Source organism: Schistocerca gregaria, chromosome X (genome assembly GCF_023897955.1).
Source record: "Schistocerca gregaria isolate iqSchGreg1 chromosome X, iqSchGreg1.2, whole genome shotgun sequence".
Taxonomy (NCBI): domain Eukaryota; kingdom Metazoa; phylum Arthropoda; class Insecta; order Orthoptera; family Acrididae; genus Schistocerca; species Schistocerca gregaria.
Window position 1 is genome coordinate 225,620,260 of NC_064931.1, and position 144,179 is coordinate 225,764,438.

Here is a 144,179-nt window from a genome sequence, read left to right on the forward strand (position 1 = left end):
AATCACCATCAAGTATATAATGGTAACAGTGATTTCTTCTGAGTAGAAGCATGTTCTGTTGTGTCTATGGGCGGACCCTGACCAGGCGTAAATGTTGAAGATACGCGTCCCCATGACGGTTATCGCCATGCTGTGGTGGTCGGAAGGTGTGTGGTGTCAGCAACCGAGATGCCCTCGGTGATGTGCGTAGCCATGCCACAACCGAGGTCGTCACCAGGGGAGGGAAAACTGGTATAGTCAGCGACATCGGGAAGTGTGACTATGTGTACTTCCTGTACTAGAAGCCATATCATCACTCGATGCTAATGTTGTTTGTGTTAACTGTTGCTATTTGGTACGTTGAGAGTCGATCCCCGCCTTGGAGGGCAACTCGATCACCAAGGGATGAGAAGGGATCAGGTAGCGGCGAGCCATGCCAATGTCATATGGCACCCAGCGTGTGGTTCGGGTCACAGTCGATGTCGTCACTTCACACTACCGAGACTGTCACCGTTGTGGCGCCCATAAGTCCCACCTCGTTCATAGGAGCGGAGGACGTCTCGGCGTCAGTCGTAACGATGGAGTCAATTGGTGCAAGGTGCCCACGGATAACCGGCGGGTCGCGTGAGTTGTGTCGTTCCAAGGCTTTAGGTGAAAGTTCTTTACATGTCAGCCCCTCTGCGTAGGATGACTGCAGAGAATCACGGCGGTAGTTCAGCTGACGACTGTCGGCGAGAGGAGAAGAGTGCGCCGATGCGTAGATGATCGGTAAATCCATCGTCAGTGTCGGAGGCGCCACAGTAGCGGCCGGAAATTGAGTGATGCGCTGCTGAAGACACTCAATCCTGAGCTGGCCTTCCTTTTCGCGCGCGGAATATGTCCTGGGTTGACCTTCGTATATACGGACCACACGGCACCCACTGATCTGTATATTACAGGGCACGTGGTAAAGGATACCGAAAGAGATTTGCCGTATACCGTTGAGAACGAGGTACGTTTGGAGTGCGCCCATCTTTCGGCGGTATGACCATGTACATTGCCATAGTAGGGGAAAGCTGCGATAACGTCTTCCGCCGGGAGCTCGAACGGTAATTCGAAGACTCGTATGCCTGGGGCATGGATGTGTGTGATGTTCTTATGTTGGTTAGGTTTAATTAGTTCTATGTTCTAGACGACTGATGACCTCAGAAGTTAAGTAGCATAGTGCTCAGAACCATTAGAACCATTTTTTTGAAGACTCGTGTGGTACGCATGCCCAAGCCAGCGCGGACGACAGTGACTGAGCCGACATTGCAGTCAGCGTGGGAAAAGTGTAGTCCATGTTTGGTGTCACCACGTAGTCGTTCCCACACAGCATCATAAACGACTTAGCAATGTGGCGTAGGAAACGTTCCACCTCCAAAGCCTTTGGTTGAGTGTAATCATTACAGATGGTGAAACTTAGCGTGGATTTTTGGAAACGGTTGGTCATTGCTCTAGTACACGTTTAAGCGAAATGTAAAGGTAGAGCACTGAAAGTACAGAACATCTAGCGCGCGCGCTCCGCGGGCGGGAATACACAGTACGCCCGCTCTGCACAGCTGTGACATTAATGATTGTATCGTAATGTATGATGCGCTTAGTTTACAAACTAGCGAAAACCGAACTGTATGATGGGCTAACACTTCACCACTAATCTTGTATAAACTGCACCGGGGACCACTTCCTTGTTGTCCCAATGAGATCTAAGAGCCGCGCGGGGTAGTCGATCGGTCTGGGCGTCTTGTCACGGTCCGTGCGGCACCCCCCATCGGCGGTTCGAGTCCTCCGTCGGGCAAAGGTGTGTGTGTCGTCCTTAGCGTAAGTTTGATTAAGATAGATTAAGTAGTGTGTAAGTTTAGGGTTCGACGACCTCAGCAGTTTAGTACTGTAAGACCTTACCACAAATTTCCTATTTTTGAGATCTAAGGCAGAGAATTCACAACGTAAATGGCGACGTAAGTTGCAATTTCTGTTGGAATGAGTTTCCTAGTGTTAAAGCTGTAAATCTGTTCAGTGGAAGTAATTCACAACATTATCTAAATGACAAGAAAATATCGAGTAAAATACCCGGGATGATTCTGATCAAAACTGGAAGTAAATTGACGGTCTCAAGGTTTGCCTAACGTATTCTGAAATTAGACTAGCAAAACGCAGAACACGTTTGCTCAGCCGATAAGAGTCATGAGGTGATTCGCAACGCAGAAAATTGCTCTTCGAAGACGCGGTGTCGTTAGCTGTTACCACACTGAATGGAGCATAAATACCTAGTATCGGCCAAAGAGTTTTATTTGCATCTCTGTAGCTATTATTTAGGTCTAAAGCGTAGTTATGAACAATATCCGGATGTGCTAACTGCAACTTCAAACAGAAGCAAAGAGCTGAGAAATTTATCCAGGCAATTCTCCTCTTCTGCAGCTGTCGTAGGTATTTTTCTTTTTCTGCCTTAAGCGACGTGCAAACTAAAAACACTATTTACTGGAAGCGATTCGCTTTTTCAGCATTGCCAGACGCTATTAGCATTATGCATAAATAAGATTCGTTTCAAATTTGTGCGGCTGGTTCCGGCGGAGGTTCGAGTCCTCCCTCAGGCATGGATGTGTGTGTTTGCCCTAACGATAATTTAGTTTAAGTAGTGTGTAAACTTAGGGACTGATAACCTTAGAAGTTAAGTCCCATAAGATTTCACGACATTTGAACTTTTTTTTTAAATTTATGTACTTGAAAACAGTTTTCCTTATTACTCTTGCGCTGGCTCCACCTTTAACACACAATAACTCATATGTAAGAATAGCATGAAACTGTTGGTAATCAATTTTCGTAAGCTGCCAGTAATATATAGACTGAAAGCAAAAAAGCACACCGTGCAGAGAAACTGATCTCAATGACAAAAAATAGAACACAAATGCCATGAAGATGATTAATTACGTTAATCATTGCAGTGGAAGTTCGATTCCACCTTCTGATAACATGAAGGAAGAAGTCGTTCTGATGAGAATTTTAAACAAGTAATAGTAAATGCCGTCAGTAACGCGTGCAATACATCGTTCTTATGCATCCACAAAAAACCAAAGATACCAAAGTGTCGTGTAATCGTAATGATTACAAGAAAACTGCTTCTGATGTTCCTTCAAGAACAGTGAAAAACCACCTGATGAATGAGCTTCTCAATTCTCAGTCAGCTTAAACCAGAGAGGTAAAAAGTAACAAGAAGATGTTACTGTAATGAGCGTGGAACGGAATTTCTTTGCAGTATCTGGCATCTGGGACATTTACTCGTAGTTAACTTCTTGGTTATTTCACACTAACGACCCCTCTAGGCTATTTCAACATTAGATTTGAATTTTCGATGTGTTATTGTTAAAAACAGGCTGTTATTACAAACTTTACGTCACTTGTGGCCGGATGTGACTCAGTGGACTATGCTAAGTCCTATTTCATTTCATATTGGAAAATATTCGAAGGGCTTAATAATGCTTTAAGGTAATCGCTGCATGCATCAACTTCTCTCCTCAGGCTGACACTCATGAGCTCATACTTAACTAAAACGTTGAGGGTCACATAAACAAGGCAAAATGAGAAGGTCAAACAGGTATGGAGACTACGCAGCACACACTTCACATCGCTGTGGAGTAACTTGAAAAGGTAAAGCTTTGGTAGGGCAACGAATTAAGGTGATTTGAGGTTGATGAAATACATTAAACATTTCAAGATGAAGCTTGTGTTATTCCTTTCTCAAGTACTTCCCTTTTGCAATCGCTCCTGCAAAGCTAACAAACACAAAATACGTGTAGCTAAAGACCTCTTCAGTTCATTTTAAGCACAATGGAAACTCGAGAACACGGTGAGGAGCGTCCACCACTAGGTACAGTCGTCATACGAGACCCCTACTAGCATACCGCAATATCATAGAAAAGCTCAGCAGAGACATAGTTCCAGGAAGTATGTCAAAAAGAGAGAATAAATAAGTCAGTTTCCACAGAATCAGTACTGATTAATCTTATGTCAACCAGATTGTAGCACTGAAGCATGCAGGATGTCGTGATTAATTTCGATGCTGTAATAGTTTCAAAAGACTGCAACACGGGAAGAGCTCCACGTTCCATGCCCAGGTGTGGTTTTACACAAGCTGTTTCCTGTTACTATTTCTTACATGGACAAGCTTAATAGGATGTTCTCTGACACACTCTAAACGTTGCTTGCTGAAGGGTAGGATGTATATCGACACTTGTCGTCTCGTAGAATTCGGTTTACTGCCAGTCATCTATACCAACACGACGTTACGAAATCGTAACTCAGCGCCCTCATCAGGTGTTTCCTTTGCTTCTTTTTCTTCGGTATCTTTGATTCCTTCCTTTTATTGAGGAAGGAGGCGTTTGCTGCGCATGCATAATCTAACTTTTGGCCAATGACTTAAGCTAAGTTTGTTCCGTTTTTTCATCTTTACTGTCATGGTAGAGATGCTTGGAAAGGGTATTTGGAGGAGGGAATATTTACTACTGTCTCTACATCTACATTTATACTCCGCAAGCCGCCCAACGGCGTGTGGTGGAGGGCACTTTACGTGCCACTGTCATTACCTCCCTTTCCTGTTCCAGTCGCGTATGGTTCGCGGGAAGAACGACTGCCGGAAAGCCGCCGTGCGCGCTCGAATCTCTCTAATTTTACATTCGTGATCTCCTCGGGAGGTATAAGTAGGGGGAAGCAATGTATTCGATACCTCATCCAGAAACGCACCCTCTCGAAACCTGGATAGCAAGCTACACCGCGATGCAGATCGCCTCTTTTGCAGAGTCTGCCACTTGAGTCTGCTAAACATCTCCGTAACGCTATCACGCTTACCGAATAACCCTGTGACGAAACGCGCCGCTCTTCTTTGGATCTTCTTTATCTCCTCGTCAACCCGACCTGGTACGGATCCCACACTGATGAGCAATACTCAAGTATAGGTCGAACGAGTGTTTTGTAAGCCACCTTCTTTGTTGATGGACTACATTTTCTAAGGACTCTCCCAATGAATCTCAACCTGGCACCCGCCTTACCTACAATTAATTTTATATGATAATTCCACTTCAAATCATTCTGTACGCATACTCCCAGATATTTTACAGAAGTAACTGCTACCAGTGTGTGTTCCGCTATCATATAATCACACAGTAAAGCATCGTTCTTTCTATGTATTCGCAATACATTACATTTGTCTACGTTAAGGGTCAGTTGTCACTCTCTGCACCAAGTGCCTATACGCTGCAGATCTTCCTGCATTTCGCTGCAATTTTCTAATGCTGAAACTTCTCTGTATACCACAGCATCATCCGCGAAAAGCCGCATGGAACTTCCGACACTATCTACTAGGTCATTTATATATATTGTGAGAAGCAATGGTCCCATAACACTCCCCTGTAGCACTCCAGAGGTTACTTTAACCTCTGTAGACGTCTCTCCATTGAGAACAACATGCTGTGTTATGTTTGTTAAAAACTCTTCAATCCAACCACTCAGCTGGTCTGATATTCCGTAGGCTCTTCTTTGTTTATCAGGCGACAATGAGGAACTGTATCGAACGCCTTCTCGAAGTCAAGGAAAATGGCATCTACCTGGGAGCCCATATCTAATATCTTCCGGGTCTCATGAACAAATAAAGCGAGTTGGGTCTCACACGATCGCTGTTTCTGGAATCCATGTTGATTCCTACAGAGTAGATTCGGGATTTCCAGAAATGACATGATACGCGAGCAAAATACATGTTCTAGAATTCTACAACAATTGGGACTGTAGACTGTAGAAGGAGCTGCAAGTGAAAGTTCTGTCATTTGACTTACAGCGGCGGGGCAACCTCCAAATACCCAGCCTGCTCAGACCAGTTTGTGTTTCAATCTTTTGGATTTCTTCTCGCAATCTGCAGTAGGACCCACTGGCTCGCCATCCACTCGGACGGTCCTCATGTTTGGGCTTCTCCTAAATGGTCACCAGTCTATATTCGTAGGTGACTAATATTGTCTACACCATTTGGTCGACCTGCTCTGGTCGTTGATTGTCCTCGACGATTGGCGTCGTCTCCGCCGCTCTATTGACGACCACTCCCTGGTTGTCTTTTTGACTTTCGTTTGAGGCTGACCTTTGCTGCCATCCGGTACGGAAGTCTGCGTCGCAGGATCGTGGTGTGTTCTAGAGGGCAGCCTTTCGTCTGGGGTGACGCTGTGACGCCCATGTGTGATCCACCTGAGGCCGGCGGCGGAATGTATCCCTTAGCAGGAAGCATGCAGCGTCCATCTCCAAGTAGAGCGCCATTTTAAATCTGCTCTTGCCCTCCAGAAGATCGACATAAAGGTGCTGGGAGTCCTTTCTTCATGCTGCTGGTGCGCCAGCTTCCGCCACAGCACTGTCCCTCGCTGCTCGGCAGATCGGCACTGACTGACCTTACTCAGGGGCGCGGGGCCGGCCTCTGTCACCAGATTAGTTTGAGCAGTTACCAGACAGCGCCGGACAACAGGCTGCACTGCGCATGCGCAGCTACGATGTCGTAGGCAAGCCGTGATTGGTGTTTGCTCTGCTCATACGCTTTTCGTCGCATTTCTGGTGGACATTCGTGCGTGGTGGGGCATCATGTGACCATATGCAGCCCTGCGGCATGTTGTTGAGAGGACATACAGAGTTTTACTTAGAGCAGTTGTTTTATCATATCCCAATCAGATAAAGGATGCAAATAAGGAAGCAGTTCTTGGCAAAGCATCATTTCAAAATTAGACTCCACAGCTCGAAGTACCATAACATTTTGCTAAGGGGTGACTTCGATATATTTTTTTTTTTTCGTACTCTGCAATACTGTTATGTAGCATTTCCAGCAGGTTTACATGTACAGAGCACTGCAAAAATCTAGTAGGATGGAATACGAATTTCTTGCAAAACAAAAAAGAAATGAAACAGTTTATTGTAGATTAGATTCGATTAGATTAGATTGATACTTGTTCCATAGATCATGAATACGACACTTCGTAATGATGTGGAACGTGTCAGGTTAGCAAAAGATTTCTGTACAAGATATTACATTACACAAAATATTGCATGGCACTAATGTTTAATTTGTTTTTTTCCCTTAATTTATATCTAAATATTCAGCCAAGTAGTAGAAGGAGTTGTCGTCTAGAAATTCTATTAATTTATTTTTAAATGTTGATTGGCTATCTGTCAGGCTTTTGATGCTGTTTGGTAGGTGACCAAAGACTTTTGTGGCAGCATAAATTACCCCTTTCTGTGTCAAAGTCAGATTTAACCATGCATAATTAAGATCATCCTTTCTCCTGGTATTATAGCTATGCACACTGCTATTACTTTTGAACTGGGTTGGATTATTAACAACAAATTTCATAAGTGATTATATTTACTGTGAGGATCTCTAGATCCTTAAATAGATGTCTGCAGGATGACCGTGGGTGGGCTCCTGCAATTATTCTGATTACACGTTTTTGAGCAATGAATACTTTTCTACTCAACGATGAATTACCCCAGGATATGATTCCATACGAAAGCAGTGAATGAAAGTAGGCATAGTAAGCTAATTTACTGAGATTCTTATCACCAAAATTTGCAGTAACCCTAATAGCATACGTAGCTGAACTCAGACATTTCAGCAGACCATCAATGTGTTGCTTCCAGTTTAACCTCTCATCAATGGACACACCTAAAAAATTTGAAAACTCTACCTCAGCTGCAGACTTCTGTTCAAAGTCTATATTTATTACTGGAATTGTGTTATTTACTGTACGGAACTGTATATACCGCGTTTTATCAAAATTTAAAGAGAGTCCGTTTGCTGAAAACCACTTAATAATTTTGTGAAAAACATCATTTACAATTACATCACTTATATCTTGGGTTTCGGATGTTATTACTATTGTGTAACTTACACCGGAATAAAAGACAATAAATTTCATGACTATTTCAAAATGTATAAAAATTTAACAAGGTTGTCTGTGAGGCAAATGAACTGTACAACTGACAGTTTATATTCTACTCTAGGAATAAATATGAAGCAATGTGGGGAGTTAAAACGATAAAACATGATATGCTGCCAGTCTACAATTTAGCATAGAATGGCATTCTATAAATTTAAGACGTAAACACACATTAAGAAATAACTTCAGGCCTAGAGGAAGTACTAGAAAAGTGCCTTCTTTTCGAAAACCACTTTGACCGAAGGCAGATTTGTAAAATTCCGCTACAGCTGTCATTATATTTGAAACAAAATATTTAGTTCAAAACTACTGACCAAATTTGTCTACTTAGTCTGCTTCAAGTAAATGTTTACATATGTTCGTACATATATAGCATTAAGAGATCTTACGGTGTGATAAAAGGAACAGGACATCTAAGACTACGCCAGCAGCATTGGAATTTCATAAACTATACGAAAATGCCTCATTCCGCTCTAATTGCACATTTCTCTGTCCAGATGCACCCTGAAGTACCTGATATTCAGCTTTTCTTGGAGGTCCAGTACCGTATTCTCATGTTTGGTTCTTTGTTATGGTATAATGTCATTCGTCCCAGAAAATTTGCACTTGAAATTGAAAGAAGTTGAAAGTAGCCGTTAGTGCAGAATGAAACACTTCGTTTCAAATAAACTAACTGCCTCAGTGGAAAAAAATTAATAGAAGCAAATTTCTCTATAACACAGGCATAAATAGCTTCATTAAGACATTAATGGTTGATTGCTAATAACGTGGAAATAATATAAAATCAGAAAATTGAAACAAGTAACTTATTGCAGTCTTTCATGGTTATGAGAATCTATATTAATTCACTTGATGGCTCCTGGCCACAGAAATCTGTTTTGATTTCATTTGACGTGGGAGATGTAAACGAAAAGACCAGCAATATTACGAAGACACGAAATATATGCACGGGTCACGTGGGGAAGGACGCCCACTCTATAACTCAGCTTGTTCTGCGCATGCGCGAATCTGGCAGCTTGGGCGCGCCAGAAAAATTTTTCCAGGTAGCATCTGGCTACTTGCTGCTACTGCTCATACACCAAACAGCCACGCTTCAAGTAACCAGAAGCGGGAGGAAGTCACTGCTCATATGCAAATTCAGCTCTGCGCATGCGCACGAGCCCGCTGGCATCTGCTCATACGAGCCTACCATCACCTTCACTAGTGGTGAGGGCGGCCGGCCGCGCGTATGCGGAGTCCGCTGTAGTCTCTGCTATGGGTCTCTCTGGGAGCCAGGCAGCGGCTCTGCAGCACCTTGGCACTCTTCTACGTCTCTTCCTCTATTTCGTCTTCTCGGTAGTTGGCTGAGCTCCGAGACGTTCAGGAAGCTGTGCCGTTTGACGACGTGTCGTCCGCCATAGCGGGCACAGGCCGGCTTCTCTTCTCTCTTTGCGGTTGCTTTGCTGTCCTGCGCAATTCATATACCTTTCGGAGTTGCAGTAATATTTTTCCACGTTATCTTATTCATAGCACATAAAGCATTGAGTTCATAGTATATAGTATAGTATAGTTACCAACTGTGCACAGACGGGGTGACGACTGCAGCGAGCGACCAAATGGTGTAAATTGCCCAGAAGATGACCCCATCGCGGGTTGAAACCGGTTGGCGGCAAAATAAATAATGCGATTGTGACTGTTATTTTGAATAATTGATTATAAAGCATTGAGGCTTAAGGTCCAGGTTTTTTTTTCTTTTGCAGGAGAGGGTGGGGCTGTAGCAAAGCCTCCTTCCTCAAAGGGAAACCTAGGAGATTCCTTATGGCGGGGATGTATCGGCGCCACCCGCTGTTTGCTTAGCTGAGATAGACAGTGGAGGTCTCTTCTTATTCATTACACTGTGCAGCATGGTGGCGCTGCCCTTCCCGGACTGCCTTCTCGTCGAAGACCAAGGGAATCGCTTCGGGAGCTCCTTGGTCGTTTTATCCCGACGTTTACGTGGCGCCGTGTTCTTCCCTTGTGCGTCCACGATGTGGGCGGCTACAGCGGTTTTCAATGCTCTGTAGTCGACAATGCTCGTGATTGCAGCTAGGTTGTGGCATTGCACCACTCCGTAGTGGAGCTGTGTCCATTCTACTCCCCTGAGCTGGATGTACAGGGGTGGCCGGGAAGGAGTGAGAGTGTTTCGATCGTCTTCCTTCTCCCGCTCGATAACGGCGCGCACGGCATCCGGAGCCTCCGGTGGAGTGCCGTCTGATTCGGCGCTTCGACCATGCTGCACGCCAGGAAACGGGACCACTTGTGATTGCTGTTAAGAACAGGAACACGACAATCCTGCTGTCCGGCGCGCAGCGAAGTCTGTTCGCTCACTTTCCTAATTAGCGCTCAGCAGCAGCGCAGCGCTCAGCTACAGTGTTGGGCACACAACTGCTGCCCAAGTGGAACTCGATCGATTTGTTTTTCTTTTCCCCTCGTTTCAGACTAGTCCCTGAGGGGGATGGGCGAGCATGCCTTGCTTTGTCTGCCCTTGCCTTCCGTTTAGCTGTAAAAGTACAGTTTTCAAACAACTTACGGGAATTCAGCCAGTTAGTATGCAACGGACAATCGATGTACAGGCTAATTTAAAACCTTGGTTTCCAGACTAATGCAGGAAAGATAACACACACACACACACACACACACACACACACATACACACACACTCACACACACTGAACACTAGTGCCGCAGCCGGCCGGGTTTAAGTTCTAGGGGACTGATGACCACAGATGTTAAGTCCCATAGTGCACTGAGCCATTTGAACCATTTTTTGGTTGGATGGGGCCTCATGGACTCAAGCAGACTGAGAATACAATTCGGTTACTGCCCGGCATTTGGCAAAAGTTTGAACGTTTTCATCGCTCAGAGCCTGATGTTATATCTCGACGTTCTGTGATAAATTCCACGGAGAAGTTTTTTGACGACGCAACCTTATCCGTGATTGGGAAGAGTTTAATTTTTCCACGCACACCGCAGAGTTTGCTGGTAGTTGATTTTATTAGTTCAATTGAAGAGGCAGTTTGCAAACTACCTGCTGACGCTGCAGAGGAAGTTAGGAGGGATGCATGCCGTGTGTTGACCAGGGCTCGTCCATCCAAGAGTACTGTAACAACAGCAGAGAGGGTTGCTTTACCCTCTGTCAAAGTTGATCCTGATATTGTTATTTTACCTGCGAACAAGGGAATGCCACAGTTGTTTTAAACAAACATGCTACGTTTTTTATCTGACTCAGCGTATCGCAGAATCGATGCTGACCCAACAAAAAGTGTTGAGAGAAAGACCAGTAGCCTCCTCAAGAAAAGAGGTTTGTCGCAGGACAATATCAAGAGTCTTAACACCTATTGTACTGTTCCTCCTAGGATATATGACCTTCCGAAGGTAGACATGGAATGGCTTCCTTACCATCCTATAGTGACTAATATCGGCGCACCAACATATCGTGTTGCCAAACATCTTGCTTCTCTGTTGAGTACACAAGTTGGTCGGTGTGAGCATCATATCAGAAACTCAGCTGATTTCTTACGTCGCTTGAATGACTCTGATATTTTAGCAAGTTTTGATTTGGTCTCTCTCTTCACTCGTGTTCCTCTGTCTGATTCGTTGCGATTAATTGTTGACATTTGCCTACTTTTTATTCAATGACCAGTATTACGAACAGAGAGATGGTGTTGCCATGAGTAGCCCGTTGTCTCCTGTGATTGCAAATTTGTTAATGGAAGACTTGGAGGAACGTGCATTGGAATCGGCACCTTTGAAACCCACCTGTTTCTTCAGACATGTTGACGATACCTTTGTTGTTTGGCCTTATGGTAGGGAGAATAGGAATGCCTTCCTAGAACATCTGAACTCGATCCACCCGAACATTCGTTTTACGAAGGAGGTGAAAGAGGATGGTTGCCTTCCCTTTCTTGACGCTTTGGTTAGGAGGAAGAATGATGGATCATTGGGACATGCAGTGCATAGGAAATGCACTCACACCGACTTCTATTTGAAGGCTAATAGTGTTCACCGTCCCGTTCAGCGTGAAGGGGTACTTGGTACCTTGGCACACAGGGCACATTTCATTTCCGACACTGAGACTTTGCCACCTCAGCTGTCCCATCTTGAAGCTACGTTTCGTCGAAATGATTATAGTGAAAGACAGATTGAACGTGCGTTGCGCTATCGACCAACTGTGCATCGTATGATTGATGATAATACTGAGTCGACACCTAAGTCTTTTGCCTTTTTGTCTTGCGTTGGAAGATGTTGGTTGACTGTCATTGTGCTTTAGTTGTTTGCATGTGTCGTCCCCTTGTCTTAGTCCGTATTCAGAGATGTTACTTCCTATTCTTGCACTCTGTCTGTTCCACTGTCTCTTCAGGTCTCGGTTGTTGTCGCATCTGATTTGTCCTTAAAATTGTTATTTTCTGTCGTATTATGTCGAAGGATTCTTGGGGGGATGGCTTGTTTCCAATTTTCAACTTCTGCAGTGGGGATGGCTTCGTCTATTGCTTGGTTACGGCAGTCTCTAATCTGTCAGGGGCGTATTCAGGTCGTCGTTGTCTGTTATAGTTATCGGTATTGATGTCTGCCTGCATAGATGAGTGATAAAATGGTAGCCTACCATGCAGTGGGCCCAGGACTGAGTGTTGTGCTGTCCTCATCATCATCTAGTCATCACCGACGCGCAAGTCGCCCAGTGTGGCGTCACTTGAAATAAGATCGATCCCGGAGCCTGAAGTTTCCCGAACGGAGCTTCCCAGCCAACAACGTCACACAATCATTGCGTTTCATATTACTGGTATTGGTGGGATTTCTTGGAGTACGTCTCGGTATTTGTCCCAGTCTGTACTTGCGTATTCGGGAATAGTTTGTCTTATGGGGATTTGATCTGGAGGCAGGGTAATACTGGTGGTGAAAAGGATTGCAGGTTGTCTCACGTTATACATGTGCCTACGACAGGTTCTGATATTGAGTCTCTGATGTCGTAGCTGTGTAGAATATGGTCCGGTCTTGAGTGACATCTGGGGCCGATAAAGATAGTTCAGTTAACCGGGATTCTGTCCATTGGTTCTGTGCTTAGAAAGTTAAATAGGCTGCGCGTGTTTCCATTATCGGTTGTGTCTCCCAGTATATGGTGCCTTGCTCTGAGGTCGCCTAGGATTAATATCTATTGTATGTCATCATGTGTTGCAGGAAATGTAGTGCTACGGGCGTCCCGGATGGGTTGTACACACAGGCTATGGTGAAAGTGCGTCTGTTCCTCTCTCTTCTCGGGACTATTACTGCTTCTTTAGTGTTAAGTGTTGTCGCAAGGGCTATTTCCTTTGCTGCTGTTGTAGCGCGTATGTGTGAAGCTACCTCTCCTATACCATCTGGCCTGACTTTCCGAAATGTGTTGAATTTTTGGAGATCGAATGCGTGTATGTTCCTGTCATGTCTCGGTAATGTCTGCAACATTCATGTCTTCCTTTTACATTGTGTGCCCTAATAATGCGCGTTTTGGTTTGACTCTTTGTACGTTTACAGGTAACAGGTTTGGACGTAGTGTGTCCGCCACCGCAACGGTGTCTGCAGGTGGTGAGGGTGGGGAACGGGGGATGGGTGCCTGTTTAGCTTTTGAGCTGTTGTGTGTTGTGATGCGTGTTGTGGTGTTTCTTGTGTTATTTGTTGTGGGGTATGTCTGTAATGTGTTTCAGAGTGTCACTAGTCACATATTGTTAAGCGTATTTTGTTTTCTGCGTGCGTCACCTCAAAGCCTTCTTCTAATATTTGCCTAATGGTGAGTGCGAGTGGTTTTCTGACTACTTCCCTGCGGCCTTGGAACAAGTCGAGCAGGATTCTTGCCAGGACTCTTACCAGGTCTTCTTTCAACACGAGTTCTTGTTTCAGGTCACAGTTGTTTTCTGAAAGCGGCCCTGGTTCATCGATGATCTCGGTGGGCGCAAGGGTTTTTTTCTTCCGTAGCCTCCTTGGGACGCTTCAACCACTTGTAGCAGAGGCCGGGGTGGTCTCCCTTGCAGTTGGCACACTGCTCCTTCTCCTTTAGGTTGCAGCGGGAGAGGTCGTGCAACCCGCTGCATGTTAGGCACGTTGTTCGTTCATGTAATTTACTGTAGCGCGCTCGAAGGGAATCTGCCTTATTGTACCTGTTAGGGAGAGGGGTCCTATAGGAGTTCGGCTATTCGTGTGGTGTAGTCGATTTTCATTCCTTCAGTTAGAAGCGTGTCAACTGATTGTTGGGAACGCATTATTACGCGGGACTTTTACGTGAAGGCGTTTCGCTTCCTGTTCTCTATGCGCCATGTCTCTACGTCGACGCCTTGTTGGCGTAGTTCTTCGCTCATGGATTCGTCCGTTGTGCTGTGGAGTGCCTGATTTAGGATGACAATCAATGATGGAGTTTTCCTGCACTTCCCTATCCTGCCCCTTGGTTCCCTTGTATGTTTGAAGCTGCCGATGGATACCAGCATCTCCTCTGTCCCGTCATGATTTCCCTTTCATCACCTCTTTAACTGGCTCAAATATAAACCGTTGTTTTATCACGATTGATTTTAAGGTCCGTGACGCTCCTAATAGAGTCTTGTTTGAATTACTTCCTCAAATATGTTACCGGCTTATTTTGCTTGGTGCCCTTAGGGAGATTCTCCATTTAAAATTTGGTGGGCCATGTGTCTCTGATTTCTTGACGTATTAGGAGAACGAGTCGCTTGGAGTTCTGCTTCTGTTTGGTGTGGGAGAGGGGCTGGCGGGAGGATTGACGTTATAGTGGCATACGTCAGGGTGGAGAGAGGCTTTGGTCTCTGACACTGTTCATTTTGCCCGTGCAGCCTGTGTGCTCTAGTGCTTGTGTGGTCGTGCTTGGTGTGCTGGGCACACGCTTAGTCTGCACCTTGCGATGGCTTTTGCCTTCCAGCTGTTACCTGAGTCTGAAAGTATTCCCATGAGAGCATAGCCCTATTTGACTCGTGGGTGTGTTTCGGGGCAATGTCACGCGGAATTTTCCATACTTTGTGGGAAGAGATAGAAGAGTTCTGCCTCATGATACTTAATGACGCTAAAATTTTGCCGTTGCAAATGTGTGGTAGGTAAACTGCGACGATTTTGTTCGTCTTCTGTCCAGTGCCACAATGCTATACCAGTGTACACGAGATGTTTCTTCTTCAATACAGCACTGATGGTTGTACTGAAGCGAGCAATTGGTCTCGGCGACGTCGTCACTTACCTGACTAGGTCCCTTATTTATGCCCCCGGTGGCCTCTGTGACTGTTTCTTGGGGTAGAGTACGTCTCCAGGAGTTCCCGCTTCCACTCACGCCTGTTCCGGCTACCTTCCGTGGTGCTGGAGGTCCTATGAAATCCCGTACTAGGTCAGCACCCACCATGCGCGTTCTTGGCACTATCGTGATGCAGTTGACGTTCCTTCTTAGTTACGCAACCGTTGCGACTTTCTCTCAAGGTCATATCATCATCCTGGCATTCGATATTCGAAACTAGCCTCCGCCATCAGGCTGCTGTTGGAATTGTGTATTATGTGCATCCACGCTGCAGCAGTTTCGCTAGGCGCTAGTCATCGTCTGGTGATCGTACTATGTCTGCTTCAGATTGTGCAGTGACTGAGGATGCAGGAGGTTGATGTTGTTCCCCATCTTGTCTGTCACCACTCTGTCTGTCTCCCGAGAATGTAGTTGCCACCTGGTTCTTCGTGAAACATTTGATCCTGTTAATTACGCCCCCTGTCATCTGAGTTTCGTTACCCGAGAAGGGATCTTCTTCCCGGTGCTTCTGTCGTAATTGCAAAGCCAGTATCCATGCCGTAATGAGCTGGTATTCTGCTTCCCGGTTGATCAAGTTTTCTGCCATCTCGATTTCAGTAGGTTGATTGATGAGGCTATCCCATAATCAGGAGTCTGAATCAGGATCCGGGTTTTATCATAATTCATGGTGTGTTCAGCTTCCAGGCCATTTTCTCGTAATACAGATTTAGCAGCCTGTCTTAGCGGCCTGTGTTAGACTGGTAAATGTTTGGTGTTCCTGACCTTTTATATCATTAATTCCAGTGGTTTGACCGATGTAAGGTTTACCCCACCCACAAGGTATACGATAAATACCATGTTTTCTTAACCCCAGATAATCCCATTGTCCGTTTCTAGAAGCGTCCTGATCTTACTGGTCGGGCACAACACACTTTTCATTTTGTGTTTTTTCAGTAGAAAGGCTACCTACCTAATCTCTGCTTCTTGTTGATCTTCCATTGTATAAGGCCGTTTTGTTTGTTTGTAACGTTTTGAGGTTCAAATGGTTCAAATGGCTCTGAGCACTATGGAACTTAACATCTGAGGTCATCAGTCCCCTAGAACTTAGAACTACTTAAACGTAACTAACGTAAGGACATCACACACACCCAAGCCCGAGGCAGCAGTCGCGCGGTTCCGGACTGAAGCGCCTAGAACCCTTAGGCCACAGAGGCCGGCACGCTTTGAGGATTACGCTGGTTGTACATCAGTTGTCCGTGAACACTCGTTGTAGGTGTTGTACTTCTGTTGTCAGGCAGTCTGTTTCTGAGAGTGTCTTCGGTCTACAAGGATTCTGAACACCCCGTTCGTCTGTGCTGGGTGGTGGCAGCTATCAGCCTGTAGATATAAGTCTGTATGTGTTAGTGAGCTTCACACACTGTTGACAAATGTTCAATCTGTCTTCCTTTTCACCAGAACATCTATGAAAGTGGGATGACCATAATTCTCTAGTGTCATAGCGAACTTAATGTATGGATGTCTTAAGTTCATATGGTCCAATAACTCTTCCAGTCTTTTCTGATGACAAACGTGTCATCAAAATATCTGAAGCAACACGTCATGCGGTATACAGGTAGGGCCTTATCCTCGAATGTATCCTCAAACAGATTTGCCTTGCCACTGCCTCAGATAGAAGGCACTCATCGCCACTCCTTCAGTCTGCTCATAGGGTTGGCTTCCACAAACGAAATAAGTCGATGTTAAAGTATACTAGAAAACATCCAGCACTGCTCCGTCATATCTCTCACTGATCAAATCGTATGTGTCCTAAAGTGTTACCATGACCAAGAGGGTCAAAACGTCAAAGCTCACAAACATGTCTGTGTTCGAGGTTCCTAGGTCTCTCAGGCGTTACACGAATACTGAGGAGTTGCGAATTTGGTGGACACACTTTCCCACATATGCTGCTAATATCTTCTAAAGGTTGGCAGTAGGGTAGGTGGCTGCATCGATATTGCTAACGATATGACGAAGTGGTACACCCTCTTTATGGATCTTGGGTAACCCATATATTACAGATCACACTGGTGCCTTAGCTTTCAGTTGTTCGACAACTTTCTGAAGCCATCCTGTTTCCTTAAGAAGAGTCCTTGTTTTCATACCCACTTTGTTGGTGGGGTCTTTCTCTAGTGGATTGTAAGCACAGTCCTCGACAAAATGACAGATCTTATGGTCACAGTCGGTCTTCTTCAGTGTGAGAGTAAAGTTCCCCTTGTCAGCCAGTAATACCACTAAGTTTTCATCTTCCCGCTAGTTCTTGTGGGCCATCATCTCGTCCCGTCTCCGTTTCAGGCGGCATGGCTGTGATTAGATTCCAGTACTTCGTTTCCAAATCTCTTATGCAACACTTGTTGGTAGAGTGTTGACCACTTGCTCTACAAAGCTGATCAGTCCCGAAACTCTTAGATCTCTAGGTGTGGCTACAAAGTTGAAGCCCCTTCGGAGTACCTTTAAAGTGACATCGTCTAATGTACGACCACTCAAATTGACCATCTTGCGGGTATCATGTGTTTGTTGTACGCTGTTGTACACGCACTCAAATTTCTCTGTTTATTAAGCTGTAGCTCTGTGTTTGATGCATCCTGGCAGCGACCATGACGTGTCGTCCATTCTGTCGCAGTCTCTGGGTGCTAGGTTGTTTGCCAGGTTCAGAGGTAGACTTAGAGACTCACTGAAGGTAACGTCCAAGCTATGCCTCGCGTCACGGATCAATACTAGCACAATGCTTGATGCTGTTACATTCCTTAGATGTGACATAATCTTTAATTTTGGCAAACACAGGCATCACGCCTCTTTCTATGCATATGAATAGGACGTTGAGTGAGCTCACCATCCTCTCTTTTAGTGGTCTTAGCTTGTCCAATAGCTTTATCTTCATGCACATTTCCTCCCTGTATACTTCTGCAGTATTTTTGTATAGATTATTTACGACATACATTGTAAATTTCGTATGTCTTTGATAGGTCAAATCACCGGAACTGTGGATTGAAGATTTAGGGAACATTGTCTGGAAACTGAACACATTACGAATAATGACAAAACAGAGATCCTGCCTCAGATCCACAGATCCTGGGAAAGTCTCATTAATGAATCTATCGAAATCAAGGTGGTGGAGAACGTAATCAAACGGGAAGCAGGATAACAGCTCAGTATGGCGTGGAATCCAGCTTTGGAATTACGACAGCCAAGAAACACTGCAAAAAGTTCCCTTCTCCCGTAACAAACCTCTGACAACGGGTGACCTAATTAACAGACCCAGACGACTTACGGAAAACCAGGCAGAAAATGTAACACTAGTATTCAATGATTCATGTCATTTATAAAAAAAGTTTGGTTTTAAAGTTTGTAGTAATATAACTGCGATATTCAAACTCTAAATGGAAAATGTGATATATCTGATGTTAGCGTGTTTTGCTAATATATGTTTGTATCTTATGTAAGGAATTATGTGAAATGTATAATTTACTAAGCAATATTACGTCGTGTATTAAAGAAATGAAAATATTCATGTACGTAGCTTTATATATTTGTGCAATTTTTCATTCGTATCAAATGGTACATGCTTAGGGACAATATATACGATATGTGTCACGTAACAGATGGAGTGCTTTTATACTGTAAGAAGTTACAGTGGGAAGCGAAAATGGTGGCTTGGCGCACTAGCTGTAGAGAGAGCATGAACGAGAGGACACAGTCTGCCGGCGGTGGTGAAAGAGGCAACATTAGGACGGAGCACGAGATGCCTTGCCTGGAAATTTTTGTACAGTAGCCCCGGATAAAGACTGGGTGAATTATTACGGCTTTGGTACAAATTGTTGCGCCATGTTATGACGATAAACAACGCCAAGAAGAATGAATTAGTCCATACTTCAAGAAACTTGTCTTCCATACTGCGGGCAGTGTAGCCGCCATTACTATCTGTCACACCCAACGAGTACAGCCAACAGGTTACCAGATGTATAATTAGAACTGTAGAAGGGTGAACCATTGATTAAAAACTAACTTTCTTGAATAATTAGTGTGCTAAACATAGAATTTAGTTCACTCTATTATGTTGTTCCTATTTTTCAACTATATTGTTGCAGAAGAAGCCGTGTAGGACCGTGGTGCAGTGGTTATGACACTAAACTGTTCATTGGAGGGTCGTGAGTTCGAAACTCACCTGGACTGTACGATTTTACTTTCTGTATTCGGTTCGAGTACGTTCCAGAAGTATCCACAAATGTCAAGAAGCATTGTAGAGGAATGTTCTGTAGTATATGTTCTGGCCGAAGGCAGTTCGCTCCGCGCTCCTGTATGCGCAAGTGCTGAATAAGCGTTAGCTCAGTGAAGTTAATGTTCGTCATTCATCTCCTTACACCTTCTTCTACGTGAAAATACTATGTCCTTTACTTGTGTGTGATTATTTAGAGGAAAAGTGCTATTAAAACATTTGAAGGGATTTATTCAGTATCTACAAGCATTAAATTTTGTCTTTGAATAAATGTCTTAAGCAATTGTTTTGGACTAATGTTTAGCGTGCAGGTAAAAGTACTGTTTGTAGCAGAAGTGTTGAAGTCAAATTTTGCTAAAGTAATGAAGTTGATATTTGAGATAAATGCCGCGCGGTGTAGCCGTGCGGTCTTGGGGCGTCCTGCCACGGTTCGCGTGGCTGCCCCTGTTGGAGGTTCGACTCCGCCCTCGGGCATGGATGTGTGTGTTGTCCTTAGTGTAAGTTACCTTGAGTTGGATTAAGTAGTGTGTAGGCCTAGAGACCGATGACCTCAGCAGTTTGGTCCCATAGGAACTGACTAAAAATTTCCTAAATTTCAGACAAATTTAACGATTTTAATATTGTAGCTCTGTATATGGTAATAAGTAAAGTAACTGAGTAAATTAGTTTTGCTAAAAGGACGAACTTGTTATACATAAATACAGAGGTTTTGCATGTTCAAATTTTGAGTAAAGTAAAGATAAATTTTTTTCACTTGTAAATGAAATTCAGTGAAGTACAAAGAGTTATAAAAAGAAAATTGCTTATGTCGCTCAGTAACACTGAAGCATAGTTGCATAAAGATACTGAATGGCAATATAGAGCGACTAAACCCTACCTTTCGCTGTTGACTAATCATTTATTAAGAGGAAGGTATAAACAAAATGTCTTAATAAATTTAAGTGCGTATTATGCGATTAGAATATTAAAGCATTTAATCTATTGTTTATACAAAATGCTAACAAGAAATCCCCCCTGGCAAGAGTGTTTTAGCAAATAGTGATAATTTTAAATTCGTGGGCTTTCTAGATCAAAACTATATATGTATGTGGGTGTAGTAGCTAAAAGATTCCATTATCTTTCCCAGAAATATATCCTGAAAAGTTATAGTTATTTGTGAAGTTATGATAGTGAACAGCAGGGAAGAAGGCAAAATTTACTTATTCTGCTTTTCAGAAACTGAACCATTTCCTTGCCTGCATAGGCTCACAACATTAAATACATAAGAAAAACCACTTAATGATCTTGGTAAAGAAAGGTCATAGTTTCAGAATTATTCCATTTTTACTACGTTTCTTTCTAACAACCAGTAAACTCTTAAGAAAAGGATTAATATTCTGATATCCATTAGTCATACATAATGGGCAAATCTTATAAAAGTATTAACACTATACGACATGTGTGGAAAGTGTGCACTTTTGTGACGTGTACCAAATATGTGCAATTCCCTGTATAACAGAGTTATACGTGGCTTTTCCATGACAGAATTACGTATTTGTTCTGTTGGGGTACAGTGTTTTACATTGGGCCTGGTGACAAGATCTTTTACAGTACTAAAGAGTCCAGAAGTAGCTTAGTACTGTTGCATATATCATAGATAGGTAGGATTCTCTGAAAGAAGTACAATGTTTTTAGGAACAGAAATTTGTTACAGCAGTAAGGAGATAGTAGGAATAGTAATATATATGTGGTTGTTTAAACAATTGTTGAAAATAGCCAAAGAAACGTATATACAGTACAGGGAAGTAAAACAGAAGGATAATTTTGAGGATACAGTGATAATGGGCTGGACATAGAGGAATCAGTTCCAATCTCAGAAAAAATTTTAGAGAATGTGGATATCAGGAATGTATCTTTCATGCTGTTAAGCCCATCTCAAATGAAGAAAGAAAAATTGGATTCAGAGGGAGAAAACAAAGAAGTAGATTACGGCACTTAGAAACTATCGTTAGACTTGTATGCATTCCTACACAGCATGAATACACAGCTGATAGCAAAAACAAAAACGCTACATTTTTTAGTTAAGAAACGCAAACACAATATGGGAATACTAAAATTCTGAGTGAACACATGCAAACGCAGCCCAAAAACAATAAAAGTACAAAAAGAAAACTAAAATTAGTCAGGAATAGGCTAAAGTTACTAAAAAAACTGAACAGACACATGGAAAAAATAAGGATGTAGAAAAATTTAACGACAAAGTTGGTTTCCTAAAAGACGAACTCAATAATATGACGAAGGAGGGGGAAAAATTAAATGAAACCGATGTGGAGTTCAGGCACAAATTGTTGACATTAATGATAGGTTTGAATCTGAAATAGAGGAAATACAAGAACAGGTCGAAAATATGGAGGAATCAAAAGTTGAGGTAAAGGTTTCCCATGTAAAGAAAGTAATGATTAAAGTAAACGAGGAACCGATATCTCAAATGAGAATAACTGTTCATCAGGCTGAGAAAATTCTAGAGAGAAAAGCATAATATTGCGTAGAGAAGTACAGTAGCAATACTTCCAGTATACATGATAAAGTTAGTGATACAGAAAGAAAGATCAAGCATAATACTACTTACATTCTCGACAGAAAACCTTATAACAGGGTACTTCGAGGCAGAGAAAATTTAAACCCTTATCGAAAACATAGTATATTATGCCCTGTGTATTTTATAAAGAACCGTGGAAGGTTATTTTTTGAAAACCTTAATGATCAAGAAAAACTAAACACTGTGAATAGTTGTTTAGCAGGACATGTTAAATGTCAGGGGATTAACCCAAGCACTGAAGCCATGACCTTCAGTACATTAACACAAATGATCTTGGACGAATATTGGCCCGAGGAAACACAAAACAGTGTTTGATTTGAATTTATAATGATTAGAATGTTCAAAGGTAAAGGCTGAATGACTATGAAACAATTTTGAGAGCCATGGCATAGGATGCTAGCTCACTTAAGGAACCGCAGGAGTGATTCTGAAATTATATGGGATCTCTGAAAGAAATTGTTGTGTTGGCAGAAGAGTCAACACCCTGTTACTAGTGGAGGCAGAAATGCACGCGTTTTAGCTCACGCAGGCTGGCGTGAAGAGGGAAGGACTATACTGACGTGAGGTCTAGAACATGACAAGGAATTAGAATTCAGAAAGCGGACGTAATTAGTTTGATACTTAACTTTAATCCAATAATGATAAACGTCGCTCTTGACGGTACACGATTCACAATATTATCTGTTCAGAATACATTTGTTGTAACTGAATATGGCGCCTTGCTAGGTCGTAGCAATTGACGTAGGTGAAGGCTATGCTAAACTGTAGTCTCTGCAAATGAGAGCGTATGTAGTCAGTGTACCATCGCTAGCAAAGTCGGCTGCACAACTGGGGCGAGTGCTAGGGAGTCTCTCTAGACTAGTCCTGCCGTGTGGCGGCGCGCGGTCTGCAATCACTGATAGTGGCGACACGCGGGTCCGAGGTATACTAACGGCCCGCGGCCGATTTAAAGGCTACCACCTAGCAAGTGTGGTGTCTGCCGGTGACACCACAGAAATTACCGAAATTTCCAAGATGTAAGTACATAACCACCACCTAATGTTTTCTTCATTTATAGAAAAATTAGTTTACAGAGACAACTGGCGATAAAATCACAATTTCCATCAGAAAGACGACAGTAGTGACAATCAAAATAATTACAATGACGAACAGAATGATAACTAAGGTTAATACTGTTCAGGCAGAAAGAGGTGGAGGAATATTTTCCTCTGACAATCCCGGAAGAGGTAATAGGCTGCGAAATGAATCGAATACAGAGGAGGTAAACTAACAACCGCGAACGTTACGGGTCGGATGGCTGCGGGAACAAATATAAGTAGGACCAAACGCAGGAAGAATTATCAATAGAGACAGAGAAGCTTTGATAGACTCCTGTACTGTACGGATGCGACGCTGGGCAGTAGGCCCGCCGCGACAGATGGTGCAGAGCGTAAATCACAGTCGACCCTTAACGGGCGTGTTTCGTGTGCTGAGGAGCAGCTGCGGCGAGCAGCCATAGGAATAGTAACTTCTACAGCAGTGCAGACTGAGAGTGATGTCATAGAGATGATCACTGAACTGGGACCACCGTCAGCTGATGCAATAAGTAAGCGAGTAGACTGATTCACTCGCTGTAACAAGTTCAGAGGCCATGACAGGAAACTTGCAGTGAATAGAAAAGAAGACAGCGTTACTACGACAGAAAATGTGGCTAGAAATTGCAACGAAGTGGATGGGAAAGATTTATTTAGCGGAGTCGTGCAGAGTTGGCGAGCTGTCAATGCAAATATATCCAAAAGCACCACGCAAAAGACATGTGTAGCTGACCTTAGGGCAAATGAAGCGGTCGTGAGTGGACGCGCAGCGTAAGATAAACATTTACACGTTAATGAAGAGTCATTCTGTGCCACCGAGGGTGTTGTGTGATGTCCTTAGGTTAGTTAGGTTTAAGTAGTTCTAAGTTCTAGGGGACTGATGACTATAGATGTTAAGTTCCATAGTGCTCAGAGCCATTTTTTTGTGACACCGAATCTGCGAAAAACGTTTCTGTCATTGACAATCCTCACTTAAAAGAAAATGAATTTTTACATTTGATAGAAATCCACAACTATGACAAAGCATGTAAGTAAAAGCTCACGTCAGTAAATATGAGGAAAACAGCTCGGATCAAGGTGAACTAAAACTTACCTGACTGCTAATGAAGATAAGCAAGAGGAAATCGTTACTATCCAACGAATTTAGAATTGCTACAACTATGAGACTAGCAATGACGTATAATTCTCAAAGCAGAGAAGAAGGGCTTTCATGTCAGAAGCTAACAGCGATACTGAAGATACCGACTAAAGTGAAAACGAGGGGATTTCAGTCGATGAAGGGAGTCATAATCAGAAGAAAGGAAGCATACTGATGACCTCCGTATTACAGAAACAATAATACCAGAAAATGAGAATATTCCGTATGAAAAGATGCGGAAACGAGATATCGAACATTAAAAAGAAGCTTTACAATAAGAAAGAAAAACACGAATAGACGAGCCATATGAAGAACAAATAACTTCAAAAGGATCTAGAAAACGCACTGTAACCAAAGAGAAAGAAATCACCGGACTAAATGATTAGAAACAAACAACAACTGAATATTGTGAAAGAATTTATGATGATAATGAAGAAAGACACGGATTTTAAAGAATTGAACGCCATTTCACGGGACGATGCAATGGTAGATCAAGACTTACTGTGGGAGGAACAAGAGGATAAGGAGGTGAAAGTAACTAAACAAGCCATAAATTCGACAGAGATTTGTGGCTACAAAATTAGACGGTTACAGGACATTGGCTGTCAAATTAGTGCTTTATGTCATTCTTTTTATGACTACATAAAAGACAAACCTTGCATAGTCGTAATGTCTATGCAAGGAATCAGAATTCTAGGTACAACTGGAAGAATAAGTAAACCAATAAAGACGCAATTGTTAATAGAATTTGTAGCAAAAGATCGTGTTCTTACACACGATCTTCTGGTGAACTCCTAACTTAGCAACGAAGTAATTTTGGACATAGATAGGGTGCAGAAGCTACAAGCAGTCATTAACTATGAAAATTATATAATTAATATTAAAAATGAAGAAGGAACCGTGGACATAGGCTTTGAAGAAACAGTCGAGAGCACTGAACCCGAATTTCAGTCTATGATGATAGAAAACGATACAGATAATGAAGGATTATCAGAATTATTTTAAGATTATTACATACGAAGCATCAAAAATTAGAACAAATGCCAGAAGAATTTCGTAAAATTGTCTTTGACATACCACATTTAGATCAAATGCTGAACAATGAGTTGCTACAATTACTAGAATAAAATTATAGCGTTTTTTCAGATATTCCCGGCAGAGTGAAAAATTTCAATTACCATATGAAAATACTGCCACGTAAACCGTTTATCGTTTACTCATATGAGGTAAGTGCAAAAAAAAAAGAAAGGACAGATAACTCCAGCCGATCGTTCTGCAGCATTAGACCATATCTGGCAAAGGTTTTACGATATTAAATATTTATCAAGCCTGGACGTGAGAGCTGCTTACTGGAAAATCGCTTCGTATGCTGAATCGATAAAATAAAGTCTACAGCTTTCCTTTTCGCTGGAAAATGTTATCACTACAACGTAGTACTGTTTGCCTTAAATACATCAGTTTCTATGTTCATACATGCTTGAGATTGGGTGTTAAGAAGAGAATTAAGAAGTAGCCTCACAATTTATCAAGACGATTTATTAGTAGTTACACAGTAATCGAAAGAACATTGTATTCATTGTATCACAGAAAGGAGGAATGATTCTGAAATTTAATAGTCGTGATCTGGTGATAAAAGAAATTAAATTTTTAGGACTTATTATTACAACAGCGGGAATAGAGAAGGACCAGTTGGAAGATGTCTTCCCCCAAAGAATGGAAAATAATAAAAAAAGCTTTTTTAGGTTAATGCGGATGCTACAGAAAATTCGTAAAGGGCAAGCTTTTAATACTCAAGTTTTAAACAACTTGTTACGAAAGAACAGTGTACTCGTTTGGATCTCCGAATGCCAAAGAGATTTCGAGGAGATAACAAGACAATTGCCTAGAAACAAAATTTTATACCACACTGATTTCTCATTGCCATTCTACATGAGTACGGATAGTAGTAACTATGGGGCGGGAGTAGAAATCTTACACGCAAGAAAATATGAAAGGGAAATTGTTCACAAACTATTGCTTTAGCAAACAGATCAGTAACAAAATGTGAACGGAGCTACACTATTTCGGAAAAGGAAACATTAGTCATAATTTTGGGATTGAGATTTTTTTTTTTAGTTATCTATGAGGACACAAAATTGTAATACATAAGTCCATACAGACCTTACATTTGTGAAGGATTGTAGAATGCTGAACCATAGGTGATGTCTTTGGGTTTTATATCTACAACAATACGCCATTGAGATACTTTAAGTAAGAGGATCCTAAAATGAGGTTGCAGATGCACTTTCGAGGCTACTTGAAGGCAAAGGGCAGACTAATATGGAAAACAATGACGAAAGAACAGTTCAGTTGTTATATTTGAAAGAAGTAGCTGGTAGTAAAAGAATAGTTGCTATATGTAAAAATATAACAAGATTTCAAAACGAAGATGAAGTTTGGAAATCAGTGAAAAGTCAAATTTGACAGTGATGACTGTCCACAAGTACTAAAATTTTAGAAAATCTTTAAAGGTGTTTTCTATACTGGAAGAGGAAATAGTAGTGGAGAATGGCATGTTTGTTGGCCATCATAATTTGAAGTATAACTAATTAATTAGATCCATTTGGCATATGAACATTGTGGCGTAGAAAGTGCTGTGTAAAAATAGTAGAAAGATTAAAATCTTGTGATGTTTGTCACAGGGCTAAAGTGAGAAACAGTACTAATAGACGAGTTATGCAGAACCTCAAACCTGTAGGTAACTTAGAGTTACTGTCGGTAGACCTGCATGTTACTATCTGTGGACCTGCATAGCAAGCTGGCTGGTGTGGCCTAACCGTTCTAGGCGCTTCAGCCTGGAACCGTGCGACCGCTACGGTCGCACGTTCGAATCCTGCCTCGGGCATGGATGTGTGTTATGTTCTTAGGTTAGTTAGGTTTAAGTAGTTCTAAGTTCTATGGAACTGATGACCTCAGATGTTAAGTCCCATAGTGCTCAGAGTCATTTGAACATGTTTGAACCTGCATCGCAAAAACTGCTGGAAATTTCACATACATACTAGTAATTCTAGACGATTTTGTGAGATTTATTGATCTTTATCCTTTCAGAAAAGCTACAGCTGAAGCAGCATTCAATGAAATACGAGAGTACTTTAATGAAACAGGAATACCAAAAAGAGTACTGCCTGACGATAGTCCATAGTTCATTGTGAAATTATCGTTAGAAAGTATGGAACAAAGAGGAGTACAAATAGGATACATTTCAGGTTATGAACCATACAGAAATCCTGTTGGACATTAAGTGCGAGAGTTAAGAAGACTATGTAGGACTTATTGTCAGCAAAATCTTAGAACTTGGAACAAATTTATTCCAAAATTTGAAGTAATCTTGAATTCATAATAATGTTATTCCACTGGCTGCACTCCTGAAGAAATTGTGCTACTTTAAAAAGTAATAATTTAATAATGGAAATACTAGGATACTATTCAACACAGATAGATTTGGTCAGTAAACAGGAATTGGTAAGGGAGTTAAGTAGGAGAAAAGCGGAAGTAAGAGCCAAAAGCATGCGAAAATATTAAAATTCACAAAATTTTATATAGGTGAACTGGTCCTTGTGTAATATCACGAAAGATCCAGTGCCATAAACCATGAGATACCGAAATTTAAATACGGTTATTACGGACCTTTTCAAATTCAAGGAAAACCACACCCTAATGAATATTTCCTGGTATATCCAAAATCTAGAAAACGAATAAGTGTCAGAAACGTAGTTGATCTAGAGAAATATGTAGCTAGAAAGGTGTAAAAACTCCAGCAACTATTAATGATGGTAAATCTTTATGTTGTATGTCATACCTACACTAATACCTGCCAAGATTCAGCTTCTGAAGTATTTGCTTCTATATGAATATTGCGCAGAAGAAGCTGACAAGGGAACTTCCACACCGCATCCCCCTCGAATTTAGTTATAAGTTGCCATAGTGGATAGGCCTTGAAAAACTGAACACAGATCAATCAAGAAAACAGGAAGAAGTTAGGTGGAACTATGAAAAAATAAGCAAAATATGCAAACTGAGTAGTCCATGCGCAACATAGGCAACATCAAGGAAAGTATGAGATCAGTAGCGCCGTGGTCCCGTGGTTAGCGTGAACAGCTGCAGAGCGAGAGGTGCTTGATTCAAATCTTCCCTCGAGTGAAAAGTTCAATTTCTTATTTACAGACAATCATTATCTTTCCGTCCGTCCGTCAGTCGCGACGTAACTGCGCCGTACTATGGGGACGCTACACCTAAACAAACATCGAAACACACAACTTTTCAGTCGACTACAGCGCACGGAAGAGAGAGTATTCCAGCTAACGAGGCTCCCTGGCTGGCAGTTGACTGTTCGCTACTTTGGACGAGAGTGGGTCACCAGTGTCGTATAGAATATATCAGACATGTTTTCCTGTGGAAGAATCTGTTGACCTATGACCTTGCGATCAAATGTTTTCGATTCCCATTGGAGAGGCACGTCCTTTCGTTTACTAACCGCACGGTTTTGTGTTGCGGTCGCAAAACACAGACACTAAACTTATTACAGGGAACGGAGACGTCAGTCAACGAACGGACAGATCATAACTTTGCGAAAATAAAGGAAATAATCTTATTACTCGAGGGAAGACTTGAACCAAGGACCACTCGTTCCGCCGCTGCTCACGCTAACCGCGAGACCACGGCGCACTTGAGCTAACGCTGTCTTTGATGGTGCTTATCTTTCACGTGGACTATTCAGTTTGTATAGTTTGCTTATTTTTTTCATAGTTCCACACAACTTCTTCCTGTTTCGTCGATTGATCTGTGTTCGGTTTTTCAAGGCCTACCCACTATGCCAACTTATAACTAAATCTGAGGGAGTTGGGAGGAGAGGTTCCCTTGTGAGTAGCACAGTCACTGTGGTGTAGTGGTTGTGAAACTAGATTGTTGCGTGGAGAGACGTGAGTTCGAAACTAACCAGAACTGTTAAATTTTAATTTCTACGTTCGGTTCGAGTACATTCTAGAAGTATCCACAAATATAAAGAATCATTGTACTGGAATGTTCTGTAACTGTATATGTACCGTATGTATTCTGGCCGAAGGCAGTTCGCTTCACTTTCTTGTATGTGCAAGTACTGAATAAACCTTCGTTAAGTGAAGTTAGTGTTCGTCATTCATCTAATTACACCTTCTGCTAAGTGACATCATTCTGGTGGAGGCGCCTGGTATTGGAACTTGTGATAGCGCACATTATCGACTACAGAGGGGCTCCCATCAGGTCACGACAGAGCCGCCGTTTACGAGGCGAGAAACCCGAGTTCGAGCCATATTCAACAGATCGAAATGTATCGGAGACAGAAGAAGAAGAGGAAGTTTCAATGACAACAACTGTGTGCCACCACATGAGACATCCTTCCTAGTTCACTGGTGACGATGACCAAGATCCAAATAAGTGGTTGAAGGTATATGAGCGTATAACCACATTTAACAAATGGGATGACACCGTGTGTTTGGCTAACGCATTTTTCTACTTGGAGGCCACTGTCAAGTAATGGTATGAGAACAACGAGGAGACGTTCACAAGCCGGGAACTGTTCCAGGCATAACTGCACAAGTAATTCGGGAACACACAACGACAGAGGTGCGAGGCTGAAGATAAATTAAAGTGCAGGGCACAGCGTCCGGGATAATCTTCAGCATCCTACGTTCATCACGTCTTGGAGCTGTGTAAAGTAGTGTATCCTACAATGAGGGAGGAAGATAAGGTCGCACATCTCATGAAGGCTGTTTCTGAATGCATGTATGAAACCCTACTCCTGAAGGAGGTTTCTACAGCAGACAATACATCAAAAAATAATTATACGCAAGAAGTTTGAACGGCTTCCAAATGTCGTATCGATGTCTGTGATGGAGGAAGCAACTTATTTCACAAGTGTTCTTTGTCACATAGTAAGAGAGGAAGTTAAGAAGGCACTTGGATTGCACGGCGATCAAAATATCGACACGCTTCAAGAGGTCATAATGGAGGAAATGGAAAAGACATTGAACCCAATCTTTCGTCTTTCATTTCCCTTTAAAACGGTGAAAACGTCGAGACCCAGGCGAAGTTACGTTTCTAAAATGCCGCATGAGGAACCTGTTTCGACACCAAGGAAGACTGACGTCTGGACGACCCAGGATAGCCTACCAGTATGTTTCCACTGCAAACGGCCGGGACATGTGGTGCGCTGTTGTCGAGAAAGGCGCCCGCGCCAGAAGACAGCAGACCGATCATAACCCACACCAACTCTGGGACGACAAAGATAAACAAGGAGATGTGGGTGCGCGACGACGTAGATCACCATCGCCACAAGCTAGCATCTGTAGAGGACGCTCCCCAGTTCGTCGATCAAGGTCTCCATCGCCGTTTAGAAGCTCCAGCCCATCACTTAGCCGTCGCTACGTGGAAAACTAAAAAGTGCTACCTTCTTTGGAGGTGAACCCACCGAAGAAAAAAAATCCTCCGCCGTCGATCACTGCAAAAGTGATAGGAAACTACGTCGATATCCTCATGGATGGCCGACGAGCCCAAGCTCTTGTGGACTTTTGAGCATCATATTCAGTCATTTCGGAGAAGTACCGTCGCCAGTTGCACAAAACCGTATTCGTCGACAGCAAAACAAGTCTGCTGACGTGGCTAATGGGAAATAATTTAAAACCTACAGGAAGATGTGTCATTCATGTGGGTATAAGTGGCCATACACAGCCCTTAAAATTCATCGTCTTACAAGAGTATAGTCACAATGTCATTCTCGGATGGAACTTTTTGAACGCTTCTGAGGCAATTATAGATTGTGTTCGCTTGAAGATTGTACTTAATGAGATGAGATACTGTGGGCAGGAAGACGCTCATCTGAGTGTGTGGAGGCTATGTTTGCTGCATGATGTGATCATTGCTGCAGTCGGCGATAGAAAGGTAACAGTCACGTGTCATGCCACGCATCAACCCATGGACCTTGTGGTGGAATGTAAGAGAAGCATACCACTCAAGAATAACTTGGTCACCCCAGCCTCTGTCATCTCGTTTAAGAACGTATTCGGTGAATTGTGGATAGTTAACTGTTGCCGGCAACTGCAGATCCTTCTAAGACGCATGTGCGAGGCAAACGCTGAGCCGTTAATTGCCGAACAGCTGAGCATCATAGAAACCTCCCGTGCCGAGTCTGTGGGCGAAATTGACGCTAACACTACGAGACAAGGTCTTATAGCTCGACTGTCACCAGATCTCACTAAGGAGCAACAGAAGAAGCTAGTTGCCATTCTTCAAGAGTTCTCTGAATGTTTCACTCCATAGGTGAAGAGAAAATTAGACAAATCGACGGTGTAGCACTGGGTTAGCACTGGAGACCATCAACCAATAAGACAGAGAGCATGCCGTCTCTCAGCAATTTAACGTCGAACAATTCGCGACGAAGTTGAGAAAATGATGAAGAATGACATCATTCAGCCTTTTCAGAGCCCATGGTCGTCACCAGTGGTTCTCGTGAGGAAGAAGGATGGCAGCTGGCGCTTTTGTGTTGATTAAAGGAAGCTTAATAAGATAAGTAAAAAGGACGTTTACCCCATTCCACGAATTGACGATACACTAGATTGTCTGTAGGGGGCTTAGTTTTTCTCAACCATCATGGACATTTACTCGGGATACTGGCAAATCGAAGTAGATGAGGCTGATCGTAAGAAAAGTGCATTCATCGTCCCTGAGGGCCTGAATGGATTTAAGGTAATACCGTTTGGTTTGTGTAATGCACGACCAACTTTTGAACGGATGATGGATAATCTTCTAAGTCACCTGAAGTGGATGAAGCGTCTTTGTTATTTAGATGACATTATAGTGTTCTCAGAGATTTTGATGAACACGTAAAAAGACTGAGGTCCGTTCTTAAGTGTCTCCAGCAAGGCTGACTGAAATCTAAGAAAGTGTCTCTTTGGAGCAAAAGAAATCAAAATACTTGGACACCTTGTGTCAGACGAGGGTGTGCGGCCAGACCCAGAAAAGGTGAGATCTATAACCGAATTACCTACTCCTAAAATTATTAGTGGTGTGAGAAGCTTCCTCGGATTAAGTTCTTATTACCGTCGTTTTATCAAGGACTCCAAGAGTTGTTAAAAGACGATGCTAAATTTATCTGGGATGGTGCTCAACAAGGTTCTTTCGATGTGCCGCGAAAATCTCTGACGACTGACCCTGTACTTGGTCTGTATGATGGGAGAGCACCTACAGAACTACACACAGATGCCAATGGGTATGGGTCGGTGCCGTTCTGGTGCAAATTTCGGATGGAAAAAGAAAGGTTATAACCTTCTAGGACACTTACAAAAGACTAGAGAAACTACTCATCTACAGAAAGAGAACGTCTTGCTGTGATCTGGGCCATGTGCAAATTTCGACAGTATCTCTATGGATGGCCATTCGCAGTTGTTACAGACTATCATTCACTTTTTTAGTTGACAGGTCTTCAGGATCCTACATACGACTCGCCAGGTGGGTACTACTCCTTCAAGAGTATGTCGTCACCATAGTGTACAAAAGTGGAAGAAAACACCGTCTGTCTCTCAAGAAACCCTGTCCGTGACCATCAAGGCTTTGATGAAGATAGTGACTGTCCCGCTGCACTCCAGGATCTCTCTACTGAGTAGAAGAAGGACGCCAAGATATCTGAAATTGTGCTGGCTATAAATCGGTCAGACGATGTGAAAGGACAAGTTAAGGTAGTTAATGGATTACTTTGCAAGACATAATTTGATAGGTTGGGAAAAAGGTGACTACCAGTGATTCCTAAACCCATGTTCTTGGATGTTCTACAGAAATTCCATGACACACCTGAGGCCGGAAATTTAGGATTTATTAAGATATATAATAAGATTCCCAAGAGATTTTTCTGGCCAGGTTTATTTAGGAGTGTTCGTCTCTGTGTGTCGTACTGTCGAGAGTGTCAGAGGAGAAAGGCAGTTCTTCGGAAACCACCTGGCCGACTCATACCAATTCCACCAGCCGAAACGCCTTTCCAGCGTGTTGGGATTGACCTCCTCGGACGTTTTTCATCATCTGCTAGTGGCTATAGATGGATTATTGTTTGCACTGATTACCTGACGCTATTCCATTATAAAAGCAGTCAAAACAGTCGAAGCATTAGAGGCAGCCAAATTCATAGATGAAGACATTGCATTAAAACACGGTGCTTCAGGGTCGTTAATTACGATTCGAGGGGAAGTTTTTCAATCGAATCTTGTGACAGAGATAAACCGTCGGTGCAACATTACTCATAACATGGCGACCGCCTACCATCCGCAAACTAACGGGCTTACTGAACGCGTTAGTAAGACCTTGGCCGACATGCTATCGATGTTCGTCAATGTGAGCAGAGCAACAGGGATGAGGTGCTACCTTTCATGACGTTTGCCTACAACACCGCCAAACAAGACACCACAGGATTTACGCCATTTTTCCTGGTACATGGGAGCGAGGCGACTATGACGATGGATACTTTGTTTCCATTATATCCTGATGACGTGGACGACGACTACAACGGCCATGTGTTAACCAGAGCTAAGGAAGCGTGGCAGTTAGCTCGACTCCGCACGCTACAGGCTCAAGAAAACGATCGCCGAAGGTATGAAGCGAACCACTGCCCTGTTGTCTACCTCCCTGGTGACCTCGTCTGGATCTTCACTCCCCTTCGGAAGGTTGGTCTCTCTGAGAAGCTCCTCAGGCACTACTTTGGACCTTATAAGGTTGTAAGACAGATGTCTGATGTTACTTATGAAGTTGAAGATTTCGAACCCTATACAAGACGACGAAAGATCACAGATACGGTCTACGTCCTTCAAATGAAGCCCTATAAGGATGCTACAACCCAGCGATGGGCAACAAGCGGTAAGGTAATGAAGAGCCGCGGTATTAGCTGAGCGGTCTTAGGCGCTGCAGTCTTGGACCGTGCGGTTGGTCCCGGTGGAGGTTCAAGTCCTCCCTTGGGCATGGGTATGTGTGTTTGTCCTTAGGATAATTTAGGTTAAGTAGCGTGTAAGATTGGGGACTCATGACCTTAGCAGTTAAGTCCCATAAGAATTCACACACATTTGAACATTTAACGAAGAGCGTAGCTGCAAGGGAAGTTCTAAAGGGCGAACATCAGTCATCGGGAGTCGGAGTATTCAGGACCGATGACTCGTTCCCGGACTAGCAGGACGTAAGACCGAGACGCTGTTCTCTTAAAGAGGGAACAATGTCACAGAATAAGCTAAGTAGCACAGTTAACGTGGTGTAGTGGTTATGGTACTAGAGTATTGCATCGAGCGTTGTGAGGTCGAAACGCACCTATGCTGTAAAACTTTAATTTATATATTCGGTTCGAGTACATTGTAGAAGTATCCACAAATGTCAAGAATCATTGTACTGGAATGTTCTGTAACTGTATATACACCGTTTGTGTTCTAGCTGGAAACAGTTCGACCTGCGCTCTTGTATGTGAAAGTGCTGAATAAACCTTCGTTAAGTGAAGTTAGTGTTCGTTATTCATCTAATTACACCTTCTTCTACGTGACAGTATTGATAATGGAATAAATGAAACGAATGTATCACTTACGTGAAATAATACAGCCTAACGAGCAGAGATATGATATTATTTTAACACCAAAGAACTATCCATGTAAGTCAAGGTGAAAAGGCGGCCAACAAACAAAATGACACAGAGTGGAACTAAATAATGTGGAAAATCCTCTCTTTATAATCTTATTAAGAGGCAGCGAAAAAGTGTGGTTTATGGAATATGGTTCGGAGAAACCAAAAGGACTGCCATATTACTGCCATACTACCCTGCTAGGGGCAGCAATCTTTCTCATTAATACATAAAATTTTGTATAACTGGCGAAAAAATATTTTCTAGGTAAATTGCGATGGAATGATAAATTATGTAATGGAAGTTCAATGCATAGTGTCCATATAATTTGTATAAGAGCTGGGACTGTGCTTCAAAGTAGGCTAACAGATGAGAGAACTTTCCTTGTTTATTTCAATTACGCTTACCTGTCAGGACACAACTGAAACAGGGGCATATGTAACATTATTCTTCAGTTTTCGTCTAATTTTAAAAAATACTTTACCTTTAAAGTTCGTCATTATATAATTGATATATATAAAGACCACATGGAAAGTATGATATATGTGATGTTAGAGTGCTTTGCTAATGTATGTTTCTAACTTAACCAAAGATACATGTCAAATGTGTAACTTACTAAATAATATTTTTTAATGGGTTAATAAAATGAAAATGGTGATTTATGTAATTATATATATTTGTGCAAGATGTCAATTGCCAAAAATGGTACGCCCATAGGGACAATGTGTAGGATATGTGTTATGTAAGGAATGGAGTGCTTTTGCGCTGTATGGAAGTTACTGTGAGAAGCGTAAAAGATGGCTTGGGTTTTTAGTGCACCACCCGTAGAGCGAGCGTCAACGAGAAGACAGTCTGCAGGCAGAAGTGAAAGAGACAACACACTTACGGAGCAGGTGATGCCTTGCCTGAAAATTTTTGCACAGTTGCCCCGGATGGTGACTACTGAATTATTACAGCTTTGGTACAGGTTGTTGGGCTATGTTATGGACGTAAAAACGACCACAAGAAAAATTAATTTGCCCATATTTCAATAACCTAGTATACTGTACGATGTGTAGTGGAGCCGCCATTACTATCTGCCACACCCAACGCCTACAGCCAACAGGCTACGAACTGTATAATTATAATTGTAGAAGCGTTAACCATTAATTGGGAGTTAACTTTTTAAATAATTATTGTTAAACAAAAAATTTGGTTCACCCGGGCATTTTATTCCTAATGATTCACCTATATTGTGTGTTTTCCTGTTGTTTGATAATTCCGAGTAAACGTGTTATTAAAAACACTTGAAGTGCTTTATTCAGTATCTACAAGCACAAATTTTGATTGTTGAATAAAAGTCAGAAAATAAATGTTCTGGACTAACTTTCAAAGTGCACGTAAAAGTACTGGACGATTTACGTAGTGGGAGGGCTGAGATGAAATTTTGCTTAAGTACTGAAGAAGATTTTTTCTGCAAATTTAGAAATTTTAATATTCTTACTCTCTTTGTGGTGAAACGTACAGTGAAAGTGAGTAAACAAGAGCTGCTAAAAAGATGAAGTTGTCATACAAAAATACTGCGGTTTTGCGGAATTCAGTTGTGAGTGCAGTAAAGATAACATTCCTTCCGTTATAAATGGAATTCAGGAAGTTGGAAGAGTAATAAAAAGAAAATGGCTTACGTGACTCAACACTGTAACACTGAATGGCAATATAGCACGACCACACTGTACCTTTGGTTTTGACGGATCATATATTACGAGAAATATATAAACAAAGTATCTTAATAAATTTAGTTTAAAATCTGTGTATTATGCTACTAAAATATTTAAGTATTTGATTTTTCGGTTGTACAAAATTCAAGCATAAAAGTCCCTCCTGGCCAGATACTTTTAGCATATAGTGAGAAGTTTAAACTCGGTGCCTTTATAGATCAAAACCTTATGTGTATGTGGCTGTAATAGCTAAAAGATTCCTGTGTATTTCTCTGAACCATGTCCAGAAAAGTTATATTTATTTGTGAAGCTATGATAGGGAAACGCAGGAAAGTTAGCAAAATTTACTTCTTCTGCTTTCCTAAAACTTAAGCATTTCTTTGCGTAAATAGGCTCACAACATTAAATCCATTACAAAAGCCACTTAACGAACTTGGTACAGAAAGATCCTAGATTCAGTATCTTACTGCGTTTGTGCCGAAACAGAGGCGAGAGAGAGTGCTGGAACTTACCCCAGTCCACTTCTAGTAGCGCCGGGTCACCACAACGCATCTGTGGGTAGCGCACAAGTATTGCACCATAATTTAAGAATGGAATTAGAAGTTCAAGTTATTTTTCCCAACCTTGTTAGACGTGCTTTAGTATATTAATATATAAATTGTCAAATCTCAGAATGTTCAGGTCAATAAACTAAATAATAAATCTAGAAACCCAGGAATTGGTCATAATGTGCAGATGTAAGTCAAAATTAACTGGTACAAGTCTCAACGTGATTAAAGACATACTTTGGCCAGACTCTGCGTTTTTAAGAAAAATTGAAGGCGCTAAATATTAGGCTTAGAAATATGAAAATTTGTATGAAGCTTCAGTTCAATATAAAAACATTCATTATGTAACCCATTGAGCTACCTCTAATAGTTTTCGAGCAATTTGCAGAAAACTAATTTGGAACGAAAAGTCATTATTTGTAGTAGATTAAGTATCTGTCATATTAATACTAGAAAGTTTTGGTTACAGCAGGTGATGAAACCTATTAAATACTAGAGCCATAACGAGTTTCAAGGACTGGATGGAAATAATAACAAATACATGGCCTCTTAAAGTTGTAGTTTGGAGGTCAGATTGTACGGTCAGTTCCGTTCCGAAAATTCTATACGGTGTAGTTTTAATGCAAGCGAACTAAAACTTTTTCTGTGATTTTAATCAACTTAACTACATGCATACAACAACTTAAAAAAATCTAAATTAATACACTACAGTGTTAGGAAATAGTATGTGTCCGAGAAAGCGGTATGTTAGAGGCTGCTACCGTGGGCATAGGGCGGATGACAGCAGGTGTTCCCTTGGCCTTCCACTACGCCACATATATAAATACAGCCCGAGGGGCAAGACTAGACTTCAATTAGCTCCCAGCTACTGTACGATCTGCGTCAGTCATACGCAGCAGTGCGCGCTGTCTCGTATGACGTCAGAGACAGGATGTTGCTAAACGCATATTTTCAATAATAATAGAAAGTGAACTCGCGAGGACTGTACACCGTCCTGGATCGCTTAGATTTCTTAGAAGTAACTGTTAGTGTGCCGCCCGACATGTTAACAAATCTACGGAGAAGTTTTGACAGTTATTTTCAACTTTTGTGACGAGCAATTATTTCAATTATCAGAAGTCAGGGTGAAACACAATTTAATAGGAACTTACGGCAGAGGTCGCCTCTGAACTGCTCATAGTGTTGTTTTGGATAGAGAGAGTTCTTGTCAGTATTGACATGACAAATATTACTATGTTGAGCTTGTTAAACTTTACCAAATATATCTATAAATTAGAACTCAAAATGTTCATTTATAATCATAGTCCTGATCCCAGAGAACAGAAAAATTGGTTCAGTGGGCTGGACTATAATGTGGACTTGCAGACTGGGAACTATGGTCAGTACGGTCTCCTTCGCTTTCTGGCTGACCACAAAAATAGTTTCCAAGCTATCGTAAAAGACGGCGAACAATATTCCAATATTTACAGCAATTCAATAACACTCTAATACTTCAACTAATTTCTCCTGTTACTTATGACTGATTAAATATATTATTATTATTATCATAATTATTTTTGGTATTAACCCTCCGCCCCACACGTTCCTTTCTACTACTTAGAAAACTCTTAGGGAAAGGAAATAATTGTCTGATTTCTATATCCATTACTCATACATTATGGTCAAATCTTACGAAAGGGTTAACATTATATTACAGTGATGAAAAGTAGACATGTTTATGAAGTGTATACTATATGCCCAATTTCTCATATACAAGTAACAGTGTCCTACGTGGCTTTACCCATGACAGGGCTATTTCATCTGCTGGGTTATAGTGTTACACAGCTGTCTTCTTGGAACACGGTCAAAGCAGTCAAGTCGGCCCAAGTGGCCGTGCGATTCAAGGCGCTACAGTCTGAAGCCGATCGACCGCTATGGTCGCAGGTTCGAATCCTGCCTCGGGCATGGATGTGTGTGATGTCCTTAGGTTAGTTAGGTTTAAATGGTTCTAAGTTCTAGGTGACTGATGACCTCAGACGTCAAGTCGCATACTGCTCAGAGCCATTTGAACCAAAGCAGTCATAGAGAAGGTAGGGAGCAACATCAACCTCCTGAAGCTTCAGATCGTGCACAGCCTGGGAACAGACATAATACGGAACATTAGACAACAGCTACCGCCACAAGAGATTGGCTGCAGAGTGCGCAAAGTATGCAACTCTAACAGTAATCTGTTGGAGCAGGAAGCGTCCCCTACAGGCGGCGTAACGAATGCAGAACGCTAGGAGGATAACGTGGCTACGAGAGAAAGCCGACGCGGTCGCGAACAGCCTAAGGAACGTCTTCAGCGTAACAATAATGCTACGGAGGAGCCTGAGGGGTGCCTGTGGGCTACGCTTCCTGCTCTATCAAGCTGCTGTTAGATTGCATACTACGTCCGCGCACGCTGCAGCCATTTCTTGTGGCGGTAGCCCTCGTCTAGTGTTCCGTATTACGCCTGTTCCCAGGTTGTGCAGGGTCTGAGGTTTCGTGAGGTTGATGTTGCTCCCTACCTTGTCCATGACCGCTTTGACTGTGTCCCAAGGGAGTAGCTGTACAACATTATAACCTAACAAATGAAATACATTCCTGGAAATTGAAATAAGAACACCGTGAATTCATTGTCCCAGGAAGGGGAAACTTTATTGACACATTCCTGGGGTCAGATACATCACATGATCACACTGACAGAACCACAGGCACATAGACACAGGCAACAGAGCATGCACAATGTCGGCACTAGTACAGTGTATATCCACCTTTTGCAGCAATGCTGGCTGCTATTCTCCCATGGAGACGATCGTAGAGATGCTGGATGTAGTCCTGTGGAACGGCTTGCCATGCCATTTCCACCTGGCGCCTCAGTTGGACCAGCGTTCGTGCTGGACGTGCAGACCGCGTGAGACGACGCTTCATCCAGTCCCAAACATGTTCAATGGGAGACAGATCCGGAGATCTTGCTGGACAGGGTAGTTGACGTACACCTTCTAGAGCACGTTGGGTGGCACGGAATACATGCGGATGTGCATTGTCCTGTTGGAAAAGCAAGTTCCCTTGCCGGTCTAGGAATGGTAGAACGATGGGTTCGATGGCGGTTTGGATGTACCGTGCACTATTCAGTGTCCCCTCGACGATCACCAGAGGTGTACGGCCAGTGTAGGAGATCGCTCCCCACACCATAATGCCGGGTGTTGGCCCTGTGTGCCTCGGTCGTATGCAGTCCTGATTGTGGCACTCACCTGCACGGCGCAAAACACGCATACGACCATCATTGGCACCAAGGCAGAAGCGACTCTCATCGCTGAAGACAACACGTCTCCATTCGTCCCTCCATTCACGCCCGTCGCGACACCACTGGAGGCGGGCTGCACGATGTTGGGGCGTGAGCGGATGACGGCCTAACGGTGTGCGGGACCGTAGCCCAGCTTCATGGAGACGGTTGCGAATGGTCCTCGCCGATACCCCAGGAGCAACAGTGTCCCTAATTTGCTGGGAAGTGGCGGTGCGGTCCCCTACGGCACTGCGTAGGATCCTACGGTCTTGGCGTGCATCCGTGCGTCGCTGCGGTCCGGTCCCAGGTCGACGGGCACGTGCACCTTCCGCCGACCACTGGCGACAACATCGACGTACTGTGGAGACCTCACGCCCCACGTGTTGAGCAAATCTGCGGTACGTCCACCCGGCCTCCCGCATGCCCACTATACGCCCTCGCTCAAAGTCCGTCAACTGCACATACGGTTCACGTCCACGCTGTCGCGGCATGCTACCAGTGTTAAAGACTGCGATGGAGCTCCGTATGCCACGGCAAACTGGCTGACACTGACGGCGGCGGTGCACAAATGCTGCGCAGCTAGCGCCATTCGACGGCCAACACCGCGGTTCCTGGTGTGTCCGCTGTGCCGTGCGTGTGATCATTGCTTGTACAGCCCTCCCGCAGTGTCCGGAGTAAGTATGGTGGGTCTGACATACCGGTGTCAATGTGTTCTTTTTTCCATTTCCAGGAGTGTAGTCCTGTCACGTATAACACATGAGGAGCAGTGCATATAGTATACACTTCGTAAAGGTGTCTAGTGGTAGACTGTCGCAACGGTCGAAGACGGAAGCGGGTACTCCTAGAGACGCATACCACCGCAAGAAACAGCCACAGCGGGTGCGGATGGCATAGTGAACACCAGGCACCGCCCATGCATAAATATGGGACCCTACTCAGTAAATCAACGAGTCTCAGGAAACATCTGACAAAAACGCTGATTTACGACGTCGGTCACATGCGGACCACTGGCCGTGCTCCCGATTTTAAGAGCTGACAATGAATCGCAGCAGAGTCCTACATATTAAATGGACGCTTATTTAGTCTTAGTAGCCCAAGCTTAGTATTTTTCGAGAAAATGACTGTTAAATTAGAACGATACTGTGACAGTTAGCCCTCTATACGTTACACCAAACGAGCTGGTACCGTAGTGGCTACCAGCGCAGATTCGAATTTTTGCGCCCCATGTTCAAGTACAATCTCATTTCGTTATTCTTCCTTTATGTTGGTATGGAAGGTATGCGACGTCGGTGACATCAAAATTATACTTTTGTAACAATGAGAAATGCAGCGGAACCATTTTTAAAATGTAAGACATTCAAATGTTACTAACAGTAGCAGGACGTGAAAAGTACAAACTCTAGAACTTTTTTTTTAGTTGTACTTTTATCCTGTATAGTAGCTAGTCTGTTTCCCAGGATGAAGTCTATCACAAAAAAGATTTAAAGCCTAAAAAATCGAAAAAAACACGACCAACGTGCTAAAGCATATATGCCACAGTCACACTAATGTGGTTATCATTCAGAATTTCAATGACATTAATGTTCTAAATACCTTGCTACCTGGCGATAATTTCGCGGCAAACCAAGCATGTCAAAGCATTTTTTCGAATACTGGAGCATACTTCCACATCTACATGAGATATCTGCAATTCACAATTGTGTGCATGGTAGAGGGTCCAAGAACGACCTTCAAGCTATTTGTCTTCCTTTTCACTTTCGAAAAGCGCGAGGGGAAAACGAACAATTAAATCTTACTATGCGAGCTCTAGTTTCTCTTATTTTATGTCGATGATCATCTTTACCTATGTACGTGGGCACCAGTACAATATTTTCAAGCTCTGACGAGGAAGATCCCGAGCGAAATTTGGTGAGAAACCTGCCGCAACGTAAAGCACCTTTTTTTTAAATTCAGATATCATATCCGTGACTCTTTCACCTATTTCGAGATAGTACAAAACAAACGGCCCATCTTTGGAGATTTTCGATGTCCTCCGCCAGTCCTACCTGATGCAGATCCCACACCGCACAGCAAACCTCCTCAGTACGGCGGACAATCGTAGTGTAAGCAGTCTCTTCAGTGCACCTGTTCCATGTTCTAGGTGTGTGACTGTGTTTGGTTTGCTTTCCCCACGACGATATCTATGTGATGTTCGGGCCCGCTCAGCGCGACAGAATGACAATCCTAAAGGGCGGGGTTTGATTCCCGGCTGGGTCGGAGATTTTCACCGTTCAGAGACTGGGTATTGTGCTGCCCTAATCATCGTCATTTCATCCCTATCGACGCGCAAGTCGCCGAAGTGGCGTGAAAACGAAAGACCTGCACCTGGCAAACAGATCTACCCGACGGGAGGCCCTAGTCACCCGACATTTACATTTTTTTATCTATATGATCGTGTAATATCTATTTTCGACCCATTTTGTATCGGTATCGATATTTCTGTGTCAATTGGTAGTATTGTTTATGTAGAGTGTTGAATCTGTTATGGAATTTCTTTGACTATGTATGCATATTTCAGTGATGTTAACTTTTGAACGATGTTATTTAAATTGTGATTGTGAATATAAGTAACTACTGGAATGAATGTTTGTATAATGTACTGTAAATGACTTTGTCCATAGCTAATGAATGTAGGGTTGAACGTGAAAGATGTGGGGAAGCCCTGGGGCTACGGAAGTAGTCCGGCGGAATAGAAAAGGTGTGTTTGGAGCGCAAGTGGTAACTTGTCCTTTGTGACGGGTGAGGAGTCCGGGCTGAACAGTGCTGTGGTTAATATCTCACTAGAAGTAGCGGATCATTGTGGCTCATATTCTTGGAGTTTTGAGGCCAGAAGACCTTAAGAGCAGTCTTTATGGGCCTCGGATGGTGTATTTGGAGGTACTATTGTTATTGCACGGTTTTTGTCCATATAAACATGTAATTCCGACGCCAAGAAGATCTGTAATACCCCCAGGTTAATAGGCACTGATAATTACGCCACCAGTATCATCAGACGTCCACTAAATTGGTTATTTTTTTGCACTCTGTAAATGGACCAGGTATTTGTGAAATTTGGTTGATTTTAACAATAATCGTGGTGTTGTTAAAAACTCTATCTTGCACACGTGATCATACCAAAATACGAACCTGAACAGGAATCCTATCATAGCATATTTAATTCCGAGTGCTCATACTTATTATGGAAAAACTTATTCGACAGCTACAAAAATAGTTGTGATTGCTTTCTAATGTGTGGAGCTGTAGTGTTTAAAGTTCAGTTTTATAATTTGAGAAATACTCCACCTCCAATACTACTATATATCAATCTGCAGTTATTTTCTTAAGCAATGTGCCTTACTTGAAAACCTACCTAAAATAATAAATTTAACCATAAATGAAAAAGATTATTAATTTTTGCATTTATGCATTTTGATCAGAATTACAAATTTTATGAGTGGTTATTTCATGACAAAGTGTTTGAAATTGAAGTTAATGTTTTGATGGCATTTGCACAGCCAGCTATATATTTTAGACGGTTGAAAGACTGCTGATCAAACCACGTTAATTATTTAAAGAGTTGTATTTCTTGTTCGTTACTTAATTAATAATTACTGATAAGAATACCTATCCTTTCTCATACATAGTTCTGTTAATGAGCATGGTTCTTCAGGCCATGAAAGTTTAAGGGCCCTCATGTACTAGGCTAGTTAGTTAATGAAGCACTGTAAAGGCTCCTTCAGAGTCAGTGTAGTTCGATTTGCATTCTGTTTAATTGCTCCAAAGTAAGTTTATCAAAGAAATATTTACTGTGTTAACTATTCTAATGCTAGCTGGTTAATGCATAGGCATAGAGACCCTCTACTAATCAATGACGTATAGAGTATAATCATTAATAGACCCCTTGATTTAAATCAGAATCATTTCCTGCAATTCTCTGTTAAGTACTGCTTCTACTTTCATGTGTGTTGGTGATTGGTTCTAAAACTGCTGCATCTAGTTCATTTATGGAACGTGTTGTTGAGAGACATGTGTTACGGGCATAGCCATTTGTTTGTCTTATTTCCAAGTTAGCAGTATATTTATCTGCAAGGCTACATTACTGTGTTACAGGGTGAACAGATATAAAGAGTGAGTTTAGTGGCTTGACACAAGAATGCTTAATTATCCTGGCGACAGATTTTAATATGTAATTTTACAACTTGCTTTTGTGTTGGGAGAACGTGTGTTCTCTGACCCACTTGTTTACTTTTAGTCATACTCAGCTGTAGTGTTTCGGAAACGAATACGTTTGTTTGTTCTATTTCTATTATGTTATCTCACTGTCACAACTTCTTAAAAATTCCTCACAAAAGTATGACGATAACATCGATTGCCGTTAAAGACGACCAGTGTTACCGTTTCACTCGTTTCAGTTGAAGTTATAAATAACTCTAATCCCAAGTCTATAGTTGAATTTGCAGCCTTTGGATTTGTGTGATTTATCGTCTAACTGTGATTTAGCTGATTATTTTTTAGTACTTATGCAGATGACTTCACACCTTACTTTATATAGAGTAAATTGCACTTTTCACACCATACTGTTATCTTGCCTAAATCATTTGGCAACTGGGTTTGATCACGCTAAATGACAGCTTCATCTGCAAACAATCAAAGACTGCTGCGCAGATTGTTATCTAAATGATATCAGGAACATCGGGAGGGGGGGGGGGGGGGCTATAACACTTCCTCGCGGAACGCCAAATACTACTTGTCTTTTACTGGATGACTTTCCGGCATTTACTACGAACTGCGGGGTTTCTGCCCGGAAATGACGAATCCAGTCGCACAATTGAGACGATTCTCCATAGGCACGCAATTTTATTAGAAGTAGCTTGTTGGGGACTGTGTCAAAAGCCTTCTTGAATTCAAAAAATATGGAATCAATTTTGCGTTTCACACTTATTACTTCGTGAGAATAAGGAGCTAGTTTTTTCACCAGAACGATATTTCCTGATTACGTGATGGTTGTTTGTCAATAAATTTTTCTCTGTGAGATAATTCATAATGTTCGAACACATTACATGTTCCAAAATCCTATGGCTAAATGACGTTATCGATATGGGTCTGTATTTCAGCTTATTACTCCCATTTATTTTCTTGGGTATTGGCGTAACTTGTGAAACTTTCCAGTCTTTACGTAAGGATATTCCTACCAACTGGCAGTTGACTACCAATGGAATCGTATATTTAATTGATTTCACCGCTACTGCTTGTGATTTCTGTTTGCTCTGCGATGAGAATAGGACCCTTTTGTCATGTGCCAATGTAACTCTTCACCTGTCAGAGGTAGTATACGTCGTAGCGTTGACAGAACAGAACAAAATTTATTGGAATCACTTTTAATAAACATGTCGGTATTCCGATTTCATCAACAACGAGACCATCGTACACGGAGAGATAATTTTGCACACACTAGTAATCAATAACGTACCGAACCGGCTCCATTTTTATGGTTCCGTACCTCAATTGGTAAAAACGGTACCCTTATATGACCATTTTCTTGTGCGTTTGTCACCTTGTCTGTCTGACTGACTTAAAACCCCCTTTTTTCGGGAACTGATACACGTAACAAGTTGAAATATATGTCAGCTAGTAAAATCTACGATACCTTTTCGATCTAAATTATTTAAGCTCCCTAGTCAATGAAATCAAAAGATACGGCGATATCTGTCACATCTTTTAATACTCCAAAACTCGTTCGTCAAAACCCATAGATTAACTATTTATACTCCTCTGAAGTAGTGGTCTAGTGGTAAAGCGCGTGCGTGGGAACCCGGATGTCCCTTTCGCTTCTGTGGTCGGTGCAATAGGCGCCGTGTCGAGTAGCGTCTACTACACACCTGCATTGCGCAGAAAGTAATAGTCTTTAAACATTTCTAAGTATGTGAAAATGTGTAAAGCGTAGATAACAATGGAATGCTTCCACTGGAAAAATATTGTGAGACTGGAATTTGAATACATGAAACTAGCAAGAAGTCAAGTAGACAGTGTGCAACTGTACACTAACGAGTTCTTCTGTTCCCAAATTTGCTCTAACTTGGTGTACGAGCGAGTAATTCGTGAGTGTAATGGTCACTTTCTGTTAACATTAGCACGAGGCTCTGCCACTAAGTTTACCGATAGTTCACTCGAAGGCTACTTGATCAAATACGGGTGTCATTAACATCCCCATGGAGATTGTAAACGAAGTAATTACACTAATATGGCAGCCTTATGGAACGAAGGCTAGCTAGATTTTTATCAACCATACATCACACACAATGGTGCCACTACCAGCGTGCTTCATATGTAAAGAAGCAGATCACGTTAAACAAGACTGTCCCAGACGAATGTTCCGTCTAGAACCCAACCTAACCAAACGTAAACCTTTATTTTCTGACATCGTAGCAGGAATAAGTAGCATACAGTGCCACATCAGCCGAAAGCAATTAAGTCCTTGGAAATCTACTGCAGAAATATTGAGCCATGCTGCCTCTACAGCCGTCCCTAATTGCGAAAGTGTTGCAAACGCAGGATTTTGTGCACTAACTAACCTCCCGATTTTAACGTTCGATGGAATACATGTCGGACGATCTGGGTGCCCAAATCATTCGCTCGAATTGTCCACAAAGTTCTTCAAACCTATAGCAAGGAACTGTAGCCTGATGACGTGGCGAAATATCATCCATAGAAGTCCCATCATTGTATGGGAACATGGAGGCAATGAACAGCAGCAAATCAAATCAATGATCGGTTCAGCTCGAACAGAGGTCCAAGTCTATTCCATGTAATCTCTTCCCACACCATTAAGGAGCCACCAACATCATACACAGTGCATTGTTGACAGTCTGGGCCCATGGCATCGTGAGATCTGCGCCACAATCTGGATCTACCACCTTTTGTAGGCAACTGAAATCGGAACTCATCTGACCGGATCACAGTTTTCCAATTGTCTAGGGTCCAACCGATGCGGTCAGTAGCGCGGAGAGGCGCTGGAGGCGATTAACGCCAAATTTCGCCGCCCTGCCCTAACGGATACGTTTGTCGTAGTCCCAAGCTGGTTTCTGTTGTTATTTCACTCAGTGTTGCTTCGTTGTCGTGAGAAGTAATGCCTGAAATTTGATATTCCCAGTGAACTCTTGACACTGTGGATCTCGGAAGATTGAATTACATAACGATTTCCTTGATGGAATGTTCCATGCTTCTACCTCCAACTGCCATTCCGTGTTCATACTCCGTTAATTCCCGTCGTGTGGCTATAATCACGTTGGAAACCTTTTCCAATGAATCACATGAATATTAATGACAGCTCCTCCAATGCACTGTCATTTTATACCTTGCGTACACGATACTACCGACATCTGCATATGTGGATATCGATATCCCTTGACTTTTGTCACCCCAGTGCATTTCATCAACCTCATTTGATCTAAATTCATTAACTTATTACACGGTGACTTTACAAGTAAGGTGCTTAGTCTTCATGCTTATTTGTCGTTCTGATTTTATCCTATTTATTTGACCCTCAACTTGGTAGTCAAGCAAGAGCTGATGAGTAATTGTCTCACGAGACAATATGATGTGTGCAGTGACTACCTTGGAAGGGTTATTAAGCCTTTCCAATATGCTCCATAATGAAATGAAATTACAGTTAGCGTTGTCCAGTTAGTCAGTTCTGGTCGAAACTACTCTAATATTTAAAATAACAGTCTGTTTTAACAACAAGACCTCATTAAATTACATTTGAATGTTGTGATAGCCTAGAGGGGTCGCAACTGTGAAACAGCCAAAGAATAAACTACAAGCAAAATGTGCAACTGCGAGATTCTGCGTAGAAATGCTGTCCTATGTTGACATAGTGTAACTTCTTATTTTTACTTTGATTCTTTTCTGTCTTCAGCTGTCTGAAAATTACAAGTTCATTCATCAGGCGGATTTTGCTGTTAATGACAAAGCATTACCAGCATTTATGTTGTAATCATTGCGATTACTTTTCATCTCTTTGGTTTTTATAGAATTAATGAGGGTTTTATTTAAGAATGACGCATTTAACACATTACTGTCGACATTTTTTGGTTCTTGTTTCATATTCGAGTCACAACTGCTTCCCTTGTCATGTTATCTGAAGCTAGAATCGAACTCTCGCTACAATGATTTATTCCTTTACTGTCTTCCCGGCTTTTGAGTTCTATTTTTCGATCGTTGCAAAAAATTTCCTTGTATCGTTTACTTTTTTGATTTCAGCCCACAACCTATTCACAGCATGTGGAATCTGATTACAAAAAGCGAACATCCCCAAGCACTGCAATGTTGTCTTCTCGTGTTTGTTATTATCCCTAGATGTGGTATCAATGCAAGCATTCACAAGGAAAATTATTTTCAAGTTATTTGTGCATGATGCTATTAGCGTCTTGTGTGCTGAAAAGCGAATTGCTTCCAGAGAATAGGCTGGCTGGTTTAGATCCATATCGTAGTTACAGAAATGCGGATAATGCCTTACTTGGTCTTTATGTTCACAGTCAGGGCTGTGGCATCTGGCGACACTGTGTCGTCGAAGGGTGAGCTTCCTGTTGCCAACGCCTCAAGATCCACATCGACTGAACAAATATATTCTTCCTGTCGCTAGTGCAGCGGAGAACTGGTAGAATTGCCGCATATTTTGGCAATTATGTGACAGTCAAGTTACTTCTTGTTTTGGCTGAGAATTATCCTGCTAAATTCGCTCGATATTTTCTTATAATTTATGTTAAGTATTCACAATCACTTTCACTTAAAGTATGACATAGAGGTAGCAAATTTATGGTTTTGCGTCCTGTAAGCACGAGTCCACAGAAGCTGCAGCTTACTTCGCAATTTACGTTTCGAATTTCCTGTCTAAGTCGTCAGTGGGACAACAAGGATGCTATCTTCAACGCAGTTTTCGCTAGCTTACTGGTAAAGTATAGGGACCTTAAAATAGAAAATTGCCCTACTTCTGGTTTTAATATTGCTGGAGATAAGATTTTTGCCTCTTCTGTGAAAGAGCCCCTTGCTAATTTTCAACTGAGCGTAGACCTAGACCGTTTAGAAGTCGAATGTGCATATTATCCTCCCAGTTCCTCCCAGTCACCAATATTTAGTTAAGGACGACTGTTTTCGTAACGATATCACGATAAGGTGCAGACTTATTTGTATTTCCAAAGTGCATAAAAAACAGCAACTTTCCTTAGTTCACCGGACACAGCAGATAAACATAGAAGATAAGCATCTAAAACAGTCTCACAATGCTGATTCGAGACATGCCGCTATGGGATTGTAGGTCTGCAGATGCACAATATTGATCAAATTCCTAAAGAGATGAAAAATGCATGGAGGACCTAGATTCTATTGAAGAATATACTAGGTAAACCGTCCGAGAGCAAAAAATACAATAAATTCGAAACTGCAGGTGTACAGAAGTTTGAATGTGGTACCTGTGGTAAGTACTACACAGAGCAAATGGGAAGGAATTTTCAGATACGATAGAAATAGCACAGCAGGTCGTCACACAGAATGGACCACGGACAACCTTTAAGAACTGAGAGGTATGCTCCAGGTGCCGTAGAGAATACAATGAGCATTTCACACGGGGCAGAAAAAGGGGCCAAATTAGATATCCTTGAAGAATATAAGGTGAAGGCCAAAGACAAAAATAAATTGCTAAATTAGCAGGCACAATTCAAGTGTACCATATTTCTAAAAATTTTCTAAAAAGTGCACAGCAGCGCCAGAGGAACTTGTATATGCATGCGTATTCAAATACAGAGGTATGTAAATAGGCAGAATACGTCGCTGCAGTCGGCAAAGTCTACATAAGACAACAAGTGTCTCGCGCCGTTGTTAGATCGGCATGTTATCAAGATTTAAGTGAGTTTGAGTGTGGTTTTATAGTAGGCGCACGAAAGATGCGACACAGCATCTAAGTGGTAGCGATGAAGTGGGGATTTCCCCGTAGGAACATTTCAACAATGTACCGTGTATATCAGGAATCAGGTAAAACGTCAAATCTCCGACATCGTTCGTGCAAGAACAGCACCAACGACGACTGAAGAGAATCATTCAACGTGACACAGGTGCCACCCTTCCGCAAACTGCTGCAGATTTCAATGGTGGGCCTTCAACAAGTGTCCTCGTGCGAACCATTCAACGAAACATCATCCATATGGGCTTCTGGAGCCGAATGCCCACTCATATACCTTTGGTGACGCCACGACACAAAGCTTTATGCCTCGCCCGAGCCCTTCAACACCAACATTGGACTGTTGATAACTGGAAACATGTTGCATGGTCGGAAAAATATCGTTTCAAATTGTATCGAGCGGATGGAAGTGTACTGGTATCAAGACAACCTCATGAAACCATGGACCCTGCATGTCAGCAGGGGACTCTTCAAGCTGGTGGATGCTCTGTAATTGTGTTGGATATGTGCTTTTGGAATGATGTGGAACTCCTGATACGTCTAGATATGACCCTAACAGGTAAAACGTACGTAACCATCCTGTCCCATCCTCTGCATCCATTTTTGTCCATTGTGCATTCCGATGGGCTTCGGTAATTCCAGCCCAACAATTCGTGACCCCACACGTCCAGAATTGCTACGTAGTGGTTCCAGAAGTTGAGTCTAAACACTTCCGCTGGCCACCAAATTTCCCAGACATGAAAATTATTGAGCATATCTGGGATTCCTTGCGACACGCTGTTCAGAAGAGATCTCCACCGGCTCGTATTCTTACTGATTGATGGACAGTCCTGCAGGATTCATGGTATCAGTTCCCTCCAGCACTACTTCAGACATTAGTCGAGTGCATGCAACGCTGTGTTTCGGCATTTCTGATTGCTGGCGGGGGCCCTACACGATATCAGGCAGGTATACCAGTTCCTTTGGCTCTTCAGTGTATGATGATGTATGAAGATACTGTAGTAAGGTAATATACTGTTCTGCACAGTGTGATGATTGATGCTCACCGGCGTCTGTGCTGTTCTTCCAGATATTCGTCAATAGCTGGTCAAAATAACTTGCTTTTGCTTAAGTTGTGGTCTGCTTATAAAAAATAATACTCCCTGAGAGCAAACAATCCCTCTCAAAGAGCGTGTGACATTGCAGTTCACGCCTCATGGAACTACTGGACAAATTAACCCTCTGGATGTTTATTTTTTCCTAGGCTGAAAACATATTATCGCACTATCTGCAGCTACGCCTTAAGTGATAAGCAGTTTCACGATAAGCTCCACGATAGAATGTTTCGCATTCGGTTGCATGCTATCATATTCCACCAGTTTTCGTTACTCCGTTATACCATTATGATTCTATATGCATTCTTTAAGAGTGGATACCTAGCTGAACGTTCTTCACTGTTTGTAACTCCCGAGGAGTTTGCCTTCGACGAATCTTTGTGATTACAGGTAATCGCCATTTTTCATTTGTTGTTCATGGTGCCAAGTTATGGTTTGTTTTGAACAGTTATTGCATATCAACGATGTCCATTTTGTGAAGTATAATACATACATCCCACAGAAGGTTGATTTCTGCACCTCCCGGACTCTCATTTTCTGTAGCCCACTAGATACAAATCCTGAGTCATTAGCAGCTGATAGTTTCCCTGTTATAATTGTTAACTCAACACTAACATATGAGTTTTACTAAAGACTGAACTCGCTATCACGCACTCAAGGGATTCCTTGCCAGTTTTGACACTCATGCCTTCTGGTTAAGACGGCAAGGTAACAACACAATTGTGCTAAAACGCTCCAGTCTTCCACCATATTACATTTGTAGTTTGGTGGAAGCTGAAAACTCCATGTACAATGTCTAATTGTTGGATTTCACTACTCTAACTATTTTCTGTGTTGGCATATAATATAATTAGGGAGCTAGTTTCTGATAGAAATCCTGAAGGTCATATCTATTAGAGCACTAAAGCTCTTCTAGTTCTTAGTGTATATATTTCGACAGATCATTGTCACCTTTAAAAGATATGATTGGTTGCGAACTGTTTTCAGATATGAGTGCGTGAAGCTAATGAAACCTTTTCATGAATGTCTTCTAATTTGAGGCATAAAAGTCGTAACTGTGCAAGGAAGTGTTTTCTTTTTGTTGTAATGAGATACAAAGGGATAGTATATAAAACGTTTAGTAGTCATTGTCCCACACTACTCACCTCCTTCGGGCATAGTTGTCTCGACTAACAGTCTTTGTCTTTTTATTGTCTGTCTCATACTATTCAGGTTAAACACAAGTAGCATCTGACTCTATCTGCCAGAAAAAATGTTATTGACACGTTTCATAGTCCCCCTCTGAAGCATGAGGCCAACAACAATTCCGCTACCAAAGAATGCGTAGTTGCCACAGAAGCTATACATTCTCGGTCCATCAACAGTCATGACAGATCAGTCTTAATAGAAGTGAACAGAATTCTTAAGTGGTCGATATAGTATGTATTATTATTTAATGAGAGCTTGTGTTGCGTCAGGAATGCTCCGTGTTGGGAATATTGAGTTTCATACAATAGAAGTGTGGCTGTGCCGATAAAGGATCCCTAGGCTTAAAAGCAATGCGTATTCTGTATCTCTGGGTGTGGCTCTTCAGGCCGTCACCATTAGCGATGCTCACATTTAGACGCTTACCGCCATAGCTCTCGTCTGGCGGACAATGGTCAGCCACGTAGACGTCATATGCTACGGAAACCTCTCCATCACTCGGACTAATTTGCGACATTTGCAAACGTTACAGTATGATTATCAAATACTTTTTTTACTATAAGGTCACCCTCCTGTGTTATCTTGAATTTCAGAGCTATTAATTGCGGATGACGAGCCCTGAGACTTAGTAAGCAGTCAGTAACAGTATACTCTGTCAGCACTCTGTACGACGCAACATAAGGCGTCGGTATGTCCGATAATACAAAGAATAACCTGGTAGATGAATCAAACGAATTTACTAGCATAATAAGTAAGACTAATCGAATCAACCGTGAAAAGCTGTCTTCGGTATGTCAGCCGTTCTTGAACCCTCGCATTTGCACAGCCGATTCCAATACTATAATGATGAACTAGTTTTGTACATCATTGTAGGAACTCGCGTCTTAGATGCCTAATTTAATCATAGCTACTTGTTTTTTGTGCAATGTCTGTTGCGACATTGCGACATTTGATTTACTTCTGTGCTACGGAGAATTTTCAAAGTTAATAGTCTTGCCCCCTACACACGACATGTGTCGAGATTTTCTTCAGCTGCTACGTTTTCAAAATTGTAAGAGGTCTGGGCTGTCCTGATCACCAGTAGCGCCATGTCGTCCGTGATTTTGAATATATTTTATCAGATTGCAATGGTGGCTGCCACTGTAGTCTGACAGCGGCGATGTCGACGGATTTAACTGGGAAGAAAGGTCTTCATAAGCAGAAGTTTCCAAGGTATCCGATCTTTAACTGGTCATGCTGACAATATTTCGATTGTGTGTTAGAGGATCGGAGACATCTACTTCTATTCGATGTGCTATAACGCAGTGATTTCCGTATCCAATCGGATAGAGTAGTGATACATCTTTGGTCAGCAGCTCAGTCTTGTGGTTAGCGATGTTAACTCTCGGCCACAGGGCCCTGGCTTCGATTCCCAGCCGGATTGGGGATTTTTTCCGCTCGAGACTGAGTATTTTTGTGTGTTTGTGTTTGTTTGTTTGTTTGTGTGTGTGTGTGTGTGTGTGTGTGTGTGTATTTCCCTCTCATCATTATTTACTCATCAACGATGAGCAAGTTTTCAAAGTGGGGTCAAGTAATAGGAATTGCACCAGCCGGCCATGGATCCCAGATGGGTTCTCCTGGCCTACAGTGTTATATGCACATTTAATTATCATTATTCTTTGGAGATAAAGGTTGAGTTAGATGAAAATTCATCTCTGCGAATTATGGCACTTGTACCACAGGTAATACATGTGGCAGCACTGATGGGATAAACTGTAACATATCTTTTTTTTTTTTGGATGGTACACATTTCTTGTCCAGTGTGCCATTGCTGAATGCTTGCTGAGTCTGAGGGCTAGCCATCACGAAGTAACAGCGTTAGGGTGCGATGAAAAAGGCATTATGTTACGATACTCTTGACAAACTGGCTGGGACGTTAGAGACGTAAGTTTGTTAAAACTATTTTTTATGCTAGACCTAATCATGTTTTTGTTTTCAAATTACTAGTTTCAACCACTCAAAGCGAATTTCTTCAGATCAAAGACTAAGACCAATAATTCCTTTATAAACACATACGTGAAATGAGCGGTATCGATGACTCGGGACTCATATGGTAGAGCGCTTGCCCGCGAAAGGCAAAGGTCCCTTGTTCGAGTCTCGGTCGGGCACACAGTTTTAATCTGCCAGTAAGTTTCATATCAGCGCACACTCCGCTGCAGAGTGAAAATCTCATTCTGGAGGATGTCTGGTGATTATGCGAGACCGTGCTGAAAAGTAATGCCTCCGAATTTTAAATAAAACAAAAATTATTAACATTCTACATCCTTAATCGTCATGTCTACATACTTATTTCTCAAGATAGACACCTGGCGACGAATGCACTTCCCCCGAAGAGAGACCAGTTTGATGATACCGTCACTGCAGAATGTTTGTCTCTGTTGATCTTTGCTTGCACCGCTTCATCATCAATAAAGTGAAGACCTCGAAGGTGTTCTCAAACTTTTGGAAATATATGAAAATCGAATGGGGCCAAGTTGGGACCGTATGGAAGATGATCGGTGACAGTGAACGCAAGGCGTCGGATTGTTGGAGATGTCGCGATGCTCGTGCGTGGCTTTGCATCATCACGTTAAAGAAGAGGGTAGTCCGTGTGTGAACGAATGCTTCGCATTCGAAACTCGGTTACAGCACGCTGCTTCCCACGTACCGACATAGTTATGTTACACACCGTCATGTTACACCATAGAATCCAGAACCCTCTACCGGCAGGGGCTGCAGATGTGTAGACATTAAAAGAAAAAGATGTCTCATGATAGTATCGTTAGTTTTATTATAAAAGCATTAAGAGTTTTTACGCCATAAATTTGGCGGCATTACTCATCAATACGCCCTCGTGTATCCATAGATTCCTTGACCACTGAATCGTATTAGGATGAGGCTATAGCTAGCATCTTGCCTTTCCCGTAATCCTTGAAATGGAAAGTTGAAATGAAATGTTCAGCCATTGCAGATTTTCTGGGGCGTAGATGACAGGTGTACCGCTGGTGTTCGGTGCACTTTTCTAGAACAGAACGTATTTTCCTCCTGTATATCTTTCACCACACCAACAAGCTATTTCATATACATTGAGGGGCCACAGTCAGGGGATAGCGATGTGCACATTTACAGATGGCGGTAGTATCTTCTACTCAAGGTACAAAAGGGCAGCGCATTGGCGGAACTGTCATTTGTACTCATATGATTTATGTGAAAAGGTTTCCCATGTTATTATGGCCGCACGACGGGGATTAACAGTCTGAACGGGGAATGGTAGTTGGAGCCGTACGCATGAGACATTCTATTTCGTAAGCCGTTAGGAAATTCAATATTCCGAGATCCACAGTGTCAAGAGCGTGCCGAGAATACCATATTCAGTCACTACGTTTCACCACGGCCAATGCAATGGTGGACGGCCCTCACTTAACAACTGAAATGAGCGGTGTTTGCATAGAGTTTTCAGTACTAACAGACGAGCAACACTGCGTGGAAGAACCGTATAAATCAATGTGGGACGTACAAAAAACGTACCCGTTAAAGCAGAGCGGTGAAATTTGGCTTTCGTGGGCTATAGCAGTGGAAGACAGCAGCGAGTTCCCTTTCTAACAACATGACATCGTCTGTACTGCCTCTCCTGCGCTCTTAACCATATACGTTGGACCATAGACAAGTGGAAAACCGTGGCCTGGTCAAATGAGTCCCGATTTCAGTTGGTAAAAGCTGATGGTAGGTCTAGAGTATGTCATTGGCCCAGGTTCTCAACAAGGCACTGTGGAAGCTGGTGGTGGCTCCTTAATGGTGTGGGCTGTCTTTACATAGGAGGACTGGAACCTCTGGAACAACGGAACCCATCATTGACTGGAAATGTTTATGTTCAGTTACTTGGTGACCATTTTCAGCCATTCATTAACTTTATATTCCCAAACAAGGGTGGAATTTTAACGGATAATTATGTGCCATGTCACTGGGCCACAATTGATCTTCACTGATCTGAAGAACATTCTATCCATATTTATAGGGCATATTCGAGAGGTCAGTTCCTGCAGTAAATCCTGCACTGGAAACACTTTCGTAATTATGGACGTGTATAGAGGCAGCATGAATGAATATTTCTGCCAAGTTGACTTGTTGCAGTACGCTGGGCAAAAGTAGGTCTGACACGATATTAGGAGGTATCAAAATGGGTCAAATGGTTCTGAGCACTATGGGACGTAACTTCTGAGGTCAGCACTCCCATAGAACTTAGAACTACTTAAACCTAACTAACCTAAAGACATTACACACGTCCATGCCCGAGGCAGGATTCGAACCGGCGATCGTAGCTGTCGCGCGGTTCCAGACTGTAGCGCCTAAAACCGCTCGGCCACCCCGGCCGGCTATCAGGTATCCATGAACTTTCTCCCCTTAGCGTATATCCACCTTTCGTAAAAGCAAATCTACTTTCCCAGTTCCCAAAGGAGCAGCTGCTTTGATCGCTGGAAGGAAGAACACATCCACTTCAAAATTCTTCATTATTCTGATGACGTATTTCTCTCATATAGTAGAAAGGCGTAGATCTTACACCACATTCTTCATGCGCCTCCTTTGGTTGGTCTGCCGTTTTAGCTTGGAAAACTCTCTTAATTATTTATTCAGTTATTTATCCGTTAGCACTGAATACCTCTTCAAGTGTACCGGTTTACCCAGTAGCGTGTCAGCGTTCGTACTACATGAAGTCTGTGTACTAAAATTTTTGACGTAGACTCATAGTCCACGAAAAATTATGGTAGCTAAACGGCTGCAATTATTAGACTGTATTGATGGATTTACGGTGAATGAAACGGCCTAAAACAGCATTCTAACGTCTAACTGATGCATCCAGAAACTCTTGACAGCTCTTCATTTCCCGTCGCGTCGTAAATTTGATATTTTCGTGAATGGAGTTAAGACGTTCAAGAAACTCCATCAATTAGTCCTCGCCATGGGGGAAAAGTATGAATGTGCCATCGACACACACTGATAAGCCAAAACATTGTGACCTCTGACCACAGCAAGGTTGGATGCCGCCTAGTGACGTTACTGGCACGTGACCCGCTATAAGAAGTATGTCAGAGCAGCAGAGACGGATTGGGTATCACCCTAGCAAAGACATTGGCTGCAAATGAGGAAATCCACTGAGGTAAACGGCTTTGTCTAAGGACAGATTATTATTACGTAACATCTGTGAACGAGCATTTTTAAACCAGCGAATTTGGTCGAATGTTCATGTACTACTGTCGCGAGCATTCACGGAAAGAAGTAGAAGGACCGTGAAACTACCGCGAGGCGTTAAATGGTTGGACGTCCAAGACTCTTCACAGAACGTGGGGTTCAGAGGCCTGTCTGCTCTGTAAATTAGGATGGATGGTGATCTGTGGCTTCTCTGCCGAAAGAACGAAATGCGGGTGCAAGCATGATTGTTTCGGACCATCATCGTACTTTGTTGAATATGGAGCTCTGCAGCAGACCACTGCTAAGTGTTCACTTGTTGACACAACGACGCTGTCTATTATGATTGCAGTGGACACGGGACAGCCCAGATTCGACAGTCGATAAGCGGAAACGTGTCGGCTCTTCGGGTGAATTATATTTTTACTACACTTGGTCGATTGTTGTCTCCACAAACGCCATCATTGAGGTGAACAGCGGCTCGAAACGTGCAGCGCGCCACGGACGCAGGCTGGTGGGAGCCGTATAATGCTATGGGATACATTCTCCTACTATTGCATGGGACCTGTGTTAAAAAAGTCATGTTGCAACTCGTATTTCAGGCGACGCCACATTAGACGACTTGCGTGTCAGTGATGATGATGAAGCGGTGATGAGGCCAGCACAATACCCAGTCCACGAGCGGAGAAAATCTCCAGCCCGGCTGGGAATCGAACCCGCGCGCTGCATATTAGGCAAGCACGTAACCACTCATCTAAGCAGGCGGATGGGACCGTCTGGGTCGCTATCGAGCTCTATCTCCTCTTACGGATATTAGCCGCCAGTTAATTACATGAATTACATGACCTGTGCGTGGACATCTAATGTCACATACCTCCACAAACATACCAATAAACTGTCGGATCCGTGATACGCTGAATGAGTTATCTATTTCGTTCGAAAGACGGATAAGCATAGTATCAGGTGGTTGGTTGGTTGATTTTTTTTAGGGGGGGGAGGGAGAGGAGGTGAAAGAGCGAGGACATCGATCTCATTTGTTTGGGGAAGGATGGGGTAGGAAGTCGGTCGCGCTTTTTCCAAGGAACCATCCCAGCATTTTACTTGAACGATTTAAGGAGGTCACGGAAAACCTAAATAAGGATGGCCGGACGCGGGTATGAACCGTCGTCCCCCCGAAAGCGATGTCCTCGTTGTTTGGTGTCCTTACAAACTGTTTCACTACACTCAGTTTGATATTTAATGATGAAAGAAATACATTTTTGTGGTCTAGAAGAGGTTCATGACGGATAATTTTAGTGGCAAACAAAAAATATCTCCAACCCGACCAAAAATTAACACTCCAGTACTCTTACTCTGGCCAGCTGCTCCACTCACATTAAAAGCAAGCCATTTCCGAGTACTGAACTTGCTGTCCTAATAAATGTTCTGTAACTAAACTATATTGCATTGTAATGTAGCTGTACATGATAGAAGAAAACTAAAGGCAACTTTCACATGAGCATAAAACAGCTTTCCATCATTTGATGATATGCAAATTGACGGTTTCAATGTGTGTGCTTCGAGCAGATCGGGATAAATTCCCATCGCACAGAACAGTTTTATAACAGAAACAGGCGGTAGTAACAATACATTTCCGTAGTATCATGATTTCGGACTTCTCTTTTCATGCTGCCCCCTATCTCAATGTTTGTATACTTTAGAACGGTGTGGAAGGTACCGTGGCTGAAATTAAAATATTCTGCTTCTTGAAAGACACACAGGCACAAGTTCACAAGCCCTCTGGTGCAGATACAGAGGGCTCCTGTTTGCGTGCGACCCAGGCGCAGCCCGATACACTTCCTGGCTATTTGCGGTACATCATTACACGCCCTTTCACCAGGGCATCTTTAGACGTGTCTATTACTTCAGCGAAGAGCGCGCCTTTAGACACCCAAGCCTCTCGCACACACACACACACACACACACACACACACACACACACAGAGAGAGAGAGAGAGAGAGAGAGAGAGAGAGAGAGATGAAGTTCACACACGGCTGCTCGCTATGTCAGCGTCTGAGCGTACATCATGCTGCGAGCAGCCCCGGCGCTCTAGAGTAAAGAGGTGGGAAAATGAGGACAACCAGGTATAGAAAGCAAGAAGAGTACAAAAAGAGAGATTAGTGAAGCGCGGGGAAGTGGAGCTCTCCGGCCGTGTAATGCGAGGTTCGTCGCTCCTCGCATTCTTTGCTGCAGGCTTCGCAACGGGCATGTCACATTTCAAGTAAATGGAGGTAGCTGACGTTGAAAGTCGGTTGCAGGCCTTTATCCTGGCCGTATGAAGCAGATTTTTAACTCCAGCAGGAGCTCGGACTACCCGCTTTTGTAGGCTGCGGCTGAATATGCTCGAACAATAATTTCAAAGTAATAATACATTTCGGTTAGTCGTAGAGAATTTTCTAAAATCTCTCACATGGTACGTGCGCCAGAAGCAGTATTTGGTGATTAAAAGAGATAAGTAACTACTTTAAATATGTTAAGAAACGTTTATTACAGATTTCTAGAAAGAGGAATTATACAGGATGGTCAGAAACAGTCTAAAAAGCTTCTCGGGGGGCTTCAGGGTAGGATATGCTGATAAATAGCAGTTAAGAAAAAAGTCTATTGTTTTCAGACTGTTTCTGACCACCCTGTCCACGTAATGTCGAAAGTTCTCATAGCCACTTATTGTGACTGTGACTGTGCTGGTAAACTTTATTGTGCGTGTTAATCAAAGTGTGCTGGGAAACTTAAGCTTGAAAGAAGCAGTATAACTTATTTTTCGAAAGACAAATGTAAAAACAAAATATTCACTGTAGTATGCAATGACGAATAAATGTAGTCTTTGACAGCTAGTAGTTAATTTGAGGGAATGAAGTGAAGTCTGTCTTATGCGGTTATACTTACACATTAAGTAATTGCAACAAACATAAATACCTATGAAACAGTCTAGAAAAGCATGTGTTAGGCAACTTGTCTCACATATTGAAAAAAGTAATTAGACTAAGTTGCCAGAATGAGATTTTCACTATGCAGCGGAATGTGCGCTGATATGAAACTTCCTGGCAGATTAAAACTGTGTGCCCCACCGAGACTCGAACTCGGGACCTTTGCCTTACGCGGGCAAGTGCTCTACCATCTTTTTTTTTACTTTTTTCTTTTTTTACCGCTTTTTTAACCACTTTTTATTTCTATCCACTTTTTTATCCATCCCTTTTTTCCAGCAATCCAATTTTTTATTAACCACTTTCAGTCACACTTTGGGAATTTCGTTTCAATTTTGTTTCTACCCTCATTTAACTTCCTTTCAAGTATGATGTCGCCCGCTGTGATACGTGTGTTGCTTCTGATTCCGTCACTGAGATAACTGGCTTCGAGGAAAAAGTTTCTCACATACTGCACACGGGCACTAATGTTCCGCACATCAATTGGTGCTTGCAGGCTATGGGGTGTCACAGCCTCAAAGAGCTTTGCGGTTATACATTGTGGAAGTTCTCTGAGTATATGGAAAGTCCGTTTGAGGAACAGAGCAGACGCTTTATTGCGAATATCCACCAAACCGAGGCACCCGTTTCTGACATCCAGTATAACGGTAGTCGCACCAACCCTGAATATGTCTCCTCGCCATAAATAATTGGTAACAGTGGACATGATCCCTTTCGCTACTAGTTTAGGGATTGGAAATACCTGCGCAGTGAAATACGATTTAGACAAAACGCAGGAGTTGATGAATCTGACTTTTTGCACCAGGTACATAGTTCGATGGATGTTCTCCATTACAGCACCATGAACTTTCCTTCTAGTTTCTGTCCAGTTAAAAGCAGCTATCCCTATCGGACATGCTATTAAGGTTATTATCAAAGTTTTATGTTTGTTGTCTAGTTTTTCCCATGCCAGTCGAAGGTGATCTAGGCCCCGTAGATTCAATATTTGACTTTTGTTTTCATTTGCTGTCGCTCGCGACACTAAACAATACCTTTGGATTTCTCTTTCCAGTGTAACTGTCTCCTCCTTATTCCTTATTACAACGCCCACGTCATCAGAATAAGCTCGTAGGACAGTTTTCTCACAACTCAATGTTATGCCTGTTAATCTTGCGTGGACAGTGCGGAGGAAGAGCTCTAATGATACGCAAAATAAAAACATAGATAAGGGACTGCTCTGTGGAACCCCTCTCCTTATCTGTATGGGTTTAGATGTTTGGCCATTGATGGCTATTTTCGCATTTATACCTGTTGCAATATTCCTTAGCATGTTCGCAATCTGGGGTGGAAAGCCATTCTTGACAGAGTCGCAAAGAGGTATCCGTGACTAACGCGGTCAAAAGTTTTCTTGAAATCTATAAAGATTAACCCACATTTTATACTTGTCACTGAGGTAATTGCAATGACGTCTCTGTATGCAGATAGACTTTCGAATATCGTTCTGGTCGGAGAACAAGATTGGTGATGACTCAATATTTTGTTGGAAAAGGCAGAGAGTCTTTTGTTGATAGTACGCGAAATTATTTTGTAATCAGAATTTAGTAGAGAATAAGGACGAAAATTGTTTAAGTTGGTTTTGCCTTTACTCTTAGGAATCAGTACTATTTTACTTTCCTTAAAATCTGCAGGGACCAGTTTTCTGTTCAGGACCTCATTTTCCATGGAAGTGATTTTGTCCCCAATTATAGACCAGTAGCGGGCATAAAACTCCATAGGGAGGCCATCAAGTCCCGGAGACATTTTGAGAGGTGAGTTACGCACTGCCTCATGCACTTCATCTTTAGTAATCGGTGACAGGATGTCAACGTTATCTGTTCCCGATAACTGTGGACCTAAAATATTGAGAAAATCCTCGACAGCTGCATCTTCCACTGTGGTAGGGGCATATAAGGCTTCATAGTACCTGTGGACTTCGTCCAGTAATTGTTTCTGGAATGTGAGCCTCCTACCAGCTTGCGTCTGGTCTTCATAAATTAAAGTTTGACGTCTGTTTCTAGCATGCCGCACCATGTGAAGCTGTTTCATCGGCTACGACTGATGTGGCTTTTGATTTAATTTTAAATCCCTCCATCTGTTGCCGTTTAATGCTTAATAACTTGGCTTTTATTTTTTTGATATCATTCAGACGAACTGCGTCATCATGGGCCTGTTGATATAAGTCTCTTACAACTTTATAATAAAACTCCATTGTATTCCTCAACTCCCTGTGCCTCGCTGCACTATACTGCATGACAACTTTCCGCAGCCTTGGTTTAGCTCTCCTAGTCCACCAGTGAATGACTGTTGGGTGCTTGTCTACTGTGCGGAGGCACATAGTCCACGCTACTCTTATTTCCTGTTCCAGTTCTTCGTCAGTTAAAACAGAGATATTTAAATTCCATTGGCCTCTGAATCGACGGGTTGGCTGTACACTTAAATTAAAGCAAGTTAAAAGTGTACTGTGATCGCTAAAATACACGGGAATACTTTCAACGTTTAATAAATAATTTTGCAAATTTGGTGACACGTAAATTCCATCTAGTTTGTTGCGGGAGTGGCTGGTTATATAAGTTAACCCGAGTGACGTCGGGTGCTGAAGTTGCCACACATCCTTAAGGGGTACATCACTTATTAACTTTTTTAACTGTGGCAAGTAGTTGAAGTTGGGCTGTTGATCTTTCTGATTTAAAACACAGTTAAAATCTCCACCTAGTATAAGAGAACACGGATTTTTCCTCAATAAATAAATCAGTTCATTTTGAAAAAAACTTCGCACGATCCAATTTGTGGGTATTTCCTGATGGGGCGTAAAGGTTAAGCACTGTCACATCGAAAATTTTTATGCCTATGGCTCTTCCTGATTCTGATCGTTCGATTTCAGTCACTCGAATACCTTCCCTTATAAGAATGGCTGTACCGATATTGGCTTCCGTGAAAACATTAATAATTTCAAAAAAGCCTGGTATCCGAAATTCCGTTATCACAACTTCTTGTAGCAACGCAATATCTGTCCCGGACTGGTACAAGAATTCTTTTAGTGCTTCCAATTTCAAGGGTGACTGTATTTTATGAATGTTTGTAGTAGTAATGCTATATGCTTTCATCACAGACATACCAGAAAAAGCTATTTGTGATTAGGATCGGTATGATTATAGCAGAAACGTGTTTCCCTACAAGGCACGATCTTTACAAGCTGTGTGCCCATTACATGTACTAACTGCCTACAAAAATGTGCACTGCATTTAAACAAAGAGCTTAAGAAGAAAAGTATCCTGAAATACTGACAATGCATGGCTATGAGTCACTGTGGCCCTTCTCTTTCTCCTCGTCAGTGTGGGCCCTGATGACTTCATATTTAATATTCTTTTTCTTGATGTCTTTCTTCTCTGGTGTGGCTTTCGCTTGATGACGCGTGACAGCAAGTCTGTCGCTGCCGCCGGCGGTGGTTGTATGGGGCAACGGCCGTGGCTTGCGAGTCGTCAATATGTGGTGTCTGTTGTGTTGTCTTGCTGGTGAGGCGGTGGTGCTTGTTTGTTCCCTCCTTCGGCGTGGCGTTGCGCTTCGGAGTCAGCAGGTTGTTTACTTGGTACTTCCTCGTACTGTTCGCACTGTATGGGCTGTGCACTCGATGCTCTTATTTCAGCAGTGACCTCAGGCTCAGGGTCACATTTCGGTGAAAGGTCACTACCAGCTAAGTCACTATCTGTTCGTGGCGGTATAAGTCCTTGTGTGGAAGTGGGAGCCACATCGACCTGCATTCCATCTCCTTTTTCCACTTCCAACGGATCTTCAGGACAGGTCTTCGGCCTCCTGGTAACGTGTGTTTCACACGAAGAGTTCTCATCAACATTTTTTTCAGTGTCCTCTAGAGGACGCTTTTTAGTGGGAATCTCGCTGTCTCGGGACGGAATTTCAGCAGTTAATGCAGGTTTTAAAGGCTGAAAGTCATTAACATTTAGTGCAACATTTTCAGAGGTAGTAACAGGATCCACGAAAGCCGCTGGCTCTGTTGTATTACTGGCTGGCAACAAATCGTTGAGTGTTAATTTCCGGCGTTGCGTAAGGTTATTTGTTAGCACAAAAACAGGGCGAGGGCAGTCCTGACGGAGGTGACCAGACTCGTTACATACATGACATGTAGGGGTTTGCCCCGAGTACATAACATGCGCCTGTGCCCGTCAACAAAGATGTGGGAGGGAATGTTTGCCTTCACTTCCATCTCCACGGAGCGAATGCCGTTAAAGCACTGCAGCTTGAAATGCGAAGCCCACCTTTCGTTGACTATTTGCCTGACAACCCCATACTTTGAAAGGACATCTTTAATTTTCGAATTGTCTATCTCGATGGGAATATTCAAAACCCTAACATTCCTAATTACAGAATCGGAATTCAGGAGCTTCACAGTACGTTTAGTACAATCAAGGTGTATAAATTCCGTTTCATAACCAAATTTTGCCAGAAATCGATCTACACTCACGGAATCGTTAAACTTTACAAAAATGCAGTATTCATCAGCGTCTAGCTGCATGGTATGAACAGATTCAGAATGAAGGCCGATCACTCCGGTAATCCAGTCGTGTATTTCAAGTGCAGAGGGCTGTATTCGACGGGTGTACTTGTCGAAGGTGAAAATCACGGTGTTTTTTCTCACGGAGTTTGCCATGGTGTTCTGCAGCGAAGAAATCTCGGACAACGACGAAATCTCAACGGCACTACGTAGAAAGACGAAACGAACGAAGACCAAATGCTGAATTGATAAAGCTTAATTCACGTGCAAAAACGTCAATAAACGATCACGAAACACGAAAACACTGGTGTAAACAATGAACGTTCACGGAGCAAACTTGAGGAGCGTGCGACCGCTGCGACAGCTAAAGCCAGTCTGTCTGAGCTACCGAAGCACGACTCACGTCCGGTACTCACAGCTTGGAAGTCTGGAAGGTAGGAGACGGGGTACGGGCAGAAGTACATCTGAGAGTACAGGCCGTGAGCCGTGCTTCGGTAGCTCAGATGGTAGAGCACTTGCCCGCGAAAGGCAAAGGTCCTGAGTTCGAGTCTCTGTTGGGCACACAGTTTTAATCTGCCAGGAAGTTTCTTAGACTAACTTGGTTCAATGTGCGTAGTTTATTTTTCCTTGCATATTAAATTTTTTCATTAAATTTGTGCACTGTTTACTTACTTACCTTCATGAAAGTGCTGTTGAAAATATCTACATCTACATCTACGTTTATACTCCGCAAGCCACCCAACGGTGTGTGGCGGAGGGCACTATACGTGCCACTGTCATTACTTCCCTTTCCTGTTCCAGTCGCGTATGGTTCGCGGGAAGAACGACTGCCGGAAAGCCTCCATGCGCGCTCGAATCTCTCTAATTTTACATTCGTGATCTCCTCGGGAGGTATAAGTAGGGGGAAGCAATATATTCGATATCTCATCCAGAAACGCACCCTCTCGAAACCTGCACAGCAAGCTACACCGCGATGCAGAGCGCCTCTCTTGCAGAGTCTGTCACCTGACTTTTCTAAATGTCTCCGTAGCACTCCCAACCTTACCAAATAACCATGTGACGAAACTCGCCACTCTTCTTTGGACCGTCTGTTGAAAATGTCTACATCTACATGTCGAGACGAACGAAAATACATAGCACATTAGATATCGACCCTGGGTCTACTGATTATCGCAAAAAGTCGCTTTAACCAACGGAACTACATTAAGCTAATTCCATTCACGTCACTCGCTGAATATAATTTATTGGTACACAGCCCTCCGGCAAGTGAAGCCACGCTCTTCCTCCAAATCTGTTAGCACGGTAGTGTCATTCCTACATATATCATGAGCAGTTTCTGATTGTAATGCCAGAAAGTTATTGATGGATCATCAGCTACATTACGTCTTGAGAGACATGGCCCGTAACTGCATTAGCTTGCCGGACTTTGGTGGATGCTGACCGTCACTAGGAGCACCGGCCAACTATGACGTGTGCCAGCGGCAGCGCATTAGTTCAGCAGAGGGAGTTTGACGAGACGCGAATGCTACAGCGGTAACTGAGGCCGTGCCGTTTTCGACATCAGCTGCAACAAATCATCTGTTGAGCATTAGTGGAAACTTGTGTCATATCGTATGAAGAAATAAGCACAGTGGCAAAAAATTATTCACTTCCAGGACACATGCCGCTTATAGCGTGCAATACCGATTCTATCCCTGGCGAGGGACTCAAACTGGGAAAGAAGAGTGTCCTAAAAGTTTCTTAAGATATGTCACATCCGGCTGAAACTATTCATTGGCAGTTACAACCAACAGAGAAATCAGACTGAAGGGATGTTGATTTTTACGTTTCACCTGCAGCTGAAAATAGCCCTATATCAGGGGGTTGGATAAAAACTACTTCGCGAGACAGTCATACATGAACATAAATGCAAATGCTACTAAAGCTTGCAGGTTGCGCTGTTTGCGCTGTTGCATTTGACAACGAAACTTCTCAGTAGGTTGCAAGTTTCAGTCGTGGTCAGGACAGGGTTATGTGTAGTCAGTGCGCTATGTCGAAGCTTAGTGAATTCGAACGTGTTCCAAGAGCAACCATATACACGGGAAGTGGAAAAAGCATCATCCGCTGCGGAATAAAGTGTGTATTGAGCGATCGCGACAGACGGTGGCCGGAGAGAACTATGACTAATAGTAAGAGGACGACAGCAGCCCCATAGCGATGGGACAAACGACCAGCTTCAACAACCGATTGGCTAGTCGATTCTTTTTCCGTTCACTTGGTATTTTCAGTCTAATGAAACAACTGAATGAAAATAGTCTCTGCGGCCATGTCAGCTATACAAACGTTATTCACTCACTCGCCGGGTTTGGGCTGTTTTATTTCATGTAAGACACCCAACGGACACAAATCTCTGACGGTTACGTCTGTTATATGAATTTTTACTCTCAGTGCAGTATTGGAAATAAAATCTTCTTAATCAAAGAAATGTGATCAAACACTCATCATATTTTTCTTTGACTCGGGTATTAGGCGTCGTGCAAATAACGGTATTACACTGTCATCAGATTTTCTTTGAGAAAATGAGGAATGAATATCTGAAAGCCAATAACTGTTTAGTACGTAGTATAGCTATTAGGAAACATTTTTATTTCTACAAAAGTTGTAGATTTTCTCTTTATATCTTCAAGAGTATATCCTGGCCGTACTTCACGGCTTGTGGCCTCCGCAATCTTTATATATCTCTCGCTTATTCTTATTCGTGATGCTCCGAGTTATACAGCGCTTCATCTGCCTCGCATATTTCCATCAATTTCGTTGTACATGTAACGGACCGTGTAAATTTCGAAGTCAGATGATAAACGTTAGATGTCAGACAGCTACAGTGATACTAGCTCTCCAGGTGGTTACATTTCTCCATGCAGTAAATAGAAGACGAACACTTACTTCGATCAGATGTAATACAAGGCGCTCAATTTGGTAAAAGAAAATTTGACCAAGGCGTATCTTTGACAAAGTTCCTTATTAACTATCAAATTATATTTGACGAAGAATCGTCTTCAAAGAAAATTTTTATAGTTTAATTGTGGTCTCAGTCTCTGAGGTTGGGTGATTCACTTACCTACTCTTTCAAACTTTTGGGTTATTCATAAACCATGGCTAGGGTAGTCAACGTTTATAGAACAATATCGTATTTAATTTCAAGTAGAGATGAATAAAATCAACGGTTATCAAAATATTTGTGTCTTGCGGAAACGTCGTCTTACGTGTTTCACATTAAAGAACTCTCAGCAGGAAATGTCTGGATAGTGTACGAGCTGTGGAAGCCTACAGGCAGGCTGAGGGCCGCTTCATATGACTGGAAGGGTACAACCATTATTAAGAATGTTAACTTCAGTTATCTTCTATCGCAAAGACAATAAAAATTTCAGTGATACGAAACTGAACTTTGTCTATTCATGTTAGGCATCTTTCTTTTATTTAAATATACATATTTTGATACGAGATTTGTTGTAATTCTTTCCCAGTTTTGTTTAAATGGAGCTATTCCTATTTATAACTATATGGGATTTAAGTAAAAAACGGAATCGTTTAGTTATAAATAGAAATAGCTCCGAGGATGTTCTGAGAAGTAATGCCTCCAAATTTCTTACTCTGTTCTCAATGTCGGCTGAGGTATTACATGTCAAGCATATTATTCAGTAGACTTTCCCGTTTCACTCATGCAATTGCAACCCTAAGCCACTACAGCGCTCGTAACTGTAGTGTGGAACACGGCGGCGTGTAACATAACTATGTCAGTGCGTGAGAAACAGTTTGGTATAATCTAGTTCCTAACCGCAGAAAACGTGTCTCAATAGCTGTGTAGGGTGAAGATTGTATTGTAGTCAGTAAATTTCGACGTATCGTTGTTAGTGCTCGTAATAGAGGAAACGGTTGTGCTAACCTCAACGTGTGTGACAGAGCTTGGAGTTTTATCAAAATTTAAAGACCACCTCCACATTGATAATGATGTAACGGTGCAGGAAGAGGCGAGTCCTACATTCAAAAGTGAAGGTATTAACAAACTGGTGTCTCATTGGGAGAAATATGTTTGCCGCCATGATTACTATTTCGAGAGATAAATACGTAGACATGAAAAATAAGGATTTAGAATGCTAAGAACGTTTGTTTTATTCAAAAAGCTTTAGCAGGTCTTACATAAAAATCGGAGGTTTTACTTTCCAGGACAGGAGGATTTAAGCAAAACTGCTATAGTATCACCACAAATTTCATATTAAAATATTTTTAATTATATAATTATCTTTTTATCTATCATAGCCCATGAAGATACCTATCATAAATAGGCGAAATATGTCTGGTACACAAAAATGGATTCAGCTGCAAAAGGTGGCGTTTTTATTTTACAATAAAGCATCGCTTGTATTAACCCCCTTTCCCCTTCTCCCTCCTCCTTTTCCTCCGGCAGTATGTGCTCTTGTCGCTTGGGTAACACACCGCATAAGACGTCGCTCCCAGCGGTCGGTCCAGAAGAGTGCATGGTTAACGTCGTCGTCAGTGTACGGTGATGGGCTAGAGATACGCTAAACTGTGAAGCTGAAGTAACAATATCTGAGTGAGAACAGGTATTCCTTCATGCCCCTGAAACAGTATACCTCCTACTTTTTAAAGGCTGTAAAATGTATACAGGTATGTTGCGCGTATCTGTATGATTTAAACGTACGTAGCCGATAAAGTAATTCTTCTGCGCAATATATGTACCTTCCACAGAAAAAAATGATTCAATAAGTGTTTAAGGACTAGATTCAAATGGTTTTTAATTAATTGATACCATTATATCTTTTCAGTAATACAGAATGCAAACAGTCGCTGAAATATGCTTTCTTCACATTCTCATTAGGATACTCTTATGCTCAAATTTGTAGCCCCAACGATACATCAGTTTAATTAGTTACATGTCAGTAGCACCTGGAGCGTCATCCACAGCAGTTAATTAGTCAGTTTTAAATGACAAAAAGAAGACTTAGACTGTTGTTGTTGTTATTGTCTTCAGTCCTGAGACTGGTTTGATGCAGCTCTCCATGCTACTCTATCCTGTGCAAGCTTCTTCATCTCCCAGTACCTACCGCAACCTACATCCTTCTGAATCAGCTTAGTGTATTGATCTCTTGGTCTCCCTCTGCGATTTTTACCTTCCACGCTGCCTTCCAATGCTAAATTTGTGATCCCTTGATGCCTCAAAACACGTCCTACCAACCGATCTCTTCTTCTAGTCAAGTTGTGCCACAAACTTCTCTTCTCCCCAATCCTATTCAATACCTCCCCATTAGTTACGTGATCTATCCACCTTATCTTCAGTATTCTTCTGTAGCACCACATTTCGAAAGCTTCTATTCTCTTCTTGTCCAAACTAGTTATCATCCATGTTTCACTTCCATACATGACTACACTCCAAACAAATACTTTCAGAAACGACTTCCTGATACATAAATCTATATTCGATGTTAACAAATTTCTCTTCTTCAGAAACGCTTTCCTTGCCATTGCCACTCTATATTTTATATCCTCTCTACTTCGAACATCATCAGTTATTTTACTTCCTAAATAGCAAAACTCCTTTACTACTTTAAGTGTCTCATTTCCTAATCTAATTCTCTCAGCATCAGCCGATTTAATTTGACTACATTCCATTATCCTCGTTTTGCTTTTGTTGATGTTCATCTTATATCCTCCTTTCAAGACGCTGTCCATTCCGTTCAACTGCTCTTCCAGGTCCTTTGCTGTCTCTGACAGAATTACAATGTCATCGGTGAACCTCAAAGTTTTTACTTCTTCTCCATGAATTTTAATACCTACTCCGAATTTTTCTTTTGTTTCCTTTACTGCTTGCTCAATATACAGACTGAATAACATCGGGGAGAGGCTACAACCCTGTCTCACTCCTTTCCCAACCACTGCTTCCCTTTCATGCCCCTCGACTCTTATGACTGCCATCTGGTTTCTGTACAAATTGTAAAAAGCCTTTCGCTCCCTGTATATTACCCCTGCCACCTTTAGAATTTGAAAGAGAGTATTCCAGTCAACATTGTCAAAAGCTTTCTCTATGTCTACAAATGCAAGAAACGTAGGTTTGCCTATTCTTAATCTTTCTTCTAAGATAAGTCGTAAGGTCAGTATTGCCTCACGTGTTCCAACATTTCTTCGGAATCCAAACTGATCCTCCCCGAGGTCCGCATCTACCAGTTTTTCCATTCGTCTGTAAAGAATTCGCGTTAGTATTTTGCAGCTGTGACTTATTAAACTGATAGTTCGGTAATTTTCACATCTGTCAACACCTGCTTTCTTTGGGATTGGAATTATTATATTCTTCTTGAAGTCTGAGGGTATTTCGCTTGTCTCATACATCTTGCTCACCAGCTGGTAGAGTTTTGTCATGACTGGCTCTCCCAAGGTCGTCAGTAGTTCTAATGGAATGTTGTCTACTCCGGGGGCCTTGTTTCGACTCAGGTCTTTCAGTGCTCTGTCAAACCCTTCACGCAGTATCACATCTCCCATTTCGTCTTCATCTACATCCTCTTCCATTTCCATAATATTGTCCTCAAGTACATCGCCCTTGTATAAACCTTCTATATACTCCTTCCACCTTTCTGCCTTCCCTTCTTTGCTTAGAACTGGGTTGCCATCTGAGCTCTTGATATTAATAAACGTGTTCCTATTCTCTCCAAAGGTCTCTCTAATTTTCCTGTAGGCAGTATCTATCTTACCCCTAGTGAGATAGGCTTCTACATCCTTACATTTGTCCTCTAGCCATCCCTGCTTAGCCATTTTGCACTTCCTGACGATCTCATTTTTGAGACGTTTGTATTCCTTTTTGCCTGCTTCATTTACTGCATTTTTATATTTTCTCCTTTCAACAATTAAATTCAATATTTCTTCTGTTACCCAAGGATTTCTAGCAGCCCTCGTCTTTTTACCTACTTTATCCTCTGCTGCCTTCACTACTTCATCCCTCAGAGCTACCCATTCTTCTACTGTATTTCTTTCCCCTATTCCTGTCAATTGTTCCCTTATGCTCTCCCTGAAACTCTGTACAACCTCTGGTTCTTTCAGTTTATCCAGGTCCCATCTCCTTAAATTCCCACCTTTTTGCAGTTTCTTCAGTTTTAATCTACAGGTCATAACCAATAGATTGTGGTCAGAGTTCACATCTGCCCCTGGCAATGTCTTACAACTTAAAACCTGGTTCCTAAATCTGTCTTACCATTATATAATCTATCTGATACCTTTTAGTATCTCCAGGGTTCTTCCATGTATACAACCTTCTTTCATGATTCTTAAACCAAGTGTTACCTATGATTAAGTTGGGCTGTGTGCAAAATTATACTAGGCGGCTTCCTCTTTCATTTCTTAGCCCCAATCCATATTCACCTACTATGTTTCCTTCTCTCCCTTTTCCTACACCCGAATTCCAGTCACCCATGACTATTAAATTTTCGTCTCCCTTCACTATCTGAATAATTTCTTTTATTTCATCATACATTTCTTCAATTTCTTCGTCGTCTGCAGAGCTAGTTGGCATATAAACTTAGACTAGACTATTCAGTAGATAATAAAATGGGGATATGTATACCCCAGTGGTATATCACTGCTTAGTTTCTACTAATGAAAGTAGTTCAGACTGGTTTCACACAGAAGAATGCAAGGGTAGATCTGTCAACTGAGCCAACAATGAGTAAAAAAAAAAATGTAAATGTCATGTGACTAGAGCCTCCCGTCGGGTAGACCGTTCGCCAGGTGCAAGCCTTTCTATTTGACGCCACGTCGGCGACTTGCGCGTCGCTGGGGGTGAAATGATGATGATTGAGACAATACAACACCCAGTCCCTGAGCGGAGAAAATTTCCGACCCAGCCGGGAATTGAACCCGGGCTTTTAGGATTGACGTTCTGTCGCGCTCACCACTCAGCTACCGGAAGCGGAAATTAAACAGTTGTTTCACTTGAAAGGAAGAATAATTGCAAGATTCGACAGACAGAAAATCTACAGACTGATTTCAGTTGGTAAGAACTAATGAATTATGCAGTTAAATACAAAACCACAACGAGCTATTTTTCCATTTGGTTGCTCCCACAGATTTGTTGCACTCAAAATAATGGATAAACAACTCAAACGATATGTAAAATTACATCCGAATGAATAAATTATTTTTCCACAGCCGACTGAATCGATTGTTTTCCAATGGTTCAAATGGCTTTGAGCACTATGGGACTTAACATCTATGGTCATCAGTCCCCTAGAACTTAGAACTACTTAAACCTAACTAACCTAAGGATAGCACACAACACCCAGCCATCACGAGGCAGAGAAAATCCCTAACCCCGCCGGGAATCGAACCCGGGAACCCGGGCGTGGGAAGCGAGAACGCTACCGCACGACCACGAGATGCGGGCGATTGCTTTCACTACATTGTTCGCATCACTACTGTAACAATCACTGCAGATCTGAATGTCGCACACATAAACCCTGCCAGCATTAAAAAAAAAAAAAACCGCAAGCTGGTATTCCAAAACAACTCAGCAGTGATGCAAATGCCCATAACAGCAAAACATGGTATTAGAGGCGTGAAATCTTCAGTATGGAGATATGAAAGAAAGTCATTTGATCGAATGATTCATGTTGCATACTGTTTCCAAGTTATGGATGAGATTAGACCCCAGGAGTGATGGGTGGGGCAGCCAAATCCTGATATTCAATAAGCTCAATGTGTACATGCGTTGTCGTATTTCTGCCAAGTAAAATGTGACCATTTAGGCTGATCAGGTCCATCTCATGGCATAATGCTTGTTTCCCAATGGTGATGCAGTGTTCGAAGACGACAGGGTCCCTGCTCACACAGCTCGCATAGTCCAAAACCGGTTTCTTGTCCACAGGGATGAACTAACGCATCTTCCCAGGTCATCAAAGTTACCAGATCCCTATATTACTGAGCCTTTTTGGTCTAATTCTGAGAGGAGGATGTGTGATCGCTATCCACCTCCATCATCGTTACCTGAACTTGCGACTACTTTTCAGGAAGAGTGGTGTAAGGTTCCCCTAAAAACCACACAGGAACTGTATTTATCCATTCCGAGGCGACTAAAAGCTGTTTTGAATGTCAACGGTTTCCCTACACAATATTAGTCAGGTAATGTCTTGTGTTTGTATTGTTTCAGTTTCTTTATGCACCCCCTGCATTATACATGGGATTAAGATCGGCTAATCTACGGATCAGTCAAGGAGCGATAGGGTGCTTAAGTGTTCGTCAAACAAAGAATGCCCTGCGCAAACGGCTGTTGTCATCTTAGATGATGGGAGCGCTCCCATTATACTCATCAAGAAAGAGGAATACTTATATATAGACAATTCTGAAATAAAGATCCTAGTTCGTGTGCATTGTTACCTGAATGCGTGATTGCATTCATTGTAAGAGAAACTCCCCCAGTACACAGCGAACCACTTTCACCCGTAAGTAAATCCTCCTCATGTCGTGGAATAAACCCCTCGTTTGATCAGCTGTGCACTCGACGCCACCCACCTTTTGGAGAGTGGACAAATCGTGAATATCGTGACCCTTCGAACTATGCTATGAAAGTCCAGTCAACTGCTGTCGTGTTTCTGTGTTGTTTGACCAATTACTGACGGACGTGCAGCCTCATACGACGCTATGGCCAAGTATATGACTCTAAATATCCTTTACGTTCATTTATTTTTGCTGTGCACTCTAGAAAGCTTACTGAGATCGATCCACGTTCAGTGAGAGTAGAAATTTTTGTCCCGTTTGAAACCGATGTCAATGACAAAGGGTGACTCATGACTCCCGACTTGTTAGTTAGCATCGTTCTTATGATCACTGATCTTATGCCTTGTTACATGATTTCTGGTCATAAGCTATTCCTGTAGAAATAAGGGACATTTCGCTTTGACACTCTAGCGAGTCGAGAAACTTGAGTTACGATGTGCTCATTAGCACGTCCAAACACGGTAGCTACTTCCTGTCATTGTGTCACTTCTCCACCTCGACCCCTTCTCACTGCGCTGATCGCACACAACTGCCACATACACACATCATCACTGCTATGACTGAGGTAAGTGGTGGGGGTCATAGGACCGTCTGGTACCGTTTTGCACTATCTACAGCATTCTAAAGCGACAAGTGGGCTCCTTTAAGGGTGTGACTAATATTTAGGTAAAACCGAGTTGGAGACCCCATGGATGAAATAATCAACATAATGAAGACATCTTGCCGGACTGAACATGTCAATAATGTTAGAGTACACAGCGTGCCTTTTGAGAAGATAGATGAAAATCTGCAAGTATCCTTAGTGGAATACGTAACAATCACGCAAATTAATCAAGCACAATGTATCTCCAACAAATACTTCAACGTCAGTAAAATTCTTCTGGGCTGTTACCTCATTGTCAATATATAAAATTGTCCGACGTTTCGCTCATTATTGCAAAGGAACTTCCTTAGTTCTTTGATCTGAGATGAATGCTGATTGAGATTTTTTTCCTTTATTGGGTTTCGATTCCCCCAGAGAGGGAGGGGCGAGGGGGTAGGCTGGCAGCAGCTTAGTGCGCCGCTCTTCAACCTACTGGGTATTTAAAAACATAATTACAAGAGAATAAACACTAAAAACAAGCAATAAAAACGGTTACTTTTTAACTGTAAAATGGCGAAAAGTAGTGGAAGTTAAAATACAAAAACAAAGGGCTTGGGGATGCTAATTAAGGCACACAGTAAGCAGACAGGTACAATATTAGACAAACAATTAAAAAACACTGCGAAAGTATGGTTTCTGTTCGCAAGAGATAAAAAAAAATTTGCGACAGCATGGTTTCTGTTCGCAACACTTCAAAAAAGACGCTCAACACTTAACACTCACTTCAGACATTGCACTAAGGAGTAGAAACGAAGACGACACACAACAGATTGGGCAGATGGTGGACCCAGGGGTCGGGGGCGGGAACGGAACGGAACGACCCAGACAGATGAGGAGAAAAAAAAGTGGAGCAGGAAAAACAAGAGGTAGGGGGAGGAGCGAATGGATGGAGAGGACACATAAAAGGTGGGGCAGGGCTTATGCAACAGGGAGTGGGGAAGGCAGAAGAGGGTAATGCTAAAGGACTTTAGGGAGAGAATGGAATCAAAGAGTGACTGCACTGGGAAAATTACCAAAGGGGCGAAGAGGGAGCTGGGAAAAGGGACAAAGGTAGGGAGTTCATCAGAGGGAAAATGAAGGGAGGAAGTCCATCATCCAGGAGGGGTAGTTGATGGAAGTGTCCTTGGGAAAGGAGATGTAGTGTGTAGAGGTGGAGGGTTGGTGGGATGCAATGGTGAAGGCGCAGCAGTGCGCAGGGGTTGGAGAGAAAAGGAGCACCCAGAGGATGGGAGGGATCCAATCTGCAGGAGGTTTAGAGGACTCGGATATGTTCGAGGAAAAGGAACAAATTGGGGAAAGGAATCAGGCCATAGAGGATCCATATGGCCAACAGGAGGCATATATGAAAGGTGAGGCTGAGTGCACAGTGCTTGAGGATCTGGAATGACTTATAGAATTTGGGGGCTGGAGCACCAGGTGGGAATGGCATAACAGAGGATGGGATGGATCAAGGATATGTAAGTGTGGAGGATGGTAGAGAGATTAAACCCCCACGTCCGGTCAGAGAGGTTTATAAGGAGTTGGAGGTGGTTGCAAGCTTTCCATTGGATAGAGTGGAGATGAGGGATCCAGGTAAGGTGACGGTCTGTGGTGCGTCAAAGGTAGGTGAGGGTGGGGTAGACGAAGACAGGATAGTTACAGATGGTAAGTGAAAAATCAAGGAGCTAGAAGCAGTGAGTCATACAGACTATTTTTAGGAGGCACAGGTTACACCATGTGGCAAAAAGTTGAATGCGATTCTGGAGTTAGGCGTTGGGAACATTGAAGGGTAGGAGTGACGGCAAGGAAGGCAGTGTCGTCGGAATACTGCATGAGGTGGACTGGAGGGGAGTTGGGGCACATATCTGCTGTGTATAAGAGGTAGAGGAGAGGAGAGAGGACAGAACCCTGGGGCACACCTGCAGAGGGGTAGAAGGTGTGAAACTAGTGTTATGAATGATAATGAAGGAGGGGCGATGGGAGAGGAAGGAGGCAACCAGACATAGTTGGTGTTGGTGGAGATGCTGATGGATGTACTGGGTAAGAATGGATTCTAAGAGCTTCTTGAACACCAAGGTGAGACATATAAGACGGTAAGAAGAGAGATCGGACGAAGGCTTGTTAGGTTTGGAGAACATCAGGATACAGGAGGGTTTCTACAGGTTGGGATACAAGCCGGTGGTAAGGAGTATATTGTAGAGGGTGGCAAGGCCTACAAGGAAGGAGGGAAAGCTGTGTTTGAGATGGCGGTAGGTAATGTGGTTATGGCCAGGAGCAGTGTTGCGTTTAGTGTGGAGTGTGAGGATGATGTCCTGTGTAGTGATGTAAGTGTTCATTTCCGATGGTGGTGTGTGGCCCAAGTACTGGTAGTTAGGAACAAGGGAAGGACTGGACGTATACATACATTCTTTGAAGCCAGAGAAAAGGGATTAATCAAATTGGTGATCATCTAAAATGGAAGAGACATCGGATAGGTGGGAGGCAAAGTGGTTGCCCTCGCAGAGGCTGTTAGCAAAGGGACGGTCATCATGGAGGAGAGGATGTTGCAGGGTAGGATGGTTCCCAGTAAGGCAGTTAAAAGCAGACCTGTACTTGGAAGAGTTTATTGAGAGCATGGTGTTGAGTTGTGTGCATGTCTGTCGCCAGGCATGGATTTTCTTCACAGTAAGTATGTTGCAGATGTGTCATCATAATTGTTGGTGGAGAGTGAGCGTGTCCTGGTCATCAGTGCAGAGTGAGAATCGGTATAGGCAATGGGATTCGTGAAGGAGAAGAATGGCCTTTGGAGGCAGGGCTGGGCGGCGAGGGTGGAGGGCTTTGGTAGGGATATGGGTGGCTACAGCGTCAGTCAAATTCTGGTGGAGGAAGGTAGCAGTATGGGAGATGTCATTGGGAGATTGCAGGGTAGGGTTGTGGCGTTCGACCTGGGTGTGTATGGTGTCCTGGTAGGCATCCAAGTTAGTGCTTAAGTAATCATGGACAAGTTTAGGAGGAATGTCAGGTCGAGGAACAGAGCAGGGATAGCGACCATCAGAGATAGTGAGGAGAATTGGGGTGTGGTCGCTGCCAATGAGGGCAAAGACTTCTGTGGCAAGGGGCCCAAGCAGGCTGGGAGAGGCCAGGATCACGTCAGGAGCAGTGTTGGTTTTGGTTCAGGTGTGATTGAGGAGAGGAACCTGGTCTCCCTGGAGGGTAGTGATAAAACGATGCCACTGCTGGAGATCAGCAGCACAGCTTTCGATATTGAGGTCTGTAGCAATCATGTAGGTGGAGAAGGTGAAGTCAGTGTGTGCCAGGAAGTCGTATGGGATGGAGGTGCGAGGGTGGATTATATGGTGGCACATATGGTTGTAAGGGTGCGGAAGAAGAGGCTGAGGGTGAGATGTTCAGCATAACGGTTGAGGAGAGGCCTATAACAAATCCCAGCATGCGCTATGGGGTGTGGGTTATTGGTGTGGTGGAGTGTATAAGGGGCTGTGGAGATGTAGAGATGGGGTTGGAGAGACGTTTTATTTAGTATTAAGGCATCCACGTGGTGCTGATTGAAGGTGCGAAGGAACATATGTTTATGATTGGCCAAGGAGCATATATTATAGTAAAGGTACTGTAATGTTGTCATGCAATGGTATGGGATCTTTAGATGAGTGTGTTGACATGGGTGAAGGTCAAGTGGGCCTGATGTGGGAGTAGGTGGCATAGGTGGTGAGATGACAGATGGAACAGGCAGCGAGGGCAATTTGGGAAAAGGTATGGGGGCAATGGAAAGGGTGGATGTTTTGTAGGACAATGGTGGTGAAGTGGATGATATCTTCTGCAGTAGGAGGAGGGCAGAGGGAGTTTTTGGGCTGGATGGGATCATCTACTGGATGGACGGGGGCAGCAAAATCTGAGGTGATGGTAGGAGACTTTGCTTAACATTTTTATGAGTAGGTAGGGTGAGATTCAGTGCATGTATTACTGGAGGGGGAGAGGCGAAGTTTTGTCAGTTCTGCAGGAAGTGTGAATCTTTGCAATGGGGACAGGTAGGGGGACTCTTACAGGCAGTGGTGACGTGTATGTTATATTTAAGGTAGTGTTGGCAGTGATGGGAATGGAAGGGGGAGTGGGAGGGGTCAACTTTGTGGCATCTGTTAAACATACGTGCTCCCTCAGTAAGGAGGCAGTCAATGGAGGAGGAGGGTTCAGTGAATAGTCTCATAAAGTAACTGGCAAGTCAGTCCGGCATCATTATAGATGAGATGGGCCAACAATATTTTAATGTCATGGTGGGAACTGAGTTCTGCCAACACCTCAGCCTCTGTGATCATGGGGATAAACTTTGTGATCATGGTGGTGAACATCAGTGGATGTCGAGAAGGTTGAGGCTGTTGGAAAGAAGAGGGGTTGGGGTAGGAGGTTAAGGCAGCTTGTGGGCTGAAGTGGATATGTGTGATTTTTTAGAGGAGATTGGTGTGGAAAGTTGCATTGGAGAATTGATGAGGACTGAGCCCTTGCGAGGAATGAGAAGAGAGGTGGGGCATAGGGGAAGTGTTTATGGATGGCCAGGGTGAGGGGGCAGGCACGGAGGAATTAAGAGTTAGTATTGGAGAGGACAAAGGTGTGGAATAAAGGAGATTTTTGGATGGGGGATGGGGTTATGTCTATGGGGGTGGGTGGGTCACGGTGATCAGGGGTTTTCTTTGTGGAGATGGTGAGGGCAGGGTCCACAATGGGGCGTTTGGTAGGTTTTCTCGATAGAAAAAGGTGGGAAGGGGACTAGGGAATGGGTTGGAGGGACAATTGTTGAGTGGCAGGTCCTCCATGAGGGGAGGTGATGCACCAGGTGGAGGCATGGGCAGAGCAAAGACTGTGGCGTGGCGGAAGGATGTTCATGCTGGCTGGGAGCCTGACGTAGCTGATGCAGAGAATGGTGGGAATTCTGAAGATGATGGATGATGTGGTGAAAGCCAAGGGTCAGGGAGAGTTGGGGGAAGTGACAGCTGAAAATGGTGCAGGGTTAGGCTGGACAGGAAGGGAAGGGAGTACAGGGATGAACTCCATATGATGGTGGTTGGAGCAGCAGAAGGGGAGGTGAAAATGGTGGAGGTGGTAGGATGGGCCATGGTGAGCAAGTGGGGGGTGAAGATGGTGATGGTGCTGATGGCGACAGTGGTGATGACAGCGGCAGCGATGACAGCGGCTTCGGTGAAGGACAGTGGTGATGGTGGTAGCAGCAGTGGTGACAAGGTGGCCCTCAGCGAGGGGGGACGGGGGCAGCGGCGATTCCACAATGGCGGTGCGGCTCTCACTCCAGCAGGCTGTCCAGAGAATCCCTCCGAGCAGTGGCGGGAGAATGACGGCAACAGCAGAGGCCCTGGGGACGGAAGCGTCGGCAGCACTGCGGCGGAGCAGAGCCCAACCAGGGAGGTGGGGGTTGCGGCGGCGGCGAGCACTGGAACGCAGCGAGCACAGGGTGGCGGCAAGCACCGGGCGGCGGCTGCGGATGGACAGACAGACGGCAGAGAGCTCTTAAAAAAGTGTCGATTGCCCGCTGAGTGTAGACCAGGCAGCGTAATCCTCTGATACGGAAGCGAGGGGATCCATCCCTCGAGGAGAGCTGATTGAGAGAGACAGCAGTACATGTATAGCAGTGGAGGGAGCTGTTTATGTAATTTCATCGGCTATCTGGGGATAGGAGGAAGGGTTTTGAGCATTATTATTTCTTCTCACTGGTGGATAAAGATGTGTTTGATTGGTGTTTACATTAATTCGTGCCATTGGTAGAAAAAAATTGGCTCTGAGCACTATGGGACTCAACTGCTGTGGTCATTAGTCCCCTAGAACTTAGAACTACTTAAACCTAACCAACCTAAGGACATCACACACATCCATGCCCGAGGCAGGTTTCGAACCTGCGACCGTAGCAGTCGCACGGTTCCGGACTGCGCGCCTAGAACCGCGAGACCACCGCGGCCGGCACCATTGGTAGAAACTGTCGAATCAGAAACGGGTGGTAGTTGTGGCGCAGCGCTGTTTACTTGTTTCCAGTTACGAGCTGCGGCCTACCTGTCCTCTGTGCACGTACGACCGACAACCGCGGTCTCCAACGCGACTGTCTGAGATGCTTTCCGCGCGCTGTCCAGTGGTAGCGTTGTTGCGTTGTCTTAGCTGGCAGCCGGGACGCCGGAAGACTGTACTAGTTCTCTCTGTTGACGTTCGCGGTTCACTTGACTATTTCCATTATCTGCCTAATCTTCCTCCTCAATGCAAATCGCTGTTTTGCCAGTACGCGGGCTTCATGAGCTATTATCTCCTTGTCGCACTCACCCTCGTGTTCCGCCACAGTTTACCTGGTGCATTGTATCTTTCACGCTCTGCAAGTCGTGTGTTGATTGGCCTCCCCGTCTCTCCCACATAAACCAGTCCATATTCGAAACGGATCTCGTAGACACATGTGGTTTTTAGGTTGTCGACTGCATTTTTCGTTGAGGATAAGATTTCTTTTATTTTCATACTGCTCCGAGAGAATGGCTTGATGCCGGTTCAGTGGGAAATTTTTCTCACAATTTCAGCGACCCTTTGTACATATGGTAATAGGGTTATGTTCTGTGCTTCCTTTTGCTCTTCTCTATTGGCTTCATTCTCTGCAGTCATAATTTTATCCATCATATTCTTGCCAGGACCATTGGCCTCAAACCTGTATCTGAGGTTTCGTAGTGCTGCCCTCAGGTATTCGTCATCGCTGATCCTGTGGGCTGTCCTGCCTAAAGTGTGAGGGACGGACTACCACTGAGTCGGAGGATGGCGCGAGGAGGCGTGGAGGTACCTGCCGTGTCTGGTGTTTTCTGTACGCTCTGGGGCCAAGTTTATCATCAGGCTTTCGGTAATCTTCCACGTCGAGGAATGGCAGCACCCCGTTCCTTTCAATCTCCATAGTAAATTGTATTTTACTATGCTGTTTTGATTGATATGTTGGTGGTATTTCTGTATTTCTTCGTTTCAATGTGGCCAGATGACGAAGGTATCATAAACATATCGGAGCCATAAATCAGGGTGTAATGATGCGGACTGGAGAGACGTTTCTTCAGAAGGTTCCATGAGGAAGTCTGCTGCAATAGGCAAGAGTTTACCGAAAGCCTTATGGTAAGCTGGGCCACCGAGTATACAGACAAGCCACCAGCACGAGCAGGTATTTCCACGCGTCGTGCAATCATTATTCTACTCAGAAGAAGTTCGCTTTGACAGTTCCACCAAGAACGCCCACATGATTAGCGATGACGAACACTTGAAGGCGGAACTACGAAACTTCAGAACTATTTTTGGAGACAATGATTACGGCAGGAATATGATATACAAAACTAGGACGGCAAAGGATGAAGGCAGTAGGGAAGAGCGGAAGGAGGTGCACAACGTATCCCTATTACCATATGTACAAGGAGTCGCTGATCGTGTGCAACAAAATTCTCCGCCGAGCCGGCATCAAATGAATCTTTCGGAGCCATAACACAGAAAAAAAAAAGTTCTAGACTCAACGAAAGACGCGGACGGAAAAATAAACGCGGCAGTAGTCTACGAAATTGGTGGTGAATGTAGACTAGTGGATGTAGGCGAGACGGGGCCGCCAATCAGCGCACGAATTGTAGGGATTGAAAGCTGTATCCGTCGTCCGGGACAATGCACCATTATAGCAGTGGCGGAACACTAGGATGAGTGCGACAAAGAGGCAATATTTCGTGAAGCCTGCATACTGGTGAAACAGCCATTTACAATGGGGAGGAAGATTAGAGAGGCGATAGGAATAGCGAACCACACCGCCAACATGAGTAGCGAGAACGTCTACCGGCTTCAGGCGTCGTGGCTACTAGCCGTGTCAACGGTATAGCGGGACAGAACGCGCAAAGCAACTCACAGAGGCGCGCGGGAGACCGCGGTTGTCGTGCGTATACAGAAACAGGAACTGGTAAGAAGTAAACAGCGCTACGTCAGAGTTACTGCTCTTTTCTAATTCGCCTGTTTCCGCCAATGGCAAGAAATGATGTAAACACCAATGAAACACAGATTTATCCACCAATGACGGGGAATAACATAAATACCAATAAAGTACGTCTAAAAACCCTCCTCCTATCCTCAGCTACCATATCAAATTACGTAAACAGCTGCCTCCCCTACTACATAAGATCTAAAGTCTCTCTCGTTCAACTGTCGTCTCAGCAAAAATCCCTAACGGTCACTTGCAAAAATGGCCGAAACGTCAGACACTTTTATATACTTACAATGCGGTCAACAGACCTTAAGAATTTTATTGATAGTGACAACGGCTGAGAAAGCCTATTCTTAAATTTGCACATTTCAGCGTTTTCTACGAGTTGCGTCATGCGTACGGTGCACATAGATATGCCTATGCGATTGTACAGTAATGTAAAAGGATTGCATGAGTTGGTTCCTGATAACGTATATTTGGACACCTGCGTGCGTTTCGTTCTCATACGTGCAGCAATCTACAGTTATCGCTTCTGGGGAGTAATCACCATCTTGCTGAAACTATGGCGAAACCAACTTACGCACTCACAAGTCTGCAATCCATTAGATAAAGAAACTTCGTTAAAAATAGCGAGAATCCAAAGCAAGTTTACCACATGCCCCACTAAAAGCTTTGCACCTATAATATTTTCTGTAACGTTTTCAGTAGATCTGGGTAATTGTAAGAGGATGAGCGAAACGTAAAACAGTTATTGATCTCTTCAGCATCATGCTGGTCCTTGGAATTAACGCAGCTAGACTCGGACAGAACCCTGGCGCTTGAGGTAGAGAGGTCCGACATAACGATAAGAATCCTCAAGACCACATCTGGAACGAAGGCAGCTACAAACAAGACTGGACTCAATAGTATTAAGTGAAACTGCGCGAGCTAAAGTGAATTTTTGAAACCTCACTCCTTGGTTTCATATAAATCTAGAGTGATATCCACAGTACTCTAAACTCTATCTTTAAATTCCCTCAAATCTGTAGCTAACTTTGTATCTGTGTCTTCACTTATTGTTCTCGTAATTTCAACTCTGTAAATACCTTTGTACTAGTGTCTTCACTTATTATTATGTTACCATTACTTAATTTTATTTACCGTTAACAGTAACTATTTGCTTGAGAATTTCCTACTTTGTATATAATTGTAGCACTGTAATTATTACTCTTCTCCTGGTTGTATTCTTTCTGAAGAAGAGAAATTTGTTAACATGGAGAATATAATTAAGTGTCGGGAACTCTTTCCTAAAAAACTTAAAAATATTTATTTGTAATTGTTTTCGTTGGAATTTCTGTAGTTTATATTGATTCAAAATTAGTTGCCAGTGTTAGTTTTCGGAAATGCGATTCGTTATGCTAGCTTTGCCGCGAAATTATTACCAAGAACGTTTCTGTCCCCATTGAGATTCATACGAAGAAATGTCATGGCGGCAAACATGCTTTCGTACGATGCTCATGGTGTTCGGAACTTCCATATTTCAAATGTTCCTAAGATCAGTATCATCCAGAGGAATGCGCCTATTCTTCCTGAAGGGTAAACGTAAGAAAACAATATAAGAATGAACGAAAGAATGAGGTAAAACGATATAAGAATTTTAAAAAGTTGCAAACAGTGAAAATACCATAGATACACATTTTAATGTACCACAATTAATGTAACGCCACTGTATTCCCGAATATTGCAAGAAATATTAATGTAGGAATTTGCTACGGACATGGTTAGAGAAATGAAAAAAAGAGAAATAAATAAAAGTATAATCGGGTTTTGTACATGGGACGCAAACATGAAAAGCCGCGACGCTAGGTACTACGCCACTGTTTCTTCTCAGATTATCACGCTCTAAAACGCATTCAAATTACGTCGAAAACTTTAACCGTCGTTTCCTAAGACAAGGTCGAGTAGCTACGGATAATCCGAGACACTTGTTAACTTATTTGTTATTCTCCTTCACTGAGTGAAGTTGTAGGTAAGTCGGCTGAGCTCAAATGCACATTTTAGGACCACAGACTTAGCATTATACTCCTGTCGGAGACGTGGCTGAAGCCAACTATCCCTTCCAGCTCTGTAAACCTCGATGGCTATGTTCTTCAAAGACATGATATGTGTAACAAACGAGATGACGGTGTGGCACGATATACAGTAAAAACCTACTCCCCAATAACGTGATCACGTTTAAAAACAAGGATCAACAGCCCGAATATACGTTCATTGAAATTAAACCTTTCGACAGAAAGTGTCTTATCTGTAGAGTATATAATTCACCCAAAGCTGGACAACTATCTACCTCTGAATCCGCACTCTCAGGTCGACAAGTTTTGCATGAACACACAATTGTAGCAGAAGATGTGAACATAAACTTTCTAAACAACACTTCTTTAGTTACTAAATTCAAGAGTATACTTTCCATCTCAAATATAACACTGGTTCCACTTTGGCCAACAGACCATGCGGTACACACTCATACCTCTACAGAAAATTTCGTAACATGTCTGCAAATAGAGTTATTTTCACTGGATTATATGCCCAATACGTAACACTCGTAACTTATTCGTTGCAATGTACAAAGAACAAATAGTAAGTGGCCACTCTTAGAGATTTTAAGCCCTTGGACAAGTCTCAACTTACAGCTGAAGCCTGTGGTATTCATTGGCTTTGAATGACACGAAATAGCTTTCACATAAATTGAGAAGTATCTTATTGCAGTGAGAGACTCAGTAAACTATAAGATAAACCAACTCTAATAAAAACTGTAAGAATCAGGAGGAAACCCGCACCACGTCTTACCGATCAACTCAAACACCTTATGAGTGTCAGAGACGCAGCACACAGGAAATATAAACGATAACGACGTCTGAAAATCATCTCGCCTTCAAGTGACTACCCTGCCGAGTTATTCAGTCTCTGAGAAATGCAAAACTCAGGTAAGCCCATTGGGTAACAGAGGACTTTCACAGGCACTCCACCTTATGGTAGAATCAACTAGGTTTAGGAACACACAAACCTCAAATTTCAGCTGAACCTTGAGTTCCTACTGAGATTTAAATAAGTATTTCACGACACTTACATCTCTACTTGATCACCGTAAAAGGACGCAATCCATCGGCACCCTTGGAGGATCAGTGATTGGAACAAATGAAAATTTATTTCTTAGGCCGGTAAGCTTTAACAAAGTCACTTGCGACAATTCTTTCAGCAGCTGCAGGACACTGCAATGTTGCAATACACATACCAGTTACCTGGTAGATCCATTACTACCCATAATAACGAATATTTTAACTGTTCTCTGACCTCCAGAATCTTACCCACAACCTGGAAAAAGCCACTCATGAAACCATTAGAGAAAAATTAATCTACCAAAGAACCTTCTGTCTGCAGGCCCATTTGCATTCAGCCAATATTATCTAAGAAATTACAATACTTAGTTGACGATTAGGTTACCGATTACTTAATATCAAATAACCTTCTGGATGAATACCAATCGGCTTTCCGCGAAAATGGCATCACGATGAGTGCTCTTATAAATTTGACTGACATTCAGAAACAAGCTACTAACTAAGAAGAAACGACTGTTACGTGCTTTTAGGATTTCACCAAAGCTTTCATCGCTGTAAATTTGATATCCTACTTGCTAAACTCAGAAGTCGTAACTTTTCTTTAGAGGCGGTCGTGGTGACCGAGCGGTTCAAGGCGCTTCAGTCTGGAACCGCATGACCGCTACGGTCGCAGGTTCGAATCCTGCCTCGGGCATGGATGTGTGTGATGTCCTTAGGTTAGTTAGGTTTAAGTAGTTTTACGTTCTAGGGGACTGATGACCTCAGAAGTTGTCCCATAGTGCTCAGAGCCATTTTATTCTTTAGATGCTTTACAGTGGTTCCACTCCTACCTAATTCACCCCCAACGGTGTTTAATTATCGGAACCAGGAGTTCACAGTGGAAGAATTTAGCATCAGGGGTCCCACAAGTATCGATATTATGCCCATTATTTTTCTCATTATATTTTAATGATGCGTCGACTATTATCTCCCATTGCAAATATCATTTATACACTGACGATCTTCGGTTGTACATAGCGGACTTAACTGCTTTATGACAATGGGCAAATAATAGTGGTTTGAAACTTAACTGCTATAAAACGCAGCTAATCTTCATCGCTCACAAAGGGTTTACTTCTCTCCAGTTCACAGAATCTCTTCCACCCTTAATCCTAAACAGCACAGAAATAACCTCTTCTTCTTCTGTAATGAATTTTGGGATAATTCTGGACCATTACTTAAACTGGACTACAAAACAACTGCCGTCGGCAAGAAGGTGTCAGCATCTCTTCAGTCACTACAGAAATACAAAACAGAATACCCTCTCGAGCTCAAAAGAAACTCGTAGGGCCACTAATACTCCCCATTCTTCGTTTTGGTGATCCTATTCTCTACGGACTTTCGTATTAGATTTCACGTCGGCTGGAACTGGCGATGAACGTTTGTGTACGATACATTTGTCATGTATGTTATTTCAAGCATATCACTACTGACTATGAACAATTATCATGGCTACGTAACACAACTGCCCATATGCGTAGAGATTATCATACCCTGCTTTTGTTGTATCGTCTTCTCAAGCATCACGCTCTTTCCTTTTTATATTCAGCACTTACGTTACTATCTACACAACACAGCAGAGGTAAAATCCTCTGTCTACCTCAGGACAACACTGCCACGGACTCTTAATCATTTCGTGCGTGTGGAACCCGACTTTAGAAACAATCATCCTCAATGTATTAGACAAATTGATATCCTTTCAAACATCAAAACACAGCTGATGACCCGCCTTCTATCACAACAGGTATCTCCTCTGTAGCTCAATCTCATCAACCCTCCCTCCCCCACCACTTTTCAGTCCACTTGTCTACAGAGTTCTCTACTGAAATACCTTCTTTTCTGACAGCCATTGTTACCCCTCTTTCAATCCTCTCCTCTTTCATTATGCCTACCACTTCTTCTAATTCCTAGCAAGCCTTTAAAAGTGCTAAGCTAATCAATATCATACTTAATGCTGCAATTGTTTTACTATTACCGTTAGTGTTACTATTATAACTATAATAAAATAATCATTATTACCATTATTGCCAATTATTATTTTTTGTTGGGTTACTGTGTAATAACTAATCAATATCACTCTTAATTCCTCCATTATTTTCTCATCATTTTCAGTCTTATTTGTATTATTGTTGCCAATTATAATTTGTATCCATAATGCTAATTATTGTTATTATTATTATTATTATGAATGTTATGTAATATTTTTTGCATGTATTGTTCCTGGTCCGATGTAATCCGGTCAGGTTAAACGAAAAACAAATAAGTAAGGAAAGTTAATCATAGCCAAACGCAGCCAGTGGATAATCAGTTCGCAACCAAACCGTCGCTACTATCAGGACCTATTACTATAACGTTAAACTGTTTAAAAGTGGTACTGTCGATTCAAAATGAACCATTTCGTCTGGAACGCGAAAGAAAACAAGGAATACGACATTCATGACGAAACCAATCGGGCTGCTGAATGACCTATGAGACATAGACATCGATATGGCTTTCGTACAGTATGTGTTCTCTCCCGACATTACGGACTTATTTGGTAATGAAAGAATTTCTTATTTTGGCTGAGGGACGAACAAGGCTATTCTGTTTAGGGAAGGTGTGTCTTACGTACCAACAGCATAGCTGCGTTCGTCTGGGGTGTACCGTGTAAACTAGACCACACGTACTTTGTTAACATCTACATACAATAGGACTCCTACACGAGGATGAATCGAGCACGTAAGTGCCTAGAGAGAGAGTTTAATTGTGTGGTAGAGCAGGGCTCATCATCCAGATTTTAATAACAGTGCTGATCGAAACTGGACCGTTGATAACTTGATATTGGCCAACACGTGGTGTGGAAAGCTTTCAGCTCAGTAAGTTTGTACATACGTAACGGTAACTACTATCAGACTTATTGATCGAATGTATGCATTTGTGCATAGTTACTATCGAAGATGATAGCTGATGAACTAAGAAAACTTAGTTTTTCCGAGAATACTTTCTTCCATTTACTGTTGAGGCAGTAGTGAAAATCGAACTACACAGAAGATATTTATGGGAACTTAACAGAAGCTGCCCTCACGACGATGCATTGCAACACTAATTACACTATTGGCCATTAAAGTGTGACACCAGAAATGTTAATATTTAACGACATTTCACTCCTGTTGCGTATCCTATTCATTAAGTACGATATTTTATTTCACTTCGCGGGATAACAGGGTGTGAAATTTAGGTACCAAACTTGCATCTTCTGACAGTAACATTGTCTCTAACCCGACTGGGCATCGAATTCCACTGGATTAAGATGACGTCGTTCCACGTTGGTTCATCTGTGTGCCAGAGTTCTACCCTGGCGGGGGCCGATTGATAACATTCCAGTCTCTTGGCATCACATGACCAGAAATTTTCCTAGGATCAGAGACCAGGAGAACGTGCTGCCCAGGGCAACAGCTGAACACCCTTTGAGGCGAGGTAGGTCTGAGCAACATGGGCAACATAGTGTCTTTCGAGTAGTATATCGGTCATCTCAGGTGCTGGACATGTGGGGTAATTGATATCCCGCATGGCGTTGTGGGACCCCAGCCAAAACGAGCACCACCGTTGCGGGTGATAACCGCAGACTTGATATACTACGATCCTGTCGATGTCGAATTACGACTTGAGTTGGTAGTTATTTCTCCTTTCTAACAAGGGGTATAACACGATATTAATATTATCAAAACAATCGATATTCAAATGGAATCAGAAACCAGCTGCCTAATCTTTCCTTATAAACAAAATGTAGAACTGTTATTCCTAACTAACTTCTCCAGTTTTGTTGAAATTATGACCAATTGCATATCTAAACTACTTGACAATTTGATACCTTTTGCACGCCGTTTGCAAGTTTAATGCCCAGCAGTTATATTAACTGACTGGAATAAATGTATATCTTTACCTCCTAGATACAGAACTGTGATTAAGTGGTCGTAGGCATGCGATAAAAACATATGATAATATGTAATATATAATAAATATAGTGAAAGGTGTAGTGGGGAGGTGGCACACTGAATCATTTTTTTCTGGCCACTAAGACAGAGCATATTTAGTAAACGGCATCTGTACCAAAACTCTGTATCTCTATAAATATAAGTGTCTGTCTTCAACGTTTCCTCCTAAAGCAAGTGAACCTGTTTCAACCGTATATGGTACACATATCATTTGCTATCTGGAAAGAAGCTCTGTGGATACAAGAACCCCCTACCTCTCAAAGAGGTGAAGAAGAAGTTTATCGCACCACTCACAAATACCCATGTTTCTTTAATCCAGGATTGTAGTATGAAAACATATTGCGACTTGCAACAAACCTTACACACAATTTCGAACATTTAACTAACTTTTTCACACTGACACATCCCACAAAATGAAGACTGGAAACAGTTTATCGCTATTATAGTTTTGCTGTTCATGCACCAAAACTGCCGCATCCAGGCATGACATTTCATTTCATTACTACTTTTCTTCTAATTCTATTCACAATATGGTTCGCAGACAGTATCCACATAAGCCGCTGGATGTATCTACAAAATTATATCGCTGCACTACACATAGTTCAGCAGATATGACATCATACACACTCAGATGCGTTTTCTTTAAACGGAACGCAAATTACCCAGACTATATCCATTCAGTGACTGAAAATGAGTGCACTTAGCGACTTCAAACAAACTTTAAACATATTTTCAAGCCTTTAACCAACTTTTTCTCATTTGCATGCTTAACGTGAAATATTTAATATCAAGTTATTTGCAAAGTAATCCGATATTTTTATCTGTTTTATACAAATATAAGTAGATTCTTTAAAGAACATGGTGTTTACTGGTCACTCAGTATCGGGAAAGAATCTCCGTGGTGTTAAGAACCACGTAGATCGCACAGGAATTTTAATTGAAACGGTTGACATCGAAGCATTACCCAGGAACGCCTAGAACAATTGTAACCAAATTTATTACGCACCTGACTTATGATTTGTACAAACTTCCGTGCGAGTAAGATTTCTCAATATCATTAGGGGTGGGACTATGTATGACAAAGGGCGACGGAAAAATGTTAGAAAACAAGCGGTTGTTATTTTTCTCCTGTGTTTTGTAGTCTTGTAATACTTTAAAAAAATAAAGTGAAATGCATCTTATTTGTGCTGTTCATTGTGTCAACATGATCATCAGAATGAGCACTGCTGTAATTCAGTGATTTTGTCAATGTGTTTTGGGACCTCACATCGAACCACATGGCTGAATTTCACTGATAGGTTGAACATCTCTAGAGTCGTATGGTGTGGAACAACAGAGATTTAGACATATAGGGTTATTCTTATTTATGTCCGAAGAGACACAGATGACACTGAGATAAGTAAATTACTGTAGAACATGAGGGGACCGCAGACATCAGGAGATACCTCAAAAGTGGATGACAAATGTCGAACAGTTGACGACACCAGATAATGTACCTCGCCCCACGTGCAGTTGTAGAGTCTATTTTTCTGTCGGGCCTAATTATCCCAATTATTCACGTTGGTATAGCTCCGCACCTACGTGTGCGACTTTAACGCGTGGAGCTCAGTGCTCGAGTCATGCGTCTAGCAGGCAATATTTTTTTCATTGTGTGACATAATTATATGTTTACATTGGAGCATTAATTTATTTGTTGGTCTGGCGGTCTCCACTGGTTTATTGCAAAATACAGTATACTGAGGCGACAGAAGTCATAGGATAGCAACAGGTACACACACTGATAGCGGTAGTGTCGCGTACGCAATGTATGAAGACACAGTGCGTTAGGGGAGCTGCCATTTGTGAGCAGGCGATTCACGTGAAAAGGATATCGGTATGATTATGACTGCACGATGGGAATTAACATTCACAGAACGCGGAATTGTAGTTGGAGCTAGACGCACGGGACATTCCATTTGAGAAATCGCTAGGAAATTCAATATTCTCGTATGAACAGTGTCAAAATTGTGCCGAGATTACCAAATTTCAGTCATTACCTCTTACTACGGATATCACAATGGCCGACGGCCTTTATGGCTCAAATGGCTTTGAGCACTATAGGACTTAACATCTATGGTCATCAGTCCCCTAGAACTTAGAACTACTTAAACCTAACTAACCTAAGGACATCACACACAGGATTCGAACCTGCGACCGTAGCGGTCACGCGGTTCCAGACGGAAGCGCCTAGAACCGCACTGCCACACCGGCCGGCGACGGCCTTTACTTAACGACCGAGATAAGCGGCGTTTGCGTAGAGTTTTAAGAGCTAGCAGCCAAGCAACACTGATTGAAATAACCGCAGAACTCAATGTCGGAAGTACGACGAACTTACCAGTTAGGACAGTGCGATGAAATTTGGCGTTAATGGGCCGTAGCAACAGACAAATCTTTCACAATGATGGACCGCTACAGATGCATCATGGCTCAGTATTTCTGCAGGGGAACTTCCTACAACATGTAGACTCCATGCAACGTCTAATTGCTGCACAACGCCGGTCAAACCGAGTTGTGACAAGATATTAGGAGCTTTCCCATGACTTTTGTCACACAGTGTACAACAAATCCTACCACATAGCGTCACAAATAATTGCGTGTAAGCCTTTTAATTGCACTATTATCAGTAACTGACCTACGTTTTTGTTTCCTACATAATGTCTGTTAACGAATCATAAGGGAGGCAAGGAAAGAAACGCATAATAAGAATGTATTATGCTCCTTCGCAGTGGTGACAATAATTTTGTAACTTCCACATCTGATTCACATAGAGTGTTCTAAATTTGCTCTGTTTGCTAGAACGCAGGTACTTCATCGCTCAGTCATCCCTTCAAGCACAGGCTCGAAAGTACCCTCTGTACGTTACTTGTTCAACATTTGTCCTCCACTTCTGGCGTATTACCCGAAATTTGCGGGTAGTCAGTAGTAAGACAATGGCCCTCTGAGCACACTTTTGATTTCGAGTGATATGCTAATTAATTAAAATTTGAGAACTCTTTGGCGTATAAGCTTAACCCACTGTTAACCCAACTGGTTTACGACCACATGCGGGTTGATTTGTGACCCCAGTGTATTATCCATCCTTCTGAGAAACACCCAACCATCACCCTTTCCATCCCCATCCTCCTCCGACCCTCTGGGAAATCCCTGCGACGATTAAAGCAAACCTTTTATATCAAACTAAATGACTAATTAATTACATTGCTCAATTATTTAACCCTTCCTCTCTGGGTAATTTCCCAGGCCTCTGCCCCCCAACCCTCCCTGGAAATTTGTGGGAAAAAGACTCTGTTTATTGGCTATTTTGTGGGAAATCGATTAAAGTGAGTGAAATGTTATTTAAACAATTTCTGGTCACAAGGCAATACGTGGAATATTGATTATTTAAACAATTTTTGGGATGCGAGGTGGTGTACTAAATATAGTTATTGATTTATTCAAATAATTTCTTGGGAAATCGATTGCAATGTATAGAACATTGTTTAAACAATTTCTGATAGCTAAGGCAATGTGTGGAATATTGTTTCATTAAGCAATTTATGGGATACAATGACTTCGCCAAATGTAGTTTATTTATTTATTCAAAGGATTTGTCGGAAATTGTGTGCAGTATATGGATTATTGTTTGTTTAAGAAATTTGCGGGTGACAAGGCAGTATGGAATACTTAAACAATTGTGGTACATTTTTCATATAATTACGCAAGGAATACTGTATGAAACACTCATCATATGTAACTAAACTGTTAAAAATCTTCTTTCTGGATCTTCGCACTCACTGCAGGGCTGATGTCCAGGCTGGGTCATTGCACGCCCATGTGCTGGGTCCTTCGCCAAGCTGTAGCAATCACTGCTGTCTGAGACGCTGCGCTATGTCCGCTCAGGCTTATGACTGCTTAGCATGGCCCAAGCCACTTTTTTCTGTCACATGCCACTGCTTGGGGAACTCTACCCAACCTCTCCATACCAGCAGACTATAGTGCTTCAGAATACTGTGCTCCTTTTTCTTTTTCTTTGTAATCATCAGGCAACCAGCTCATCTCCACCGACACAGTCCCCTTTTGCTTGTGGTGGTGTCCTCTGTCACCTCAAGTGGCTATTTACAGTTGCAGTCTGCTCCAAAACACACAACTTGAACACACACCTGCACGCTACAGCTTGGCGAAGCACCCAGCTCATGGGCGTCCAATGAAACAGCCTGGACATTTGCCCTGTAGTAAGTGCAAAGATCCAGAAAGAAGATTTTTAACATCTTGCGTGGAAGCACTGCTCTATGTGCTCGCTCTGATGTGAGGATACTGACTAAGTTAGTTGCCAATACCACTGGCAGGGGTCACTGGGAGAAGCTACCAACCCAGCCCTCGTCAGTCCAGTTCCCTTCTCTCCTCTCTATCAACGATCCAGTTACTTCCAGTCAGACAAAGCATCAGACGGTGGCAACTATTTGATACAGATGGCAGCAACTCTTTGATACTGCTACCTGGGGAAATTCTGATTGAACCTCATGTTCTCTCTCTCTCTCTCTCTCTCTCTCTCTCTCTCTCTCTCTCTCTCTCTCTCTCTGTCTAAAATGGCTACTTCTTGCCCAGCAAGCGTTTGTCATGTGCCACACTAACCCATTCCTTGTCCTGAGCAAAGTAGTGGAAACATGGCAGATCTCTAGCTGTGGATGTCCAGGAAATGTTTCCTCACTCTATCAGATTGATTGACTAATTAACGAAATCCATATGCTTCGTGTGTTGTGAAGTTTTTCCCTGTATCTTATTACTGGACAAAGACTGTTATATTTACTTTCATTTGATCCTGCAACTGTCTGGTTTCCAAACCCTTCCAGATATCTTTTCCTTGTCTCCTATTGGTGGATACCAGCAGAGTTACGTCGTTTGGTAGAAAGGGCATTACTTTGGATTTAGCTGAAAGTTTCAAATTTGACCTCAGTAGTTTGCTATGTCCTCAAACAATCGGCGTAGCGGTGGATTGATGTATGTGCTCACAATATCTTTATCAGAAACAATGAAATGATCAGTTAGGGATTTGATGCTGCGATGGGGTTTATAAGGCACTAAATAATCCATAAGTCTGTTTCCTTAGTTACACCAGGATGAAGAAGGAGGAGGAAGGGTCTACTGCATCATACGATGGTAGTAACAACAAATACCACTACAAGACAGAGCACACTGCATGGTATTGAGAAGCAGTACGACACACTTAAACCACGTTCCATTCTATAGTAGTAGTGGTGGTAGTAGTATCAATATTAGTAGTAGATGGCATGGTTAGATGTTATATATCACTGGAACACTCATACATGCCGTACGCTCAAGTCCTGATTTCCACACGCGGCGCCTCAGGCCAGAGGTCATGTATCGCTAGTTGGTTCCTTCCAATCACATACTGTCGCAAGCGCCACCTGCAGGTAGCAACACCGGCACTGGCTGAGAGAGACATTAATCTATACTAACCATGCTGGCAGCTGCACGCCCATCCCACAGCATCCACATGTCCATGGTACAGAATGTTCAGAGGTTACATAGCGTGGGGTGATTCCAGATATGAACTCAATTCCGATCCTATCCCGAACCTACCCTGTGTCATGGGATACCCGCCATGTGGAACCGATACAGGCACATAGACATACAGAAAAACAGTGCATTTGTGATTGATAGGTTTTGACAACTGTACTGCATTTACAAGCAATTTTAGTACATGGCGAGACTTGGTGTCATGATTGCATGGGTGGAAGTAACATAAAATCGATAAAATTTCAAAAATTGACTGAAAATACATATAAAGTGAGGGCAAATATCCCAAAATACACGGACATTTCTGGGGAATGGGGAAGTCCTAGCATGTCTCCAGTTTTGTGCAGGAAAATTCTCGTACATGGCAACGAGTATGTAATAGCAAGATAAATATGAGAAAAAGTTGCATGGAAGAACCACGAACCAGGGAAACTAATTTTTCGTGGACAACGATAAGATGGCTGGATCATGGATGACAACCAATTGTAGAATGAGTCCAAGTGTAAGTTCCAAGTTATCACCAACCACCTTACGGAATTTAAAAAAGCAGCCGCTTCCTTACTGAACGAATCTTGCAATACCTTTAAGTGTCCATAGTAAGCAACAGCTACAAAGTCTTTCACAGTAGGTTTGGGACCTCAGAACCCATCTGTACATTTTAACATCATTTGCTTAAAAGTCACTTACAAACTCACATCGGCAAATGTGTATTCTGTGATTAAACTATCACTTAATGCAGCGAGGCCCGCAGACATATCACCAGCCATATTAATCTTTGGGATTAAACTCCAGCAGCGCAACGTGCAAAAGTACTTCTAAATACCTTCCTATGCCTGGGAGGATTTCCTTCGACGTACTGCTGGCCGTCATGGTCATCAAGTGCTGCAGCACCTCCTCGTTCAACAAATATCCAAACATCAGAAGGGAATCAAATATGGAAATACATCCATAAAAAATATGTTTAGTGTCGGATCTACGTGGTTGACTGCAACCCATAGGACGATACCAATGTGTAAAAGATTGCAGGACGTTCGACCTCCTGTGTCTTACATGACGCCCTAGCCCAACGACTTACATGTTCTGGCGAAAGCGCAATTTGGTCATGCACCTGAAGAACGATGCCATTCATCACCAGTTAGACGTTAATCGCTATTGATAAACACAAACTGCCCTATTTCCCACGAGCTAATCACCACGCACATATGTAGTATGTGGCCTATCTTACCAATTACGTGTAAGTTACTATACTTACTTGATTTTTAAATGTATGTTACGGAGAAATATTGATACGTAAAGGTAAGGTTTTGCACGGCACATGTCAACAATTATAAAAGGTACTCGGTAATAACTCTCAAGCCATGCTAAACAGAGTCACAATAGAAATGAAATTTAAAATGTAGAAAGAGGATTTTTTAGTCGTAGCATATGGCAGCGCAAAATGCTTAACTTCAAGCCCTAGAGAAAGAAGCCCGTTACTTCCCTTTCAATCCCTACTGGACTCTGCGTTGTTACTTATTTTGGTTGAAAAACTAAGTTTCTCTCGTTTCTAAGTTAGTTTTTGAATCATTGTAGCATGTGAAAGCGAAACCTCTCCATTTTAAGCTTTAGAAAACGGGGCTGTTACTTTCTTTTCTTACATACAGAAAATCGGACGTTATCAGTTATTTTAATTTTAAATTTCGTTTCTTCATTTCCCGACTACTGAAAACTGGTGAAGTCAGTTTTGATTTCTAGTCTCCAAAGGTGTTGGTTTATGGACATAACGTTGCTGGCACTTTTCTTCTACTTGTGACCAATATTACCTCCTGCGGGAGTATGTGACATAAAAACTCTCTGTATATGATTAATATGGTGCATAAAGCTCATAGCCCTATGAGACAGATCGCAAAAATTGCAGTACTGGTATGTATTCTTGTTAGTAATGTGTCACAAAACGCAGACCTGCATATGATCAGTGTATGGTATGAAAATTAAGACCTTACCCACTACACAAAGAAATGTAATGTAACGCACGTAAATAGGCGAAAGGATCGTCTGTAATCAGCTACAATTTTCTGGCATTGCTCCTCCTCTGAGCAATTATTGAGTGTGTTTGTTCGATCTGGGATCATTACCTAGTCAGCGCTGTGGCCTTGTGATGCGGTAAGAAAGGTGCCGGATGACTGTAATTAAACTGACGGTGTTCTGAGTGCTGCAGTGCGGGCTGTATACATCGAAGGGTGGGCTTACGGAGTATTCTGAAAAAAAAGAATAGTTTCACTTTCTGCCACCAGGTGAAAATATAGTGCTGTAAGCTGTGAGAATGTGAAATGTTTCTTGCTTTGACGCCAGTATGCTCTTTGTCGCTTGGTGTTAATTTCTTTTACGTAGTAACTGCTGGTGTAAAGGCTAAGGAATGCGAAGTTCTCCATACGAAACACAATGGTTATTGAGAACAAAGAACGGCAACAATAGCAGTGCTGCATTGTAGGAAACGGAGAAACTGTTCAGCTGTTCACGCGCTACTGCCACCAGCATCTATGAAAGGTGGTTAAGGTACAGTGAAACCATGAGCAGGCGTTGTTGGGTGACCAAGCATCATCTGAGAAGTTAGAGGTAGGAGGTACGAACGCTTTCCAAAGTATGATATTTTGCGAGCTGTAGAAAATCTGATGACAGAATGTAACGCTGGTGCAGGCACAACTTTTTCGGAGCACATGGTTTAGGGCCTATTGTTGAACATGAGGTGTCGCAGCATGTGAGTTATACAGGGTGATTGTTATTAAAGTTCAAAACCAGCCGAGACGATGTAGATGATGCTGAGGCAAGTAATTGGACATGACACCAGTTGACGTACCTCGCCGTACCTATAGCGATTGAGCATGTCGATCCCACCCTCGCATGTAAGGCGCAGTTCTGCTAGACAACGCTCCGCTAGTGTACTCTGTTTTCGTTCTTGTATTATCTGATGTTATACAGTAGGAGTGGTAGTAATGGTAATACAAGATTACGATGACTCGGCCTAAATTTACGAAAACAGAATAGCCAAGCGTTGTGATGTGTAGCACTGTGCCCTATCAGCGATAGTAGGCTTGACACCCCCCTACCGCTGCCCTTGCAGTGATGATGTGGTCACATGTTCAACATTTTTAATCAGGTTTTGAGGTATTTTCCGGCATTTGCAGTCCCACGTGTCTTATATAGAACTACTTGACTCAGCGTGATATACGTTGGTTCGGGTTTTTTAAGCTACATTAAATTCATCCAGTATAGTTCTCCTGTTGACCTAGCGACATCGTCTATTACGATTGCAGTATACAGGATCATCGAGTTTGGATCGTGGCTCAATGGAAAAGTGTTGCAGCGGAACGAATGACGTTTCTTGTTACACCAGGTCGATGTCGTCCAAGCAAATGGCTGAATACGATAACAACCAAGCAAATGTCTGCTCAAAGCATGCGCGGCGCGGGGTTAGCCGAGCGGACCAGGGCGCTGCAGTCACGGACTGCCGGCCGCGGTGGTCTCGCGGTTCTAGGCGCGCAGTCCGGCACCGTGCGACTGCTACGGTCGCAGGTTCGAATCCTGCCTCGGGCATGGATGTTTGTGATGTCCTTAAGTTAGTTAGGTTTAAGTAGTTCTAAGTTCTAGGGGACTAATGACCACAGCAGTTGAGTCCCATAGTGCTCAGAACCATTTGAACCATTTGAAGTCACGGACTGTGCGGCTGGTCCTGGCGGAGGTTCGAGTCCTCCCTCGGGCATGGGTGTGTGTGTTTGTCCTTAGGATAATTTAGTTTAAGTAGTGGCTAAGCTTAGGGACTGATGACCTTAGCAGTTAAGTTCCATACGATTTCACACACATAACATAAAATAACTCAAAATATGCACCGCGCCACACACTAATACCGGTGGGACTACATAATGCTATAGGAGTCATTTACCACGTGAACATTACTGCAGAGCACTTGCATTCCTTCACATTTGATGTCTTTCCCAGCTGTGATGACCTCTTCCAGCTGGACAACAGTCCATGTCACAACCTAACAGGGGTTTGAAGACGATGATAGTGGACTTGATGTTGATGTTTGGGCGACCAAATTCGCCTGATCTGCTCCTCATAGAACACATCTTGGACGACTTCGGCAGCCAGCTCCGCTATCACACACCATGGCCCGTAGTTTACGCGAACTGACTGCCCTCTGCATAGTCATCTGGTAACCCATACCTCCAGAGACCAACCAAAGAATTGTCGAATCCTTGCAACGCAAAATCTTTGCATTCTGAAGTTTGTCCAACAGGCTATTAAGCAGATTGCCATATTTTCGTTCAGTGTATTTTCTCATAACTTTGTAGTGAATAATCAGTTACAATTAATAAGCAACCATAATTCCTGGAAATGTCTTTCCTTCATATGGAAGCCTAAACTGGCATACGTGAAAGTAAACCGCTTGATAGTACGCACTGAGTTCTTGAATTTTGCGGCTTTCCAGAACGAACAACGTAACCCCCAAGGCCGTGCAGATCAACCTACAATCAGCCTTGCATCCTTGGTTATCGTATTTTAGTCAAGTTCGATGCCACAGTCGATGAAACTGTTTTATAACTGAATGTGACCAAATCGCAGATGGACAGCATGTGTAACATCAATTTAATGTTTCTGTAATACATAGTATGCACGTAGTAACGCAGTTTGGAGACTGAAAGGAGCATTTCCTGCTCTCAGAATGGCTAACCTGAGTAAGCAGAGTGGATCGTACCCAAAAAACCTGTCTAGAATAGCAAGCTTCCGAGTGCTAAGTGGCTTTCCACAGATTTAGGTAGGCGAAGCAGCGCCTAAATTCCTGTAGACAGTCATGCTTCCACAGAATTCTTTCTGCTATTAATGAAATGCTGTCTCTATTATTCTATGCTTGTTAGCTGTTGACATAATAGAGATTGACCTCATCACATCCTCATCGTTTCCTCCTCGTCATGTATTTACATTAGTGGACGCATACCTCAAGTACGCTAAACTGGAGAATAATAGAAGAACGGATCTTGAAGTCAGTTCTCAATTCGCTGCCAACCCAGTCATTAAACCATCTACACGCTAATAATTTAGTACGACATATAATCAGTTTTTGCACAAGTATACAAAATAGGGGAAATTCAAGTAATTTTATGTGACACACCAGCCAGAAAGCTTCACAGTTACAGACGACAAGCCTAGTAAGGACGACAGCAAATTAGATCTTCCACTTGACTCTCGCTGATCGCATTACCCGTCTCCCGCGCGTCTTTTATCGACAAGCGGATTTCTCGCTTGGTACCCACCTTTGCTTCGCTACTTGAATGTCATTTACTTTCTGCGGTAAATGTGTTTTCACATGGGAAGTTCTCGTTCTGTCAACAACTATTTAAATTTTAGGATTTGTACTCGGAACCATGAAAGTACAACATGAATATATTTAAGAAAAAGGTACTATTACATTTACATTAAAGTCCATGGCAAAGCACAAGTGTCGACTTCTCTGCAGAATAGTTGATTCTTTTCAACATTATGTATGTTTTCTGATACGAATACTACTCAATATCATAACATCAAGTATAAAGCATACTATTTTCACTCATTACCGTGAAATTACATCATCAGTAACTTAGGAAGCATGTACTGTAGAGCTGGAAGTTTTGAAAAGATTTTCCTTAAGACTGTTCACCTAAGTGAATGAAGATACTGCGAGTAAATTTATACTCCTAAATCGAAACTAAAAGTTTAACGTAGCACTAGTAAGTGAGAGCTTCATGTGGTTGCCGGCAGGGATCCCACTCTCATTCGTTTATTACAGGATGTGGGTCAAGTGAAGATTGCGTTAACTTAGAAAAAAGAAAAAAAAGGCGTTTTGCATTCTCGGTTTCAGAGGTTGATGTTAGATGTAACCGTGTGGCATGAGTTTCGTCGGATATACAGCACTGAAAGTCCCACAGCTCAAAGCATTCAACGATCACGCAAGTGGTTTCAAGACACTGGTTTTACATGTGAGAGGAAATCCACACAATGCTCCCGTGTGCTCGTTCAAGACATAGAGCGCATTCAGAATGTTTTTGCGCATTGTCCGGAGTACTGTACTTTTTGTACCAACCGAGAGTAAACTATTCTTCAGGTACGTGTCTGGCGTGTGTTGCTGCAACGTTTATGTTTCAAACATACGAGATTCAAAAATCTTTGGAACACTAAACAGCGACCTATTAGAATTAGTATTAGAACTATTTAGTATTCACAGTAGTGTTTGACCATGACCGTGTTTACTTAATACACACATAAGATGACTTTTGCATCACCCCGGTTCCCAGAACTCCTGAAGATAGACGTTGTCTGTGGATATTGTATCACAGACACAGTCCCTTTCACTGTTCAGATGTGTCACTAAACCCGCCCAAAGATGTTAACAACCATTCATGAGCAACGCCTATTAGACGGAGGGCGTCCGAGAGCCGATCACCTCCAGTCATTATACCAGGAAGTAGGTACACGGCTCGTGTTGTCTGTAGTTAAACCATGCCTCGACGGTTAATATCGCGGTTCGATCGCGTCCACATTGTTTCTTTGTGCCAGGAACGGCTCTCAGTAAGGGAGGTGTCCAGGCGCCTCGGAATGGACCAAAGTGATATAGTTCGGACATGGAGGTGATACAGAGAGACAGGAATTGTTGATGACATGCGTAACTCAGGCCGCCCAAGGGCTACTACTGCAGTGGATAACCGCTACGTACGGATTACAGCTCGGAGGAACACTAACCATCACGTTGAATAATGCTTTTCGTGCAGCTACAGGACGTTGTGTTACGGCTCAAACTGTGCGCAAAAGGCTGCATGATGAGCAACTTCTGTCCCAACGTCCATGGCGAGGTCCACCTTTGCAACCACGACACCACGCAGTGCATACAGATAGGCCCAACAACCTGCCGAATGGACTGCTAGGGATTGGCTTCATGTTCCTTTACTGATGACTGTCGCATATGCCTTCAACCAGACAATCGCCAGAGACGTGTTTGGAGGCAACTCGGTCAGGCTGAACGCTTAGACACATTGTCCAGGGAGTGCAGTTCTCTCTGCTGGTTTGGGGTGGCATTTTCTGGGGCCGACGTACACCGCTGGTGGTCATGGAAGGCGCCGTAACGGCTGTACGATACGTGAATGCCATCCTCCGGCCGATAGTGGAAGCATATCGGAAGCATATCGGCGAGGCATTCGTCTTCATGGACCACAATTGGCGCCCCCATCATGCACATCTTCTTAATGACTTCCTTCAGAATAACGACATCGCTCGACTAGAGTGGCCAGTATATTCTCCATACATTAGTCCTATCGAATCGAACATGCCTGGGATATATTGAAAAGGGCTGTTTACGGACGACGTGACCCAGTAACCACTCTGAGGGATCTACGTCGAATCGCCGTTGAGGAGAGGGACAATCTGGACCAACAGTGCCTTGATGAACCTGTGGATAGTATGCCACAACGATTACAGGCATGCATTAATGCAAGAGGACGTGTTGTTGGGTATTAGAGGCACCGGTGCGTACAGCAATGTGAACCACCACCGCTGATGGTGTCGCTGAATGGTGATACAATACACAATGTGTGGTTTTCATGGGCAGTAATAAGGGCGGAAATGGTGCTTATGTTGATCTTTACTCCAATTTGCTGTACAGGTTCCGGAACTCTCGGAACCGAGGTGCTGCAAAACTTATTTTGATGTGTGTAATTTTATTACAGTATTCAGTTACAAATACCGCTTCATGAACAACTTGTGGAGTTTTTTGTATTGCTTCTCTCGTGGATTCTTAAGATAACAATGTCCTTTCAGGTTAAGTGTTAATTTATGAGACTACACAAGATGCAAAGTGTGCCACAAGGCAAGAATATCGGGAACACAGGAACCAGTACCATATTCGAGAACCGTTAAGTCCCACCGAAACGTCGTGTGTTTTGCGCCATTTCCCAAGTTACGATTTACAGCCCGTTTCCATTCTGCGGAAAAAGCGGTTACAGGAATCACCCACCTGAGTGTGTCGAACAATTGAATATTTCCACAATAGCGAGGACATACCGAAAATTATATTTTTCAACGTTTTGGACAACCATCGCACTGATATCTTCGTGTATGAACACTTGTTAACAATGAGGTGCCTCAACGGTGTCTTGGACATAAAGAGCGTACGGATGTCGTGGTGCGCCTTTGGCCTGCAGGATCGTCTGTTCTCATGGTAGGACACTTTCAAAATGGTTCAAATGGCTCTGAGCACTATGTGACTTAACATCTGAGGTCATCAGTCCCCTAGAACTTAGAACTACTTAAACCTAACTAACCTAAGGACATTACACACATCCATGCCCGAGGAAGGATTCGAACCTGCGACCGTAGCGATCGCGCTGTTCCAGACTGACGCCCCTAGAACCGCTCGGCCACTATGGCCGGCTACGACACTTTTTTTGGATTTGTTTATGAGGGCTTGTGAATGACTTCGTTTATGCGACTCTACATCCAGTAACTTTGGTCGAACTGTGACGCCCATCGTACGTCCCACATTCATTTCTGCTTGTCTGTTAGCCCTGCAACTCTACACAAACGTCGCTGCTCTCGGTGGTTAAGTGAAAGCCTTAGGGCACTGCATTGTCCCCGGTGAGAGGCAATGCCCGAAATATGGTATTCTCGGCACAGTCTTTACTCAGTGGTCTCGGAATATTAAATTCCCTAAAGAACTTAGAAATGGAATGCCCTATGCGCAGAGCTCCAATTACAATTCCAATTAAGAGCCAGTTATTTCTCGCCGTACGTCCACAACCTCATTTGAAACCATTTCACATGAATAATCTGAGAACAAATGACAGCCCCGCGCAAGAAATGTCCCTTATGTCTTGTGTATGCGATACCAAGGCCATCTGTACATGTGCATATCGCCATCCCATGAATTTTGTCACCTAATTGTATCATCGTCTTCCTCAAACGGTTCTCAACAAATTGAGGGTTATTCAAAATGATCTAGAATATTTCAGATTATTGTAAAAAAAATATTTGTGTTAAGGTAATGTATTACATAATTGTACATATGGAAATAGCCATATCAAGAAATTTATTTTTCTACATTGATCATCTTCTACATCGCTCCCAGATCAACAATGATTACATTTTCCTTGGTTCATGCCGCAGTTGATTTCGTATTTCACAGAATGGTGCTCTACCGCACTTCTACAACAATGTTAGTAAGTTCATGGATACTGTGCTACTACGAAGATGGCTTGGTAGTGTATCAGCTGTATCATCTTGAGTTTCTGGTATAGCCCACACATTCACCGGACCGGACACCGTGTGATGTTTACCTGTGGGGTAGTATTACAGAGGCTGTTTTTGTGGTGTCACCGCCAGACACCACACACGCTAGGTGGTAGCCTTTAAATCGGCCGCGGTCCGGTAGTATACGTCGGACCCGCGTGTCGCCACTATCAGTGATTGCAGACCGAGAGCCGCCACACGGCAGGTTTAAAGAGACTTCCTAGCACTAGCCCAGTTGTACAGCCGACTTTGCTAGCGATGGTTCACTGACTAAATACGCTCTCCTTTGCCGAGACGATAGTCAGCATAGCCTTCAGCTACGTTATTTGCTACGACCTAGCAAGGCGCCATTACCAGTTACTATTGATAGTGTGAATCATGTACCGTCAAGAGCGACGTTCGTCATTAATGGATTAAAGTTAAGTATTCCACCAGCTACGTCCGTTTTTCTAACTTCTAATTTCCTTGTCCTGTTCCAGACCTCACGCCAGCCTGCGTGAGCTAAAACGCGTGCCTTTCGGCCTCCTCTAGTAACACAGTGTTGGCTCTCCTGCCAATCACAACACTGGCGGCGAGGCACAACCGCGTTCTTATCGATATTGCCCTGATTTACTTGTGTAATTGCTTCGCCATAATCTCCAGATGTACTGTCCGAATTTTATCGCTTACAGAATCAGCAGACGCAGGCCTTACTGGATGCCCTTGGACAGCTCGCCCAGGGTCAACGTGCGATGCAAAACGATGCGGCAGCAGCCGCTTCACCGCTAACGCAGCCACAACACGCTGTTGCACCACTTTTTCGACCTTTTGATGCTGCACTGGCAAGCTGGACGGAGTGGTCACACCAATTTGGATTCCATCTCGCCGCATACAGAATTTAAGGTAACGAGCGGCAGCCATTTTTGTTGACTTCGGTCGGCGTACAAACGTTCCGTGTGATAGTCAAATTTTTTCCCCAACGCGACGTAGCAACTCTTTCCTACGAAGAAATTTTGTCTGCATTAGATGCATGTTTCAAAGAATCAGTCAATGTAGTTGCAAAAAGGTATACCTTCTTTCGTACAAAACGTATGGCAGGTCAGACTAATCGGGAGTGGGTTGGAACCTTGCAAGGCCTTACTGGAGATTGTGCTTTTGAGTGTCAATGTGGACTCCCTTATTCAGATACTATGGTACGTGATGCAATTGCACAGAACGTTTCTGATGTTCGTATAAGGGAACAGATTTTGAAACTAGTAAATCCCTCCCTTCAACAAGTGATGGACATATTGGATCGGCAGGACACACTTGACTTTGCTCAGGAATCATTTGAAACCTCGCCGGCCGTGTGTCAGGTTCACCGGCCCGCCGGACGAGCTGCACGGAGCAGTAAACAACCCTCGCGCCCGGCCGCGCCGCTGCCGCCAGGCTCTCAGCCACGTGTGTCGCGCCGGCAGGCCAATGCAGTGATCAAATCATGCCCGCGGTGTGCTACTAAACATTCGCGTGAGAATTGCCCGTCACGCCAAGCTATTTGCTTTTATTGTAATAAAAAAGGACATGTTCAGAGTGTTTGCCAGAAAAAGCTCAGATCGGAAGCTCAAAACCGTTCCAGGCCCTTTGCTTCACACTGGAATCGGAATCAAACCAAGGATACTCAGGCTCACGAAACATCGCCCATGGAAATTCATGTAGTTCATTCCACTCCGCGCAGTGCCACTTTCTCTAACAGTGACTGTGTTCGTCCACAAAATAGTGTGCGTCGACATCGCCGGACCTTCCGTCAAGTGATTATGTACCAGTGTCAGTTCACGTTGCACGAGACAGTCGCTCTTGTCGTCAGCAGGGCAATAAACTTTTTGTGGACTTGGACATTAACGGCAAAGTGATACCATTCCAGCTCGATACCTGGGCTACAGTTTCACTGATCAATCAAGACACTTACAAACTGCTGGGCACACCTCCGTTGCGTGCCGCAAATGTTAAGTTATCTAGCTATTCAGGTCAAGAGATACCTGTGTTAGGGCAGTGCAGCCTTCTTGCAACATACAAAGGACAAACAAAACTTGTGTCATTTTACGTCCTTCGTTCTTCTTCTGCAGTGAACTTGTTTGGTTTCGATGTATTTCAGTTGTTTAACTTGTCTATAGTAAATTAGGTCCTATCAGTGAACCAGACGGTGCCTTCAGATAGTGTTTTTTCGTCTATGTGAAGAATTTGCAGACATTTTTGCACCGGGCCTCGGTTGCGCTAAGAACTATAAAGCACATTTGGAACTGAAAGTAAACGCGCAACCGAAATTTTTCAAAGCGCGCAATGTTCCCCACGCATTGCGTGATGAGGTCGCAAAAACATTACACGATTTGGAATCACGAAGTGTAATTGAACGTGTGCAGGCTTCTCTCTGGGCATCGCCCTTAGTAAATTTGCCAAAACCTTCCGGAAATTTGAGACGTTGTGTAGACTTCAAGGCAACAGTGAATCCACAACTAGTGATTGCAACTTTTCCTTTACCACGCCCGGAAGATCTTTTTGACAAACTGTGCCCGGGTAAATATTTTTCGATGTTGGACCTCGCAGGTGCGTACTTACAACTACCAGTGGACGAAGAATCCCAGCACGTTTTGGTGGTTAACACGCATCTTGGGTTGTATCAATTCAAACGACTGCCATTCGGGTGTGCATACGCCGCTGCATTGTTCAACAATATCTACAAACTGTTTGTGCGTCGGTCCCTGCTGCAGCAAATTATCTGGACGATATTGTGATATCCGGAAAGACGGAAGAAGAACATTTGGCCAATCTCAGAACATAATTTCAGGTCTTGTGACAAAACGGTTTTCGCTTGTGGAAGGACAAATCTGTGTTTTCTGCTCGGGACTTGCCATTCTTGGGACATTTACTCAATGCCCAAGGCATACATCCTAGTCCAACGCACCTCCGTGCCATACAAGACTTGCCGTCGCCGCAGAATTTGAAACAGCTACAGAGTGTGCTGGGAAAAATAAATTACTACCACCTCTATGTGCCGCATGCCTCTTCCATTTCAGCTCCGCTTCATCCTTACGCCGTAAGGGTGTTCCGTTCGTCTGGACAACGGATTGCGACCGCGCCGTTCACCTGTTGAAATCGGCGTTGCTTTCCAATACTTGCCTTACGTCATTCGATCCCTAGAAGCCCATTTTGTTGATGGTGGATGCATCGGATTTCGGGATCGGTGCTGTGCTTGCGCACAAAGATGGATCGCACGATCGCCCTATTGCCTTTGCGTCCAAATTGCTCTCGTCTGTGCAAAGAAATTATTCACAGACCGAGAAAGATGCATTGGCTCTAGTATTTGGTGTTACAAAGTTTCATGATTTCTTGTATGGTCGTCACTTTACCATAATCACAGACCACGGATCTTTGACATCGCTTTTTCATCCGACCAAGCCTGTACCTCCACGTATAGCGCAGAAATTCATTCGCTGGTCTATTTTCCTCTCGCAGTACCGCTACAATATCTTGTATCGGTCCACTGCTAAGTACGGAAACACCGATGCGTTGTCCCGCTTGCCTGTTGCTGAGGATAGGGCATTCGATTCCTCCGAATTTGATTGCATGTTCATTGATGCGGAAACCGATGACGTGGTCGAATCGTTTCCGATTGATTTTCGTCGTGTAGCTACAGCCACAGCTGCCGACCCTGTCCTTGCTCCCGTTCTGCGTTTTGTTGCTACACAATGGCCCTTGTCAAAGTCACGGATCGGGGACCTGTACGACGTGGTGTTTTGCTGTTGCGTTCTGATAATGATCAGTCCAGGGTCGTGGTACCACGTTCGTTACAGTCCTCTGTCTTACAGCTCCTCCACCAAGGACATTGGGGTACAGTGAGAACGAAACAACTTGCTCGTCAGCACTGTACTTGGTTCGGAATCGATGCCGCGTTTACGAATATGTGCTCTTCTTGCATGGTGTGTGCCGAACAACAATCAGCACCACCGCGGAAATTCTTTGCATGGTCAAAAGCCACTTCCACTTGGCAACGCGTACACATCGATTTTGCTGGTCCATTCTGGAATGCTCGATGGTTGGTTGTGGTAGATTCATTCAGTAATTATCCTTATGTTGTCCGGATGTCTTCCACGACGTCATGTGCCACCATCCAAGCGTTATCCGCTATCTTTTGCATTGAAGGTCTTCCAAAGACTATTTTTTCCGACAATGGCCCACAATTCATGTCCGTAGAATTTCAGTCATTCTGCACGGCCAATGGTATTCAACATCTGACGTCCGCGCCGTTTTCGCCACAGTCAAACGGTGCCGCTGAACGATTGGTCAGGACTTTCAAGTCAGAGATGTTGAAGTTGAAAGAGTCGCATTCTCGGGAGGGCGCGTTATTGCGCTTTTTGTCCTCGTATCGCTCTCAGCCCCGAGATGGTCGCTCGCCGGCTGAGTTGCTCCACGGTCGTCATCATCGAACCTTCATGCCTTTCCTACATCATCCACATCAGGTCCCTGTGCAGCGGCAGACACCTGCTTTTGCTCCAGGCGACGTTTTCCACTATCGCCACTTTCGAGGTTCACGGCGTTGGCTCGAAGGGCGCATTCTTCTCTGCCTCGGCAGCGCTATGTATCTGGTTTTGGGGGCCTCTGGGGAGGTGCGTCGGCATCTCAATCAGCTGCGCCTCTGTCGTCGCACGCGATCTGCCGCTCGCCGTCTGCTTTCAGTGACGGTGCCGTCCGGTCAGCGCCCCGGGGACCCATCTACTGGCTCGCCTCAGCCCCAGGTGTTACCGACGCTGCCTTCCATTTTGCCCCATGGCAACGCGCCGCCGCCACCGCCGCCGCCCCCTGTTCTCCCGCCGGCGACGCCCGCAGTGGACGCGTCGCTGCAACCGCCGGGTCACGCACCGCCGATCGCTTCCGTGACCAGTTGTCCTCCGACATGGAACTCTTGCCCGCTCCGGACCATATGTCGTCTTCGCCCGTCGGGTGCCCCGGCCCGATGGAGGTCGACCCTTCGGACCCTCCTGTCTCTCTACGGGCGCATACTCCGCACGTTGGCGCACACCCTGGAGCAGGTTTTCAAGCGTTTCCTAGCTCCCCGTGGTCCGAGTGGCACGGTGCGGGTGGCACAGCCTCGCCTGTTGTTGGGCTCCCCACCTCGTCGCATTCGTCAATATGGGGTCCGCCCCACGGCGGGCGAAAGCCTTATGCCACAACCGTACCCCGATTTGCGGGGGAGGAATGTGGTGTCACCGCCAGACACCACACACGCTAGGTGGTAGCCTTTAAATCGGCCGCGGTCCGGTAGTATACGTCGGACCCACGTGTCGCCAATATCAGTGATTGCAGACCGAGCGCCGCCACACGGCGGGTCTAGAGAGACTTCCTAGCACTGCCCCAGTTATACAGCCGACTTTGATAGCGATGGTTCACTGACTAAATACGCTCTCCTTTGCCGAGACGATAGTTAGCATAGCCTTCAGCTACGTTATTTGCTACGACCTAGCAAGGCGCCATTACCAGTTACTATTGATAGTGTGAACCATGTACCGTCAAGAGCGACGTTCGTCATTAATGGATTAAAGTTAAATATTCCTCCAGCTACGTCCGTTTTTCTAACTTCTAATTTCCTTGTCCTGTTCCAGACCTCACGCCAGCCTGCGTGAGCTAAAACGCGTGTCGTTCGGCCTCCTCTACTAACACGGTGTTGGCTCTCCTGCCAACCACAACAGTTTTCACTCCTCCACTTCCGCAAGTCACATGGAAGTATCAGGGACGGCTTGAATTGCATCAATGCTGACACTGTGACGCGAGAATGGACCGAACAGGACATGTTCAGTGCGATTAATGGTTCATTCTCTGGACATTCGTGAACCTGACATAGAAGACCTTCTGAGTTGGTGTTTCCATACATAGTATCATATACACTACTGGCCATTACAATCGCTACACCACGACGTGATAACGACGTGAAATTTAACCGACAGGAAGAAGATGCCGTGATATGCATTTTTTAGCTTTTCAGAGCATTCACACAAGGTTGTCGCTCGTGGCGACACCTACATCATGCTGACATGAGGACAGTTTCCAACCGATTTCTCATAAACAAACAGCAGTTGACCGGCATTGCCTCGTGAAACATTGTTGTGATGCCTCGTGTAAGGAGGAGAAATGCGTACCATCACGTTTGCGACTTTGATAAAGGTTGGATTGTAGCCTATCGCGATTGCGGGTTATCGTATCGCGACATTGATGCTCGCGTCGGTCGAGATCCAATGACTGTTAGCAGACTATTGAATCGATGGGTTCAGAAGGGTAATACGGAACGCCGTGCTGGATCACAACGGCCTCGTATCACTAGCAGTCGAGATGACAGGCATCTTATCCGCATGGCTGTCACGGATCGTGCAGCCACGTCTCAATACCTAAGTCAACAAATGGGGACGTTTGCAAGACAACAACCATCTGCACGAACAGTTCGACGACGTTTGCAGCAGCGTGGACTATCAGCTCGGAGACCGTGGCTGCAGTTACCCTTGACGCTGCATCACAGACAGGAGCGCCTGCGATGGTGTACCCAACGACGAACCTGGGTGCACGAATGACAAAACGTCATTTTTTTAGATTAATCCACGTTGTGTTTACAGCATCATGATGGTCACATCCTTGTTTGACGACATCGCGGTGAAAGCACATTGGAAGCGTGTATTCGTCATCGCACAATTTGCGTATCACCCGGCGTGATGGTGTGGGGTGCCATTGGTTAAACGTCTTGGTCACATCTTGTCCGCACTGACGACGCTTTGAACAGTGGACGTTACATTTCAGATGTGTTACGACCCGTGGCTCTACCCTTCATTCGATCCCTGCGAGACCCTACATTTCAGCAGGATAATGCACGACCGCATGTTGTAGGTCCTGTATGGGCCTTTCCGGATACAGATAATGTTCGACTGCCCTGGCGAGCACATTCTCCAGATATCTCACCAATTGAAAACGTCTGGTCAGTGGTGGCCCAGCAACTGGCTCGTCACAATACGCCAGTAACTACTCTTGATGAACTGTGGTATCGTGTTGAAGCTGCATGGGCAGCTGTACCTGTACACCCCATCCAAGCTCTGTTTGACTCAATGCCCGGACGTATCAAAGCCGTTCTTACGGCCAGAGGTGGTGGTTCTGGGTATTGATTTCTCACGATCTATGCACCCAAACTGCTTGAAAATATAATCACATGTCAGTTCTAGTATAATATATTTGTCGAATGAATACCCGTTTATCATGTGCATTTCTTCTTGGTGTAGCAATTTTAATGGCCAGTAGTGTATTAATCCACATTTCGTACAGTAACTTGAAAGTGTCTCGATCATTTTGAACAACCCAGTATGTTTAACATCTGCCGAATGAAATGCTTACTCTTCTTCGGGACTTATTTTTACCCTTCGATTTGATAGTAAAAATAATTCACACTCTCTACGACTGCACACAGCTGTCCAGTGAATAACACCATGTAGTAGCTGTCTCTGTGCAGTTTAAATTTGGAATGTTCTTCATCAAAGTGATGTGTATTTAGTAGGATCTGTTAGATTGTTTGTGCAAAAGTATCTGATCAGAATGTAAAACAGAGTCCCTACCTCGACTGGAAGAGGCAACTAGGTCTAAAACGCAAGATACTGTAGACTGCTTCACTCAACTACTTGTGCACCAAATTTTTTTTTTAAAAAAGAGACAGCCCAGACAGCGTTCGGATACTACAATCGAATGTTGATGACCAGTAATACTACTGCTTGCTAGTCTCAAAAATATTTTTATCTAATATACACGATATGTAGATTTATTACCAACCTGGAACATTAAAAGTTTTACATGTTCTCATGATGGTGATTTGTGATATGTGACAGTACAACTTAGTATTCGTTCTCATTTCTCTCTTCATTTATGACCATGAGTTCATAATATGAAAATTGAATGCTGCAGATTTGTAAACAGAAGTCTTCATTGCAGTTTTCGAAAATGTGAACATTTCTGAGTCTGGTTGGAAGTAATATATCGGCAAAGTTTAATTAGTTTGCATATGGAGTATATTTAGACGTATGTTCCACATTCTAATTCTATCTGCTATAATCGACTTCTTGAGACATGTATTGTTCTTTGACTTAACATGTATGATCATTATTATATTTGCTATTACCTTGGGGAGTTTTGCATACAGTCATGAATAGAAACCCTAATATTATTTTACCTTAAGAAGCAGTGCAGCTGTTTCTTTCAGTACCCAACCAGATTCTCGCTCTTGAAAAGTCTATTGTTTCCTGAACAGCTTATCAGTGATATTAGTCGAGTACCAGTCATCCTAAACTGACATTGCATTAAAATTGTATTCTTTGTGTTGCGTTACTTTTCTTTTCCTTCTCTTAACTTGACCAAGAGAAACTTGCAGACTAGCGAAAATGAGGTTGGTTAGTTAGGTCGAGTGCGTTCTCGAAGACGTCAAAACTTCACATACGTACATGTTCTATTTCTAAATGCCGAATCGAGATGAGGCCAGTCAGGATCATTGGTAGCATATAACTTAATGCGTTCTGGTGGAAGTTCACCCTTTATTGTTAATAAAACAACGTTAGTGGGTTAGTGTCAAAGTCTGTGATGTCCATCAAATTCAGCCTACCGGGAAACTTCTCCGACAGTGGTCTTCATTACTCTTCTTTGATTTGCTGTTCCCATATCAGGAATTAAATGAGAATCACTGCAGTCCTTTGAATACAACTCCAATCGAGTACTAGACGGCAGTTGCTTGTAGAACCTGCATGATGAGTATTAGGTGATTTCTTTTGCATTCATAGATACGATAAGGAAAGAAACATTTATAACACATGCCTTGCCAATTACTAAAGAAGAGGAAACGTTTTTCTGTAAAGAGTTCTAGAGCATGTCGAATTTCACTGTATTTTTCTGAGAAACAACAGACGGACACTGGTGTCTCTCGTCTCCTGCAGAAAGAGCAAACGTTAATGAGGACAAAGGGAAATATAAGTTACAGCAAGTAATCAATAGATTAAAGCCGAAAGATTGTTTATAGTAAAATACATATTTTCGAGACTTACATGTGTTGGTTGCATACATAAATAAAAAGCAATGGAAGGTGTTGACGGCTGCGACGATATGACATCAGACTCTTTCTGGATTGGTAACTAGACTGCTATAACCCCACCTCACAGCGAAATAGTTCCAAATACCTCTACATCTACATGACTTCTGTCCTACTGACACTTAAGTGACTGATAGAGGGTTCATCGAACCGACTTTAGACTTCTTTTCTGTCGTTACACTCTCGAACAGTGTGTGGGGAAAATGAACACTTAAATAATTCTGTAGGAGCTCTCATTTCTCTTATTTTTTGTGACGAAAATTTCTCCCTGTATAGGTCGGAGTCAACAGAATATCTGCGCATTCAGAGTAGAAAGTTGGTGATTGAAATATCGTGAAAAATCTCGCCACAACAAAAAAGCCTTTGTTTATGGATTGTACTCCAACTCGCTTATCATATTTGTGATACTCCCTCCATTATTTCGTGATAACACAAAACGAGTTGCCCCCTTTGGACGTTTCCGATTTCACCCGTCAATCCTATCTGTTAAGATCTCATACCGCACAGCAGTACTCTACCGAAGGACGGACAAGGATAGTGTAGGCAGTCTCTTTAAGACATCTGTTGTGTCTTTTGTTTGATTTCCCCACAACATTATCTACCATGTGTTCCGAAAATCCGGTTACAACTTCTTGGACTTGTAGAAGGGAATGAATACATTACAGCTCGAACAGGAACCTATGGCCTGAAACGTACCGTTTCCGTTCATTTTAGATGTTTAATTCATCCACGTCTACTTGAGGAATTGAATTAGAAATGACGCAGTACATTTATTACCTAACAATTCGCAAGGACAGCGGTAGTGTAGGCAGTCTCTTTAAGACACCTGTTGTGTCTTTTGTTTCCTTTCCCCACAACATTATCTACCGTGTGTTCCGAAATTCCGGTTACAACTTCTTGGACTTGTAGAAGGGAATGAAGACATTACAGCTCGAACAGGAACCCATGGCATGAAACGTACCGTTTCCGTTCATTTTAGATGTTTAATTCATCCACGTCTACTTGAGGAATTGAATTAGGAATGACGCAGCACATTTATTACGTAACAATTCGAAAGGAAATATAATGAAACATTCAATTATCATTTAAGCATATTTAATATATTAACACTTAAATATTACGTTCTGTATGCTGGGTTCTTTTTCGGTTTGGAATTTTGTAAATAATTTACGCTCTCTGTAACTGTAATACGTAAGGTGTATAATTGAATTCACAGCCTTTAAATTTTTCTGATTTATCGTGTAACGAGTTGCTAATAGCGTTCATGTAGATGACTTTATGGTTATCATGATTTAGAACCAACTGCAACTTTTTTCACGGTAAGGATATCTTGTTGAAATGGTTTTGCAATTGGTTTCATCGTGTAACGACATCACCACACGGTTCATAACAGCAACACTTGCAAACAATTTAGGAGGGCTCCTTACATTTTCTTCTAAGGCGTTTCTATATAGGAGCAGCAGATGGAATGTAATACTTACCTGGGAAGCCCAGATATCACTAGTGTTTACTCGATGACTTCCTATTAATTATTAGTAGCTGTGACGTTTCCGACCGGAAATCACCAGTCAGGTCCTGCAGTTGAGACTATACTCCATAGGCACGCAGTTTGATTAGAAGTCGCTTGTGAAGAATGTTGTCAAAAGCTTTCCGGAAATCCTCGTAGTTCCGAAACTTCAAGCATAGTTAACAAGCGGTGGGGAGGGAAATAGTCAGCGTATGGACATTCCAGGATTTTCATTTCAAGTGTGAAACGCCTGCTCAAGTTCATAGCAGTTTCTATTTGTGATCTGACAGGTGGAAAGGCAATAAATCGTCTTCTTGTCAACATATGCATCATCCTTCTATTGATTATTCACACGATACATGCTGTCGATTCGTCATTTTTGTAATCCATGCACTACAATGAGGTCCGCAGCTCGTGGTCGTGCGGTAGCGTTCTCGCTTCCCACGCCCTGGTTCCCGGGTTCAGTTCCCGGCGGGGTCAGGGATTTTCTCTGCCTCGTGATGACTGGTTGTAGTGTGATGTCCTTAGGTTAGTTAGGTTTAAGTAGTTCTAAGTTCTAGGGGACTGTTGACCATAGATGTTAAGTCCCATAGTGCTCAGAGCCATTTGAAACACTACAATGAGTGGCAGTAATTAGAGTACGATAGTTGTTGCTTATTCTCTCCTCCACGCAAGAGAGTCTTAAAAGGTGCGATAATACTCATATTATCGCACTCAGCTCCAAGTCGAGAGGCACCGCCAGCCCTCGGCAACTCTCAGAAATGGTATGATGCATTACATTTAATGTTACAGAAAACTAATGCAGAGTAAATCACGGTGAAACGGATCGAATCAGTTTTAAAATCACGACATTTATTTTAGAGGATACGTACCACATGCGAACCGTAGTACGCCGTGGAACCCTTTACCACAACATGAGTAAGCGCAGCAGCAAAGGCAGCCAGATTTAATGCAAATAACTATAGATACATTGACTCAACGACTCCATAAATATGATGTACCATGTGTTGTGACACCAGGAGCTTACAAATAGAATCAGGAAACAAATGTATACTGCAACTGCTACTAGCATGTTTGGAAAAATAAATAAATAATGTTTCTCTTTTACTGGGTAACTTTGGTCACGCTGTTAACTGTCCAATACTCATTATAGTAAGAACAACCCAGCAGTAGTCTTCTACATTTAAGAGGCATTGTAGGAACCATCACACAACATAATGGTATTCACCCTATAAACTGCATTACCGCCCTAACAGTATCCACTGTTTTATGTTTCAGGTAGTTAGAAAAAGAGAAGACAGATGGAGCTAAATGGACAGCAGAAGATTAGAAAAATGGAAAGAAATCTGTTGCTAATGGTTTATCGATTTAAAAAATGCTGAAATTTTTTTTAAAAAGACCTCATAGCACACTGCGAATCGATTAACGAATGGAAATGAATTGGACGCGAAGCTAAGCCCTTCATTGTATAACACAGTTGTTTATTAGTTGTGGGAAAAAACCGTGTGATCAACCTGTAAACTACCATTTACTGACCCATTGGTATTCGTGGGCTGCAGAATATCTTAACACCATGAAAATGGCAACCAGAAGTCCACTTAGAAAATGACTGTGAGTAGGGAGCATTGGTAAAGCAGCTCCACAGATAGATGAGGTCTGTGCTAATCAACACATAAGATTTTGTAAAGAGTGATGCCACTGGACAGTGGATCAGTAAAATACGAAGATGACGTCGTCAGGGTGTACTTTCCTTATTGTACTAAAGAAAAAGATTCATGTGGCGGTACATCAACACATTTTACGACATTGAGTACTGTGTATAGAGCAGTAGCAGTTTGGAGAGGATGATAGTTTGTATGAACATGACAGTGCAGTCTGTAACAAAGCACCCTCAGCGAGCCAATGATTTGTGGACAGTCGCATTTTTAAAGTGACCGGCCTGCCAGGAGTTCCGACAAAAACCCAAGGAGCACTTTTTTTTTCATATCTACATCTAAATCTACGTATGCATCCATACTCCGCAAGCCACCTGACGGTGTGTGGCGGAGGGTACCTTGAGTACCTCTATCGGTTCTCCCTTCTATTCAAGTCTCGTATTGTTCGTGGAAAGAAGGATAGTCCGTATGCCTCTGTGTGGGCTCTAATCTCTCTGATTTTATCCCCATGGTCTCTTCGCGAGATATACGTAGGAGGGAGCCATATACTGCCTCGGTGAAGGTATGTTCTTGAAACTTCAACAACAAACCGTACCGAGCTACTGAGCGTCTCTCCTGCAGAATGTACCACTGGAGTTGATCTACCATCTCCGTAACGCTTTCGCGATTACTAAATGATCCTGTAACGAAGCGCGCTGCTCTCCGTTGGATCTTCTCTATCTCTTCTATCAACCCTATCTGGTACGGATCCCACACTGCTGAGCAGTATCCAAGCAGTGGGCGAACAAGCGTACTGTAACCTACTTCCTTTGCTTTCGGATTGCATTTCTTTAGGATTCTTCCAATGAATCTCAATCTGGCATCTGCTTTACGGACGATCAACTTTATATTATCATTCCATTTTAAATCACTCCTAATGCGTACTCCCAGGTAATTTATATAATTAATTGCTTCAAGTTGCTGACCTGCTACATTCGCAGCACATTACACTTGTCTACATTGACATTCAACTGCCGTTCCCTGCACCATGCGTCAGTTCACTGCAGATGTTTCTGCATTTCAGTACCATTTTCTCTATATACCACAGCATCGTCTGCAAAAAGCCTCAGTAAACTTCCGATGTCATCCACAAGGTCATTTATGCATATTGTGAATAGCAACGGTCCTACGACACTCCCCTGTTGCACACCTGAAATCACCCTTACTTCGGAAGACTTCACTCCATTGAGAATGACATGCTGCATTCCGTTATCTAGGAACTCCTCAATCCAATCACACAATTGGTCTGATAATCCATATGCTCTAACTTTGTTCATTAAACGACTGTTCGGAACTGTATCGAATGCCTTGCAGAAGTCAAGAAACACGGCATCTACCTGGGAACCCGTGTCTATGGCCCTCAGAGTCTCGTGGACGAATAGCGCGAGCTGGGTTTCACACGATCGTCTTTTTCGAAACCCATGCTGATTCCTACAGAGTAGATTTCTAGTCTCCAGAAAAATCATTATACTCGAACATAATACTTGTTCCAAAATTCTACAACTGACAGACTTTAGAAATATAGGTCTATAGTCCTGCACATCTGTTCGACGTCCCTTCTTGAAAACGGGGATGACCTGTGTCCTTTTCCAATCCTTGGAACGCAACGCTCTTCTAGAGACCTACGTTACACCGCTGTAAGAAGGGGGGAGGGGGGAGGGGCAAGTTCCTTCGCTTACTCTGTGTAAAATCGAATTGGTATCCCATCAGGTCCAGCGACCTTTCCTCTTTTGAGCGATTTTAATTGTTTCTCTATCCCTCTGTCGTCTATTTCGATATGTACCATTTTGTCATCTGTGCGACAATCTAGACAAGGAACTACAGTGCAGTCTTCCTCTGTGAAACAGCTTTGGAGAAAGACATTTAGTATTTCGGCCTTTAGTCTGTCATCCTCTGTTTCATTACCATTTTGGTCACAGAGTGTGTGGACATTTTGTTTTGATCCACCTACTTTGACATAAGACCAAAATTTCTTAGGATTTTCTGCCAAGTCAGTACATAGAACTTTATTTTCGAATTCATTGAACGCCTCTCGCATAGCCCTCCTCACAGTACATTTCGCTTCGCGTAATGTTTGTTTGTCTGCAGGGCTTTGGCTATGTTTATGTCTGCTATGAAGTTCCCTTTGCTTCCGTAGCACTTTTCTAACTCTGTTTTTGTACCACGGTGCCTCTTTTCCATCTCTTACGATCTTCCTTGGCACATACTCATCTAACACATATTGTACGATGGTTTTGAACTTTATCCACTGATCCTCAACACTGTCTGTACTTGAGACGAAAATTTTGTGTTGAGCCATCAGGTACTATGAAATCTGCTTTGTCACTTTTGCTAAACAGAAAAATCATCCTACCTTTTTTTAATATTTCTATTTACGGCTGCAATCATCGATGCAATAACCGCTTTATGATCGCTGATTCCCTGTTCTGCGTTAACTGTTTCAAACAGTTCGGGTCTGTTTGTCACCAGAAAGTCTAATATGTTATCGCCACGAGTCCGTTCTCTGTTTAACTGCTCAAGGTAGTCTTCAGATAAAGTACATAAAAAATTTCACTGGATTTTTTGTCCCTGCCACCCGTTATGAACGTTTGAGTCTCTCAGTCTATATCCGGAAAATTAAAATCTCCACCCAGAACTATAACATGGTGGGGAAATCTACTCGAAATTTTTTTCCAAATTATACTTCAGGTGCTCAGCCACAACATTTGCCGAGCCAGGGGGCCTATAGAGAAGTCCAATTACCATGTCTGAGCCTGCTTTAACCGTGGCCCTCAGCCAAATTATTTGACATTTCGGATCTCCGTCAATTTCCTTCGATACTATTGCACTTCTTATCGCTATAAACACGCCTCCTCCTTCACTGTACAGCCAGTCTCTGCGGTGTACATTCCAATCTGAGTTTAGAATTTCATTACTGTTTACATCTGGTTTCAGCCAACTTTCCGTCCCTAGTACTATGTGGGCATTGTTACCGTTTCTTAATGAGAGCAGTTCTGGGACCTTTCTATAGACGCTCCTGCAGTTTACTATTAGCACATTAATATTGTAATTCCCTGTTGCAGTTTGCCTACTCCTACCTTGCCGCGTCTCAGGAGGCGTCTTGTCGGGCATAGGGAGGGAATTCTCTAACCTAAAAAACCCACATGTGCACTCCACACGTACTCCGCTACCCTTGCAGCCGCTTCCTGCGTGTAGTGCACGGCTGACCTATTCTGGGGGACCCTACATTTCTCCACCCGATAGCGTAGGACTAGAAATTTACAGCCCAGGTCTCCGCAGAATCGTCTGAGCCTCTGGTTTAAGCCTTCCACTCAGCACCAAACCAGAGGACCGCGATCCGTTCTGGGAACGGTACTACAAATAGTTAGCGAGGCTTTCCGCCTACATAGTCAACCGCCTGTATGAACTGAGGATGACCTCTGAACCGAAACGGCATGGGTCATTGGTGCCGACATGAGCAACAATTTGCAGTCGGGTGCACCCAGTGCTCTCTATCGCTGCGGGCAGGGCCTTCTCCACATTTCGGATGGGACCCCCCGGCAAGCAGACAGAGTGTTCACTGGCCTTCTTCCCCGACATTTCCGCTATTTCGCTAAGGGGCTCCATCAGCCGCCTAACGTTGAAGCTCCCAATCACTTATAAACCCCTCTATCCGTGTGCCTACTCGGACCTTCCTGAAGGAGCGGCCACATGTCCACTCATAGTCAGAGTGGGCGATGCCACACGGACAGCCTCCACATTGACCCTCCGGCTCGAGCGCCGCGAACGCCGCTGAACCCGCCACTCCCCTTGGGGAGAGGGTGGCCCAACCGCGCCCGGTACCCGCTAAGATGTCTCGACAGCAGGGACAGTGGGTGAAGCATGTAACACCTAGGGTGTACCATGCGACTCACCAGGCTCCCCACTGCCGCTACACTCCGAGGCAGCAGCCTGAAGACGGCTGACCGTGGCATATCCCAGCATTCAATGTGACTACATTCTTTGGTTTCAGCCTTCGATGAACAATGGGCTGCCATTCCTCCACAGTCATTGAGATGCGTCATTGAATGTCTTCCCAGCAAAGTTCAAGCGGTCTTAATGGCAAATTGCAGAGACGTCTCTTAAAAAATTTACAGTGTCGCACCTTTTGCTAGGTCTATTTGTTGCAGTTTTTGCTGAAACACGGTAATAGTGACATATGAGGCAAGCTTATATTTTATTGTGAAAGGGAAAGAGCGATATTGTACTTGACGCTCGCTCCTGAAATAATATCTATTGAAAAGGAGCCTCGAAAGATTCAATCGGAACTATGCTTGAGAACATTATATAAGTTTAAATAGAAGCATGCAAACTGTATATTCTTTTAAAATTTCATGTAATTGCAGCACCTGTGCGGATAACAGAGTGCAGTATCTGACATAGAGTCCAGCTACATGTCTGTCTTACTGGAGAAGAGCTTAAACAGTGCTGATGCGTGTTATGCCATGTGAGACGCATGGCGGCTTTAATTATTATACATTACTTAAAAACTGAAAGAAAATGTCTTTTTCAAAAAACTGTCATCAACCACAGCATAGAGATGCAGAATTCCGGGAGTAGGTGCATCTGTTGCCTTTTGCCTGTTGCAGTGATGGAACAAGCACTTCCAAGATTGAGTTATATTGATTATTAGGTATGTGTCATGCGAGTGTGGGGAAGTCCGAAATGTGATGCCGCATCCACAAGATAGGCGTTGCTGGTTAATGATTACCATTCACGTTATTTTTCGTATCACTACTGCTGGTTCGGTATAGTGGTGTGATATAAAAGCGGAACTAATCAGTGCAGTAGGTTGTCATTGTTCCTGTAGTGTGAGAGCCGTCCATAGTCATAATGGTTTCTGTCATCGCTTTCTTCTTTCTGAAGGCAAAATATAATTATGACTTGCTATACATGCTAAAACTAACAGAGTCTATATTATGTTTATCAATTACTTGTTATACAAGAAAGCAGAGATTCTTCTGCTTGCATGTGTAGGAACTTGAAACATCTTGACATCGACAGAAGTGCAGTGTGCACTGAAAGACAGTCAGCATTGGCGAGAGACTGGCGCCGTCCATTAATGAATGCAAGATGAGTCAACACCAAGTTTGCAGCACCATTCTGGTCTTCTGACATAGGCAGTAATCCCACTGGAAAACGCCGTCACCGTTGGGGAATAAATTAAGAATGAAAGACTGAGGTGGTCCCCAATAATGTCATGTAAATTTTAGAACATTTTCCCGGTGAATTGAATGTTCAAACATATTTCGGGTTGGCAGCAGCTCGTCGTTTAGTACATCCAACGATATTTCAACAGGGTACCTACGACTCAGCCTCAGGTGATCCACGGAAAACTGACTCAGACTTCCTCCTTTCTGCAATGCATAGCCCGCTTTGAGTATTCTGCGCATACGTCAAAATCAAGTTTACAGACGGACAACACAATCCGCTGGTGTAACCGCGGAAGTCAACTGTCCTCTGCGTTGCTGCTCGTCCTCGATTAGAGCAAATCATGGACAAGATGGGGTACCACGCTCTGTACAACTGGTAGTCATATATACGGATCATCATATTTCCCGCCAGGCGTATTTTCAAGGATTCTTTAAAAACTGTGTCCCAAAAAGTTGTTGCTCCATTGAACGTCCGGTGGAAATGTGTTCGAAAAGGGGACTTGCTCGGTTGCAAAATGCGTGTGCAACGTTGATGTTAAGTGCAACGTTCTTTCACTGTGCGTGTGGTCTCACCTACGGAAGCCATACCACACTGGCAAGGTATTTTGTAAATTCCGACCTTCGGCAATAACAAGTCATCTTTCACTGATCTCAGAGAGTCTACAACTTTACATGGTGGACGGAAAACCACTTTCACCTGATATTTACGGACGATTCCAGCTGTTTTAAACAAAATGTATCCCACGGAAGGGAGAAAAGCTAAGGACTTTGCCAGCATGTTCTACACTTTAGTCACTTACTGCATCTTGGTTTTAACTGATAGTGTCCTGTTAATCTGTCAAATAGAGCACCCAATTTTCCGGAACACTGTCTTTAGATGGGCAAGCTCTTTTGGAAAACTATCTAGATCTGAAATTGTGTGAGCTCTGTCTATGAGTGTTTTAAGTCCGCTTACAGTTTGTGACGGGTGTTGACAACCCGACACTTGCAAATACAAATCATTACGAGTGATCTTACGATAAACTGCATGCTCGAGAGAACCACCATTCTTCTGTCTAGCCAGGACATCCAGGAAAGGCAGATAACTATCTCTCTATTTCCATAGACAATGGAATGGAGTGGAGGTAAGAAGAATCTCCTTATCTTCTCCATGAGGTCACACTATAAAATTATCGTCCACATGCTTCCTACATAAAACTGGCTCAAGCGTAGCTGATTCAAGCGCTTTCTTCTCGAAGTCTTCATAAAAACGATGTCCACCAATGGAGAAATGGGGCTTTCCATGGTCACGTCGTTAGTCTGTTCAAAATATCCTTGGTTGAAAATAAAAAGTTTTGAGGAAGAAGAGCACCGAAACAAAGCAGTGATGTCCATCTGAAACTTATTGCCAATTAGAGCCAAGGAATCTGCGAGAGGAACTATTGCAAAAAGTGATACCACATGGTAGCCCATTACACGCTACGGACTGTGTAGATGAAGAGCCCCCATTCTACTGATAAAATCATCTGAGTTACGGATGTGATGTGAACATTTGCCCACCAACGATTCCAGCAAAGAAACTAGATGTGTGGCTAAACCGTATGTTGAAGCTCCAATGCTGCTCACTATTGGACGTCATGGAACACTTCCTTTATGACTTTTTGGAAAGTCCGACAGTCTTGGTGGTGCACAAGTAGGTGCTCTTAACCTCTTGAGGATATCTTGAGGTAAGGAGGGGTGCAGAAGTTTTCGGTTGTACACGTCCTATAGTCACAATCGGCTCTCTTATAGGTAGAAACACTAAACATATTACCCATTTTATCATTATCCACAACACGAGGTAACAAAACGGTTGCATTACCTTTGTACGCCTTCACTACTACTACCTAATGGTCCTCTATAACATTTCGTTGTGCATCCCTTTCTGCAGAGGTTAATTTTTTTACGTCGAGGGATAGTTTTCTAAATATCATGGCAGACTTCTCTTCTTATTCCTTCCGCAGCATCCAAAGGAAGGTGTCATGCGGCTTCTTAAAAAAAATGGTTCAGATGGCTCTGAGAACTATGGGACTTAACATCTGAGGTCATCAGTCCCCTAGAACTTAGAACTACTTAAACCTAACGAACCTAAGGACATCACATACACCCATGCCCGAGGCAGGATTCGAAATTGCGACCGTAGCTGTCACGCGGTTCCATACTGAAGCACCTGAACCACTCGCGGCTTCTTCAACACCCCTCACAAAGTTTAGTAAAGGCGGTGCTCTACGTGTACGAACCAAATTGAGTCTCTTGTTTAATACAGACAGTGTCGCATTGTCCAAGTTTTTCTCCGTGAAACTGACAACGGAACGTCGTGGTGATCCGTGTAGTGGTGACGATTGCTGTGGGAACACACGATGACTTGGCCTATGTCACTCCATCAACCTAATCCTATGGCAGAAGAGAATGATACGTTGCCACCGTTAGAAGGCTCAATTCTTCTGAAACGGTATCCAGTCCTGGCCTTGTATAGCTAATCCTCTCTTTAACAAGAGGGTCACTAAACTTCTCAATAATCCTCAATGCAGCGGTAGTCTTAATAAAACGCGTCGCTGTGGCCAATTTTGGTATTATGCCTTGGTCCCGACGTCTCAATAATAAGGTCAAAGAAATCTTATTTTTCCCTTTATTGTGTTTTAATGCCCCATCTGGGGCGGGCTGGCAGCAGCATATGGGCTGCTCTTCAGCCGAAAGACAATAATTATACAAAGAAGACATTTAAAATAACAGAAAAGAGAAAGTATTGCGTATATAGATACAAAAATGGGGAACAGTACGCAACAGAACAGACAAAAAGTGAGGCGACTGTGAAATGGTGATAAAAACCGTAGAAAAGTAGAGCACACAAAAAAACACACACTGGGAAAATTAAGGAACACAAGTCGAAGTATGACCAGAGTATCGACGGACGGCGTAGCGCATAACAATCGCTGACAGTAACACTATGCACAAGTCCAGCACGCAATTAAAATCACAGCTCTAGACGCATGGGAGAACAGCACCGAACACAACACTGACGTAGCTCACAGATTACGATGAGCAAACTGAGAGGATCTGCCAGGGACATGGAGACGACGGAGAAAGGAGGAAGAGAGGGAGGGGAGGAATGGGGGGAGATAGGTGGAGACCCACCAAAGAGGACTGAAGGACTGAGGAGAGAAGGACGTGGGAGGGAGACAGGGAAATCCACTCTGGGGGAAGGAGGGGTGGGGAAAAAGGGGGCTCTGAGGAGATGGGGTGGGGAACAAGGCCAGGCTACAGTTGGAAGGAAGGCTAGATGTCATAGCGAAGTTCAACATCTGTGAGGGGTAGGTACTGGAAATTGCCCTGATGAAGGAGATGGAGGGTGTGGAGGTGGAGAGAGGGAGAGATACAGATATAGAGGTGTGTGTGGCAATGGGTGGGGGATGGAAAGGAAGGAGGAAACCAGGGGGTGGGTGAACAAACCTGCAGACAGTGTAAATGATGCAGAGATGTTGAAGGAAAAGGAGGAGCTAGGGAAAGGAATTTAGGTCATACAGGAGCCGGGTGGGGGAGGGAAGGTGGATACGGAAGGCAAGGCAGAACGCATGGTATTTGAGGATTTGGAGGGCCTTATAAAAGCGGCGGCAGGGGGGTGGGGGAGGCGGACATCCAGGTAACGCTTGCATAACAGAGGATAGGACAGATGAGGGATTTGTAGGTGTGGAGGATGGCCAGGCCAGGGTGGCCAAGCGGTTCTAGGCGCTACAGTCTGGAACCGGGAGACAGAGACGGTCGCAGGTTCGAATCCTGCCTCGGCGATTGGGTTTTTCTAATGGTAACGAAAACTACCCCACTCCCGAAAGAGATAATTAACTCGAGCGTGACAAGGCATGACTTGCTAGAGGAAAAAGAAAAACCTTAACGTAAATTTCTCCCCAGAACTTCAAAGAATGCGTTATCTTGGAAGCAACAAAGAGTTGTTTGCTTGAAGGAAATAGTCCAATTTCAAAGGAAAGACGAGAGTCCTCACTATTCGATAGGTATTCGAGGAATATGTGCAGGATGGAAAAGGTACAGAAAAACTCGTACCCATATACGGTGCATGATTGGAGTGTTTCAAATCCACCAGACATTTTCGCGATAGAGTGCCATTTGAATGGAGCCATAGGCGGCCAAGTGCGGGAATGATAGAGGGACGCTGAGTATTGTACTTCGGATGACAGGACATTTTAAAATTTAAAGTGATTTTACCCTCTCCCTTTCATTGCAAAAGTAACACTCACAAAAGTGTCGGCGTGGCAGGCGACAGAGTAAAGGATAGAGCTATAAGAGGACTGAAAAATTATGACAGGCCGTGGGGGGTGAGTATCATCTAAATTTAAATCACTTTTTGAGTTCCCCAACTCCTAAAGACCTCAGAAAGGCCCGACTTGATTGAGTGATTCCGGGCAGAGTATATCGAGTGAGAAACGAGTAGAGAGCGGTGATGGACGAAGGAGATGCTCGAGGTGATAGGACGTCTGACTGACACTAATAAGTAGATACAAGCGAGTGTGTGATGTCTTTACTGTTCTTTGTAGGAATGAGTTGAGGTCATGTTAGATCACGACCCCATGGTTCCCTTTATGCTTTTTTGATTCAATCAAATCAGAAATAAGTTTAGGGTTGTTCTTACGTTCCATAATGATTGTGGATGCTATCACGGTACCCATGGTGGACTGTACTACGCTAGTTTTCTGCCAAAATTGTTTGAAATAGTGGTTGGTAGTTAGCATAGAGTGCTAATTACATGTTTTGTCTACAAGACATGCAAGAGAACATTAATTTTCCTTCCTTACATATAACGATTTCCATATTTATCCTTCCGACTTGAGTGTATTCCCGTGACTTTAGAGAGTTATTGCGATAACGAGCACATTTCTTGTTGCGTAACGTTTCGGTAATCATTCATTGTTTGTGATGTTATTGAGGGGTTGTGCATATTTGCGACCAGTTGATCATGTCATAGGAAATAAAGATCATTTGTGATGCTAAAGCAAATCACCAATCTCCTCTAAGCCAGCTTCCTGCCCTTGTGCGCTGGAGTCCATTTCCGTTGTGCGACGTTGGATGATTGCTATCTGGGCCGTGATTTACGCTCATCCTAACGTATCAAGCGGCAGAGAAGGGAGCTGGGTTTCAGCTGGATGCAGAGGTTTAGTATTCCCTTTAGCCTACCACACAAGAAGCTATTTTAGACACGTTAGATACTCGATAGATGTACTTTCATTATAGTTTTCCAACCAGGCTGTGTAGCAGACGGAACAGTATCATTCAAATCAGACCAGTGCCACGTTTACATTGATCCACAATTCATTCTCGATTATTCTGTGACCGTTGCAGTTGTAATTGACGATGGCATTGAGTCAATATGGCAACTCGTAGGTGTCACGAGTTGTGGAGCCGTATGTTCAGTAATGTGCACTGCACGTTGTGCTGCGAAACTCTTGTGCCTGCTATATCATTAGATCTGCCACAAATCATCGCCTATGCTATTTACAGAAGAGATAAGCCTCCCACATTCACGGTTAGTGATTGAGCGTGGATGCCCAACAACTTGTTGCGTATTTGTAGTTCACCGTCTTTCTACCACTTTGCTTAAATGCTGATCGCAAACAGAGGAACAGATTTGCCGTTAGCTAGATACTTGTTCCCAGGCGCACTTCCATGAGAATCTGCCCATTTCAATGCAATTTCCTACTTGTTGATCTTACTGACGCTAGAATCGTGAGCGCAACCAAGCATACTCAGCTCTCGGGCTTCCGCCACCACTGCAGTATTTCGATCAGGTGTGTTAGTGCGACTGCTATATGGCAAAGGCTGCACACGTTAAAAACTCAGGAATACTTGTTTCGAACATAGTGCAGCTGCTTGTGAAAGGTGACAATTGCAGCATACTTTATCACGAGTGTTTGTTTTTAACTTTTCATTTCTTGCCAAAGCAGTAACATTACAAATCAGTAACGAAGTACATTAGATAGTGGTAATACGGCGAGCAGAACAACAAAAATATTTACATACAGGCATTTAATATTTATTTGTGGATTTCACACATTTCTACACATTTAGATTAGGAATATTTTATACATCTGTCCCTGTGATTAATGATACAGTCAAAAACATGGAGTTACGCAAATTAAAATCTCCTAAACTTGAAAGTGAGAAGGACTTTTTCAATTCAGTAAGAGAGAAAAAACATTCACTCACATGTGTTAAATCAAATACGGGAATAACTTCAGTGGTCTGTAGGTGTGGTGAAAGATATTGCTCCTACGGTAACATTGTATAAAAATCCTATAAGTTACTAGAGTGCAAAACAGGTTGTTGAGCTGAGTACGTTTAATAACTGAAGTTGGAAGTAATGAGGTACATTAGTAACCAAAAGCGAGAACCATCCGCCAGATAAATCGAAATCCGCCTTCAATCCTGTAATGTCTTGGAATGTCTTTGAAAGCTCATGATCAAATGTTTCAATTACTAAAACGTAGTCAATCACGTCTGGTCCGCAAATGACTTCCTTGAGTTACCGAAAATGTTCCACGTCATGAACTGGAAGCTCATTTTTTGCCATAGGATTGCATTTTTATTAATTATCAAATGATTCTCCCCTAGCGATAAATCGATATATAAATTTAAATAGTTGGTAGTGTTGACCTTAAAAGATTCCCTCACTACTCTACTTAGACTCAACTCAGGTTTTTCTCTACTGGCAGACCACTTCAGCCAACATTCACTGTAGTTCGTCAGAAGACAAATGCATCATACCATCTTTCTGGGTTGTTTTGTAATGTCGTTCCAGTAAATGTTTTCCAGCTTATAATATTCCGATGGTATATTAAGCACTTTGTATGACGTCTACACGATACGAGAGCCAAGGTAATTCCCATTTGGCATGGACAAGCTGGCTTCTCCACTTTTTCTGTTTTAACAAGGGCGTAAACGTCATAGTATTCCTAATTCGGAAGTAAATCTAATTCATAACAAACAATATTGTCAGCGAGCTGCTTCATGTCGGAGAACGGGAATGCTTCATTCTGGTAGTGACCGGCTGCTGTATTTATTGTCCCCTTACACCTCACCCTCAGCCCTACTCACTGTTGCACTCGAAGCGCTAGGTAGGAGGATGGCCAATGCGATCGCGCCCGCGGAGCGCTGTTTGGCCAGGCTTGCTCTAGATCGTACTGACTCTTGAATCACTGCCTATTCGTTTCTGCTCATTTTACATACACAGCCCAGTAAATTAGTATAACCACTGCCAATATTCGACTTCAGCTTTCAATAACCACTCACAGGTGCCCGATGGGAGCAACAGCAATGGCGGGATGCGGAAAACAGTGCAGCTGTTCTCTTAATACAGAAACAGAGCGATTTATCTGACGTCCGAAACGGCTTTTGGACCAAGTGTGAAAGCATTCCCGAAACAGCTACATTTTTACTTAGCACGTGTGTCGCTGTTGTTAAAGTATACTGTGCATGGCAAAATGGCGCTATCCAAACCAGTCGCAGAGACAACTTTGGTTCAACATTTGCCATAAATAATAGGAGTAGTTGGCTGCTGCGGACATGTGTACGGACGATAAACGTGCTACTGTGGAGAACCTGACCATCCCAATAAACAGAGTCTACCAAGAGTGACTTTTCAACAGCCCTTCATTGAACGTTTCTGCGTATGGGCCTCCACAGCGGGCATCTGATTGATGAACCCGTTTTAACTGCTGTTCATCGTCAATGAAGTCCGGAATTTGTACCCCAGTACCATAACTAGGCGTTCACTGAGCGGCGAGAGGTGGCCTTGTCAGATGCATCACGTTTTACGTTACGTCGAAATGATGGCTGTTAGCGTCTGAAGGCAATCGTCTTGCAACAATCTTTGGAAGAGTCCTAGCCGGACGAGGGAGCGTTATGGGGTGGGGAATATTTTTGTGGCACGCCCTGGATAATCTCGTCTTTCTAGAAGACACAGAGAATCAACACAAGAATGCATCTATCCTTGGGAACCACGTTCAACCCTACACGCAATTTCTTTTTCTCGGAATCATGGCATTTAACACCAGAACAATGTAACGTGTTATTCAGCTCGCAATGTGTGTGCGCGGTTCGAAAAGAACCTGGCCATCCCTGGCGAAAAATCTCCCCGTATTTAAACCCTGTCGGGAATCTTTGTCACTGCATCTATCTCGCCACGCATCTTCATCCGAGAAACCTTGCTATGCTGGTCACAGCACTGGAGACAGCATGGCTCCATATCCGTGTCGATACCTTCCAGAACCTTAATGACTCCTTCATGGGCGTCTCCGAGAGGTCTGCACTGCAGGAGGTGGTTATTCGGCCTTCTGATAGGTGGTCACATTAACGTGATTGCACAGTGTGTTTCGCATACCGTATCACGTTCCCGCAACGGGAACAGGTAGTATTCGTTATTACGGTGGGTAGTGATCATAATGCTGTGGCTCGTCACATTAATAATTTCTCATTGAAACCACTCGTAAAAACAACGGTTGTTAGTTCCTTTGACTGATTATCCCTCTGACTTTTGACTTTTGAAATCTTTGATCTACATCTACATCTACATCATTACTCTTCAATTCACATTTAAGTGCTTGGCAGAGGGTTCATCGAACCATAATCATACTATCTCTCTACCATTCCACTGCCGAACGGCGCGCGGGGAAAACGAACACCTAAACTTTTCTGTTCGAGCTCTGATTTCTCTTATTTTATTCTGATGATCAGTCCTACCTATGTAGGTTGGGCTCAACAAAATATTTTCACATTCGGAAGAGAAAGTTAGTGACTGAAATTTCGTAAATAGGTCTCGCCGCGACGAAAAACGTCTTTGCTTTAATGACCTCCATCCCAACTCGCGTATCATATCTGCCAAACTCTCACCCCTATTACGTGATAATACATAACGAGTTGCCCTTTTTTGCACGCTTTCGATTTCCTCCGTCAATCCCACCTGGTAAGGATCCCACACCGCGCAGCAATATTCTAACAGAGGACGAACGAGTGTAGTGTAAGCTGTCTCTTTAGTGGACTTGTTGCATCTTCTAAGTATCCTGTCAATGAAACGCAACCTCTGGCTCGCCTTCCCCACAATATTATCTATGTGGTCTTTCCAACTGAAGTTTTTCGTAATTTTAATACCCAGGTACTTAGTTGAATTGACAGCCTTGAGAATTGTACTATTTAGCGAGTAATCGAATTCCAACAGATTTCTTTTGGAACTCATGTGGATCACCTCACACTTTCCGTTATTTAGCGTCAACTGCCACCTACCACACCATACATCAATCTTTTCTAAATCGCTTTGCAACTGATACTGGTCTTCGGATGACCTTACTAGACTGTAAGTTACAGCATCATCTGCGAACAACCTAAGAGAACTGCGCAGATTGTCACCCAGGTCATTTATATAGCTCAGGAACAGCAGAGGTCCCAGGACGCTTCCCTGGGGAACACCTGATATCACTTCAGTTTTACTCGATGATTTGTCGCCTATTACTACGAACTGCGACCTTCCTGACAGGAAATCACGAATCCAGTCGCACAACTGAGACAATACCCCATAGGCTCGCAGCTTGATTAGAAGTCGCTTGTGAGGAACGGTGTCAAAAGCTTTCCGGAAATCTAGGAATACGGAATCAACTTGACATCCCCTGTCGATAGCGGCCATTACGTTGATCATGAGGTAAGTATAGTGATACATTTAATTACATGGTGAACCATAAGCTGAAGAGTAAAAGAAATTACCAATGAAAGAAAGTAACAATCGATGTGCTTGAGAGACTGAATTGTGACGTGCTAAAACACTATGATCAATGCCCACCGCGAGACAGAATGCCAGCTGGTAGCGTTGCGAGCGCATGACGCAGTAAGAAAATTATATGAAAGGAGCAAATACTAATGGGGCACCATTCTAGCGTCAACACAATCCAAAATAGGAAGATCCACGGAGCATGCAGCGTTCTGCCTAGAAGCCAAATATTAAATATATAAATCAAATGTTGTTCGGTTACCAGGGGAACAATATTCAGCTTCACAACCAAAAGAAACGGCGGATCCTTGATTATGCTATGTAGTACTGTAATCCGCTTTGGGCACAAAATTAGTCTAAAGTGGTCAGAATGGTGTGAAAGGAAAGTGATAGACTGATTCACACACTGGAAGAAAGTATTCATTTCTGTTCACATTGTCACCAACTGAAAGAAAGGCCAGAGGAGTTAAGTCAAGCGACCAAGCACGGCAATCCACCGTTCCTCCATAACCAACATTCGGTTCAGAACACGACGTGCACGCAAGGCATTATGTGCTGGAGAGCCACCGTGTTGGCACTATTTTAACTCTCTCGTTCTAAGTGGCACTTCAGTCGGGAGAGGAAGAAGAGTCCATGAGAGGATATTGACATATGACGTATTATTTAGCTTACCGTCTATGAAAGGAGGGTCACATTGTAGTACCAAGCATCACAGGCTAGACCCTCCATTGACGCTACTGTTGCACCTGTGTGAGCCATCGTAAGTTATCTCTGGACCAAAAATGCACATTCTCTATATTTATTTATCAGTATTTTGTTTCAGAAAGAACATTCATTGATAAAAGGGACACAGGAGAAGAAGATCTGGTTGTCGAGAATTTACTGTTGTGTCCATTGCCAGAACTGTAGACGATCTGGAAATCATTCCCATGCAGTTATAGGTGTAGGTATTGATGATAAGGATGGAACAGCTGACGTGTTAGAAGAGGATGTACAGTGGTTTTAGGAATGTCAGTCACCTATTCACTCTGTCGTGTGCGCCCGTGTGGCTTCATTGCAACAGAAGCAAGAACCGTAATTGCGGCAAATTCGTCTTTGCGACCTCTACGACTGCACTACCTCGTATTGAAATTTCTCGTTTTCTGAAGCGTGACGGAAAGGTCAGAAAACAGCCGTAGGGATGGTGGGTTCTTGTCGGAATATCTCTCCATTACTCACTTCGTAAAGAAGTTTGGATTAGTCTGAAGCACTACAGTTCCGTGAAAAAAAGGTGATTTCAATCCTTGCTTTGAAACCCTCTGAGATCTGCACACACAAGAAACGTTCTGGAATGGATTATTAACTAAGGCGATGAGAGAGTGTTAGAATCCCCAGAGGGCTTTACTTCCTTTTGGTGAAGGATCTTGAGATGTTATTCCAGTTTTAATATTTTGACTGTGTTGGAAGCGCCTATCCCGTACGCAAGGACAAGATTTCTAGTCTCTTATTTGAGCTCTACATTATTTAAAACTGTACTTGGGTAAAAAAAAAATCCTCTAGCAGTTCCAGATTTACAGTTTTCTCCGCATCTGCGTAAAGCTCTTTTCGTGCAGTGCTGTTTTAAACAATCCATAAGAGATGTCCTGTGGAATCTTTGAGGTCTATATATCTTAAAGCTCTGTTTTATGTGTGATTGTGCTAAACGTTGCTAATACCACAGCTCTATAACTTTTGATTGTGTTTCCTATTACTATTATCACATCAATATTCTATTCGTCTACATATACTTGGATTCTCTGAAAATCCCACTTAAAAGGCTGGCAGAGAGTTCATCAAACCTTCTTCACAATTCTGTATTATTCCAATCTCGTATAACGCGCGGAAAGAACGAACACCTATATCTTTACCTACGAGTTCTGATTCACCTTATTTTATCGTGGTGATCATTTCTCCCTATGTAGGTTGGTATCAACAAAATGTTTTCGCATTCGGAGGAGAAAGTTGGTGATTGGAATTTCGTGAGAAGATTATGTCGCAACGAAAGAGGACTTTGTTTTAATGATGTCCAGCCCAAATCTTGTATCATTTCAGTGACACTCTCTCCCCGATTTCGCTGCCTTTCTTTGAACTTTTTCGATGTACTCCGTCAATCGTATCTAGTAAGGATCCTACACCGTGCAGCAGTATTCTAAAAAAGGACGCACAAGCGTAGTGTAGGTAGTTTATTTAGTAGATCTGTTACATTTTCTAAGTGTCCTGCCAATAAAACGCAGTATTTGGTTAGCCTTCCCCACAACACTTCCTATGTGTTCTTTCCAATTCAAGTTGTTCATAATTGTAGTTGCTCGGTATTTAGTTGAATTTACGGTCTTAAGATTTGACTGATCTATCGTGTAACCGAAGTTTAACGGATTCCTTTTAGCACTCACGTGGATGAAATCACACTGCCAATTCTCGCACCACTCACATATCTTTTCAAATCGTTTTGAAATTTGTTTTGACCTTATGATGACTTTATTAGTCGATAAGCGACAGCGTCACCGCCAAACAACCTAAGACGGATGCTCAGATTGTCTCCCAAATCGTTTATATCGATAAAGAACAGAGATGATATTCCATAAGCATGCAATTTCACTACAAGCCGCCTGTGTTGTACGGTGTCAAAAGCCTTCCGGAAATCTAGAAATACAGAATCGATCTGAAATCCTTTCTCAATAGCACTTCATGTGAATAAAGAGCTAGTTGTGTTCCACAAGAACGATGTTTTCTAAACCCATGTTGACAGTGTTCAATAGACCGATTTCATCAAGGTAATTCGTAATGTTCGAACACAATATACGTTCCAAAATCCTGCTGCATATCTTCGTTAACAATATGGCTCTGTAATTTAATAGATTTCTCTTACTACCTTTCTTGAATATTGGTGTCACCTGTGCAACTTTCTAGTCCCTGGGTATGGATCGTTCGTCGAGCGAACGGTTGTATATGATTGTTAAGTATGGAGCTAACGCATCAGCATACTATAAAAGGAACGTAACTGGTAAACAGTCTGGACCAAAAGACTAGCGTTTCTTAAGTGATTTATGTTGCTAAACTACTCCAGGGATATTTACTTCTACGTTACTCATGTTGGCAGCTGTTCTTGGTTCGGATTCTGGAATATTTACTTCGCCTTCTTTTGTGAAGGCATTTCGGAAGGCTGTGTTCAGTAACTCTGCTTTGGCAGCACTGTCTCCGATAGTATCTCCATTGCTATCGCGCAGAGAGGGCATTGATTGTTTTTTGCCACTAACATACATCACATAAGACCATAATCTCTATGGATTTTCTGCTAGGTTTCGAGACAAAGGAAACTATTACAAGCATCTCTCATTGAAGTCCCGGTTAAATTTCGATATTCTGTAAAAGATCGCCAGTCTTGGAGATTCTGAATCTGTTTATATTTGGCATGTTTGTTTTGTTGTTTCTGCAACAGTGTTTTGACCAGTTTTGTGTACCGCGGAGGATCGACTCTATCGTTTGTTAATTCATTTGGTATAAATCTCTCAATTGCTGCCGATACTATTTCTTTGAATTCAAGCCACATCTGGTCTACACTTATACTATTAATTTGGAAGGATTGGAGATTGTCTCTTAGGAAAGCGTCAACTGAATTTTTATCTACTTTTTTGAATAGGTATATTTTTCGTTTATTTTTGGAGGGTTTGGGGGTTGCAATATTCGGTCGCCCTGTGACAACCCTGTGTTCGCTAATCCCTGTAAGCTTTATGATGCTTGTTATTGACTCAGGATTATTTGTTGCAAAGAGGTCAAGTGTGTTTTCCCAATCGTTTACTACTCGCGTGGTCTCATGGACCAACAGGTAGAAAAAATATTTAAAGAATGTGTTTAGAACAATTTCGGATGACGTTTAATGCTTACCTCCGGAATTAATTATGTATTTTCGCCAACATATCGAGGATAAATTAAAGTCACCACCAACTATAATCGTATGAGTCGGGGCACATGTTTGAAATCAAAGTCAATTTTTCTTTGACCCTTTCAGTAACAGTATCCTCTGAAATGGGAGGTCGGTAAAAGGATCCAATTACACTCCTGGAAATGGAAAAAAGAACACATTGACACCGGTGTGTCAGACCCACCATACTTGCTCCGGACACTGCGAGAGGGCTGTACAAGCAATGATCACACGCACGGCACAGCGGACACACCAGGAACCGCGGTGTTGGCCGTCGAATGGCGCTAGCTGCGCAGCATTTGTGCACCGCCGCCGTCAGTGTCAGCCAGTTTGCCGTGGCATACGGAGCTCCATCGCAGTCTTCAACACTGGTAGCATGCCGCGACAGCGTGGACGTGAACCGTATGTGCAGTTGACGGACTTTGAGCGAGGGCGTATAGTGGGCATGCGGGAGGCCGGGTGGACGTACCGCCGAATTGCTCAACACGTGGGGCGTGAGGTCTCCACAGTACATCGATGTAGTCGCCAGTGGTCGGCGGAAGGTGCACGTGCCCGTCGACCTGGGACCGGACCGCAGCGACGCACGGATGCACGCCAAGACCGTAGGATCCTACGCAGTGCCGTAGGGGACCGCACCGCCACTTCCCAGCAAATTAGGGACACTGTTGCTCCTGGGGTATCGGCGAGGACCATTCGCAACCGTCTCCATGAAGCTGGGCTACGGTCCCGCACACCGTTAGGCCGTCTTCCGCTCACGCCCCAACATCGTGCAGCCCGCCTCCAGTGGTGTCGCGACAGGCGTGAATGGAGGGACGAATGGAGACGTGTCGTCTTCAGCGATGAGAGTCGCTTCTGCCTTGGTGCCAATGATGGTCGTATGCGTGTTTGGCGCCGTGCAGGTGAGCGCCACAATCAGGACTGCATACGACCGAGGCACAAAGGGCCAACACCCGGCATCATGGTGTGGGGAGCGATCTCCTACACTGGTCGTACACCTCTGGTGATCGTGGAGGGGACAATGAATAGTACACAGTACATCCAAACCGTCATCGAACCCATCGTTCTACCATTCCTAGACCGGCAAGGGAACTTGCTGTTCCAACAGGACAATGCACGTCCGCATGTATCCCGTGCCACCCAACGTGCTCTAGAAGGTGTAAGTCAACTACCTTGGCCAGCAAGATCTCCGGATCTGTCCCCCATTGAGCATGTTTGGGACTGGATGAAGCGTCGTCTCACGCGGTCTGCACGTCCAGCACGAACGCTGGTCCAACTGAGGCGCCAGGTGGAAATGGCATGGCAAGCCGTTCCACAGGACTACATCCAGCATCTCTACGATCGTATCCATGGGAGAATAGCAGCCTGCATTGCTGCGAAAGGTGGATATACACTGTACTAGTGCCGACATTGTGCATGCTCTGTTGCCTGTGTCTATGTGCCTGTGGTTCTGTCAGTGTGATCATGTGATGTATCTGACCCCAGGAATGTGTCAATAAAGTTTCCCCTTCCTGGGATAATGAATTCACGGTGTTCTTATTTCAATTTCCAGGAGTGTATTATTTATTTCATTCCCGCTGCCAAAACCGACCACTACCCATACTAACTCACTGGTACTGTCCACTTCAATATCGTGGCAAGATCAACTACTTGTAACAGAAACAAACACGTCACCGCCAACCGTGTTTAGCCTATCCTTACGGAACACCGTTAGGTTCTTCGCAAAAATTTCGGCTGAGCTTATCTCCGGCTTTAGCCAGTTTTCAGTGCCTATAACGAATTGAGCATCACTGCTTTCTTCTAGCGCTTAGAGCTCTGGTACTTTTCCAACACAGCTACGACAATTTACAACTGTTATACCGATGCTTCTGTATCTACGTTCTTCCGGTGTTCGGCCTTCACCCTTTGTAGCTGAAGCCCCTCTTTTGTTTTCCCGAGACCCTGTAACCTAAATCCCCTGTGTTCCACAGATCTTCAATTATTTCACGAGCTTTCGTGGACTCTTCCTAAGGAATTTTCATCGTGTGTAAAGGCTGTTAGTGAGCCTGAAATTAGCGTCCAGACATTCCTGGACGAGACAGGACATTAATGGCAGCTGAACAAATTTAGAAGTGTGTAACTCAGTTTTCCAATATTACTTAAAAAAATAGAAAATAGAAATAAAAAATGAAATCTTAATTCCTGTATCACTGCAAAGAACACAGAAATAGATGTTAGTGTCTGTGGTCTTTAGAAACAGCTGATTTCTTAAAAACTGAACGAATCTGCTTTGCGTGATTGAATCCTTACCAGATTTTATACCGAGTTCGCGGCTGAGTTAGCCCAGATTCCAACCGTAATGTTCCCAAGATATATCGAAAAAAAAAAATGCAGTCATTGGTTGGGAGGAATCAGGCAATAGGCATCTATAAGATTGGCAGCAGAAGCGATGCATAAAACAGTAATCTAATATCCTTCACATACATTTTTGTAGAATCTTAGATCATTTTCTGAGCCCAAATGTAATGAGATATCTAGTAGAGAACGAGCTCTTTCGTACTAACCAGTTTAGACTTCGAATATTCTATCATTTGAAATACAACTACAACGTTCTTCGCATGACATCCTGAAAGCCATGAAACAATGCCATCAGATTGACGCAGTGCTTCTTGACTTCTGAAAGGCAGTTGACTCATTAGAGTGCATACGATTATTATCGAAAGTGCGAACATACTGGTATCAAACGCGATTTGTGACTAGAGCTAGGATTTCTTGGTGGAGTGGATACAGCACATTATTTCAGACGGAGAGTCATCGGCAGATGTAGAAGTAACTTCATTGTGTCCCAAGGAAGTTTGCTGGGACCTTTGCTGTTCTTGTCGTGTATTAATAACCTTCCTGACAATATTAATAGTAACCTTAGACTTTAGGCAGAAGTCACTGCTGTCTATACTGAAGTACTGTCTGAAGAGATGTGCGCAAATGTTTAGTCATATATTGACAAGATTTCAAGTTTTTGAAAGATTTGCAACCTGCTTTAAACGTTTGGAAATGTAAAGAGAAGGCACGCGCTAACCTATGATTGCAGTTGGAATCGATCGACTCATACAAATAACTGACTCCAAATACGTGTAGGGATATGTAATAGAACCATCATATAGGCTCAGTTGTAGGTAAAGTAGGTTTCACGCAGTGGTACATTGGTAGAATACTAGGGAAATGGAACTGGTCTACAAAGGAGAGTGCATACAAAACCCTCGTACGACACATTTTACAGTATTTCTCAATTGTGAGGGACCTACACAAACCAGAAATAACAGGAGATATTGGAATTATACGAAGAAGGGTAGCAGGTATGGTCAACCGCTATGTTTGATTCAGGGGAGAATATGTCGGATATGCTAAGAGATCTCAGCTGGTTGACTCTTGAAGAGAAATGCAAACTATCCCGTGAAAGCCTACTTAGAGAGTTTCATGAGCTAGCTATAAATGATTAATTTAGGAATATTCTACATCCTCTGATAGGGATCACAAAGAAAAAATTAGACTTTTTACAGCGCGCACAAAGACGTTTAAGGGGGGACATATGAAAAGTAAAAAAAAATTCAATTTTTTTATTTATCTTGCGTTCATTGGTAAAATTTATGGTCAATTATTTCACAAAGTTTCACTAACTAAATCGTATGGGAAGCGATCAAATAGCGTGTATGTTGTTCGATGTTTTCCGGCAATTATCACTTTCACGACTGTCTGTGGAATAACAGTTTCTACACTGACAAGAATTGCATTCCTGTATGTGTAATGAAAGTTGTCTACTATATTTTTAGCTTCCTGTAAATCCTCACCTACTGCATAAGTGTGATCATGGTCAGACTGAAAACTGAAAATCTAAGTGCGATTAACCGGAAACTTCGCTCCAAGACAATGTTTTCATTATTTGCAGCTGTAAAACTGGCGACATATGATGCTGCAATTGTTTATAATGTTGGAAACGTAATAACAGTGAAAGTGTTACAGCATTTGAGCTTCAGACCAGGTACATTGATTCTTACCGTTCCTAAGGAAATTGATCGTTGTTGTCTGTCTAGAGCTGAAATGACTATTCGGGACGTAGCAAAGGAAACAAGACAAAAAGGAAGTTGCAATACAAGTCTTGAGGGCAAAGCAGGTACTGGGTACAGTTCTGGAGCATTCTGAGGAGCTATTATTGAAGAAAATATGTTTAAATTCTAAATCCATTTTGCTGGACAATTTGTGACACTTATTTAGGTTTTTCTTGGTACACCTGTTATATAAAACCTTGATTCCAGCCGCATACGTTTCTCACAGTGTAAGAAACAAAAACATAGAACTATAATTTGAAATTTTCTTTAAAGCGGGATATATAGATAAACGTGCTGAGATTTATCTACCGATTACTACCAAAAGATGTAAACTGATATAAAATAATCCTTATAAAAGATTTTTAACACTGCTTTCTTGTATTTGTTTATATGAATGCAGACATTACACAGTTTAGTTTTGACAGTGGTTGGTTTAATAGGTTGTAAGGAACAGGAACAATGATATTTATAAATTGATAGGTTTGTAGCAACTTTTAAATTCAAATAAAGATTTGGAAACTAAATTTAAAGATGCATAATTCTACCACTAAGCACCTCATAAAATTGTATTTTTTATCTTTAATATTTTTTGGCACACTGTTTGGTAACATGAGAGTGGGTGTTTTATTCGCCCCCCCCCTTCCCCTTTAAATAATTAGACTTTGCGTGTTCCATAAGTGAATAGAAGAAGAGGAAGGATACCTAGTAACTGGTACAAGGGAATTACCCACTTCTATGCACTTCAGAGCGGTTTGTCGAGTACGGGTGTAGGTGTAGATTTAGAATTACACTTTTAGACCTTCTTGCGATGGTACTTTACTCGTATAGCGTGGATACACTTTGTACTGTGAGCTGAAGACTAGAGGTTTACATCTGTTGCGGAGATCAGATAGCGTCTTACTTGCTGAAGACAGACCATAAAGGAACCCAGCCCCTACGTACGGCGGCAACTCAACGGTGCTCAGACGTTTGGTTGGTTGCCGTATTAGCTCCTAACAGGCGTTGTCTGTTGTTGTACATGAAGTCTTTTGGAATGAATAAATGTCAGATGTGAATATTTGGTACTATCCACCTCAAAATTATTGAGTCAGTTGATTATGCTCCGCTACAATAGACTGTGATACAGCATGCCTCCATTTATGAGTGATTTTTCGATATAAGACGCAAACATAATTTCTTAAATTCCCGCCTTTCACGTGGAGTGGCCAATATAAAACACGACAGAAGACTGTTTCCGCCATTCATAATCTATTCAGCAAACCTCCCATTAGAAAACTACAAGAAACGAGTTCGGATGTGAAAATATGTTAGGGATAGGGCAAGTCCAAGAAAATCGCAACGCCGTATGGACGTAAAACGGGAAATAAAAATCGTCATACCAGAATGTGATCAAATAGAACATGCATTTTTATCTTTAAAAGTTATTGTTGTGTTTGTGTTAGAGCTTCCAAACCACCAGCTTAACCGGCGATTTGCCAATAAGGCGATCTCAGGACATTTGAACCCTCAGTTCATTATTTTTAGAAATGAGGCTGGCTTAGTGATGGGAACAACCGAATGAAAATTCCACATCAGTTGGTTGTTCGACAACAATTGACTCAATCCGCGGTAGTTTTATGTAATGATTGAATCACTCATTCCTTTTTTAACTAGATAAAAACGATCGATAGAGTTGGTGACAATTTTTACATGTTGGTTGGCTTATTAGTATTCATATATTTATTTCCAGTGGAACCAGTTTGTGGGGCAAACGAAAGAAAACAGTCGACACAATCTTGCATGCGGACAGAGTTACTCCTTCTTTCTTTTCAAGTGAAACCATTTTATAGATTTTTTGTTGTTTGAATCATGTATTTTATTTGTTCTTTCTACTGAAACCACTCCTTTGTATTCTAGTGAATTGAGCTATCCATACATTCTTCTGAACTGGTAGGCAACTCTACCCCCAGAATAATGTGAAGACAACGTCGACGGCGAGGGGGAGGGTGGGAGGGCGGTATTGTTACAAAAGTTAAAATAAGGCTTAAACATATTCTTCTTTTGATTACTTACATGATTTAATACTTCGCTGTGGATTCAGTCACTCGAGATGCGTGAGTAATCCAGCTGTATTGTTGAAGGAAGGAAGTTGAGCATAAGTTTCCTTGGGCGTAAGTGAAAACGATTGCCAAATTTTAGCGATTAATTCTATTCTGTTTTACTGATAAGGTGTGACGATTAGTGAGCTTTTTATTCCAGCAGCTTCCTGTAGCCTACCAGGGTCGCATCCGCCGCGAGGAGGTGGCCAACTAGCGCGGTCTCACCATTTCGCTGGCAGCCACGCCACCTCCCTGCACCAGCTGCGCCGGATATACCCGTGGCTGCCGAAGTTTGACGGCGGCAGTACTACACTCCCGGTACCAACAACGTCACCGCCCCCGGACAGAGAAAGGCTGAAAAAAGTTAGTGAAATCACTCAGAGCCAGAGACTGTGTGAAAAACATTCACACAGCAGACGTAACCTCTACACTCTACCAAACGAGGTGGTGCAGTAGTTAGCATACTGGACTCACATTCGGGAAGATGACGGTTCAAACACGCGTCAGGTTACTCTGATTCAGTTTTCCCCATTTTCCCTAACTCGCTTCAGGCAAATGCCGCAATGGCTCCTTTGAAATGGTGCGACCGACTTACTTCCCCATCCTTCCCTAATCCGATGACTCCGATAACCTCGCTGTGTGGTCCCTTCCGCCCAACCAACCAACCAACCAACCAACCAACCAACCAACCAACCTTCCTCCACTCTTCCTATAGTGTCAGTGGGTTGCCTCACATTAAGTGAAACAACACGAAAATTCATGTAGCTGACATGACGACAGAGATATTGTTTCATGTGGTTGTTTTCATCCGACTGAATAAAACTAGTGAAAGAAATAACACTCGATTGGCCGACAGGTTGTTACAACCATTGCTAGGCTTGGTTCAACATTTTCCAGTAAATGAAAAACAAAAGCCACCATACGTCAGAATATTCTCATCAGTTTGTTAGTATGAGGTTGTGTTACGATTTTCTAGCCAATTTCGTTTCTGTCAGTCTTATAATAGATCAGTGTTCATTGTCGCGAGAGGATGAAACTCCCCCAGTTGGAAGAAATATAGGTTACTCTAATTGTTTGTGGTGGAACCTAATTAACAAGAGCCTGTACGACCTCGGAAGTGCTATCAATTTTAAATCTGAGTTCGTAAGTTCTTACTTGCAGTAACATTCGTGTTTGATTTGTGGAATATCTGCTCTCCCTTTACACAGTTCGTAGATATTCTAATTCACTGTGATGGACGATATACTCGTTTAGGAATCTAGATGTTAGAATAGCCATTGTTTGAAAGAGATAATTGCAGATAGAGGCTTGCAGGGGTGCACTTGTGGGTGTATGTGTGGGAATCTGGCAGACTCACAGCCGCTAGGAATTGTTACCTT